Below are 144,179 nucleotides of genomic sequence, written 5' to 3'. Positions count from 1 at the left end.
TTTCATCAACACTTGTGGGCGGGCTATTGTCTGTTCGTTCTTCCCAGTCTCTCAATACTCAGATTTAACAGTGATTGGCTTGCAAAGCATTGGGAGACTTCAGACTAAGGGACCTAGGTGTCCTACTTTTTCCCCTAGTGACCTCCCACCCATAGTTCGGGTACCTCAAGAATATTTAGTGAAAAGAGAACTAATCCTACTTGATATAATTACTGAGGCACGTGTGAGCACGCCCAGCACTTTGTTTGGTCTAAAACCTTACCCTCCCAAGAATGATAATCATTCTCAAGGATGCCTGCTCAAGTCCGAATATTACTGGACTGGCATCGCTGGGTGTATCTCTTTTCTAACCATGGGGTCGCCGTACTTACGGACGTAATGCTACTCAGACAATAGCCCCTTGCACTTTCTCCAAGCTCTGAGGTTTCCAAATTTTCCTTTACCCCTGAATTGAATAGAGTAATTGACTGGACTGATTATGCTACTAACTTCTTCCTCCCCAATACCTCCTTATCATTACCTGAACCAGTCTCTCTCACCTGCTAATAATCAAAAGAATTAACCGCCCTGAGAAGAAAATGAAATGAGAGAACACAAAAGAGGAAAAACTACAACTTCATGCTGGACAACAGTCTTAGCCTTTGGCTCAGGTGCTACTAACTGCATTCGAGGCCTTCCAGTACAGACTCATGAGTGCCCTTGGACCCTTCTCTGAGTGTTGGCCCCTCTGCAGTGGGTGGTATGGGCACCAGTGTGTCTCTGCTACCCTTGAAGCCGTAAGGCTGGTAGCCTACACCTGGTACCTGTCTGGCAAATAACCTAAGCTTAAGAAATTACTGCTCCACAACTTACTCTCCTGATCCAACATCCTGACAGTTAGTGTGACCTTTCAGGAAACAGTGTTTTGGACGTTCTCGGTTTCTGTCTCACTATTTACCTTCTCTCAAGGTCTAACCTAGCCTCCCAGTTACAATCTCATCTCACGAGGGGTCAAGAACATTTCAAAAACCGACAGGTTAGGAGTCTGCCCAGGGGTGATCTCTTGGTAGCGGGAAAGGACTAGTGGCACTTCAATCAAGTTCCAACTCTTATTCTATTCAATTCATTCTACCGAGTACCACTACTTTATGTTCACACTGGTTTATGGCTAACTGAAAGTATGTGATTTGTTACCACTACTCATACATTATACATCTATTATCAATAACATGAATACACCTATCATCTATTATAACTCTAGGACTATCACATTGAATAACAAAAGCTTTGAGTATGATACAGTAATACATTAGACACATTTCAATACACCTCTACCCAGACATTTTTCATTGGTACACCTGTTTATACTTGAGGATCCTGCATGGTGGTAATTGGATGACGTGCATTTGTTTTACCTGGAGGAAAACCCATCAGCAGGAGGGATATGGGATGGCTCTATTGGTCTACCTTGTCCATCTCTCCAGAGTCCACCAGACTCCTCACCACATCTCTTCACCTTCCAGACAGTTTATCCCTCGGGTAACACAAATCTTCCTATATTAACCAATATGTGTATGCGTGCATGTGTGTGTGTTCAAATTTTTAAACTAAACAATACAACGAAAAACAAAACAAAACATAGATTTGTTAGCTGTCACATAAAACCCTGCTGTCTATTTGACAGCTATGTTCTCCCTGGTGTGACAGCCATGTATGGTTGTGCGTGTAAGTGTGGACCTTACTAGCAGCTACTTCAGTTGGTAACTGTGTCACTGTATAAAGTCCTCTATGTAGTGTCCTAATCATGTGCTGGTATTGCTATAAAACGATTTCTCAGTCACCTCAACATCGCCCTTTAGACTAGAAAAATGCTAAAGACCAATGTATATCAATCGATTTTCCCTCTGCCAACTCACATGTCATTCTCAGTACCTCATATTCAGCTACTTGACTAAGTGGGAAAGGCAAAGGGGTCTCTTTCTATAACACTTTCTTCAAATATAACAGTATCCAGTACATGCCTGTCTAACAGTGAAAAATATAAAACATGAAAATTCTACATTTTCTAGGGTTTCACATTATGTCGTATCTTGTGGTAAAAATCCTACTCCAGTGTTCTACACAGAGATGCATATCTGTATGCCTATCCTCTAGCAATCTCCTGTCTCCACCCTTTGTGCATCCATAAAAAGGCACATTTTTGTACAGGAGGCACGAATCATAAAACAAAAAAAAACAAAACAGATATGCAATCTATAAAACATGAATCGTATTTCCACAACAGAACCTTTCTGCTTAAAATCAGCAGTTTCTATACACATGAAAACAAAACCCCTGACTGTTTCTGTAACTCATGTCAATCTAGTGTGTGTATCTCTGAATTTGTCTTATGTAAAAAAAAAAAATATGTTTTAGCCCCATTGTTGAGACTGTGTCTGATTTTATCTCTACCTGAGCAGAGAGAGAGAGAGTAGAGAGAGAGAGAGAGGGTAGAGAGAAAGAGAGAGAGAGAGAGAGGAGAGAGAGACTAGCATTTGTGTAAAGAATGGGAAATAGGAAAGCAATGAATGATGGGAATACAAAGGTTTGAATACAAACATACATGTAGAAAGGGAGATTTTTACAACAAAATGACAGCTGGATTGGACTCTGACTCTATGGGGAAATGGCTGTATTCATTCCACTGTTCCCCTTAGCTATTTGCTAACTATGACCCCTCACCATACTTGACTAGGGGGTCTTAACAGTGCAATCCAGTGTCGTCCGTCATTTGTTCATTAAGAACTCGGTATCTCATTGACTACATACCTTTTCAACGGACTTTTCTACCTTATGATAGAGAAATGTAAAAATGTACTCTTAGTGACTCATATTTTCTCTGAAATACATAAAACAATATTTTGGAGCAAAGTATGTACATACTTCATTGTTGGATAATGATTCTCAGCCAAACAAATTATCATGAGACACTGCAGCCTAAAACAAAAGAGTGTTCCAATTGTCTATTGTTAATTTGTCTTTCAAGAGTGATTCTTCTATTTCTCTATCTCACCCCTTTTAAACACTTGTCTATACTTCTTTTGTGTCCCCTTTATCTGTGAAAAGAAAAACAAGATAGTTATCTTAAAACAGCAAACAAAACAAACATTTCTATTCTTTGCCATCGGCTAGCAATTTACGAAAACAAACATTTCACAACATAAATGAACAAACAAAATCAACAAAGATTACTTTTAAAAAAATAAGTTTCTTTCTACATTTTGCACCTTAATGCTCACCACAGATTAACTCTAGAGTCGGCTATATTTCTCCCCCAGAATATTAGTTGTTACAGAGTGTGCAATCAATTGTAGGGGAACCTCTGAGAGAAGTGTACGCCTCCTTTGTGGATGTCTATGTGATTTCCAACCCAGGTATCCATTCTTCTCTCTACACAGTTCCTACTCATGTGTCCCTTCTTATGGCAGTAGAAGCACGTCCCTGTCATGTCTGCACAATGTTTTGCTAGGTGTCCTATTTTATTGCCTTGAAAACACTTCCTCAACTCGTGTTGTTTCTCTTCCTTTTTACAATCTCTCCTAATGTGTCCTTCTTCTCTGCAATTGTAACATCTCACTATTCTGGGTTTCCTGTTATGTGGGTTGTATTCTGGTGGTCGTGTGTGCAGCCCCTCTAGTGCTGGGATACTTACCATCATTGCCCTATCACTTAGTGTCTCTTTCTGTTTGTTTATACTTTTATCATGTTCTATAGCTGACTCCCTGAGAGCACTTACAGTGGTTCCTTTCCAGTATGGTAATGAAGTTTGCACCCTTCTTTTCAAGTTTTCCCTGAGGCCATCCATTAGAAATTTAACAGCAACCTCTCTGTAATATACATTATCTTTTATGTCTGGTACCCCAGTATATTTGCCCATTGCTATCAAAGCTCTGCAAAAATAGTCTGTTGCATTTTCACTATCTTTTTGCTGGATACTAAAAATTTTACTCCAGTCCACTCTCACTGGGAAATATATGGCCAACTGTGTGATTATATGTCTAATATTTTCCTGATTATCATCCTCGTTTAAGGATTCATCCTCCTCCAACATACAATCCTTAATGAACTTTTTGTATATCAGTATTGAGAGGAAGACAGGCCTTCAATAATACTCGCCAATCGTTATTAGTTGGCTCATACACATTACCATAATATCTAATAAACTGCTGACATTTGGTCAAATCTTTCCTAGGATCAGGGAAATCAGACAAAATTGAAAATGTTTCAGACCTAGATCATGGATCATGCTTTGCTACATGTTTTAAGGGAACATCACTATCCCTGTCTGCTTTCCCATTGGGAACTGCTGCTGTGCAGACAGGATGTAAGTCTACCAAATCACTAAAACTAGTTGCTGAAATTGCTGCTGCAGTACAATGGATGTCTCCCCGTGTTAACCTTTTCATTATTCTCACCACTTTCAGCAGCTGCCCCTGCTGGTGGGACCGTTTCTCTTCTTTGTCCTGAAACATTACTTTTAACGTTACTTAAAACAACATACAACTTACTAGTTACAGTTTTTACATTTTTGGTATTGGCTGTACTTCCCGCCCCAACCGAATTTATCGGGGGCGTGTTTGCGCTCAGTTCGCCACGCTTTGCAACGCACCCTTCCGGAATGCTGGTTTCCGGTACGCTTACTTCCGCTGAACACGTGTTTTTCCTTACACTCACTTCCGCTGTGCGTTCGCTGCTCTGCCACGTGTTACCTTCCATTTGCCACGATTTTAAACAATCATCATGTCTAGTTCTCGTTTTCGTTGATTTGATCAACCGTACTTTATCTCTAACATTATTTAACACCTCTGCTTCGAAACTACCTATGTTTGGGAAAGGTTTCACACACTCCCGGGTCATCTTGACCCATTTGTCGCAGTATGCAGTTGCATACGCACCATATTTATTAAACATACGGAACCTTGCGGAATCAATTGGTCCTTCCTTAAGCAGCACAACATCAACCATCTCTAGCGTTTTCTTAGCACCCATTGTGAAAACAACCTATTTCTCAATGCTACGCAAAAAAAGACTTTTTACCTGTTCTCCTTTCAAACAGAACTTACAAGAGATTTTTTTTTATCCATGGACGGTTTCACAGGCTACGCCCACGCACCTCCTAACCCAGAAATATCACTATGGACAACAGAAATATCAGCTCCTCGATATCCTGGCTCTCCACAAAATTCTGTTGAGTACCGGGGTTTTATACCCGTTTGTACCAGCGTAATTCCTCTCAGCCGTTCAACCCAAGTCACAAGCACGGTTGCGAAACCATGCGGTCCGATCGCACCGCTTAGCAATACTAACTATCGCTAAACTTTGCGATTACTCTTGGGGAGAAAGTTTCCAAAAGCTTTTTAACTGTTCTCTTTTCAAACAGGGCTTTTGCTGCCAGTATACCTGCCTTGTATACTACCTCGGTTGCAAGCCTGCCTCGTCAAACGGCAACCGATATCCCTGTCTTTTTGACAGTAAATCAACTTTCACTTCAAAATCATACAATCACCAAACATATACACCTTAGTTTTCTGCACAGAAAATAACTTTCCCAAACAATGGCACTATCTTTTCAGAGACTTTACCATGTGCTTACAGTATGCACATAATAACTATCAAAACTATTGTTCAACCACGTGGCAAATCTACCGGAAGTTCGCGTACGCACAGCAGGAAATACACATACGCTCAGCAATGCAATACACTTTAAAACATAAAACGACAATAAAAAGAAACATTTTTCTTTCTTGTCCCTAGATTCTAATTAGCGTTCCTTCAGTCTATGCAACAACGGACATTCGGTTTCGCAACACACAGTGAACAACAGGTATTAGACGCATTACGTTCTTTCCTGCTTTATGCGACGCGTCCGTCAATCCACCCTTTGTTGAGGAACCGAATATCGTAAGCGTTGCATACCTGCCGGTAACATAACTCCTAACTCAAGAGCCCCCAAATTATTAAAGTAATTTTATCGTTTTAAAATAAGCATTGCCCAATCAATTGTATGTGTGTGCAAAGCACAAAGTGATTTATTTTAACAGATGTAAATAGTCAACAATTCAATACATTATTATATCATGATAAAGTACAGTACAGCACAGCCAATACCAAAAGATAAGTACATACCAATGCAATCGCTTGCGCTCGCATGCGCACCCACCGGACCCGATGGACAATATTCTGTATAGAATATTGTGTCAGAGTTGACTGAGGCCCCAGTGAGATGCAGCTAATATATATACAGTCAGTGTTTCATTGTGAACAATAGAGATGACGTAGATTGTTTCTATAGGTCCAGACGTTGGGTGGGTCCAGGCCAGACAGGTAATAGGTTGATTCAATCTAAGGAATCCAAAGGTGGGGGTCTTCTCTCCAGGGGGTCTGCTCCTTTTCATAGCCAGTATCATACAAAGGTTTACTCTCTAATATCAATAACTAAAGTATGCAATGTGCGATCTCTTCGCCGACTGCACCGGACAGCTGCTGATGATTAGGGCTTCAATATGATATCAGGCATGACACCTTTCCTATTACCTAAACCTTTAATAACACTACAATGTACATATAATCAACATTATATATATATATATATATATATATATATATATATATATATATATATATAGACTAATAATAAACCGAATACTATCTGCTCCTGAATTACAGTGTAACAGAACCAATATGAAATTATATAAATAATTAACTGTTGTAATGCGAGTGTGTGCGTGCGTATTTTACCGTGCGAACACACCACGTCACGTAACACGTGACGTACGCTTCGCAATACACACGGCAAACCAATATTAAACCAATATACTTTCGTTCATCCAATTATACGACTTCAACAGGTGTGAGGAAGAATGAGCCCGGGCATCGCGTGTCTTTGTGGACTGTGCGGTGAATTGAATCTCTTCCTTCAAGTTCTGCTTCTGCATTACTCATTGCGCTTGTCGGCATTCTGCACTGTATCTGTAAATGTCACATTTTTTGACCTGGGGAGACAAAGGTGCCAATTTATGTTGTGTAGTTGGGGTAGGACAGGGAGTTCCAGGTGCACCAATAATGACAAGGGGATTTCCACATGGAACTCTGCAAATATGCACAATTCCACATACGATGTAGAATTAGGCAAATTTTCCAGCGGAACAGTTTTCAATAATTAAAACTCAGAGATAATTTCTGTACAGTTTAATAGAAGACGTTTCTTGGGCTGCAATAGTTAAGTAGTAGTGTAATATTGGCTGAAAATAAAGAAATACATTTTCAAGGATTCAAACAAAAAAAAAATGTTTTATTCCTTTCTAAATAATGCATCAAGGATATCAGGAAACAAACGCCTTTACAGCGCTGGTTAGCAGTCTCTCTATTGTGAATGGTTTGACCTTTAATTTCTTGATCCCCTCCTCGACTTTGACTCTTTTGTCAACAGCTTCCCCAGGGAACATCAGCGATTTTGTCAGTTTTCCCACTCTCCCTGGCGCAGACTTTTGTTGCAGACCATGGGGTTCTCTTTTAACCGTGTGACAAGGGCTGCTTTGATTTATTGTGTGTGAAGAAAAAAAAAACAACTAAGAGGCACCTTCACAAAGGAAAATGATCCAGGATGTCTGAGGAAGATGACAGATGTGAAGTTGTAATTATTACTGTTACATGTGATTTTTGCATGTTAGAAAGAAAACAAATCTCCATGCTGCAGTTTGCACACTCCTTTACACATTGGAATGATGGGTTCAAAGCAGCATATAGCAAACTAGCTCCTGAATTAATTCACTGTACCATAGCATATATACTAAAGTCTTTTCTGTCATAACCTGCTTATGTTCTATTATTGCATTATATGTTAAGCTGACTAGCTCACACCAAAGTCTTCCTTGGTTGGCCAGTACTAACATGATCCAATACTATGTTTTCTATCTGGGCTAAAAGCTTACCTGCACAGAGCTTTTAAATGCAAATCCTTCCCATGCATTAGCTGTCATGGAGTTGGTCAATATGGACAGACTTTGGCGTGAGTTTGTTAGCATAACACATATTGTAATATGTGGAGCTAACATTCACTGTTTTTGATATAGTAAAGAAGTTTATTGTGTATTTGGAGGGTACAGAGTAGAGATGCTCGCTGCCCCCCGTGTTTTGGTTTTGGATCTGGATTAGCTTCAGGTTTTGCCAAAACCGTACTTGCGTGTTTTGATTTTGGGTTTTTTTAGCTATTTTTTTTTTATTAAATTAAATTTTTTGGGGTAAAATCCCATAATTTCGTTATTATTTTGTACCTACATTATTATTAACCTCACTAACACTAAATTCCAGTGATTTCCATTTAATTTCTACCATCTCACAGGTCACAATATGCTTTTCATACACTTTCAGCCAAACACTGCAGCAATCTGGCTAGATGGTAAGCGACAGAGCAATGACACAAACACACAGCAGTTCCTACCCCATCTAGGATACATTGGCACACAGCAGTGGCAGAAAAGAAAAGTGGGTCAAGATGGAATTGTCCTTGGATCATGAAATCAGTTATGGTTTATTGGATCGCTAAACCTGTTTCTTGGATAAGTGAGATAATTCTACAGCTAATACATGGCAACGAACGTTGACTTCCCCGGGTTGCGTGCTTTTATCAGACACACAACAATCCAGGGTGCCAGACAATGCACTAAAATGAGCAATTGAAATTCATAGCAAAAAGCCAATTCACCAGTGAGCTTTGAATCAGCCCCAATTCCCACAAAATTATAATCTAGTTAGGTACCTTTTATGTAAAGTGCTGATTACAAACTCAACAAAATACGTGTGGGAGAATGTTGCCTCTAAGAGGCTGACTACTAGACACAAAGACATTGTATGAATGTCTATCCAGGGATGTTTGCCTCTCAGGACATTCATGCATTTCCGGAAACTGTGCCGATATGTCCACTGCCCCTTCTGCATCACCAGAAGAGAAACAGCACAGCGTTTTTTGGGGGACTGCCCCACTGCACAGGAACTGTTGGATGCCTTGGAACATGAACATAAGGACAGTATGCCGAGAAATTGCCTTTCATACCATTTGCTATTTTATGGATTATTTCCTGGGACCCACATCATTGGGACAATCCAGGAAGCATGAAGCCTAATAATTTATGAACTGCTTTAAGGACGCTATTTGGCTTGCCAGGAATTGCCTCATCTTGAAAAAGGAGAAGATGACCATCCAGGACTGTCGTATGCTGATCCACAGCATACTAAGAGACTATAACACCATTGACAGTCCTGAGGAAGAGGAAGATGATTAATTTTCTGTCTCCCTCTTCTCCTTCTCCCCCTATGTGTCTGTTTATTCAATGTAACACTGTTGAATTTGCCTGCAAATTCTACAGGCAAGCCTGCTTGTCTTCCTCTTCATCATTGACTGTTAGCAATGGATCACTCATCTTTAGGTGTATATTAGACCCTACAATTTGTAGTGCGAATTCAGAAAAACAGCCTGCAGACTTGTGGATTAATAAAAATGACCAAAGCAGCTCTTCTATAAGGGTGTATATATTAGACCCTACACTTATTAGTGCAAATTCAGAAAAATACAGTTTAATGACTGCTAGGCCCTCCCTAAACAAGGTAACAATGGGCTTGTTAGAGTAATGGCAGAAACACACATCATTGCCAGGAAAGATTAATGGTGCAAGATGGAATTGTCCTTGGGCCCTCCCACCCACACATATGTTGGATCTTACAAAGGAAATGCACACTTTAACAAACAAAACACTTCAGCGACGAGGGCTGCCAGTTTTGTGGCTGAAGTGCTTGGTTTGTTTGGGCCTCCACTAAAACAGCTATCAATGCCCTAAATGCATGTTAGACCAACAGTGCTGTGAAATGAATTCTACACTGTCAAGATTTTGTTGTCATCATCTTCAGCATCATCCTGACCCTCATCAGTGTGTACGTCATCATCACAAACTATTAATTAATCTCCGCTGGAATCCGCCATTAGAGAAGTGTCAGTTCTTGGATGTATTTGCCGGTAAAGGCCTTCCTCGTGGAAGATGTAGTTCATTTTGATGACCATCATCTTTTCACATTTTTAGGAAGTATCCTCCTATCTCGATCACTGACAAGGTTCCCGGCTGTGCTGAAAACTCTTTCTGAGTACACACTGGAGGGTGGGCAGCTTAGGTATTGCAAAGCAAGTTTGTACATGGGTTTCCAAATGGCTTGTTTTTCCTCCGAGTATGGAAAGGGACTGTCTGACATTTCGATTTTAATTAACTCTTGAAAATAATCCTCCGCAATCCTTTGCAGAAAATACAGCTTTTTTATAAGGGGGTATATGACAACACTTTGTAGTGCAAATTCAGAAAAATACAGTGCTATATTAGGAGTGCAGCACTCAGACAACTCAGCTTTTTTAGAAGGGGGAATATGACACCCCAAACACTTTGTAGTGCAAATTCAGAAATATACTGTGCTATATCAGGAGTTCAGCACTCAGACAACTCAGCTTTTTTAGAAGGGGGTATATGACACCCCAAACACTTTGCAGTGCAAATTCAGAAAAATGCCTGCTCTATACTGTGACCTAACCCTTCTCTGTCCCTCTCTCAAACTCGCCGTGGAGGCGGGTATTTATAGATTCTAAAACTTGAGAGAACAGTGATCCGACAATGTCACAGTGACGTATTGCCTCGTTTTGGAAGCCCAATAGGCGCGAGAGTCCCGAGCCAAGTCGGCTCGGTGCTCGAATCCCCGAAGTTTGGGTGGGTTCGGTTTCAAGGAAACCGAGACCGTCCATCTCTAGTGCAGAGTATCCTTGTTTTATGTTCTAATTACATTGCAATCCTGTGGTGCTGTTTTGTGGAAAACTGTTTGATTAATGTATATTTTAGCTTTTCCCGCTCAGAAAACCTTAATGACACATTGTAACTGCAAAGCTATGTTGGATAATTTATATTGTGGTTATTTGATGTGTATTAGAAGTATGTTTACTGAACCCCGTGTTTTTGATTTTTGGTTTGGATCTGGATTAAGTTCATGTTTTGGCAAAACCACCCTTGCATGTTTTGGTTTTGGATCTATATTTGTTAGAAAAATTGCTAAAATATTCTAAACTTTTTTTGTTACTACATTGTTAATAACCTCAATAACACTAATTTCAGTCATTTCAGTCAATTTTGGCCACCTCACAGGTCACAATATTATTTTCATACACTTTCGGATAAAGACTGCAGCGAGCTGGCTGGATGCAAAGCGACAGAGCATTGACACAAACACACAGCAGTTCATAGCACATCTAGGAAACATTTCCACACAGCAGTGGCTGAGAAAAAAGAAAAGTGGTGCAAGATGGAAATGTCCACCCACCCTTATGTAAGATATTAAAAAAAACATGCACAGTTTAACAAAGCAAGCACTTCAGTGACAAGGAGTGACACTTTTGTGGCTGAAATGCTTGGTTTGTTTGGGCCCCCACAAAACAAGCTAACAATGGGCTTAAGGCACCCAAGCGAACAGTGGTGTTAATGAACTCTACTGGGGCAAGATGTTTCTGTCAACATCTTCAGAATCATCAGTGTGTACATCATCCTCACACAATACTAATTCTTCACCACTGGAATCCACCATTACAAATAGTCTCTGTACTTTGATGTATTTGGTGGGAAAGGCCTTCCTCGTGGAAACTGTAACTCATTTTTATGAACATCAGCTTATCCACATTTTGAGGAAGTAGCCTCCTATGCCGATGGCTGACAAAGTTCCCGGCTGTGCTGAAAACTCTTTCCGAGTACATATTGGAGGGTGGGCAGCTTAGGTAGTGGAAAGTACAAGGGTGTCCAAATTCCCTTTTTTTTCCTCCCTCTATGTAACGCAGGGGTGTCCAACCTTTTAGCTTCCCTGGGCCACATTGGCAGATGACGAGTTGGTTTGGGCCGCACATAAGATACACTAAAAATAACTATAACTGATCATCCAAAAAACCATAGAAAACATAGTTAACATATACATATATATATATATATATATATATATATATATATATATATATATATTTATATATATATATATATATATATATATATATATATATATATGAGAAAAAAAGTGATTTTTATATATATATATATATATATATATATATATATATATATATATATATATATAGATATCACTTTTTTTTCAAATTCCCCTATACTTACCTTTCAATCGCCCTGTTCAAAAAATCCTCTCTAGTTATTATACTATAATCACTTTTTGTATTGTTTCGATGCAATATCATTTAAGCCAGGCATTTTATATCAGGGTGCCCTGACCAGGCCTGCGCCACCACTGTGACCCCAAATTGTGACCTGTTTTGATAATTACACCACTATCTTAGTTAAGGGATAACAACTTATAATGGGCCAAGGAGAATAATATATAATGCCCCATTAGTAATACAAGTAGAAGTATGTAGCAGGGAGATAAGGTCCATTATGCTCCAGGACCAGGTGACTTTATTCACTTGTTAGCGTCCCTTGAAATAATAAAAAAAATCCCCCTTAACTTACCTTTAAATCGGCTTGTTCTCCTGTCCTCTTCTCTTCTTTTCTCCAATTCTGTGCTGCCGATTGTTCTTCTCGCACGGGTGTCTCCTTTGTGCTGCGCTCCTCAATGGATGTTGGGCGTGATGACATCATGCCCAACATTCACTGCGAGCGCCGCACGGAGGAGGAGACAAGGGAGGGAGCCGGAGTACCAGCTGACGTGACCGTTTCCATTAAGAGCGCTGCCCCCTTGCCACAACCAAAACTCCTTTTGGGCCACATTTACAGGCGTGCTGGGCCGCGGGTTGGACAACCCTGATGTAATGGGACTGTCTGACTCTATGATGTCATTAAAATAATTCTCCACCATTCTTTGGGTGTTTCAAGTAGGATCAGGTGGAGTTACGGCAGAAGTGTCACGGTTTTTGGTCAATTTTTTTAGACCAGTCCAGATGTCAAAATGTTGTGCAAAGTCATCTGCATCATCCATGTGTCTCTTGGGAAAGCTAAATTCTTTCCTAGGAGCAGTTGAGTGAGAATCTGAATGAGGAGATGCCGCCCTATCACGTAACACTTGCTGTTATCTTGCTAACCAGGAGCTCCTTGCATCTCTTGAAACCGGGGTCAGTTGGAAACCAAGATATAGCTCTTAAACCTAGGATCAAGCACAGTCACCAAAATGTAGTGATCTGATTTTAAGATTTTGATAACTCTTGGATCCTGGCGAACGGAATAACGTACTTGATCTACAAGTCTGACATATTTATCATAATTGCTTTGTTTTAGCCCCTCCTTCGGATTCTCAAGCTGATTATTCGAAAAGTCTAATTAAGGGAATAACTTGGCTCAAGCTAGCAGTGTCTGATCTCACTTCACAGGTGACTTCTTCGAATGGTTTCAGCACCTTGCACAACACGAAAAGTATTCTCCACTGCGCTTGAGTAAAACACATTGTCACTCACCGGACTGTGAGTGCCATTTCCCATGTGTTCAGGAACCGTGGCCGTCCGCCATCCTGAGAGTCTGCGCATGTGCAGCCCTTATCAAGCCTTCAATACCTGTTGCTTTTAATTGATTGGATGATCAGGCAACCCTCCCTATTTAAACCACCTGTGATCATTACCTGGTTGCCTGATCTTGGAGTCTCATTCCCCATGAGCCTCTGAAGGTGTTCCTGTGTTCCTCGTGTATTCAGCTTCTGCTGATTCCTGTTTACTGCTATTGTAGTTTCCAGACCACTTCAACTCTCCTGTGTTCATCGTGTCTGCACTCAGCTGATTCCTATCTGCTGCCTCCGTTACTACTTCAGAGTTCCTGATCGTCTCAACTCTCCTGTGTTTATCGTGTCAGCTCTCCGCTGCCTCCGTTACTACTACAGGGTTCCAGACCGCCTCTACTCTCCCTTGTTCAGCGTGCCTTCTCTCCGCTGCCTCCACCACTACTACTGGATACCAGACAGCCTCAACTCTCCCGTGTTCATCATGTTTCCAGTTTCACTTACTACTGCTTCCTGAGTATTGCTTCGTTGATTCTGGATTACCTGCCGTGCGCTGCACCAACCTGATTACCGCTTCCACCCTCCAGTGGTCTCTCCTCCTGCCGGCCTTCAGCCGTTCAGTTATCCCTGCACGTCTCTCTGACAGCCTGCTCTCCTGAACCGCGGTATGCATACTTTCCATTGACTTTGCTTTTGTATTGCATATCCATCTGGACTGAGTTGTGTTATCCACCGGAGCCTCCTATCCACTGAAGCTATTGTTACCATTGAGTTTGTTTCCTATTGCCTGGATAGCTATTGTGACTTTGTATTCTTCAAGCAGTGCTTGTCAGTTATCGTTGTATTGTGGATATCACCGTGGGATCAAGTTCTGTGTGCCCCGTGTATACTCTGCTTTACATTCATCTTCTCGTGCCCCTCCTCACATATATATATCAGTGGTACAACTTGCTGACGTAGACCACTGACTCCTGTTCCCTGTGACACCAGTTTCAAGTATCCTCTCACATAAGCAGTGGTACAACTTGCTACACGCAGACCACTAACTTCCCCGTTACCTACCTTCACCTGGATTCCATTCCTTCACTATAGACAGTGGTACAACTTGCTATTTGCAGACCGCTGACTCTCACTACCTCCTCGCTACTCCTGGACATTCCTCCTCACTATAGCAGTGGTACAACTTGCTATACGCAGACCAATGACTCTCCTCACGTTTCCTTGTCCATCTGGTTCCTCGTGTACATTCATCTACTCATTACCAGTTGCTGCTAGTCATAGACTTTCCTTGAGCATTCTCTCACCATCTGCTGTTTCTCCTGTTCCGTTGTCACCCTGCTACCAGAGAACCATAGTACCAGCTATATTACTCTGGTAAGTCCATCATCTGGTGATATCCTGGGCAAAGACTCCTAGTGCCCGTGACACACATTCCCCCTCCTTTCCCAATGTCATGGCTTGTGGAGCAAGCATGGTTGGCTTTTCGCTGTTCCTCCATCCACAGGAGCATATACAGGGTAGAATTCCACCTTGTTACCACCTCTTGCTTCAGTTGGTGGCAGGGAAAATTAAATTGTTATTGTAGCAGTTGCAATCTCCTACATGCTTTTGCAGAATGCTGGAAATGTCCTGAAATTTTACGGGCAACAGACAGCATCTCTTGTACGTCCCTGTCATTTTTCAAAAAGCTCTGCACTACCAAGTTTATTGTGTGAGCAAAACGGGGAATGTGACGGAATTCACCCATCTGTAATGCTCTCTCAATATTGGTGGCGTTATCAGAAATGACATATCCTGAGGGGAGTCCAAGCGGGATAAGCCATGTTGCAATGACATCCCTTAGTTTCTGTTACAGATTGTCAGCTGTATGCCTCTTAGTGAAGCCAGTGATACACAGAGTAGCCTGCCTCGTATAAATGTGACGTAGTTGGGTCCATGCTCCTGCTGTTCCTACTGGTGAAGGCGAATCACCAACCCAGTGGGCTGTCACAGTCATATAATCTTTAGTTTGCCCAGTTCTGCTTGTCCACATATATGTGGTTAAGTGTACAGTGGGTAGAATGGCATTTTGCAGGCCAATAATTACATTTTTACAAACCTTTTTGTACAGGTGAGGAATATCTTTTCTACTAAAATGGAGTTGTGATGGAATTTGGTAACTGGGACACAAGACCTCAATTAACTGTCTAAAACCAAGTGCATTAATAGTGGATATTGGACACAGATCTAATATTAGCATAGTCGCCATGGCGTCTGTGATCCGCTTTGCGACTGTGAGACAGCTTTCATACTTTTTAACAGTCAATTGTTGTAAACTACTAGTAGTCTTCTTCTTGGTCTGCTTCTGGGTTGAAGAATCACCCCCAGCAGCAGTAGTGGGACTAACGCTCAAGAATTCTTCTGAGGAATCCTGGATATTGGAGGAGTCATCTAGCCTTAGCAACTTGGATGCAGGACTAACTCTGATCGCTACTGAGGATATTGGTGAGGAAGGTGCTGTGGGTGTAGATTGCAGGTGCTGGGATCTAGCTGAGAGAAGGGACCTAGCTGATGCTGGACTGATTATTTTTTTAGCATAAGTTTCAGATTTTTCCAACAGCTTACCATGAACTTGCTTCAAATGGCGTAACATGGATGAGATTCCTAGATTGTAAAGTTCCCTACCTCTACTGACTGTGGCTTTACAAACGCTACAAATGGCTAGACAAATGTTGTCAGGGTTTGGGTAAAAATAATTCCACATATAAGAGGTGGATTTTTTCGTTCTTATGCCTTATGACAATGGCCTTCTTCTTACCATGTGCAAGAACTGCTTCCACTGGTGCAGGACTTACACAAACAACATCATCCATTAGCGCTGTCGTCAGCTACACAAATATCCCCCTCATGCTGTTGCAATTCCAAAGTGGAATCCTCAATTTGTTTATCATTATCTACACTTGAACTGCTCATCCACACATCTGCAGAAATACTGGAAGGAGGCTTCTTTATGGATACAGTATCAGAAAGGTGAGGCTTACACCCAAGGTCTTGCTTGGTCATGACTGACCTTACATGAAAATACTTTAGTACAGTTGCAGAACTAGCACTCAAAGAAAAAGGCGAAGGCCTGATTCTTTCCTTGCCACTGCGTGGGTAGAATGGCAATTTTATTTTTTTTCTGCAGTTAACTGTGCCTGGATTATACTTTTTTGTTTACCAAGGTAAAAGGTGTTTTTTTACATATTTGTTTCCCTGACTTGAAAACTCTATGCACTTTAACATAAGCTTTAGAAGATGATGTAGAGAGATTACTCTAATCAGGACTGGTGTCAGCAGCTGCTTGGTGCTCCTGGTCTTCTGTGGACTGCTGTGAATCCATTTCGATGATATAGTAGAATGTCACTGCAGACTTTTAAAAACACTGCCAGCCCTATTTTTGGAATTTCTGTTTCAACACTAAACACTGCAACCTCTCTTGTTTGTGGGTGAGCTATGGTACAGTAGAATGTCACTGGAGACTTTTAACAACACTGCCAGACCTATTAGAATTTCTGTTTCAGCATTCAACCCTGCCACCTCTCCTATTTGTGAGTGAACTCTGGCACGGCAGAATGTCACTGGAGTCTTTGAAGAACACTGTCAGCCCTATAATTTGTCTTTCAGCACTGAAAACTGCCACCTCTCCTATTTCTGTGTGCTATAACTGTATAGAATATCACTGGACACTTTGAAGAACACTGCTACCCCTCCTCATTCTGTTCTAGTTATGACGCTGCCCAACTGCACTTGAGACTGCCAACATCCCTGCTAACTCTTCTGTGTCTCTCCGTGAAATGGCACAGGATCTCCGTGGAGGGCAGTATTTATAGAATCCAAAACTCGCGAGATCCAACAATGCAACAATGACGCTTTGCCTTGTTTTCAGTTCCGAGGCCGTGCAAAAGTACCGAGCTGGCTCAGATCGGATATGTTCAGGTGGACTCGGTTTTCCCAAAATCAAGCCCGAGCATCTCTAATTAGAAAGTTATCTATACTGGACAGCAAGGTGGCTTAGTAGTTATCATTTCTGCCTCACAGCACTGGGGTCATGAGTTTGATTCCCTTTCATGGCCTTATCTGTGTGGAGTTTGTATGTTCTCCCTGTGTTTGCATGGGTTTCCTCCAGGTGCTCCGGGGTCCTCCCACACTCCAAAAACATACTAGTAGGTTAATTGGCTGCTAACAAATTGACCCTAGTCTGTGTATCTGTGTGTGTGTGTGTGTGTGTGTGTGTGTGTGTGTGTGTGTTAGGGAATTTAGACTGTAAGCCCCAATGTGGCAGGGACTGATGTGAGTGAGTTTTCTGTACAGGGCTGTGGAATTAGTGGCGCTATATAAATAAATGGTAATAATAATAATAATTAATTAGGGCATTGCCATTTGTGCAGCGCTGTGGAATTAGTGGCGCTATATAAATAGCTGATGACGATGACAGCATACCTCTATATACTGGATAGTAACAGCACTGTATACTTTTACAAACAAACTATACAAGTTACTAGGCACATTGATTGTGTAACCCAATTCTAACCCATCTTCATGACCATAGAGCTAGTTCTGTGCAATCTGGCATAGTCAGTTTTCCTATTTACTTCAGGTTGTGCTGATCATATTGGTACTCTAACCCATGGGCAACCAACGGCGGTGGCTGCATGGTGTGGCCCTCTAACCTTCAAAAGGGTAGCACATTACACTTAATCTCAGTAATAAGTTAAAACTATGCATTTAATCAAATAAAGAAATACCTGACAATAAAGCATTAAGGAGCTGGGGGGCCGCAGGTGATGGCTTGGAGGGCCATATGTGACTCTAAGTCCGCCTGTTGTCCATAACTGCTTCAAGCTATTGTGTTAAATATAATTCACAGATAGAGCATGTCCACCTTCATTGCAATGTCTGTTACGAATTCACATTCTCAGGATATTTGATTTCAAAGATGTGAACTTTTTTGTCCTTGAGAGTTGTCCATTTTTGTAATGAAGTATTTGTAATAGAACACAATAAACTGCAGCAGTTACAATAACCAGTGGTTGAGGGGAACCTATATAACTTTGACTAAAATTACAAAAGAGCTTTCAGTATTCTGGAAATTTTTTATAGCTATCAGTTGCTTTTCTAAACAGTACAAGAAACAATAGCCAATAAACTAATGATCAATCTGCACTAATACTACTATAGACTGAGTTTCTGCTACTCTAACCTCACCAAATTTACAGTGGAAGAAGTGTCTAAATCATTACATGAAGATGAGAGCATTGTAGAAATAATCACTGACTAATCATAGATAGAAAAAACAATACAATTGTGAAACTTAAGGTGAATGTTAACCCTTTATTAAGCAAAGCACACATATAAAAACATTTGCAAAAAAAGTATATTACATAATAGAAATGGTGTGTATTCCCATCAGCTAATCACAGATTGGACATATTGTCACAGGAATCAAACGCCTCAGCCCTATTGACTGTACAGACCTGAAAGAAACACCAGAGTTGTGCCAAATACAACTAATGGGCTTCTATCAGAAGAAAAACTAGTTGTACCAATCATGTCGTGTTTACTTATGATTTCATCTGTTTCATGAACAGTAAAAGTCAAGGAGTCACATTTAAATAGCAAATCCTAGCAGTTTGTTCATCTCCACTGATGTTACATAAAGAAGGAAGCTGTACTGTGATTCTGGAATGCAATTATATGCCAAATTAGAAACATTTAACAGGCAACATATATTCCATTTTAAATCCATTCCATGACACTAAGGTGTTACATGGTAACATGTTAAGATTATTAAACTAACATGTTGGCTGTGTTTCATACAGAGGTGCATTTGATATCTTCCCACATCAGTTTGACAATTGCCTCACATCACTACCCTGACTGTTGGGAACTGTTCCTTCCACTATGTAACTCACAGTCTATTGCTTCCATTCCCCTTGTAATCCTTATAATTATTAACCTATATGTGTATAGCACCAACAAATTATTCAGCCCTATAAATAATATTTAATCATTCACATTTCTGCCCCAGTGGTGCTTACAGTGTAAACTCTCTAAACATCATGACACTGCTCTATCACATATAGCTTTCTTCTCACACCAGAACACACGTGACAGGTCACCGTATCCCACAAGATCAGCACACTCATCTCATGAAAGGATTTCTCCAGCTGCAATCATTCCAATGATCTGATTGGCAACATGTTGTTCTATTTTGCTTACTTCAAAATTGGGCATAATGCACAAGCAGGAAATGAAAATAGACTACAATAAGCTTCCCTTCCCTCTCCGCGATCTGCATTGCTTAGCATTACACAAATTCACCTCTGGTCCCCTGTATTAATAGACTGATGTGGACCATGATTTTCAGTCTTCTAGACTGTAACCTCTCACATGCAGGGAACTTTTCTTTGTCTCATGTCTGCATCTCCTTTGTCATTCTCATCTGTACGTGTTCTCTTTTTATGTTCAATTCTATTTTGCGTGATTTGTAACCCTGTCGGGTGCTACAGTTTTGCGTTGCTTTACAGATAAATGATGATGTTGATTTTCGGCACCATCTTGTGGCGTTTGTACGTTCTTCCAGCGTCCCCGTGGGTTTCCTCTAGGTGATGTGTTTTCCTCCCATTGTACAAAACCATACCGGCAAGTCAATTAGCAAAATTAATCATAACCTAGTTGTGTGTGTGTGTGTGTTACACAATATATAAATAGGGCAACATGGTAGCTTATTGGTTAGCACTGCTGCTTTATAGCGCTGGCATCATGAGTTTGATTCCTAACCATGAACTTAACTGTGAGGAGTTTGTATGTTCTCCCTATGATTGCATGAGTTTGCTCCAGGTTTTCTCCCACACTCCAAAAACATACTAGTGGCAAAATTGAACATAGTCTCTCTCTCTGTTCGTGTGAGTTATGAATTTAGACTTTAAAAGATCCAAGGGGCAGGATCTGATGTGAGTACTCTATTCAGTGCTGTATAAATAGATGATGATGATAAATGAAGGTTAATAGGTATAATAATACATTTTTGGAAATAATTTTATGCAGCAGTCGCATTGATGTTACAGGTTGCATAGCTGTACTCCTTCTTTTTGCTAAAAGTATCAATAGCAGGCGCCAAACACTCCTCCCTGCTGCTTACTTCTGCATGAGCGTCACTCAGGTTATTTTATAGTTATCTTTACCTGCTAGGAGGATTACAGGGCACTGGTGGTATAATTTAGTCTGTGGATGGATCTTGTGCACTTCAGGGTTTTTCTGGGCTTTGGACATATCTACCAGAATTTAATCAAGATTATGAATAGAATATTAATAGAATAATGAGGGTAGTAGCCAATTCTTGTGATATTTTATCATATGGTATAATCTAGGCATTGGGAATCTCTGCTAGTATTAAATCATGATAATTGCTGATATAATCAGGCGAATGGGCATCTCTTGTGATATTTAATCATCTGAGTATTGTTGGTATAATCTAAACATTGGACACCTCCACTATTAATTATGGGCATCACTCATACTACCAGGGCAGTAGGCACACTTGTGGTATTTCATTATGTGGGCGCTGCTTGTGTAATCTGGGCATTGGGCATTTCTGTTAGTATTTAATCATAAAAATTACTGGTATAATCAGGACAGTAGGAACCTCTGTTGGTATTTACTAATGCGAGTACGGCTAAGATAAACTAATCAGTGTGTGCTCTTAATGATATTTTATCATTGAGTTGCTGCTGGCACACTCTGGGCACCTCTGCTGGTCAAATGGTGAATGTTGAATATAAACAGCACAAAGTTTCAAGTACATTGGAAACATTTATACCAAAAACCTCATATAAACCACTTCTTGTAATATAAATGTTTTAATCATATTTTCAATTCCAGGTTTTTCTACCATTGGTGATGCACAAATTTCTCAAATATGCACAAGAAAAAGAAGATTGTCACACTGCAGTGTTTACAATATTTCAAAGTGTAAATTTTATTTAAATTCTTTAAACTTACATATTTCTGTAGAACTCTAGAATCAATCACAGAAAAATAAAGAAAGAGATGTAAGCATGAGAAACAGGATTAGAATAATTGATTAAAATTGTAATGAACAGGTGTCATGGAGCAATTCAGGTATACTGTCTGTTGCGTTGCAGTATTGGGCAGCTCGTCGTCCTTTTTTTTTTTTTTTTTTTTTTAAAAAAAGCTTTCTGCATCAATTCCATGAAAATAGTTTTTTGTTGTTTTTTTTTTTTTGAGAGTTGGATTTGGTGGCAGCTTACTGAATTCCACTTACATTTTTTTCACTGACATGACGTTGTGAACGACACCCCTTTTAGCTATTTTAGTATCGTGGAATGTTTGCTATCTGGCCCCATTGATTTATCAACTTTCAGTTTTGAGAGTTCTGTTAGGACCTTCTCCTCTGCAAATGTACTTGTATCAACCTCAATTTTATGCATATACTTGCAACTTAACTGTGGCCCCTTCCCCGCTCTTTCTGTAGTGAACACTGAAAAAATAATTGATAAGATGATCTAATACCCATACTTACCTACTTTCTTCAGCTCCCTTCCGGGAGCCAGCCAGTGGAGGGGGGCGTGAAGGGGCGGGGTGGCCGAAATCGCGTCATTTCGGCCCCGCCCCCTGTGACGTCATGACGCAAATTGCGTCATTTGACAGCGGGGGCGGGGCCAAACGCCGCGATTCGCCGGGAATCGCGGCGTTTGGGATCTAATTCTGCCCACTTCACTAGGAAGTGGGGCACTTCCTAGTGAAGTGGGCAGAATTCGGGAGATTGCCACACTCGCCCGGGAGTCCGGGAGACTCTCACAAAATGCGGGAGTCTCCCGGACATTCCGGGAGAGTTGGCAAGTATGCTAATACCTTGTCTCCCTCAACAAGACTCTCACTCTCAGTCTTGTCTTATTATTCCTCCTTTTGTTTTTCTCCTTTCACTTATATACCTAAAAAAGTTTTGCCCCCTTTACCTATTGACCGGGTCATTTTCTCTTCTGATTACCTGCTTAGTCTCCTTCTGTCTAACAAGATATACCTCTTTGTTTTCATTATTTTGAGTCTGCTTATATTTCCTAAAGGCCATCTTATTTGCTTTCACAATACTTGCTACTTTTTTTTTGCAAACCACACTGGCTTCCCTTTCCTTGTGTTTTTCCAAACCTTATGATACAAAAGGTCAGTTGCTTTAAGTATTGCACTCTTTAATTGTTCCCAGCTCTCCTGCACTTCTTTCAAGTTCTTCCACTCTGCCAAAGAGTCACTTAAATTTTGCCATCTCTACAAAGTCAGCCTTCCTAAAATCTAACACCTTTATTTTAGTGCGTTATGAGTCTGTCTCTGGCTTTATACTAAACAATACTCCCACTCCCACATTTACATCAGATATTCTGTCACCATTTGTAAGAAGTCTAATATTGCTTCTGTTCGAGTGGGCTCCCTCATCATTTGCTTGAGGGATGCTCTCTGCAAGGAATTCAGAATGTCCCTACTTCTCGTGGAACTTGCAAAAGATCCCTCCCAGTTCACATCAGGTACATTAAAGTCTCCCATGATTATTATCTATCCTTTTAATGTCATTTTAAAATAAGTTCTTGTCCAGTTCCTCATCCTGACCTGGTGGTTTACAGATCACCCCAGTACGAAGAATAGCTTTCACTCTTGTTTCTATGGTTACCCAAAGGGCCTGTTTTTTCTTCAATACTTTGTAGTAAAGTAGTAGTTATGCTTTTTTTCACATAGATTGCTACCCCTCCTGCGACTCTTCCCACTATGTACTTCCTAAATAAAGTGTATCTCAGTACAGCTATGTCCCATTTCCATGAAACTAAAATGGAAATGCTGTTATTAAGGGATCGATTTATGACCCCCAGTGCGGTAGACAGCAGATGGACTGCAGGTAAAAAGCTATTAGTTTATGGTTTTAAGCCTTAGAGCACATATTGTGAACTTACAAATATACAGTCACAGTCAATATTAGTTACTAATTACAACTTGCACACAATTGGCATAATCTAAAAACCTGCCACACCCATGATTGGTGTTGGACTTCTACTCTGCATCATAACAGCAACATAGCTTGTGTAGGGGCTATTGAGAGGATTGGGAGAGAGACAGCAGTCAGGAATGGGAGACAGACACACTGACAAGAGAGAAAGACACATGGACAGACAGACACACCGATAGGAGGCTGACACACAACAGGATAGACAGTAACACTGCCAGGACAAACTAATTGACAGCAGCTTCATTCCAGGAAAATATCTGCTATGGCTTTTCTTCCCTTTTTAAAAGAACACACAACCCAGGGGGACCATTTAGTTAGTGAGAATAGATCACACTGATGCAACCTTTGGCCTTCCAACTGTAGTTCTTTCATAGCCTGAGACCACAGGATGCCCAAAGCTAGATTAAATGGTGTGATATGATAGCAGAAAGATATGTAGGGAGTTAGCTATGTAAATAGACAGTCAGGAAGAAGTACATAAATACATATATTTACATACCTGCCACATGAGCTGATTGGTCTGTTCTGAACCTCCCACTGTACTCATCTGCATACAGCACAATGCACAGAGCTTCTGTTGAGCTTCCTTTTCACAGACAAGCTCTGTATTAATTTCCAGCACATGGGGGGTGGAGGTGGGGGGGCAAACAATGGGGGGAGGGGGGTGTATGTGGATTCTGGGGAGCAGGAATCCTCCCCAAAGGGTGCTTCTGCATATTATTTTCTTCCAAACCTGGATCAGATTATTTTACACAAGGATATTTTATTATTTTTCAAAACTTTTCTGGATCCTTTATCAATATAACTGTGGAATGTGAGCTTATGTGAACAAATTCAGAAGCATGTATAGTACTATATTATTATATTTCCAGAAGTGGCCAGAAGTCATTGTTTTATTATGTTAATGTTAGCCTGAAAATGAAGAATATAAATGACTTGTTCTGCTGCCATGGCAAAAACCATTCAATGTACACGTTGGCATTCTTCATTTTATGCTATCACTTTAACAATGTAAACATTAATAATGTTCTATAAAGTATAGGATTACAGATAGCATTGATACTGTTCATAAAAGGCAATTTGGCAATGAGTTAAAAGAAAGTCTCCCCTCCTTTTTTTTGCAAGAAATGAGAAACAGAGCACATATAACATACAAAGCACTATGACATGCTAATGGAATGTGTCTACAAATTAACGTGAGCTAACACATTCTAACAATCTAAAGACACATACCTACTGGCATTTTACTTAGGTGTTTTGTAATGCTAGTAAAACCACCAATCAAATGCAAAAACATATGCAATGTGTTATTACGAATGTTGTAGAGATAATTCAAGACGTCCCAATATTTAAATGCATCAAATACAAAAATAGAACAAAGTAGCAGTTCGAAAATGCTTCTGCAATGCAAGTAAAGGTTATTGTAACACTAAAAACAATGATCCCCATTGTCAGACACATTTCCATTTTAAAAACTGTAGATGAGGGACACAGGTAGATGTTCATTTGCATACTGCAAGAGGTAGACTGATTATATACAGTGTATATATATTGTGACATAAGCACTGGAAAAGTTATTACAGGCAGATATATATCTCACAGGCTTCTGCCTTGTACATTTTAAAACCCCATGTAGTATGTTGTATTTGACAAAAACTTCCCAGAGACTGTAGAAATAGGGGTATATGGGGGTGTAAATGAAGACAGAAGGGTGGGCTCCATTCATCAGCTCCGTTTCAGAGCTTCCAACATACCAGACACTCTGCTGGTAGTCAGGAGATGCACCTGATGAGGTGCTGGTAAAAGGCTGCTAGGCAGCTCATTCAGTCCCTCAGTACCAGGGGATGAGGTCAGATGGCTCCTGAGAGATACTGCAATGTATGATCAGTAAGCTGTGTTATTTTGTATGTGTGTGGAACACTTTGTCCTTCACTTTAGTGAGGGTGTTTCTGTGTATTAGGTAAAAGTCAGACAGGCTAGGACTTTTCTTTATGTTTTGTTTATTTTTCTGGTTGGTGAATAAAACTAGCTGCGGCTATATAAACCAAGGTACTGGACTGATGTGATAGACTTGACTGAAGCATGTGAAGTGCAGTTCTCTACACCAGGAGACAGTAACCCTAACCCAACCTTGCGACAATATGCATTATAGTAGATAAAGGTGACCGGAACTAACACTCTAATGCATTCTTGAAGAAGCAGAGCGCACATAAAGTGGTAAGAGCTTTTGGTTTATAGCGTATACTGTAAGCTTCAAAATTAAAGCATGTCAGAAATAGCTTTGGAAAGAGTGAAACCTAATTATACATTGTAGATTCAAACAGCAGATAAAGGAGAAGATATAACATTATTTTAGAAACTGGAAGAACTTAAGTAAACTGAAGTATGTGCTTAAACTTCATAAAACATAGAGGCTCCTAAGTCTAAATATAGGGACAAGAGTTGATGCTCTTTTTAAAACACAATTTCCTGTGGCAATATGATACTTTCTTAGATTTTCTGAGCTGAAAACGAGAAATATTGGTACATGAGCTGACACTCTAAAGACGAGGATGGCAAATTAGGTATCTCAAGCTCTTTGTAGACCAACAAGTGCCAACATGATTTCTACTGTAATATAAAATCAGTCTGTAATATGAACAGGAATTCAGAGTTTAATGCTCACTGATAAGGAGTCTGACACTACCATATAACTATTAAACTCTTCCTACATTTTAAGGTAAACAATGTATTGTCAAAAGTATAAAGAGAATATAATAATAACATTGTGGTTCCTTAACTGTTGTGAATTTGCTTTGGCTGGCAGAACAGCTGGTGAGGCACAACTTACCCACCTCGGATGTACAAGTCACTTATATACAACATAACTGATAATAAATTTAGTAACTATTTAACATACCTCAGAGCATAACAGTGAGTGCTGCTAGTGATGCGTGAATAAGGGTGACGACTTGTGGGTCATGTCATGTCAATTAAACTCACGTGGGTACTATCATTGCAATTGGCACACCCACCTTTGTGGAATACACATGGCCGTTTTCTTAAACTTCGGCTACTGTACATAATTGGATTTCTTCTAACTCATTAGTGTTAAGTTACTATCTTTGGCTGTAAGCAAACAGTGGCAGTATGGGGGATTAACATCAAAATAAGTCTTTACCACGATTATGTTATTCGTGTTGATATATCCCCTTTAATCTGCTGATTCTGCATTTTAACAATTTTGTAAAGATTGGCTACATTTTACGTCTATCAAACCCATGTGGGCATTAACGTCACAATTGGCACACCCACTTCTGGGGGATACACATGGCTGTTTTTTAAACCCCGGTTATTGTATATATTTGGATTTCTTCTAACTCACTAATGCAAAACTACTATCTTTGGTTGTTACCTAACATGTGGCAGCACTAAGGATTAACACCAAAATAAGTCTTTACCAACGATTACGTTATGTGTGTGAAATATCCCCTTCATCTTGCGGAGTTTGTTTTTTAACAAACTTTATTATGATTGGCTACACTTCATGTCAATCAAACCCTTGTCGGTATTAACATTACTACTGGCACACCCATCTAGGGGAATACATAGGATTGGTCTGCTGAAATTAATCACACCTACTTTCCAGAGTATATAGGAATGAATGAAACATCATTCCGTCTTAGTGATGGGAAATCTAGTTCATTTTGAAGATTAGTTTATTTTGATCTAGTTCACACAAAAGATTAGTTCAAAAGATTAGTTCATTGCACTCATTTCACTCAGTAGTTCATTTCACTCATTTCGCTCAGTAGTTCATTTAGTTCATTTAGCTCAGTTAGTTCAGTTAAATCACTGGCTCTGGAACATTGCTGAGAGAAATGGTTGGAGACATAGATCTAGTCTATTACACATACTGTAGGCATATATACTACATCTCATTAGATGAGTTATAGTCCTGTTAAAATGATCAGATAAGTTTAATATGTCAGATCATTTTTAATATTTTAAAAAGGGCAATCACTTATACAAAAACTAGTAGTGACATGTTGAGCTCTGCAAAGTTAATTACATTTTTATTTTTATTTTTTTATTTACATAATATGCTTTTAAAATTGAGATCAGTGCAATCAGGATATAGGGGAGATGTATCAAACCTTAGGGGGGAATTTTTACAGCTGTAAAAAGACCCCAAATAGGCATCGCGTCACTGGGGGTGGGGCCAAAATTGCGCAATTCACAAAGCCCCGCCCCCTACGCCAAAACCCCGCTCCAGGAACTCCTAGACGTAACCAACATAATGTTGGCAATTATGACTAATCAGCTTCTGTCATTTATCTAGCAGAGTCTATAAAATTACAGAAACTGATTAGTTGCTATGGGCAACGCTTCCACTTTATCTCTCTTGAAGGTTTAATACATCTCCCCTGTATATATGGTGCAGTAAACAGAACTACAGTATATAACATGCAGCACTCAGCAGTGCAGTGTGTCTTGAGCTGACAGGGAAGGAAATGTATCCTGTGACTCATGAGCTAAATCAGGGATGTCCAACCTTTTAGCTTACCTGGGCCACATTGGAAGACGACGAGTTGGTTTGGGCCGCACATAAAATACACTAACACTAACGATAGCTGATCATCCAAAAAAAACATAGTTAACATATTAAACTTACTTGGAAATGAAGTTAGTAAGAGTTAGGAAACCTGTTGCAGAATCATGATTAAAGCAGTAGTCCCATTACCAGCTGCAATTTAACTTACCTGCATCTGCCCCTTAGTGGGGTTTGGGGAATTAAATGGCAAAAACTTTTTTTTTCCTCCCTTTCTGCACCCAGGAATCATTTTTATTGACCAGTTTAAAATGGTCACCGATATAGGTAGCATCAGGAGGACTAATAGAAATCTACAGAGATTTAAAGATAGGGTGGCGGGAAAAATGGCTCATGGAGCAGCCTCCGATGAGGGTAACAGTGGGTGATAATTTCACCCTACTCAGCACTGCACATTTAAAATGGTTTAAAATATTAAAAATACAATCATCTCTTAATATTTATATTAGATACATACAGAGAACACAGCTAGTTCATAATTGCATGGTGCAGAAAGTCCAAATTCAGAGTAACAACAATAAGATACTGGATAATCTTTCACTGCTGCTAATAGTTCTTGCGGGTGACTCCTCTGTGCTGCGCTATGCAATGGATGTTGGGTGTGATGACGTCACCCCCGACATTCACTGCGAGCACCGCACGGAGGAGGAGACCAGGGAGGGAGCCGGAGCGCCAGCTGACGGGACTTCAAGGTAAGTATTTTCTTTTTTTTTTTTTTTTTGCAGGATATTTTTTTAATTAACAGCGCTGCCCCCTTGCCACAACCGCTGGGCCACATTTACAGGCTGGCTTGGCCGTATGCGGCCCGTGGGCCGCGGGTTGGACAACCCTGAGCTAAATAAACTAAATGAGTGAAATGATTCGGTGAGTGGAAAGATTTGAAGAGTGGAATGATTTCAAAGAGTGAAATGAACTAGATGAACTATTGAACTCCTGAGTGAGGAGAATGACTCATAGTTCAGTGATCAGCTCCAGAGTTTCACACAATGTCTGAGCACAGCAGTGCCACCTTTGGTAGTTTAGAGGTACTAACTCATGAGTATTAAATGAGAGAGCTGAATAGAAACAAAAGAGCCAGTGTGAATGAGACAGTGAGTGAGGCTACTGGAGCTGCTCGGCTTTATCTCTAACTCCTCACACTTGTTTTAGTTCATGTTGAACTAATCTTTGCCAGAGCTGTGAACTAAATGATTTAGTTCACTTTGAAGATTAGTTCATTTGAACTAATCATTCGTGAACTACCCATCACTATTCCGTCTTGAAAAAGCCAGGGAGCGAAACGCGCGTTAGCGTCTCGGCTCACCTATCTTTTCTACCACAGGCTTTCCCAATCAATCGCTTCCCAGACTCCTATAGGCAGGGCATTTTCACATACCTTTTTGATATATCTTTTGCCTCTGAAATAGACAATATTAGATTAGACTATGTCTCACTGTCATGGCAGCTCACACAGGGCTAGACCTTCAGCTTTATTAAGAGAATCACCACTATTGAGCTGCTTATTAGTACAGCTTCATTTGAGGATATTGATTAATTTCCCCCCCAACAGTTGGCACTCTATATATGATAATAACTTTTATCAAGATTATAAATATCTTGTGGACATTTGATTTCAATGTCTATTGAATACGATGAGAGGCACTTTAACTTACTTTGTATTTCACAAATAATACCATTTGCATTCAATAGATAGGTGGGCTTTTGCAAGTTATTTGTATTTTAACCACTTTTCACTATTTTATTTTGTTTTAAATATTTCGCTCATGTTCTTTCCATATATATTAATAAACAATTTAATAAAAGTTATGTTTTAACTTAGCACTTTAGGAGTGCCCCTCATTACACTGCTTCTCCTCCTCTCCCCTTCCCTTCACTTCATGTATAACTTGTGGGTCATAGTGAGAGGTGGCAGGACCCAGAGCAGTATCTATCTCTGGGATTACCAAGAAAAAAACTTTAAGCAGAGCGCGGCACATAAGTATGGTCAGAGTAGATTGTTGTTACCCCAATCTGCATTTGAGTCCAGTGTGATAATGTGGGCGTTTGTTCGGAGAGGTAACCGGAGATGACATTTATGCTGTATTTACTAGTCTCCTAAATGCAGTTGTAGCAGAGGAAAGAGAATCGTAGACTGAGCATGTGAGCCATGAGTCACATGCTCACAAACAACACAGTGTAGGAGGTGTTAATATGTAGCACTACGCTCTGTCTCCCATCTTGGTAGGGGTGTCCCATGTGATTTAGTGAAGACAGGAAGTGTGGCAGCCTCTAGCAGTCCGCATCGCACTACTGAGCATGCCCAGAAGGAACATAATGTGCGTGTGCTAGTTATAGTAATATGTGTTGGAGATGGGAAAGGTAAAGGACTGTAATTGAATACATTTACCTTGTGTACACTGCTACACTTGCTGAATCTACACTATAACTACTTCATTGCTGATAAACCTACATATGCAAGTTCAACAAAGGTGGGAAAGAGACTGAGCTACTGCTGTACCAGTAACTAAATTCATAGAGATGACTACGGTGGGATGTGTGAAATAAAGGACGCTAGCAGAAATATTGACCCTCTTGTCATAAACAGTACATATGGTAAAGAAAACACACATTCTAAAAAGAAAGGTGACATAATATTGAATGTGTAAGTTTTTTCCTTAGCATTAGAGCACATTATATATAAATACTATGAAGAGAGAGCAGATTTGGCCCTCGATTTTTTTTTTTTAATATTAAAATAAAAATATTCAATCATGACATATTTTGTTTATATAAACTTTCAGCTTTGAGATTTTTTCGAGTTAGTATGAAACGGAATCTAAATAATCCCAAAAGGGAAACATATTACAGTGGCATAGTCCTATCACCTTATATATTTTGCAAAGTGATTACAGGAACTCCAGCAATGAGGCGATTATGCCGTATAAATTGGAAAAAAATAAAAAAAAAAGATATTTCTGCTTTTCCCTCAAAGCCTGGTCACTACGAAAATTACAACCATTTGAGCCTATTTTATCTGTGCAGCAATGCGACCCATTATTCTCTGTTCTCTTCCTTCCAAGAAATTGTCTAGGAAGGAAGGCTTAAAAAGTAATTATGGCATTGTGTACAAACAATATTTTTTTATTTATTCTACTATTTGTTAAATAGTGCATACAGATTTTATGCAGCACATTTTTCCTGCCCAACTGAGCTTATAATTTAGGTTTTCATACCTGGGACAGATTCAGGGACTTGCTCCCATGAGGCGAAGGGAGAACCTTGTCCCAGATGGCACCGTTCTTAAGTACGGCAGAAACAAGAGTTTGTTCTGGTCTCCTGAACCCCGACATGTCTCTACCCATCTTTCACCAGAGTTCTGCTTATTGGCTGCTCTGAAAGAATTACCACGTATCCTATGCTCCTTACTTACATTTAGTGTATTATTTTTTTATCTGGGCAATTTGAAAGATCCCCCAAAAACGTTGTGACCACAATTCAGTGCACCCAACTGCATTTTTTTCTAAAGGCAGGTGCACAATTTAAGTTGTATAGCCTCACCTCTCTGGGTTGTTTTTTTTCATGGGCCTACTGCGAGTGAGGCTATTCTACTCAGTGTAAAGTGGCTCATGTCTAGGCACCCGTTTACACAGAGGAGTCCAGTTGACTTATATGGATCACGAAGGCCGTCTCATTTTCAGTACTTTGCTAGCCCTCATGTGCCCTTATCCCCCCCCCCCCCCAATAGTTCACAGATCAAATTCATCTATAGATGATGATTTTTCTTAAGCCTATTGTCACTATACTTAAATCCTATTAAAGGACGCGCTGATGTTCTTTATATTTATCGGATTGCTAAATGGAACAATGGTTTCCTTTTGCTCTCCTGTGATAGTCAATCAATATATTTTGTTACTACACATCAAGATGTGTAAATCATTTAAATGTTAATGATTATTTTTTTCTAAGCTCACTCACTCATCGATTGATGACATGCTTATGAAAGTTAAAATGCATCAATGCCAAAAATCTATTTTGTGAACATATTCAGGTTGTCATTTAGATTGGTCATATTTGGCGGAATGATAATATTATATTGGTTGCAACTTTAGGATTTTTAAATAAATATCTGAAAAATAGGTGTTTAATGCGGACAGTAGTACATTTCTTTGATTTAAATATCTTTGTTGACAAAACCATTGTTTTGTACTAAAACTTTTTTTTATTAAAGACACAGATACCTCAATACCAATAGTCAGCATAAATCATCTCAACTTAGAGGTATTATTCATCATCATCATGTTATTTGTATAGCGCCACTAATTCCTCAGCGCTGTACAGAGAACTCATTCACATCGGTCCGTCCCCTTGGATCTTCCAGTCTAAATTTCCTAACATATACACACACACACACACACACACACACACCGGACAGAAAGAGAGAGGGAGAGACTATTTGATAGCAGCCAATTAACCTACCAGTATGTTTTTGGAGTGTGGGAGGAAATCGGAGCACCTGAAGAAAACCCACGCACACGGGGAGAACATACAAACTCCACACAGATAAAGCCATGGTCAGGAATTGAACCCAGGGCTGAGGCAGAAGTGCTAACCACTAAGCCACTGTTCCGTTTAATTATGGTGAATTGCTCTAGGGCAAGTGATAATGGGAATTGGGCTACTTTAACTCAAAATAGAATTTTTGGGTTAAAAAAAAAGCTTGACCTAAATCTTATTAGAGGTGGAAGCTGCAGCTATGGATCACAATCAACTTCTCAATACAGTTGAATCGCAAATTAGCAATAATAAAAGACAAAATGGATAGTAATTATAGTTTTGTTTCCAGTTTTCATATGAATCCAAACATATTCAGAAAATCCTTAAAAAAAAAAAAAAAAAAAGGAAGGAAGGGCTATTTTACATATAAACTCAGAGCCAAGACATAAAGAGCCCAAACATCAGTCCCTTTGAGTGCCGTATTTTGCATGAAATTGCTCTGCACATTCTCAAAAAGGGCCTTTATGCCAATGAACTCAATTGCATTCGATTTGTGTCCAAATGCAAATGACAGTTACTACTGTCTACAAGTTGAAGGGTGGAACAGGGGTAAGAAGGGGCAGCTAACGTAGGCAATGTACATGCTCTGGGTGTCTAATACATACGTGTTTATTTATCTGTATCATTTGCACCAGGTATAAGTGGCGACATATAATGATGACTGTCACAGCATCATCTTTGTATTAAAAACTACAGGTATGCATGCCACAGAACATGTGTATACAAGGAAAATAGAAATAAACATGCACTTTATGTACAGTACGCATTTAGAACATCCAGATTTATGTATTTGATGTAAAAACAAAAATGGAAAAGTCTTTTTTTTCCCTCAAACACATTTGTATTAATGATTATAGTATTAGGAGTTGGTCTTTAATACGTTTTTTTTGGATGCGTTCTGAAGGGACTTTATATTGCACAAATGCATGTGTGTATCATGCAGTCTGTTAACATACGACTGTTTAGGCAGAGCATACTTACCTTCAGATTTAAATGGAAAGCTAACTTGAGATCCACTTGGATCTGATAATGGGCACACGGATGCTCAAGTTCCGTGTTCAATTTAAAAACGCAACTTGCGGTCACATTGAGTTCAAAGATGGTTAAGGCCCAAAATGTCTTCATATCCTAAATTTTAATATAACAAAAGTGTATATATATATATATATATTTATTTTTAAAAATCAGTTTGCTTTCTCCATTTATATTCTAAAGGCTGATAAAATGATTAATCAGTGGTCCTGTTGTGGACAATATATTATGTGTAGGTACACATAGACCATAGAAAGGATATACAAGGAAAGTTTAAGTTTATAGGTAATATTTTACGTAAATCTGTTGGCAGTTATATACGTCCCTGCCCTTGTTGGGCATATTAATCGATCTGTAAAAAGGATACATGAGGATTTAGGTTTATTTTATAAAAACATAATAATCCTGATGTTCTAAAAATGTTAAGAATACAATTTGAATCTGAGAGGAGGTGACCGCACCTTAATGGCATTAACTGACTGGCATTTAAAAATAAATACTTTGATTCCATTTGGGTTTGATGAAAATTGCAATGTAGCTGCAGTTTTTTTGATGAAGTGAGTTTTATGTATTTTATCAGATTTTTTAATTATGTTTTATTGTAATATGCTTGGGTGCTATATACTACAACCACCAAGTACACATGCATGTCTAATCAGCATAAGCCAATGGTGTATGGTGGGTGACAGCCCTAAGTGTCTCTGTGAAATACAGTACATAGGCAGATGTTTGGAAGTACAACTTTTTATTTTATTCAATGTTATTGTAATAAAAAATTGTGAGCTATTGAAAACATTCTTTGTTTTTATGTTCATCCAGCAAACTCCAATTTCCTGATACTCACTACGAAGGACTATCATCCTGCCTTCCAAACTATGTTCCCGCTCACATCAGTGGAACTCACCGCTCTTTATTGGAGCCCAGCTCAACAGTGCTCGAATATCTACCTATCTGGAAAAGTTCTGAAAAATAGATTGAGATTGCACAATTTTCTTGACTTTTAACTTTGCCTTAATCTTATCCTTACCCTATCATGGTGGTGCCTTTGATCCTGAGAAAGCTGGTACCACATTAAGTAAGCCCCATTTATTTATAGTGATTCTAACAGATGCTGGGGATCCAAGTGCTACACATTTAGAAATCCATTATTTACACTGTTTTGCCTTTTTTCTCGTTTTATTGTTAATTTTATAATTTATTCACAGACAGCTTTAGAGTGTGGTGAAGAGGCACATTTCAAAGAGGTTTGTGATCTTGAATGGAATATCTTTTTTTTTTTTTTTTGGATGGGATTCCTTTACCCGTATATACTAGTATATTTCAAAGACAACTACAAATCCTCTTCCACTTTTCAGTGCCAGAAGAGATAGTCTAACAACCTGCTGATCTGTGAAAGTCATTCATTTGAAACTCCAATTCAGCAAGGTAATCAGAGAATAAACATAAAAATACAGAGTAAATATCTTAACTAATGTAAGAACCACCAACAGAGATAAACATCAAACATAAAGTGTTGTTGTAACTTGCCATTTGCAGCATTCATCCATGTATGGTGCATAAATATTGTATGCAACAGCACTGCCTAAGACAAGCCATAATATGTGATATGGAGAGTGTTTAAAATATTCGTAGCGCTATATAAATATATTACTATATATTGGAGTGTGGGAGGAAACCGGAGCGCCCAGAGGAAACCCACGCAAACACAAGGAGAACAAACTCCACACAGATAAGGCCATAGTCGGGAATCAAACTACCAAATTGGGAAATCAATACTTTAGGCCACATCACTGGTTGAGATAAATCACGCATCAATCTAACAATACCCTACTGATTTTGGGTAAGACCTTGTCTGCCGTCATGCTCCTTTAGGGTATAAAAAAATGAAAAAACACTTAGAAAACAGGACAGTTGACAGGTACAGTGCTGTACCAGTTAGCAGCATCGCGGCTGGATGCAGTTGTAGGCGGTGGATTTTTACAGGGGATACTCTAACTCTTTTTACCAAAGTAGTCATATACCTTGTAAGTACATACTGCCACTACATCTAGATTTAAAAGAAACCACACCTTTAAAAACATCAGCCCCACCTTGGGCCACAAATGATTGGCCTTGTTGCTAAAAATACCAGTGAGACCAAGTAAATAGCTACAAAGCCACAAAATGCACATGTATATGTTCACAATGATTGTATACTGATTACACTTAGCACCAGCATAGAGAAAACGCAGCCTTCAGCCAATACTGAAGAAACCCAGGAGGTAATTTCCCTCCTGCTCTCCCCTCTTCTGTCTCCAGCTGTCTGTTGAGTATGAAATACGAATGCCAGCTTATCATTTATGCTTGTACTATATTAGCAAGATCATTGAAGAAAAAAAAATATCTCCCCTATGGCTTTTGTATCTTTCTTTTAAGGTCATCTACAACTTGCAGTATAAGTGCATGCTTTCTGCTCAAGAAATGACTCCAGAATAAACATGCTGTATGATGTATTCTGATACATCAGTAATACATGGGCAATATATTTATGATTATTTAAATGAGCTAAGCAAGGTATTATGATTTATATAATGTAGGTTTTCCTGTACTAGAGCTGACCACAAACAAATTTACAAAATGTACATAATGCAAATCAAACAGCATTTTTGTTTCAATACATTTTTATTGAAGCACTGCATAAAACAAAGAAAACTTTTTTATTGCCTAGACCAGAGGTGGAGACTAATATTATTCCCTTACATTCCCAGATAGTTTAATATTCAAAATAGATTGAAAGATGTTAATGTTCACTTAATGAGGAGGATGAGCAAAGGGGTGGTACAACACTATGGCTATAAAGAGACCGTGCTAGTCATCAGATAACTGTATACTCAAGCAAGATGAAGGGGGCAGAGATCAGATCAGTAATGACTAGCACTATCTCCTTATATTCATATTGTTGTAGCACTGACCTCTGTCCCTTCCATCCAGCTTGAGTATACAGTTATGTAATGACTAGCACTGTCTCCTTATAGCCATATGAAATAATCCATAGCATCCAGTTGGTAAGACTGCCAAAAACATATTTTTGATAGCATATTGAAATGACCCCAGTGATGGCACTGCGTGTAAGGAAATGTTACCATTTTATGCTTCTCTTTGCACATATAAATATTAATAAAGGTAGAGCAACATATAGTGCACACACTCTGGGCTTGATTTAAATACAGAGGTACATCCTTTGTGTAGCGTATCTTGCATGATTTGACACTGTGAATGCCCAGAAACCAAACGCGTAATTGAACGCTAATGCACGAAATTCATACCTGCTTGCATCTGACACTTACAACCCCTTAGGACTTGAAAAGTGGAACACAGCTGGGAAGGCAACAGACTAACATAACCCATGTACATTTGGGGAGCTGTAACGTAGATGCGGCAGATTTAAATCCTGTGTTTACCATACATACGCTTATTTTCACCTGCTACAGGGCATTTAAGACTTATCTTCAAAATTCACTGTATGCAATGTACGCATTGAAGACTTAATTATTTTAGTTACTTTGGTCAAATAATTTATGAAACAAAAAAAAATGAATGCTTTTAATTTTATTTTAATGATATTGTTAATAGTTGCTATGTTAATTTATGATCAAATAAAAGTAATGTTCATTCTGATGTGAAATTATTGCACATGCGCATGTGCGTATATATCAGTTATTTGTGTCTACATACACACACACACACATATATATATATATATATATATATATATATATATATATATATTTATTTTGTTGAAGTCAGCAAATTGGATAAAGTCATTTCAATTAAAGTCGAGCAAACTTGGTTGTCTTTGTCTGAAAAGATGCGTACGGCACGCTACGGCGTGAAAGGGCGTACGCATCCACTACACGTGGCAGCAACAGTAATTGGTCTTTTACCATACATTCGCACAAACACGCATACTTATAAAATAGTACACATTAATGGTAGTTGCAACACATAGTTATGTCGAAATATAGTAGTATTTATGTGTCATATTAAAGTAACATGCATATTAGTGAAATATACGGAACAGGTTGAAGGAATCATATCATGAGTGGTATCATAATAAACCTCTTTACATTTCCTACTGTTTGGTTCACTCTGCGAAGGAATCGCAGAGTGCATACACAAGTTATGAATGATAGGGAATTATGAACTACTTAAGACTAAGGAATCTTGGCGGGAAGAGCCGGGCATACCCCCTGGAGAGGTGACCCCCTCCTTTGGATTCCTTAGGATGAACTAGCCAATGATTGACAACCCCTTGGACCTTCCTGAGACCTGGACCAATAGATGCAAGCTATACCATCTTCATTGTATTACAGTATTTCTGTGTGTATATAAGCAGCAGCTTCACATCTAGGTGTTCAGACATCTTGTCCCCAGACTTCAGGATTGAATGACTGCACACTGGATCCAGAGCGCCTGCGATAAGTAACGGCTGTATTTATTATCACTTCGCTTGAACATATTATTCTACTATTTTCGAATAAATCTTTGTGCGTTGGAAACACAAATCGAGGTTCGACAATCGTTATTGGTTAGCGACAATACGCACATAACAATTTGGGGGCTCGTGAGCTTTGGAGGTTTCGTTGCCGACGATACGCAAGACCAACGGATTTCGGTTCCGTAACAAAGGGTGGAGACGCGTCATATACGGGTAAGAACGCAATGTGTTCAAAACCTGAATTTTACTCTGTGTCATTGTGCGTTTTAACTGTATTGCATTGTTTAGCGTATGTGTATTTCCTGCTGTGCCTACGCGAACTTCCGGTAGATTTGCCACGTGGTTAAACAATCGATTTGATAGTTATACATGCATAGTATAAATCACTTGTGAAAGTCTCTGAAACATTATTACTATTGTTGGGAACACAGTTTTCTGCGCAGAAAATCAACAAAGGTGTATGTGTTTGGTGATTGTATGATTTTGAAGTGAAAGTTGATTTACTGTCAAAAAGACAGGGATATCGGTTGCCGTTTGACGAGGCTGGCTGGACAACCGAGGTAGTATACAAGGCAGGTATACTGGCAGCAAAAGCCCTGTTTGAAAAGAGAACAGTTAAAAAGCTTTTGGAAACTTTCTCCCCAAGAGTAATCGCAAAGTTTAGCGATAGTTAGTATTGCTAAGCGGTGCGATCGGACCGCATGGGTTATTGTGCAACCGTGCTTGTGACTTGGGTTGAACGGCTGGAGGAATTACGCTGGTACAAACGGGTAAACTCCGGTACTACCAGTTCAGTAATACTCAACAGATTTTGTGGAGAGCCAGGATATTGAGGAGCTGATATAGTTCTGTTTGAAAGGAGAACATGTAAAAAGTATTTTTGCGTAGCGTTGAGAAATAGGTTGTTTTCACAATGGGTGCGAAGCAAACGCTAGAGATGGTTGATGTTGTGCTGCTTAAGGAAGGACCGCTGGGGTCAGCTAGGTACCTTATGTTTAACAAATATGGTGCATACGCAACTGCGTATTGCGACACGTGGGTCAAGATGACCAAAGATTGTGATAGGCCTTTCCCAACAATAGGAAGTTTTAATTCAGAGGTACTAAATAATGTAAAAGATAAAGTGAGGTTGATTAAATCAACAAAAGTGAGAAATAGACATAATGATTGTTTAAAATTGTGGCAAATGGAAGGTAACACGTGGCAGAGCAGCGAATGCACAGCGGAAGTAGGCGTGGCGAAAAGCGCGCTCACGGCGGAAGAAGCCGTTGAGAAGCGTGGCGAACTCAGCGCAAGCGCGCCCCCGCCACCTTATGTGGCGGGAGCAGTAAGTACAGCCGTTATTAAAACTGAAAAAAGGAAAATTGCTAAGTTGTATCCTGTTTTAAGCCAGTTTAAAACAAGTGCATCAGAAGATGAAGATGAACCCACTGTGATTTCGGCCATTGCTCATGCTGTTAGTGTACTAGAGGCTCAGCGTAAGTATGAGAAAATGGCTGAGATAGGTGAGAGTAGCGTGATCACTAGGAGTGAAAGCGTTCTAAATCTTGAAACAGCAAATCCTGTAGTGTCCCCTGAAGACAGTGAACCAGTGGGTGCGTACCCAGTCCGCACAATATCAGTTCCTAATGGGAAACCGGATAAGGATGGTGTAGTTCCTTTAAGAAATGTTACAATGCATTGTCCCTGGACTAGATCAGAATTGCGTTCCATTATGACTGAATTCCCAGATTCTAGAAAAGAGTTGGCAAAGTGTCAGAAATTTTTTAAAGACTTAGGAAATGCCCACGAACCAACCAATAAGGATTGGCGTGTAGTGTTGAGGGCGTGTCTTCCTCCCAATACTGACATACAAAAATTTATTAAAGATTGTTTGTTGGAGGAAGATGACACCTTGACTGATGAGATTAACCAAAAAAATATAGAACAAATTGTCAAACACTTAGCCATCTATTTTCCAGTAGTGGTAAATTGGAGTAAGATTTTCACCATTAAGCAAAAGGATAGTGAAACAGCAGCAGACTATTTTTCTAGGGCACTAGCATCAATGACACACTTTACCGGAGTAACTGACATAAGAGAGGATCACAGGGAAGTAGCTGTAGGAGTGTTAATGGATGGTCTTAGGGAAAATTTAAAAACCAGAGTACAAACCTCATTACCTAATTGGAGAGGTATCACAGTAGACTCTCTTAGGGAGTCTGCTGTGGAACATGACAAAAATATCTTTAGAAAAAAGGAAGAGAAAGGTGATAGGTTGATGACGGTGAGTATTCAGGCTTTAGAAGGAATACACACACAACCACAAACATACCAAGCATACAACTCAAGTAAAAAGATAATGGTATGTTTTCGCTGTCAGAAAGAGGGACACATAAGGAGATTCTGTCCAGAAGCAAGGAAAGAAACATCAAGGGGGAATCATATAGGTATCCTCCACGGAGAAACACACATAGGCAAGAGAACACACAGCTACCCGCGCATATTATAGCAGCAAATGCTGCACGGGAAAATGATAGTCAGCGCTAGGGATCAGGTCATACCTGTAGTCTACAGCCAGTGAGGTTAACTGAGAGTCAGAGAGAAGAACCAACAATGATAGTTGACATAGCTGGTAGGAAAGAAACTTTTCTTGTAGATACAGGGGCGTCCCGATCTGTAATAACCTCTCCTTTCAATCTACAGGTGACCAGTAAAACAATTCCAGCCATCAGGGTAACGGGAAAAGTGTTGCATTATCCACTAACTAAACCGGCTGAGGTTACTATCGGGCCCCTGCATACCAACCATTCATTTGTCTTGGCTGCGGCGGCTCCTACTAACTTGCTGGGAATAGACTTGTTATGTAAAATGGGATGTGTCATATACTGTACTTCTGATGGTGTGTTCTTAGATATACCGGAGAAGGTCGCACATGAGGTACAGGATATATTGGACACCCCTCAAAGGTTAATGTTACACTCTCCTGTTATAGAACAAAGTCCATCTCAAGTAAAGGGGATGTTGCTGGAAATACCAGGTTCACTATGGACCAGAGATGGACAGGACACTGGACTGATGGCAAACGTAGCCCCTGTCATGGTCAATCTAAAAAGTGGTAGGATAGCTCCAAAAATCCCACAGTATCCATTAAAACCGGAGGTGGAACTAGGGGTATATCCTGTTATTGAGAGGCTGTTACAAGGGATTTTAATTCGTACATCCAGTACAGCAAATAGTCCCATTTTTCCTGTAAAGAAGAGTGGGGGGAGGGGCTATAGATTACTCCAGGACTTAAGGGGAATTAATAAAGTTGTTGAGAGCCAATTTCCCGTAGTGCCAAATCCAGCTGTCATCCTCATGCAGATTCCACCGTCTGCCAGTCATTTTACTGTCATTGATCTATGTTCTGCTTTCTTCTCAGTCCCTCTTCACCCTGACTGCCAATACCTTTTTGCATTCTCCTACAGGGGAGTGCAATACACATGGACTAGACTAACCCAGGGGTTCATTGACAGCCCCAGTATTTTCTCCCAAGCCTTACATGACTGTTTGCAATCCTTTCAACCCCACAATGGGTCTGTTCTAATTCAATATGTGGACGATTTGTTGCTGTGCTCTGATTCTTTTGTCATGTTTACATGATACTAAATTGTTGTTGCTTCATCTTTCACAAACAGGGCACAAGGTGGCAAAGGATAAATTACAGCCATGTCAGACTAAGGTCAAATACTTAGGACACTGCCTCACTAAGGGGCTAAGACACCTGACAACGACAGGATTGAGGCCATACAACACATGACTCTGCCGCAGAGCCAGAAGCAGATTCGTACTTTCCTGGGGATGTGTGGATACTGTAGATCCTGGATCCCAGGTTTTTCTATTCTGGCATTACCATTGTAGGAGCTAGTCTCTTCCTCAAAACCAGAACGTGTTGTACACACAGAAGAGTCAGAGCAAGCGTTCTTTAATCTTAAAGATAGTCTGACTAGAGCACCTGTATTGGGAATACCTGATTATGAAAAGCCTTTTGAGCTATTTTGTAGAAGCTGATGGTTGTGCAGCAGGTGTCCTCGCACAGAAACATGGTGACGCTAGCAGACCGGTAGCATACTACAGTGCACAATTAGACAATGTGGCAAGATCACTCCCAACATGTCTCAGAAGTGTAGCAGCAACGGCCCTTCTAGTAAGTAAGAGCGAGGATGTAGTATTAGGACATAATTCAACTATCTATACACCCCATGCTGTATCAGCTCTGGTAAATTCTGCCCAAACCAGACATGTTTCTTCAGCTAGATTCACAAAGTGGGAACTAGCCCTAATGGCACCCTCAAACGATGTAGCACCCTAAATCCAGCTACATACCTTCCGTATGTGTCTCTAGAGACACAAAGGGTTGGAGGTGAGGAGACCCTGGTTGATGATGAGTTAGGCAAGAATACTGACACGCATGACTGTATGGAACACCTGAATCAGACCTTTACTGCAAGGCCCGACATACGTGACACCCCCTTAGAAAATGTAGATTTTACGTTTTATACAGACGGAAGTTGTCATAGACAGACAGAGACGGGAGAGCTATGTACTGGTTACGCTGTTATAGACGATCAGGACGTGGTAGAAGCTGAACCCCTTGGTCCACCTCACTCAGCCCAGGTGGCGGAACTAGTAGCACTAAGGAGAGCGTGTGAGTTGGCAGAGGGTAAATCAGCCTATATACTGACTCTAGGTACGCCTTCGGGGTAGTGCACGATTTTGGGGCCCTTTGGCATCTTAGAACTTTACGACAGCAGCAGTTACGCCAGTGGCACACTCACAACACATAAAAGGACTTTTGACAGCAATACAGTTACCCAGAACGGTAGCCGTCATAAAGTGCAAAGCTCATACCTTTGAAGAAGACCCAGTGTCATTGGGCAACAACAGGGCAGACGAAGCTGCTAAATGGGCAGCAGGGCAACCTATGACTGTATCGACCGAGACTATGATAGTTTTTCAGACATTAGACATGCAGAAATTAATTGAAATGCAAGATTTGTGTTCCCTGCAGGAAAAGGCGGTCTGGAAGGCGAAGGGATGTGGCCAAGAGTCCTCAGGACTCTGGAGGGATGGACAAGGTAAGCCTGTAGCTCCCCGAACGTACTATCCAAGCCTGGCTGAAGCAACTGGTGAGAGAGCATACTGGTGTGCTTCCGGATTTTCCTCTCAGGCTGGTAAGAAAGCAATGTCATGTCTTACTTGTTTGAGGAAAAATGTTGGGAAAACTATTCCAACTGAGCCATCCCACATCCCTCCTACAGACGGACCTTTTCAGGTAATACAAATTGACTATATCCAATTACCACCGTGCAGGAATCTAAAGTATGTGTTAGTGTGTATTGATGTGTTTTCCGGTTGGGTAGAAGCATATCCGGCAGCCACTAATACTGCTGTGTTCACTGCAAAGAAAATTGTACAAGAGTTTGTGTGTAGGTTCGGTATCCCTAGAATCATTGAAAGTGATATCTTCCAAAATATGTGTAAACTCATGGGAATCGGTAGCAGACTTCACACCCCTTACCGACCACAAGCCAGTGGTAAGGTGGAGAGAGTAAACGGTACTATAAAGAACAAGCTTGGTAAGGTAATGGCTGAAACTGGGTTGGCATGGCCTGAGGCTTTGCCATTGGTCCTCCATAGCATTCGGACCACTCCTAGACCTCCTCTTAATCTGTCCCCCTTTGAGATACTGTTCGGACGACAGCCTCATTCGATCGTGAGTCCAGAAGACGACTTGAAGTGTAATAATGAAGTGACTGTACAATATCTTATAAGAATGAGTAGACAGCTAAAACAACAACAACAAAAACTAAAAATGCTGTCACCTGGTATGCCAGAAACGAACTGTCATGATGTTGAACCTGGAGACTATGTTATGATCCGCAATTTCTTACGTTCAGGTTGTTTAACAGACCGTTGGGAAGGCCTGTACCAAGCAGCCCATTATCAAGCTTGGTCCAGGGGTTATGAAAAGGTCTGCTAGCTCAGGAACTCGGAGGCAATGTGAGGGGCTATTGTCTGATGAGTATTGTATCTGCAAGTTTTGCGACTCCCTAGTTGAAGAGAGATGCATCCAACGATGCCAGTCCCCCAGTACTCTGAATATAGGCGGGCATCCTTTGGAGGATTATCACTCCCTGGTGGGTAAGGTGCTAAACCAAACCGAGTGTTGGGTGTGCTCTCACGTGCCGCAAGGGCAGCATAATATAGGACTAGTGCCCTTCCCTCTAAACATATCCGAAGTACTCGAATTGAGGGGTGGGAGGCCCATAGACGGGAGGTACAATAACACTAGGTCCCCTAGTCTGACGCTTCGAGAATACTCCATAGGCAGATCTTTGCTGTGCCTAAACATATCTCATGCAAAGCGCCTGGAGAATTGGGAAACTGACCCATCAGATCAGACAATGGCTCGCCACACTCATTTTAGAGGGAGACTCACAAGGTCACTAATAGGCAGGAATGTTGATGGAAGTCACAAATTAGGGCGTATAACCAAACATAAGAAGGTATCCATTGGAAAAGTCTCTACAGATAAATGTAAAAATGTCATTAATGCCGACACGTGTCTACAGCAAATGGAGACACTAGGCATGGGTAGTTGTCACGAGCCGCGGCGGTACTCACAGCCGCCGCGGCTCGCTTCCTGCCTGCCCCAGCATCCCGACCGTCACCATGACGACCGAGACGTCACTTCCTCCTAACTCCCGACCGTTGCTGAGGCAACGGCCAGACACCCAGCACTGTAGCGCCGCGTCCCGGCAACAGGGGACAGCTGGGCGCATGCGCAGGAAGATCTAATAGCCTGCTGGCTATTAGACTGTGATTTATTCATTAATCAGCTCCTGAAAGTATTTTCAGAGCTAGACTCTGATTGGCTCATCTGTACATTTAAGGCAGTGAGGTCTGCAGCCTCACTGCCGGTTATAGCGTTCTGTCCTCAGTCCTGCTGCCTGCTTGTACTATCCGTTTAGGTTCCTGCTACCTTAGATTTGACTACCCGTGTTTGACCCCTGCTTGTTATTGGACCTGTGACCCTTCTCTTCTGACCTTGACCTTTTGCCTGGAATTCGGATTTTGCTTCTCTGCCTGTGAGTTTGACCCTTCGCTTGCCCTTGGATATTGCATCTGTGCCTGTGACCTTTGGACCTTGGATTTCTCTTATACTACAGTCCAGCAATCACTCCACTTCTGGGAACTCCTTTAAGTCAGTATACGCTACTCGACCCTCGGTCGGCCTGCAGCCCAGTCTGTCCCCACCACTAGGGGCTCCAGCGAACACCTGGCCTTCTGAGTAGTTCCCGAGTTTCACTGTACTGACTTGGGAGTTCCTAACATTATAACCGGCCAGGAAGATTGGTATCATACGGCCATGGACGGAGAGGAGTCAAATCTGTCCCCAGCCCAGATTCTGGCCAACCAGATACAGGCGGTTTCCCAAGTGGTGCAGACTTTATCCCAGCGCCTGGCAGTCCAAGAAGAGGCTTCCAGAGACCGGCAGCTCCAGCAAGTTTCCCGCTGGTGACACACCGGAGCCTAAGATGAATTTGCCTGACCGATTCTCTGGAAGCAGGCCAGCCTTCCGTAATTTCAAAGAGAGCTGCAAGTTGTACTTTCGTCTGAAACCACGTTCCTCTGGTTCCGAACAACAGAGGGTAGGGATCATCATCTCATTACTCCAGGGCAACCCTCAGTCTTGGGCCTTCTCCTTGCCTTCCACAAGTCCAGCCTTACAGTCTGTGGATGCCTTTTTTCAAGCTCTAGGGTTATTGTACGATGACCCGGACAGGGTAGCCTCAGCTGAGGCTCATCTCCGTACGCTAAGGCAAGGACGTCGCTCAGCGGAAGAGTATTGTGCGGAATTTCGGCGATGGTCCACTGATAGCGCCTGGAACAACCCAGCATTGCGAAGTCAATTTCACTAGGCCTGTGTATGTATTGTGGTCAACCAGGCCACTTAGTTCGCTCATGTCCCAATAAGCCGGGAAACTCCAAAGCTTAAGTGCAGGTGAAGAGGTGCGCTTGGGTCTTCAGATTACCTCTTCAGAAAAAAATTATTAGTCCCTGGACGTCTAACTTTCCGTGGGAGATCCATGGACCTGAAAGCTTTTCTTGACAGTGGTGCGGCTGGTAATTTCCTGGATATACATTTGGCTCAGACGCTTGATATTCCGCATATCAAGTTAGGATCAAGCATCACCACATGTGGTTTGGATGGTAACCCCTTGCCTGGGGGAAGGATTCCCGCTAGGACTCCAATGGTTCGGTTGTCTGTAGGAGTTCTCCATACAGAGGAGCTCTCCTTCTATCTTATTAGTTGTCCCTCTGCTCCTTTGATATTGGGGTATCCCTGGCTTCACAGTCATAATCCCCTTATCAACTGGAAAAGTGGAGAGATTACTCGTTGGAGTCCCGAGTGTTCCACGTCTTGCTTGACCCTGCCGCTTAGAATCTTACAGCCTAGTCCAGACTTGTTGCCGGTACCCTACCAGGACTTCTCTGATGTGTTCTGCAAAAGAAAAGCTGATTCCATTCCACCACATCGAGAGTATGACTGCGCCATTGATTTAGTCCAAGGTTCCAAGTTGCCCAAAGGGCGGCTATACTCCTTGTCCATTCCAGAAACTCAGGTCATGGAGCTATAGGTGGAGGAAAACCTGAAAAAAGGATTCATACGTCCTTCTAAATTTCCCGTAGGCGCAGGTTTTTTCGTGTCAAAAAAAGATGGCAGTCTTAGACCATGCATCGATTTCCGTAGACTGAATAACATCACTATTAAGAATATGTACCCGTTACCATTGATTTCGGTGTTGTTTGATCAATTAAAATCTGCCACTATATTTTCGAAGATTGACCTCAGAGGGGCTTACAATCTTATTCGAATCAAGAAAGGGGATGAATGGAAGACTGCCTTCAATACCCAGTCAGGACATTATGAATATCTCGTGATGCCATTCGGGTTATGCAACGCTCCGGCGGTTTTCCAGGACCTGATCAATGACGTTTTACGAGAGTTCCTGGGTAAAACAGTAGTTGTGTATCTGGATGATATTTTAATCTACTCTGAGTCTTTACTTCAGCACCGTCAGCATGTTCGCCAAGTTCTGCTGAAATTACGGGAACATCACCTGTATGCAAAAAGGGAGAAATGTGAATTTGAGGTGGCCACCGTGTCATTCCTGGGATATATCATCTCATCAGGATTCGCAATGGACCCTGCCAAAGTTCGAGCAATCCAGGATTGGGTCCTCCCTACTAGTCTGAAGGCGATCCAGAGGTTCCTCGGATTCGCAAATTATTACCGTAGGTTTATTGATTCTTTTTCCTCATTAGTGGCTCCTATCACTGCTCTTACTCGAAAGGGAGCTAACCCAGCGAAGTGGCCTTCGGAGGCATTGGCGAGTTTCTCGGCACTCAAAGCTGCTTTCATTTCTGCTCCAGTGCTGAGACATCCTGACCCGGAACTTCCGTTCATTGTAGAGGTGGACGCTTCTGATATCGGTGCTGGCGCTATCCTTTCTCAAAAAGACCCAAGGAGCAAAAAATTACATCCTTGTGCATTCTTTTCTAAAAAAATTTTATCTGCCGAATGTAATTATGATGTCGGCAATCGTGAATTGTTGGCCATTAAGTTGGCACTGGAGGAATGGCGACATTGGTTAGAGGGAGCTACCCATTCCATCACCATCTTCACGGACCATAAAAACCTCCAATACATTCAGACCGCTAAAACTCTGAACCCTAGGCAGGCCCGCTGGGCCTTATTTTTCACTAGATTTATCTTCATTATTACATTCCGTCCAGGTTCTAAAAATACTAAGGCCGATTCCTTGTCCCGAAGTTTTTTGGCCCATCATCCTCAGTCTCCGGACCCGTTGTCTATTGTTCCTACAACTGCTGTTCATCTTGGACTCACCCAGGATCTAGGAGCAACTATCCGGCGCTTCCAGAGAATCGCTCCAGTTCAGACACCGGTCAACAAATTATTTGTCCCCGTTCATTTAAGGAAATCTGTTCTCATTGAAGGCCACAACAACTGCTCTGCTGGCCATCCGGGAATCCGTAGGACTATTGAGGTTCTTTCTCGGTGGTTGTGGTGGCCCACTTTGTCAGACGATGTGTAGAATTATGTTCGGGCTTGTCCTGAGTGTGCTAAAAACAAGACCGATAGGAACCGTCCTTCTGGGCTATTGTTACCCTTGCCGGCGCCGAGCAGGCCTTGGACCCATCTGTCGATGGATTTCATTGTTGACCTACCAGTATCCGCAGGACATAACACCATCCTGGTAGTTGTCAATCGGTTCAGTAAGATGGCACATTTTATATCTTTGCCCAAGTTACCGAATGCCAGGACCCTGGCCACCTTGTTTTTGACGCATATTTTTCGTCTTCATGGGACTCCTGAAGATATAGTATCAGATCGAGGATCCCAGTTTATTGCCCGGTTTTGGAAAGCCTTTTGTAAGTCCATCGGGATCTCTATCAGGCTGTCTTCAGCATATCATCCTCAGTCGAATGGACAGACAGAGAGGACGAACCAAGCTCTGGAACAGTTTTTGCGCATTTATGTGTCTAAATTTTACGATAATTGGTCCTCTCTCTTGCCCTGGGCAGAATTCGCGTACAATAATTTTTGCCATTCCACTATTCACACTTCCCCATTTTTCTGCAACTTCGGGATTCACCCAAAATCCAATTCATTTTCTACTACTGTTCCCTGTGGGGATTCCGGAACGCCTGCTTTTACGGCCAGGCTAAGGTCCGTCTGGAAAAAGGTGCACGCTGCACTAGGTCAAGCTTTCCGAAAATCCAAGATCTTCGCTGACCGTCACCGTAGACCCTGTTCATTGAAAGTGGGGGATCACGTTTGGTTATCCACACGGAACATCAAGTTGCGGCAACCTTGTAGGAAGCTGGGGCCCCGATACATCGGACCGTTTCCAATTGAGAGGAAAATTAATCCAGTGGCATTTAGATTGAAACTACCCACTTCCTTAAAAATACCTGCGACCTTTCATTGTTCACTTCTGAAGAAAGTCGCTGCTCCCAGCAAGTTTAATCGGTCTCTCTCTAACAGGCCCAGGCCTCTGATGGTGAACGGAGACCACGAATATGCTATTTAAAAAATCCTTGATTCTAGGAGGGTTCAAGGTCAAGTTCAATTCCTCGTTCATTGGAAGGGTTATGGCCCTGAGGAGCGCTCTTGGATACCACAGAGACGCCTACACGCTGGAAGACTCATTAAAGAATTTTTTAGGAAGTTTCCCACTAAGCCTGGATGTCGGGGTCCCTTTACCCCTCCTCAAGGGGGGGAGGGTACGGTCACGAGCCGCGGCGGTACTCACAAATTGATTAGTGATACTGCTGGTTTCCAAGTTATGGTTGCTCTAGATCTCACCAGGACCCCTCGGGGAACATTAAACTTTAAATATATCCAAGACTTAGCTAAATTAATAGATAATATCACCGAGATGTATGATGACACTTTCAGGTATACTGGAAGGGAGCTACAAGCGTACAAGAAGGAGTTGGTGCAACATAGACTGGTACTAAATTATCTCACCTCTATTACTGGTGGGTACTGTGTGACACTGGCCACCCAGTTCGGTGTCAAATGTTGCACGTACATCACTAATAATACGGATGACCCTAAAGAGGTTATAGACCGGAAGATGGATGAAATTTTGCAGCTGAAATGGGAATTTCGAAAGAGCCATAATTCTTCGTTATATGAGGTTGGGGAAAAGGTGGCGGGTTGGTTCTCGTGGTTGAACCCTGTGAAATGGATCTCCGGTCTGGGGGAGTGGGTACAGGAAATGGTTGCTAGTGTAGGTAAGCTCCTTCTCCTTATACTGGGTGTCATCTTATCAATTGGTTTAGTTGTCAAATGTGTTCCTACTGTGTTGAAGTGTGGAAAAAGGTCTCATAGGAGTAACACTAAGAGACTGAAAGGGTGGTACCAGATACAGAGATCATGGTCTGTGAAGAAGTATTGTATAATCCTGAACTTGAAACGGTGATTGGGTGATAGTTTATTACACTATCAAAGGGTGGAGCTGTCGAAGTCAGCAAATTGGATAAAGTCATATCAATTAAAGTCGAGCAAACTTGGTTGTCTTTGTCTGAAAATATGCGTACGGTACGCTACGGCATACAAGGGCACGCTACGGCGTGAAAGGGCGTACGCATCCACTACACGTGGCAGCAACAGTAATTGGTCTTTTACCATACATTCGCACAAACACGCATACTTATAAAATAGTACACATTAATGGTAGTTGCAACACAGTCAGTTATGTCGAAATATAGTAGTATTTATGTGTCATATTAAAGTTACATGCATATTAGTGAAATATACGGAATCATATCATGAGTGGTATCATGATAAACCTCTTAACATTTCCTACTGTTTGGTTCACTCTGCGAATGAATCGCAGAGTGTATACCCAAGTTATGAATGATAGGGAATTATGAACTACTTAAGACTAAGGAATCTTGGCGGGAAGAGCCGAGCATACCCCCTGGAGAGGTGACCCCCTCCTTTGGGTTCCTTAGGATGAACTAGCCAATGATTGACAACCCCTTGGACCTTCCTGAGACCTGGACCAATAGATGCAAGCTATACCATCTTCATTGTATTACTGTATTTCTGTGTGTATATAAGCAGCAGCTTCATCTAGTGTTCAGACATCTTGTCCCCAGACTTCAGGATTGAATGACTGCACACTGGATCCAGAGCGCCTGCGATAAGTAACGGCTGTATTTATTATCACTTCGCTTGAACATATTATTCTACTATTTGCGAATAAATCTTTGTGCGTTGGAAACACAAATCGAGGTTCGACAATCGTTATTGGTTAGCGACAATACGCACATAATATATATATACACACACACACAAATATATATATATATATATATATATATATATATATATATATATATATATATATATATACATACACACACACACATACACACACACCACATATATGTCTCTCAATATACCCTTTGACCGTCATCCTACAGCAGAGAAACAGACAATGAAGTTGCATAAAAACACCTATTTTAATCAATCTTGACACAACATGTGAAAATAACAGTTCATAGCACACTCTCAATACACAGGTGTATTTAAACAGTGGAAAAATATGGCACAATAGCTCTATGCATATGCACAAGTAACAAACAATGTCAGAGTTATTGATGCACATTATTATATTGCTATATAATAAGACAATTGCAATTTCTGTAATGTGATGTGGCAAAATGTAATACAAAAATCCTACATAGCATAATTAAGTTGGCAAGTAGCAAAGTGGTGAGAATAGCATTGCAGAGATCGGAGAACCCATCGGCTTGGGTGGAATGCTGGGTGGCAGGTAATATTAACTATTATTGTGGATTAAGTTAAAGAACTCTGCACAAAAGCGGAGTTACCCTTTAAAAGTTACCTGAGCAAGCTGAAGTAGTCATGGACTAATTAAGGGAAAATAGTATCCATGGGATAGTAATTATGCAATGCAATATACAGTATATATTTCATATGTGCCCTTCCCATTAAATGGTTGACCTGCAAACCCTAGTTAATAATGTGGAGGTCATACAAGAGACTAAATATATGCATGCACATTTTTCATTTGAATCAAACTATGGGTGCAATAATTAAGCAATACCAAGCTCATTTTGTTGTATACCAAGGAAGAAATACTGTTAAAGACAAAATAATAGAAATACATGGATAAAGAAAGTAAAGGACTATTCCAGAGTAGGTTTTAAAATTCTATAAACATACATCCCAATGACACCTATGTCACTTGGGAGACAATTGTCTGGTCCTGTCTCCCCCCTCCCACACATTCTAATTGAAACAACATGTTAATTGGATTTAATGTTGGCTATTTAATTCATCTCAGGTTCTTGCTATTGTAAAATAAAGGGAAAATATTAGCACACAATTGTTTCACTGGTGAAATGTTGGAAGGTACAGTAAGTTTATTAAAGGGAATAACTGAAATAAATTGACTGGCAAATCAGAAGACAAGCAATTCACCCATCTCCTCAGAAAGTGGCCATTTCACACTACTGATTAGTCAGTGAAATGTGTCTGAGAATAAATATTCATTTGCACACTCTGACCATTACAATATAATTTGCAGTAGCAATAACGCGATTCAAAAGTTGCATGTTAGATGTTTAACATAATGTGCTCCTCATAAATAAAAACAGCCAATCACCTCTGCATTGACATTAGCACTAGCCTGATAACAGCCCAATTATTTCAATCTGGAATAACCTTGAGTTTATACCAGCCTAGAAGGAGAAGCAGAGCATTCAATTGTTTTGGCCAGTGATAATAATGATTATAGTGACTGCAGTACACAATTACTACATAAGTTTTCAGTAAGCAAGAACTCATGTACATTTTATTGCAAACCAGGTTTTTTTTTTATATAAACTGCTACATAAGATATTTTGGAGTAAATGTTTTTTAAAAAGTTGTTTATTTCATCTACATCGAAAAATAAAATCAGTATTAGTAAAATGAAGGTGCTTTACTTAAATAACCATTAGGTATTTATGTGTGTGTATATACATATATATCTATATTATTAGAGCTACACATATATTCTTGGCCTTACACGGTTAGAAAAGAAGCAGGGACAATGCTATATTACACAAACTAATCATTGGTGCCCAAAATACTGAGTGTGGCACCATATCTCTCTTTTTAATTTTCTCTCCAGTGCCCATGCACTGAGCGGCGAACACAGGGGATTTCAATGAAACATCCCTACCCTCCTCACTGGCTGACAATGGGGAAGAGGGAGTGTTTAATCATGTAAATTCGAGTACTCCCTGCAGATTTCTAACCTCCGGGGTGAGGCTGAGAGAATGTTGTTGTGCTGCCCCCAAGCTTGTCACTCACATGGGAGAACAGCAGATGACATCTCCCTCCTCTGCCTCTTGCCCTCTCCACTGCTTGCTCCACACAAGGTAAAAAGTGGATGGCAGGGTGTGGTGTCTGAAAAGGGGGACTAGGCTGTCTAGTACGCTTCCAACAAAAAGGAACAATACATAATGGGAGTAGGAATTGGTTGCCATACAGACCAATGGTCCCTGTGACTGAAAATGTTTTGTAGGGTTCACAAGAACTTTTCCAATGGCAAAAAAAATATAATAAAAAAAATTAGTTTACAAATAGAAACCTGTCTGAGAGCAGCACTAAATCCACTTTGGTGGTTTTGTTCACCTCAATGTACGCAGTCATATCTAGAGTGTTACAAACCTGCAAGGATTTGTGGAACAAGATGGTGGCATTTGAACCAGTTGATGGAAGAAGTTGGGTGGACTGAGTGTTCCTTGACAAAGAAGTAAGTGCCCCAGCGCTGTAAAAAGGAGATCTCATTTTTCTGAGACAGATTGTTGAAATGAGGTAAATGGAGTGCAGAAAGTAAATTTAAGGGATGTTCCTGGTTATTTTGGAAGGATACAAGCCAATTTTCACCAAATTCAAAGCACACTTTGGCTCATATAAAATAAAACATTTAAAAAAATCTTTATTACTTTATTTATTGCACATTTCTGTGGGTTTTTATTTTTAATGGCAGATGTTATGTCCCCTAATACTCATAATTAAGTTAAGCTGAGGAGTATGTTACTTCAATAAAACGGTTGGTAGTAAAGTGGTAGGTTGGCCTTTGATGTGACATGTACACTTTTGCACAGAGCGCACTGCTAGTTTGCCAAGAACAGAATGTAGTGGTACTCATTAAAGTGTGCTGGACGCTCTAAGCGCTACCTAGGTGTTCTGTGATACAATTGCAGTACACTTCGTAAATAGGATCCTGTTACTAAACTTTGTATCAGCTACCAAGGCAGGTACTTTATGAATATTAGCTGCAAACAATAAGCCGCATACAAATGTTTATATTGTCCACTGAAGGGATAATATATTCTAGTTGAAAATGGGTATATTTGCTAATTAATGTAGTTTTGTTTCACAATATCTGGTTTTACCGCTGTCTATAAAATGCTCTTTATCTCTTGTTTTGAAAGATTTTTGCATTTATCTCTTCCCACGACAAAAAAATGAACATTTCAAACTGTGCTGTCTACTATTCTTTTGTTATTGTATTTTGAAGGTTTGAATTGTATCTTTATGCAGTCACTTAGGCAAGATATAAAATATTGCTCACTTTACATGAAGAAATGTTCAACATTACATAGTTTTATGGCAGGAAATAAAATTAAACGTGGTTTATTGCAAATTACAATAAATCACTTTTGTGTACCTCACATTTTAAAGCAAATTCAGAAGAAAATTCTAATTTGTATATTGTCAGACTAATTTTACTCCTTACAATAAATGCTAATGAGTACCAATGCATATGTTGGCAGAGACAGTGCCTGTTGGCTTACTGAAGTGTGCAATATATTTTAGAAAGCATATTTATGTTGTATGTTCTCTCTAAACAGGCCCCACTCTCTTCTTTTACATTACTTCTATTGAAAGTGTTCCATAATGAAATGCATCACTGAAATGAGTCACTGAAATGAAACATGCTAGATTGGAGGATCATATCTTATTGTATAAACAGTGTTTAAAATCAGGAAAAAGGGAACAGCAGTAGATATGTTGTGTCATGGTGGGAAAGGCCTTCTTTTACTTTCTGGACGGATACTTGCCACCTTATAACTCAGTCCATTCAATCCTCATCTTTTCTCCCCAATCTGTATTGGGAGATTGAAGTATACATTGACATGATTACATTTTCCTTGTCCTTATTTGTGGACAAGTAACTTTCAAGTTAAAAGGTGAGACAGCCAATTAAATAAACGGACTTGTCCAGTCAATTATTTCAGTGCTTTAACAATAAATAACACGTCTGAACCTTGAAAATATGGCATTAAGAAGCCTGTATGGGGTACATGATGTAAGTAAAAAAAGTCACAACAATTCAGGATTAGGAGAAAGGGCATCCACATCGTTCCTGCAGGATTGTTTCCATGATTGCAATACTCTGTGAAAATAGTAAATAGTTATACTTTTAGAATGTAACGCTTATAATGCAGACATGCAAATAAACATTTTACTTCATGTACATATAACATACAGTATAATATTTTTTCGTTGTTGATAATTTTATATGCCCAAGTCATAAAACTGAAATCAGACAAGTTTCACTGGTCTTCTATCCATCTACAGATGAAACAAGTATACTTGACACAGACACAATGCGATACATCATGTAATCAATGTAATGTGCGGTACACAGTGTGAACCACCACATCTATACTAAGGTTTGTCACACTGTCATATACTTGTATGAGTGGGCAGAGTGAAGGACATACTTGATACCCCTGTATCTATAAATCTGGCTCAGACTTTCAGAATATGTTATCACAGGAAAGCAATTTTATTTATATCATGATATTTATATAATCAGGTTGCAGTGCCTGCAGGAGAGACTAGCTTCCACATAAAGTGGTATGGTCTTCCTCTCTAATGTGGCATTATGTTTGCAGTGGTAGTGTTTGCCACTAAACAATGGACATAACACAGATGACTGGATCTGGAGCTGTGCAAACAAAGTGGAAGTCCATTTCGGGTCTATTTATGGATACACGTGACTGAGATGAACCCATGGATATAATACCACTGTATAAAAGTGGATATAAATAGCTTTAACGTTAAAGCAAATAGATCATTAACAGATATGGCAGCTATTAAAACTGTAGTTTTCTATGAATTTTGGGTGGATTGTTTTGATTGTTCTGTGTGATCATATTTACCTGGTTATGCTACCGTATTGTCTTTTTGGCAGCAATGTGAGAATATTTGGATTATTATTATTAGCATTTATATATCACCGACATACTCTGCAGCACTTTTCAAGTACTTGCACTTTTACATTTACTGCATCAATATCTAATTAGATAGGATAATTATATAGAAATAATACCATATTTTACTCAGAGCTCTGTAGACAGTTTTCGGAGAATATTGTACGACATGAAATATAGGTAATGACCCTCAAATTGTTTCGTTTTTCTTTACATACATTCTAAACTGGTTATTAATAAATAGACATATTTGAATTGTAGCTGTGGTATGTCAGTTTTTATTTCCTCAGGAACTCAGACCAACATTGAATCCTCCAAGTAATATGGAACTTGCATAAATAAACCATGGAGGACTAAGCAGCATTTGTTCCATAAACTCAAAAAGAAACAATTATGATGTAATGTTATATTAAGTCTAATTACTAATGACAAGTCAGACTTGATACAATTACAAATTCAATATATACTGCCAAGGAGTACAAAAATCAGTAGCACAGTTTCTATGAGAAAATCTATAGGCAGTGATAAAGAACATAAATGATCCACTATAGTTCCTTTTTCAGTGAGTCAACGGATAAAAGAATAACCAACATACAGCCATTTAACTAGAATTGAAACGAGATGATCCGAGCTGCAGGATATCGAGTTTTAGCTATGTAATTTGTACTAATTACAGCGCATTGCTTGGAAATACAAGGAAACCACGCTACATATTACCTAACCATTAAGCTTCACACACTTGTAGATAAAGATAAATAGGCTTGTGTAATTGACAGCCATCACTATTGTGTTCATTTCAGGTGAGAAACATTGCCGTTTGCTATTCAACTGTGGGTATCTTGGTACCATTTTCATCAACATTCCCTCTTTAGCCAAGCTTCTTTATGGAGATCGAATTGCTAAAGTAGTATTAGTACATTTACATTGTAAAAACTCAAAAACAAAATAAGACTGATATACATGCTACTAATTTTCCATATGGCTGCAAAACATGACATAAACCAACATGATCTATTGTCTTACATTCCAAAAATGCAACACTCATGTTTTTAGAAATAGTGTTACATAATTGTTCATTTGTTGAAACGGCATTTAAGGTAACTGAATATGAATGTTCTAAGAATCTAGGAAACACAGCATTTTTTAATATGCAAATAGCTTAATTCAGGTAATAAGAAGGAAATGTGTTCTTTACAGCATGTATTAAAGAGCAGGCCTGTCCAACCTGCGGCCCTCCAGGTGTTGTGAAACTACAAGCCCCAGCATGCTTTGCCAGTAGACAACCTGTTGATAACTGGAAGGGCATGCTGGGACTTGTAGTTTCACAACATCTGGAGGGCCGCAGGTTGGACAGGCCTGTATTAAAGTAATCAAGATTTTATTTTAGTCTAATTATATGGCAACTTTTATAACCAAAGATGCTCTAAATCTTAAAAAAGTGTGGTACACCCTAGTACCTCCTCAGCCATTAAGGCATACCACCCCACCTTTTAACCCTTCTGTTAGAGCTTTGCTTAAAAAAATGAAAAGAGACAGTTAAAGAAAATAACCAATACTAAGTTGTCAGAGAGAATATATATATATATATATATATATATATATATATATATATATACATATATATATACATACACACACATATACATACACACACACCGAAATAGCCTTAAAGGAGCAGCACCACATTTACTCCCAATAAGCGATCCAAAATCAAAAACAAGGAGAGTGTATAAAATCACATTTGACATCCCCAGTACCACAGCTGTCAGTCATTCCAGCAAGAATCACTTATGAGAACATCTGCCCAGACTTCAGACAATACCAGTGATACCAGAGGAAAGGTTACAGCATGCTGCAATCACATTTTATTCATTTCTGCGAGTCTCAGTTCACATGCTGTTGCAACAGATAACTGTAGCGTAACACATCACTAAGGTGTTCTTCACACAAAAACAACATTCATTATTAAGGGTCATTTCTGCATGAACATCTATGTATATGGCTTATGTTTACATTTCAGTTGGAAATCAAGTCACAGATGGCTGAGATGAAAGTAAGTACTTCATTCATACATAAATGAATAAGGAACCTATTCCTATGACTCCATGGAATAGTTAGTGGACTCATTCCTACCCATCACATTCGGCACATTCCCATCATTAATTTAAACGTTTCCTGATATTCTGCTTGTTTCACCCTCATTCATGTAGTCATATAATTTCAATCAGTAAAACATCAAGGGCAGCCTTTATTTCACATACAAGTTGTTATTGTTTTGTAAATACATTAGTTTACAGCGTATCTATACACACTGTACTTTACTTGGGACTCACTCGCTACTTCATCGTTTGAATTTTAGCAATACACTTAATTTAACCTGCGAGTGTACATGTTTAGGCAACCTGTGGTTCTCTAATGGTCTTTGAAATACAATTGTCTGTATGGTCATATTTACTAGTTTGTGTTACTGTGTTGCCTTTTTGGCAGCATTGTGATAATATTTGGATTATTATTAGTAGCATTTATTAATATAGAATCAGCATACTCTGCAGCACTTCATAATTAGTTGCCATTTTGAGTTAACTTCATCAGTATTTCATAAGGATAATTATATAGAAACAATACCATTTTGTATAAAAAAAAGAGCTCTATAAAGTCAATTTTATAACACTTTACGTCATGAGATATATCTAGGGTAACAGCCCTAATATTGATCTTATCCATACATTTTAGATTAGGTATTAATAAATACCGATAAGTTCCATGAAAAACATAGGCTTTTCTTCAGACTTCAGTTATGAGAAAGCAGACTTCTTTTAACATTTACATATGAAACATAGGAAAGCGTATTTATGTATGAATCTTTATTAGCCATCTCTCAATCATTAATTACTCAATTTTAGAGACATTACCTTTTTGGCTCCGTGTTTCAAAAACGTATGTGCAAATGTCTCCAGAACACAGTTGAGGAATCCAGCCCCAGTTATTGATATGGTCCCTCTCTGACTGAATTCTGTCCTATAAATGAAAATGAAGTTATTTAACAGAACTTGCAAATTTAGGGACTGATTTAGAGACGTCAATTTGCACCACATAAAAATGTGACTTGTTAAGATTTGTTGCAGCACAGTCACATACAACTTAACTTATTTTGTGTTGAGCATTGCGTCCACTTGCATTTGGAGAAGTGGGTCAGAAGCGTTCACATTTCATTTCAGCAAAGGCACAGAGCTGCAGGTTAACCAAGCCCATTAGAAATCCCTCCGATTTTGACTTGTACATTTTTAGGATATGTCTTTTAGCAGGCATAAATTTGTGCTTGCCATAGACTTCAAGTTTCCAAATTAATGATGGACGTATATCTGCACTTGACTTACCTATACTGTAGATTTAAAGATATGTGCAGCTCGAAATACAGCTGTAGAAATGTATAGCGTCCACACAAAAGTTACATTTTTACATTTAACTCTAAATGAGAGCAATTCAATAAATACATTATACAAGTCAAAAACAAAACCATGTTGTCATGGCTGTCATCATATCCATTTACCAGTAACTACTATGATACCCCATTCATACTGCACCAAAATCCCGGGTTTTTGCCGGGGCGAGCTCAAACGACCCGGGTCTTGGTGCAGTATGAATGGTACAAGTCAAAAAACCCGGGTCTTCAACCCGGGATTTATCGAGGGGTAATTCCCGAGTCGGACCCGGGTTGCCTGCACTATGAATGGTGCAACCCGGGTTTTTCAACCCGGGTTGCACAGAAAACAAGCTGATTGGCTGTCTGCCTGTCTCTGGAGGATGATGTCATCAGTGGGAGCCTGTGGAAGATTCGAGAAGGAGTTTAGGAGAAATGGTGGATGGAAGCAGAATCGTAGTTTGTTGGAGAAAATTGCTTTTATTTCACTGAAAAAGTGTGTATTAACAGAAATTATCAAAAAACCAGTCACCTTTCAATGACATCACCATTTTCAGCCAATGAAAACTGCTCTGGTGATGACTCCCACAAATTGCCAAGGCACAGACTTGTGCAGTATGAATGGGGTCAACCCGGGAAATTCCCGGGTCCGAGGTGCAGTATGAATGGTGTTTCTGAGCTGGGACGCTCGGAGCCCCGGCAAAAACCCGGCTTGAAAAACCCGGGGCGGCAGTATGAAAGCAGTATTACTTGTCTTTCCTGAAATCCATTAACAAAACACAGGAAGCCCTATCTGTAACCACACTATGGAAAAAAACAATTACCCTAAAAAACAAAAAGACATCGAATTTACCTTTATCAAAAGGGTACCTTACACTTACAAGTAGAAACTTTCAGTAACCCAACTGTAAGCCAGCCAGGCAGGGCTCGTGCAAGGCTTGGGAGTACCGTATGCACACACCCATCATTTGGAAGCACAGACCCACATCTGCTGCTTTTTACCCTGACAGGCTGGAGGTGCAGGTGGAATCCTCAGACCAGGAGTGAGAAACCTGGATGTCACATCATAGCCAAGGGCCACACTCTCAGCGTCACATGTAAGAAGCTGCTGGCTACCTCTCCTTTATTTTAGAGGCTTGTGCTATATGTAGCGGTTTCACTGGGGCATTAAAATCACACGGTGAATGACATTATGTTACTCATTCAAGTTGATACACAAGTCATACGTCCTGCACACGGGCTAATAATTCCTAGGATTAGGGACTATCAGAATTTTTGAACCCCTGTGCTTTGTTTACTCTGTGTTTATCTGATTTCATTGCACACAATATATCGTTGTAAATTATTTATTAAATGTTAATGCCAACAACCAGGAAAGCAGTCTTGAAATTAAAATCACAATAAGGACATATGATTTCATAATATATATATATTATATACACACACATATATACATACAGATAGGGCTGCAGTCGCAACTAAACCCATGAAACTGGCACTGAGACAGCAATGCTAACCACTGTGCTGCTCTTAGCACCATACCTCGATGGAAGTTCAGAAGTCAAACTTCAATTTGTAACTGCACACTCCAAACTATTTGTAGTCTGTATAAGGTATGACCAATTGATTATGTATCACAAAGTTACAAACAACAGCCTACATGTGCCTTAGGTACGATTAACACGTTTCCTAATCATTTTTACTCAGTAACAAGAACAATTGTACTTTGGGACTTATTAATTCCTATAACTATGTACCAAACAGATGCAATCTGAACATATTGTACATTTACAGCAACTCAAAGAAAGACCTTAAATCATTCAGAATGCCTATCATTAAGTTGAAAATGCTTTAAAGAATATTCAATACAACATACCTCACTTCCCATCAAAAATCATGTTTTAGATTTTAATAGGCCCTTGCAATGTTTTTCCTGTTGATCTTCTTACTGTATTGTACTGTAGAATATGCCAGCACTTTATAAATAAAATATATTAATACCATAAATTATATAAAAAAGAAAACCCAGAAACATAAAAGGGAGTTTAAATTGCTCCACAGCCTAGTATAATTCTCTGGACCCAAGTGTACTTTATTAGAAACATCAACATAACTTATTTATCTCACTGAGAGCTGTGCAAATGGAAATTTACTGGAGAATATCGATCATGTATTGATTGTTGTAGTTTAACACTGCGAGGAAACACTATTACAATGACACAGTCATGGAGAGTAGTCTATTAATGAGATTCATCTACTGAATTATTGACTAGTTAAGTACAGAAGCTCTGTCCTAATTGTTTTCCAGATAGGAGTTTAATTAAAGTGTATTTGATATTAAAAAAAAAAAACTGCCATCTTCTGACAATAGGTCAGATGGTCTCCAAAGGTTTGATTTAGGGAAATAACCCTATAATTGACACTTTAATTGCCTACACAACAGAACGGTCCTTGGTTATATTGCAACACATGCTCAGAATCACTGGAGCTGGCAGGGAATGACTGCATTTTTTAATTAGAACATACATATCAATAATATTATTATTACTATTAGTATTATCTGAATTAGTTGGAAAGTGACATTTTGATCTATGGACTTTGACATACCCATGTATACCAAACCTCTATAGATCTGGTATCTCTAAAGAAAAAAAAAAAAGTCTCTAAAAATGTATAAACATTTTTTTTTTATTCATTAATAGGTTGAAAAAAAAACAGGGTCATGGGGATTCCCCCCATTTATGCTCAGTTTTACAACTCTATTAAGACAAAGATGTGTATTGCAAAACTCTACCAAAAGAAAGTAATATATATTCTGACAATGCAAGTTTAAAAAAGTCACTTGGATACAAAAAAAACTTGAAAAGCTATTCTCCATTTTAGGATGGTGCATTTGCATGAGCTGCATTAACAAGACATAGCTTAAGCCCTTATCAACAGTGTTGTTAGACTGCTCCTGAGTTTGCACCCTAAATGACACAACTGTGAAATCTGGCCAAGCCATCATTCACATGGTCTATGTCCCACTGGAGCTTACAGTCTGAACTCTCCACAATACAGACACGTTAAATTTTGTCAGAAGTCAATTAACCTACCAGTACTTTATTACCCTGGTAGAATGGAACCCATGGTCCTGGCCCTGTGAGGCAGCAATGCTAAACAAACAACCCTTTCGGATATAAATAAATACAGAGCTATAAATTCATGACAAAAGAATATAAAAATGATTACAATCTGTGCCGGGTATCTGTGAAGATTATCACTGTAAAAGGCTGTTAAAAGACATTACCAAGATGGGTTTTGTTCAAATTAACTATGGGTGTTTGCTTGACATTAAAGAGGAATATCATCACTAGGACATTAGGATCAACAACAGATTGGCAGCTCAACTTTCACCTCTAGATGGTAGGATAAAGTGGCACTATAATAATATAGTATATAGACAATATGCAACATTTCTCAAATGGACCAGAATATTAGCAGCTGGATTGGATTACCTTGTCCATTTCATATGTTCTCCAGACTTGAGATTGCGCAACTTTTAGAATTTAAATGCGTGAATCAACTCTACTTAGTTATAGGATAGATAATATATATATCTTTGAGCTGAAAAGAAGCTCTAACAGATGTAATAACATTAGATAAAGATACATCATATATATTGATAGGTGGTGCAGAGGTTTCTGATTAATAATGTCACATGGAACAGTGTGGTCACTCCGCAGAGCCTTGTTATGACTGAATGACCTGCATTTGCCTCACATGGAAGCTTGTTCATGTGACACTTCCTAAATGGGATTGCTACATCGCAGCAGAGTCTCGTTTCTTAATTTTCCATCAGTACAAAGGCACATGCCCATTGTTAATAAATCCTTTATGGTTTATGTGGCCTATTTTAAGTAGATCTATTGAAATGCTGAACAAAAAAGCTCAAATCCATGTCGACTCTGCACACAAGCAATGACAATACCTAATCATAACAATCTTGGCCATACAGAACATTCTGCTTTTTAAAACAACTGAGGCAAAACACATGTTCAGAGTTTAGACTAAATACTGCATCCAATGAAAGGTGTAAAATATTCTCTCTCAAACTACTCTAGGCTGTAACAACCAAGAAATTAAGATTTGCTTTATTATTAAATGCAGATCACAAAACACAGCATGGGCAATAAGACTTTTACAATGCCCAAATTTTTTTATGCTGTAACATATTTTATATTCTGTGTAATAATAAGATTCAAAGAATAATAAGATGCAATTGTGTGGCTGTGTATCATACTATAATATGCAGTCAGTCATTACACTACTTATTTTACAATGGGGAGGGTTGCAAATTGTGTGTCTGAACACAAATTGCTAATCTTGTCTAGGAAGCAAAAAATGAGTATTTATTTTGCAAAACATATATAACCATGCTACTATCAGTGACTTAAAGTGGGTGATATGTACAATAGAAAGGAGTCTTTCCTTTTACAAAATAGCGGACACAAAATTCATCTCGGGGTCAAATAAGTGATATACAGGAGTAGGAGACTGTACAAACTAGCATGCTGCAGTAAAGCGTGGAGGTTTCTAAGATCCAGTACAACACAGAAAGAAAAGGGACAATCCAGACATGCCATTTTGCAGAGGGAGAGCATGGTGTTGTGAGAGTATAAAACAATTAATAGTTATTAAGATGTACAAATATATGTGTGAAATTCCTTAAAACTATACGTCAGATGCAGGACTAAACCTTGAAGAAAAACAAGTGTTTCCTATAGAGCAGACAATAGCAGGATGCCAGACTGAAGGAAACGGCCGGGAGGAAAACCACGTAGTACTGAACAAAGGATGTTGCCTTATATGTATTGTTGTTGCGAATAAATATTTGCTGAGCTAAAGAGATTTCCTTATATGTACTTGTTAACCAGTTAATGCTGGACCCGAGGTATAAATAAAGGGCCAGCCTGGAAAGACCCTCAGAGCTGATTTTGAAACTGCAACACCTTGTTTGTGTTTCACTTCTTCACTGTCGACAGTATTATAACAATTAGGAAATCAGGTTATCAGAAATCGATAGTAGGGGCACCAAGTCTTGGTACCCCAACATTGTAAAGGAGTTGCTTCTAAATGGAGAGTAGATTTACCATTAGCAAGCAGACCAGAACCGTTTCTGTCCAACTGCAGGTCCATTAAAAGGATTGCTAAGCATCTAGAGCAGTGCTGGCTAACCTGTGACACTGCAGGTGTTGTGAAACTACAAGCCCCAGCATGCTTTGCCAATATATAGCAGCTTATTGCTGGAAAGGTATGCTGGGAATTGTAGTTTCACAACACCTGCAGTGTCACAGGTTAGCCAAAACTGATCTAGAGGAAGCTCTCAAACCCAACAGGCTGGAAGAGAAGTGATCAGTAATTTGTGACATCTAGAAAAGAATGAGAACACTGAGCACACATCAGTGAAGAGCATAACTCAAAGACTGAGAAAGGAGGAGTACTTTACATAGTATACAGACTCTACTATAAATATGTATTTGTCTTATGGAGCACTGAAAGCCCATACAGATGCTGTATTCTTTATCTATCAGGCAGTAACTTTGGATAGGTTTAGCAACATTCCCTTCACATGATCATAAAAATATAAAGAGGCAGCACCCCATTTTAGGAAAATATGAAAAATAAATGGGATGTAAAAGGTTAATGTTGTACAGTAAAGGACTGGATATTACATACAGGCTCCAAGGAACTATGATTGACAATGTTTATATACAGTTGTTCAAAAAATCTGTTTTGCTGCCCAGTATTGCTGGGAAAGAGAGAAAATGATAGGGTGGTCCTAAAATATTAATAGGCAGGACTTTTGAAGTGACTCTTGCCATCATGCACACTACTATCTGGTTCAGCAACCCTACACAAGTAGAAGCAAAGAGGTTTTACAGGCAAAGTTTAGCCCAGTTTAGCTATAATACTTCATGTGCCAAATTTTGAAGCGGGTGGGGATAATAAAAAAAAAAAAAAAAAAGTTTTCAATTCTCCCCTCTGGGAGATCCAATAAAACCAATACATCTTGGTAACAGGGTGCAAGGAAGAGCTGAATTACATTGCAGCAGCTTTAGAGCTAAGATACCAAGACATGTGGCTAATGCAATGAGGTTTACACATACTTGCCAACTCTCCCGGAATGTCCGGGAGATTCCCGCATTTTGAGAGAGTCTCACGGACTCCCGGGAGAGTGTGGCAATCTCCCGGATCTGCCCACTTCCTAGTGAAGTAGACAGAATTAGATCCAAAATGCCGCGATTCCTGGTGAATCGTGGCATTTGGCCCTGCCCCCCAGCTGTAAAATAACGCGTTTGCGTCATTACATCTGGGGTCCAAATTGCTGCGATTTTGGAGCCCAGCCCCCCATCACGCCCACCTCCCCACAGCAGGCTCCCGGAAAACAAATTTCAATAGTTGGTAAGTATGGGTTTACAGCCAAAGAATAGTTTAGGCAGTTCACAACTTTGTTCTCCTTTTCCATTATGTGGTATACATATTTTACACCATAAATGTACATCACACACATGTAAATTGTTTTGTGAGACTGCAATTATTGACATTTTTCTACTGCTTTTCTTTCATAATAAAGACTTCTGAGGCCAACTGCAGGATACTCTGGTAAACCTGACGGCTTGTGTCTAAGCCTGTACGCAATATAGTAGACACAGTTTATGTTCAAGAAATAAATCCAAATGTGCACTTAGCCCAGGCTGCACTTAGGCAGCCAGCTGAAAAGTCCGTCATGTGAAATTATGTCTCTTGAGAGGTGTGGATGTATCTGTGTATAGAGTATGGATATCAACAAAAGTGTCTTTGTTAAACTAATCTTAAAGAACCCCAACCCTTACTAAAATGATTACAGTGAACCCCATTTAACAGGATATATAGTCAGATATACTATGTGCAGGAGATTCTACACCATCCCCTCCAATGTGCATCCCATAAAAATTATGGGATGCATGCATCAACGTATTAATAGGCATCTTACAAAACTCCAAGATGTATATTTTTACTTACTACCTTATATTAACATGTACTCCTGTTGTGTATTGTAGGAGCTACAGCGGAGAAAGATGCATGCCGCATTTTCTTCTGTATTCTAACATTTCAGGGGTAAAAGGATTTCTTTATTCCTGTGACAGATCTCCTTGTTTTCACAATGGGTATGTGGTTTATATGGGGACACGTTACCAATACTCTGCCCAATTTCCGAAATGTCTCATTAATAAAATGAACACATCTCCAGCTCTGTATTTATTTTAGATATAGGCCGTCAGCCCCTACAATAATTCTATGCACAATACATCACAGAGATGAGGAATTAGATTGAGTACAGCACAGTGATCACAGAAAACAATTGCGCTGCTCAGTGTAATTACATCGTCACAACTATCAGACATGATTCTGTAAAGCAATTTAGACATGCTTGGGATAGACATAAGGATATCCTTTCAAAGAACTAAGGATCAAATAGGGTTTGAGGTTACCACAAGTTAAAAAATGGGCAGACTAAATGGGCCAAGTGGTTCTTATCCGCGTTCAAATCTGTTTATGCCTCTATGAAGTGCAATTTTCAATGTATTAATATCCAGCTCTTTTTAACTGTACATATTTAATTATCCCTACAGTACAAGGGGGAAGATTTTGTGATTAATATTGGGTACTCATTAACAAACCCATAGAACAGTGCCTCCAACTCTTATTTACCACTCTGAAAGGAATCAAATGATATACTAAAATACATATGGTGCTTGCACCATTGTGGTCCAAATGTATTTTCTGATTGCATTCAATCAAAACATTATTTTATATGATTGTTGTGTGGGCATTTATGCATGTCTGCTCTCTAATCTATTACCTCTCACTTACAGATAGTATTCTAAGATGTTCACTACTTTGCATGGCATTTTATTGTTCTGCATACTCTAACAGTGAAAGCAGATCTCACTCTGTTTTGTTGTTTGCAGCCTCTCATGACTTAAGTAATATTACAATGGCAGACCAAGGTATGAGGGGGGTCTCAGATGGACAATACTCGGTACACTGTAGTTAACACTTATGTAGCAGAGCCTATGGGTACAATATAGTAAATTTTATTCATTTTTTGCAAAAAAAGAAAAAAAAGGTTTCTGTTAACTTTGCTTACAGGAATGCAGCTGCACTGCAGTGGTATGTCTATGAGTGTTATCTTTATCTTACATTTTATTCTGTGTCACTATCCCAAATTCCAATTTAGCGATCGGTCACTCACCCGTATACTATGCCCTAGTCTGATCATAACGCAACAAACATAAGGGAGCAAGTACAAAAGTAGATTGGAATATAATTTGTTTAAAAAAAATAAGAAAAGGAAGATTTGACTGGACACACATCAAGCCACATTTCTTATGGAATTGAGCTTTGAAAAGTACTTTACTTGTGAACAGTTTTATACCATACATGCCATCTTAGTACATTGTAGCAGCCTGATAGCTAAGGTAACAAGTCATGTGTCTATGCCAAGAATATTAAAGTGACTAATGCTACAGCTTCTTCCTTCACTGGCACAGCCAAGTAAACACTAGTATTGAACCAGTCTGCATCACAGATTCTCACCAATTGGAATTCTCTTTGCTTTCCCTGTACACAGACTCCTCATTCATTGATGCATACTGGGCCCATGTTAAGCAGCGGCTCTTCAAAGTCATTGCTCTTGCCTTGATATCCAGCCATGACTCTTCTTCCAAATATATATTGGACACCTTCAGGATGTTGCACTGTGGAAGAAGCAAAAAAATTGGATCCAATTTCAGGAAGGAAATTTAAAGCTAGACAATTTTAAGCTAAGATTTACCTTTTCACACAACAAAACAAATTACTTCCTACAGTAGGTGTTGATCTTGTCTCACAATATTCAATGCTGCAGCAATGTTCATACGTGCATTATAATAAGCAGAAAAGCGATAACACACACACACAATACACTGGAGAAAAGCAGGGTGTCATAACGAATCCATCAATCATTCAATTTAAGTTTTGCTCTCAGTACAATATAAACTAGATTAACCTCAGCATTTAGTGACCTAAAATACTGTAATCTAAGCTGACAATTAGGTTTGCATTTAATAGAAAATAAACAGACTAGGAATTTACTTGTGTTCCTTATGTTTGGTTCATACCCATATGTTTGTAATATGCCTTTAAACCAGGATGAAAGCAAATAAAACAAACCATAGCTAAAGCACACTCATAATTGCATTTTATCAACACATGGACTGATGCAGAGTACTACACCAGTTTGTGTAGGGTACCTTGTGTTAAATCCCTCTGCGCATGCCCAGAAAAGTAGCTACACAAATATTCGCCTATCCAGCTTTCAGGCACTTATGTCCGATATCGCCTGGTGAGACAAGATGCCGATGGAAAGGGCATACCAACGTAATCCGAATACAGAAAAGTTATGTACGCACAATTTCAGACTGATCCTGACTAGGACACACGCGAATACACCTGTCTAAGCCGTATTATTTGCAGGTGGACAGAAGAAAGTGCAAATAGCAGGTGATGATGATGACGGCAGTCGCAGGCAATAGAAAGTCGCTTGCAAATGTTACGCTGTCGCGGATAGGTGCAAATTAGGGAGTTGTTTTTCTTGTATTAGAATTTAACTGAATAGTGAATACATATTTTGCAAACAAATTGGTGTATGTGACATATGCCTGGCATAACTCGGGTGCATGCGCTACTAGTGTGACCTGCATCATGCAGCTTTACATAGGATTGCAATTGTGGCTTTTTTAGTGAATGCAATTTTCTCAATTGTGGCCAACTCTGGATCAGCCGCAGTGTGGACATAATCTAAAAATGGACTCTCATACTACTCTGACTAAATACAGGTCTATCTATACCTGTTGTAAAATTAAAGTGAAGGTAGCCATTTTGCAGCCTATCAATTCAATAGGAACCAGTGCTAAAACCGGGACAAAGAGAAAGGAGTGCCTCAATAATGCCATTGCTTCCTGATGCATTCTCATGAATATTGATTCACCTCACAAAATGGCTGCTTTTTCTGTGTGTAAATGTCGGACGCACTTTAATCTTTTGATTTTTTTTTTTCTTTTCGTGCTGTTTGTTAAGCATGCATCAGCCAACAAAATAATACATTTACATTACCTAAATGGTAAGATAAATGCTACAACTGTAGTATTCTTCAACTGGAAGGTACCCAACACATCTATCAATTTGTCAATTTGACATGATCACCAAGAGGAGCGTGAAAAATTGTAGAAGATCGCAGACACAGATTAATAGAAGCCAGTAAAACAGGTTGGACTCAGAGGGTGAAATATCATATCCTTCACTATTTAAATTGTACCATCATTTATACACATACTTGTCAACATATGAAAGGAATTTCCAGAGGGACCTGAAGGTGAAACTGTGGATATTGTGGAACTCATACTTCATCCAAAACAAGAAAAAAATGTATCGGACAGTATGAAAAAAAAAACAAAAACCATAAAATAAGAAACACAGAGACAAAGGCACATTTACAGAGATCCAGAGAGCTTCAAAATCTGGACTTGTCCCTGGAAAGGACTACACAGATCTATAGTGACGTGACTTTACACAACAGTATGTACGTATATTCCTAGAATACTGATCTTTTAAAAATAATTATATAACTTAGATAACTAAAGGAAGCAGCTCATCATATCCTTCTATCACAATTTTAGTAAGTAGACCTGAAGACTATCATCCAAGGGTGTGCTTATCCATTCTCCTGCCTCAGGCCACAACTGTACAAAACATTTGTATATCAGTTGTGTGCATTTTGAACAATTTTAGATCTACAAACAAGATAAACATTAGGTTTAAAATTACATTTAAAAAATAATTTTTTTTTAATGCAAATGTATTTAATCCTGCTGTCCCACAAAACTTGCTGCCCAAGACAGCTGCCTCAATATAGGCACAGCACTGCTATTATGTCTATTTACTGAAATACAACTGTAGGATTTAAAAAGGACTAACATTAACAATTGCAGTTTACCCACTAAACGCAAGGTGTGGGATATATCTTCAGCTTTTTGTGATAGTGGGAGGAAATACATTGAACAATCAAGGGAACCTTCATGCTACATATGCAAATTCCCTTGACTTTCATTGTAACTAAAACAAAAAATGTTAAAATACTAATAAAAAATATTTCAGAACTAAATATTTAACCATTTTATCTAAAGTGATCCCCTAGAACACATCCAGCTTAATACAACTGCCAAAAATGGAGCGCGAGGGTGGTATTATACAGACTTTGACATATATGTACTTTTGTGCTGAGAAAATGCCTGGTGGAAAGTGAGGGAAGCAGGTTCATTCATTGAAATACATATACTTTGATGTGCAAAAACAGAGTATTTAATTTATGCTCAATAAGTAATTACAAAGGAAGGGGAACATTTTCTCCAAGACATCTCTTATTATGAGCTATAGTCACGGTAATGACTTATTGTACACATAATAGTCCTCAGGCCCTATGGATGCCTCATATTTATTAATTCTAAATATATATTGAGAGAATCTGAAATACTGACTGGCTACTAACTTGAGTCCCATACAGATTGTCTTAAACAAAACGGATTAATAATATGACATACTAAGGGGTCTATTTATGAAATGGAGATAACCCCTTTCTCAGATGAAAACAGGAGTTAGGGTATCCCCCAATTCATCAAGGGTCTATTGTCTGCGGTAGCCGCCACTCGTGAGCAGTTTCACTGTGTTTTGCTGGGTTCCAGATTAAGAAGGAATACTCTTACCACTAACCATCTCAATAATTTCAATATGACAATAGGGTAGGATAACAGGGAGAAATAGAAAGATATCTTCATATGTATTCCCCAGACCCCACCTCCAATCTATTTAGAAATAAAAAAAATTACTTACTTAACTTTATTTGTTTTTTGTTTTTTTGTTTTAATAAGTGTAAAGCCAGGTCACACATGCGCTGAGGGACCAGACTGGTTGGCTATGCAGCAAAAGTCCTCTTACCTCTAGTATTGTCCCGTCAAGGGTAAATTGCAGCAATAGGAAATTTTCTATCGCTGGGATAAGCAGCTATAGAAAACATGTCCTATTGGTGGCTGATAATAAATAGACCCTAAATGAGCACTTGTTATGGTGGACAATCTCCTGCTGCAGCTTTTTTCTCTCTAAATAATTCCATCTTTTATTTATTGTGGATACAAGTGATATAAAAAGCTCAAATAATAAAATCACAAGCAAAGAAATGTATAGTGACCAATGTGTGTCATGAAAACATACCGAGCCCATTGATTTTTCAAGGTCTTTATGACAAAGTACTAAACTTTAATGAAATGCTCCCCAGTTTCACTATAAAAAGGTTCCATCTAACAGTACTGCCCTTTTCTGATCTTCAAGGCAGTTTTCCCATTATGGAACAATGTATGCTTTCAAATTAACTACAGCAACTGTAAAGAGAGTAATGATTATTAAACATATTATTGCAGTCTGCTATTCATTTATGTGAAAATACTTTGTATAATACATAACAAATAAATGTCACTTCTTTTTAGGTGCTTCAATATCATAGATCTCCCTGTACAGATTATAAAGTATTTAAAGTGAATTTGAATGGTTGTTTCCATCAAGTTAATATTTTATCATGTCTTTTTAGGCTTGTATTTGACAAAGAAAAAAAAAAAAGAAGAACAAAAAGAAAAACATTGCGTTTATCTGATCCGTTCGTCTCCATGCACTCCGTAACTGAGCCCTGTCCACATGCAGTACTACATGACTTTGCTTAAAGTGGTTAAGTTAAAATAGCAACATGTCCCTTTTGTATTAAACAATTTTACAAATCTTATTTTAGCATGCTAGGTATGAGAGTAAACAGAATGAAGACATACACCAGATGGAATGTCCATTCAACAGTCAGAGCATCTATTCCCTCTAATGCTGGATACCTGTGGCGAACCTTCATGACCGAACCTTTCTATCAACAGCTGAAACACTTTCTGATCACTCTCCTGGGTGACTTCAGGTTTCCCTCCATCCAGGACATCATGTTAAACGTCCACATTAAAGATCTGACTTCAGGTACATCCCTTTGACTAGCACCTTGGTAAAACAAAGGTTTTTGGAGACATTCAAGTGAACTAAACCACCCGTGCAGAGGCCATTATCCTTGCTGAAAAAGCAATGGTGTCTAAAGAGATGTCACATAAAGCTCAATGTTTTTAAACATGTATGTGACTGCAGCCTTCACTTAACATCTATATAAAAAGTGTATATTGCTAAAATCTAAGTCTTCTGGGTACTGAAACCATAGCCACACCAGATTATGAAAGGTCTTAAAAATAAGTCTTGCATGGAGAATATTACATACTACCTACATGACAAATCACATAAATTCGTCAAGGTTTGGGCCCCGTTGTATTTACAAGAAAATCGTAGCTGAATATCTGTCTCAACTTTCCCTCCCGCTATTGGCATATAGCCCTTGGGCCGCCTCCGTATCCCCAGGCTGGGTGCGGTGCACCATGGGTAAGAGCCTCGTCTATGTTGAAGATGGATTTCTAATTGCATAGGTTGATTGTCCCCAGACATGTTACATATATTTTCATTAGTGATATCACTGTTAAAATTTGTGCCTTTCCTATCCACCCCCCCTCTCCCTCCTCCCCCCAGCCCTGATCCATGTCCCTCTCCCCCACTAGTATAAAACATAAAAATAAGGAGACATTTAGTTTACTCATATCCTTTTGATCATAATGCTGTTTGTATTTCTCGTGTTGTTTTCTCTCTAAATAAAGAGTTTTAAAAAAATAAATAAATAAGTCTTAAAAACAAACATCTCAGTCTTCAAATGGAATAGCATTACTGGATGACTTACTGGCCACAGTTGACTCCTTTTTTAGTATTAGTATCCACTTCTGAGCCTTCTCACCCCATATATTCTGACCTGTTTAATTAGGGTAACACTTATCCACATGAGCTTAATCTTTAAAAATCATCTCAATCACCACTCGATGAGCAGAAAAAAAAAACCTCCATTTTAGTTTTTTATTGTCAAAAAGAAATTTATATGACACTGTGGAAACCTAATCCTGATCCATTAATAGATTTGTAAATATACTTAACCAGAATTTCCATATTGTCAAATTAAACATCTTAGGAGACTCCTTAATCTCTGGAAGAACATGCAGACCAACTGGAGAATCACGTTCTGATTGAAAACATGCGTCTTCCAATCTGCTTACCCAAGACCTTGCTCGCTTAAACCCCTGAACGGCACTAAAATCTCACAAAAGCTTTCTTATACTGCTCAGGGGCTGAGTGTTACTCTTGACCTGAGAACTGCATGCTATGCATAAGACTAAGCTTAATTAATGAAAAAGCTTATCACAGGTTCTACAAACTTTATGCATCCTGTTGTCCATCTTTTGTATAGGCTATCCAGAGTATGGACAACCTGACATTACTAGCAATAAAATGTACACCTAACTTAAGGACTTACCTACTGTGGGTGCTCTTCAGTCTGCTGCCTGTACCAGAACCAAAACAGCTGGTGTCCCTGGGTAGCCAGCCCAGTCCTCAGCTTGCAGCATAGATTGGTGTGTCGTCAGAGAAGGTAAGCCCTTACACTACAGAAAAAAAAAAAAAAACCCCACTGCCTGCCCTACCTACTCTAGAGGCAGGAAAAGACACAGGGGAAGCGAAGGGGCTACCTTATATATGACCCAGGGTGTTTTTTTGTAACCTGTCTCTACTTAAGCTGGAAAGGGAATTTATCCATAGTTATGGCTGCCATGGGGTCTGAAGGAGAAAACAATATTTTTTTGACTTTCAGCTAAGTTTTCATCACCAAGATAAATCCAAAACATTAAAGGAGGTATATTAAAAGAAGGAGGATGGGCAGACGGACTATGGTTGAATAAGCATTATTCCACATACATTCATCATCATCATCATCATCTATTTATTTATATAGCGCCACTAATTCCACAGCGTTGTTCAGAACTCATTCACATCAGTCCCTGCCCCATTGGAGCTTACAATCTAAATCCCCCAACATACACACACACACACACACACACACACACACACACACACACACACACAGAGACTAAGAGCAGTTTAATAGCAGCCAATTAACCTACTAGTATGTTTTTGGAGTGTGGAATGAAACCAGAGCACCCGGAGGAAACCCACTCAAACACAGAGAGAACATACAAACTAATCACAGATAAGGCCATGGTTGGGAAGCGAACTCATGACCCCTGTGCTGTGAGGCAGAAGTGCTAACCACTAAGCCACCGTGCAGCACCTTTTTAAAAAGTGCCTATATTTACTTAATGGCACTAACACACTACGCAAGAAACGCAGCTCCTTTCAGGTGTACATCAGTATTCACATCTACAATTGTGGCCAAAATATTGGCAATTCACAATTTTCACTAAACATAAGTTGAAATTAACAACAGTATTTGGTATCCACAATTCTTTATCTGATACTACTACAAAACCTTTGTTTTTGATTCTGAATTTAATACTGTACCCTTTAAATCAGAAATGAAAAGAAATGACAGACAAAATTATGGACACCTCAGACTTAATATTTGGCAGCACAACCTTTAGTCATAATAACTGTAATCAACCTCTTCCTATAGCTATGGATGAATTTCTTGCACCTCTCTTCTGATAGTTTGATCCACTCTTTTTGGGCAAACTGCTCCCGTTCTATGAAGGGTGTTTTCTCCCAACTGCTGTTTTCAGATCTCTCCACAGATGTTCTATGGGATTTCAATATGGACTCATTTATGGTCATTTCAGAGCAGTCCAGTGTCTTGTCTTGAAGCATTCCTGGGTGCTTTTTGAATGGGTTTGGGATCATTGTCCTGCTGGAAGACCCAGGACCTACGACGGAGAGTATGCTTTCCGGCCGTGTTCAAAATTGCGCTACAAAATGGCCTCCAGATTTCATGATGTAATGCATATGTTCAAGACATTCACAGCAACCCCAAAAAATCACTGAACCTCCTCCATATATTTGACTGTAGGGAAGATGTTCTTTTCTTTGAAAGCAACACTGCTTTCTGTAAATATAAAGATAATGTGCTCTACCAAAAAGCTTTAATTTAGTCTAACCTGTCCACAGGAGATTCTCCAAGAAGGAATTTTCCCCTTGTTCAGGGGTGTATTGGCAAACTCCAGTAGGGCTTTCTTAGAAGTCTAACTCAGCAGTGAGGCCCTCCTGAACCTCCTACCATATAACCCCTTTTTATTGAGATGGCAACAGATAGTGCAAGTTAAAACTGACCTACCTTGTGTCTGAAGGTCAGCTGAATCTAGGAAGTTGATTAAAGTACTTTCTATACCAATCAAGTAATCCAGCACCGCGATCTTAGATTTTCAAGTTTTCTCTTGCCGCCACTTTAAGGGAAGTTGGCTACAGTGCCATGGGTCTTACACTTCCTAATTACATTGTGTGAAAACAGGAACATCAATATCTCTAGAGAATTATATGCAGCCTTGAGATTGTCCATACTTTGTTACAATCCTCTGTCTGACCTCTGTAGACAATTATTTAGCTTTCTATATTTTCTTCATGCTCACTGCAGTACATACAGTGACAAAATATTTCCCTTTGTCTATTCAAGTTCATTCAGTGGATGATTTTTAAATTGCAGACAACAGTTACTCTCCACAGGTGAGTTCATCTCTAAAGTTAAGGACAACCACCTGTTTCAAATCTAATTAGTTCTAACTACTTCTAAAAGGTACATTTAAGGCTGTGTGGAATAAGCTATGAATTTTTCGGCTTTGTGTGTTTTATTCCGCTACAAAACTAAGAAATACATATGTGGATACCAAAATATTTTTTAATTTCAACAACTTTTTGAAAGGAATTGGACAATATTTAAAAAAAACCTCAAGGGTGCTGATATTTTTGGCCACGACTGTATCCTGCAGACACATCACTCCATTCTTTACCAATTTCTGTATTTCTCAAATATTATAATCAACGCTTTGTAGTACTGCTGGATGGAAGACACTTTCTAAATGCAAATTGATCCTATGTGTGACCTGATGAAATACGAGATGTGGAAAAAATAATCTGTATTCATTCTTGTAATTAGACTCGAGGATTAATAGTTAAGCAATGATGAAAGCTGACTGACTGCTGTTAGCGCTTGATATTCATATGCACTCAATGACCTTAACAAATGATGGTGAGGTCATACAAATGTTTAAAGATTTATGCAAGCTGCTTAGTCCCCAGTCCCTTTACAGCTAAAAGCTAAGTAAATTATCTGCCCATTTCAAGATTCATTTGGAGCTGCTTCCAGCTAGTTATAGCCTATTTAAATTGATGGATTTCAACAGAATTTGCTTGCCAACTGTTGCATGCAAGACATCGAGAGGCAAATCTTGCCGATTAGTATCGGCACGTCTCCTACCTTGAAAATCCACTCTCTCTGGACTGATGTAGCATGAAAGAAAAAGTCAAACAGAAATTGTATGCCTGCACTAGATTGCATTTACTTAACTACTGACATATTAAAAAGAAAACACTGATCTTCTCTTACATTCTTTATTCACGACACATTATAAACACAATGTAAGCAAAGTTATACTAAAAAGTGAAAACATGTAAAAACATATATTAAGAACTTAGAAAGCAGCATGAATGTATCACATAGCAAAAATGTTGGATTATTAGACTTGAATGGAAACAAGTTGAATTGATGTAAACAATAAAATAAAATGTTTTTAAGTACATAAAAATTCTTTGATGATCTATATCAGCCAGACAGGAGCAGGATTTACATGTAGTGTAGAGCACACTAACAGATAACACTCGCATCCATGTGACAAATGCCAGTGTGATGAGAATAAGGGCAAATAAAAGAGGTAATTAGATTGACGGAAACAAAAAGAAGGGAAAAAGAAAGACGAAGTAAACAAAGAAAACTAATAAAAAAAAATAAAAAAAAAATAAACAAAAAAAGTAGCAAAGGAGGAAAGAAAGAAGTAGAGAGAAACAGAAAACAGAGATATTAAATAGGAGAGCTAGCTGCTTCCTCTGCTGTGACCTGCTATCAGGCTAAAAAAAATGTTTTTTAAGGCCTTATCTCAGAATAGGTGAAACACAGCAAGCAGTTATGACTACTGTTGAACGGCTATAAAAACAATTAAACTGTTTGTCAAACTATAAAAGCTTGGACACATGGGCACTGAATCAAGCGTCGAACGAGCATTCTTAAAGCCTGCAAAACCCCTGTTAATGCTGGTACCCCGAAACTGATAGTCATTTTGCATCGGTTTACATTGTTAGCGCTCGGTATCTTGTATGCTATGCTGCAGGCAACGCTGCAAAAAAAAAAAAAAAAAAAGAGGAGGACACAGTACTAGATTTTTTCTTCTGTCTTTTAGCAGGTATTTAAGGTCTAAGGTAGCAGAAAAATTGAATAGCAATGTTTGCAAAACTTTGGAGATCCCAAGAAAATAGATCTAAAAGAAAATCTCTTAAGTGGACCTAGAACCAGGGGTGGGTCATATGACTTTTATTTATATTTAAGCAGTAGTGGAAGTGGAAATTTAGAAGTGGCAGTATGGAAAATGTAAGTAATTGGAATTTGATAGTTTTACAATGAAGGCAGTAGAAAATGCAGTATGGCATAACACCATATATCCACTTTGATCACTATATTTCAGCAAATGCTGGTATAAACATAAAACAAAAACTATTAAAAAAAATGTCCACATTCTTATGATAGAGGGATCACCTGAGCTCCTGAACTGTGCCATTTTGTGGACCCCTGGGCTAACCCCCTCCACATATCTTTCCTGCACAATGTTCTTTTTTATATTACAATATTTGCATTGATTTGTATTGATTTTGTAAAAAAAAAAAAGAATACAATCACCAAAAAAAACAAAAAAAAAACAAAAGTTCACCACCATCTCAGATGTTAAATTATTTATTTTTTTTTAGTTGAAAGGATGTCCTAAAAACTATTTCTACCAAATATCTCGACTGTCTGACCGTTCGCTTCCGAAATATTGATTTTTTTTCAAGGTATTAAGCTATTTACTAATTCCAACTTATTTATTCCAGTTTATTTAAAGTATTACAAGTATTTATTAAGGAATCACCATGAAATTTGGATCCCTAAGATAACTTTTCCTCCCGAATCCAAACCAAAAATTACTTTATCTGCCATACTCTTCAAGTTACAGCAAAAATGCAAACTTTTGGAACAGAATTAAAAATTCTAGGTTAAAATAACATTAGATTTCCCAATTTTTTTTAGGTCCTTAACAAAAGGTATACATTACTACCACAAAAGAAAAAAAATCAGCATCAAACTCTTTTTCATAGTGTCGAAAAAAAAATGAAGTTGACATTCGAATACTGTGGTACCGCATATATAACTTACACAAGAAACCATGCCAGGATAAAAACTATACCCAAAACATGAACAAAACTGAGGCAATGGGATAACCCTCCAAAACAGAAACTGATGGGAAGGGGATTCCTTTCAAAACTGAAAACTTTCCAGAGAAAGAGAGAAACAGACAGAAAGATAGTCAATCATGGCAGCTGCTCCTTCAAAGTACACATTTGGTAGTCTTTTAAATACTGTCATATTACAATCTACTCAAAAACCACTGGATTACATAGCTGGGACCACTTTACAGATGAAGAAAAATAACTTCTGATCCTAGAAGGAACCTCAGTCTGCTACCATCACGAATAGATACTGCTGTTAAACTATTAAGAATTTCAGAAAACATGCTGCAATATCTCTTGTCTCAAGCTAGAAAAAGTTTAAAAGTTGGGTCACTGAAGTGGGCCAAAGTACATGGCAAGTGTCAACTTCACGCTGTTATTAAGTCAGGACAGAAACTTTGCCCAAAATGCAGAAATCAACTGTCACACTGTAAAGAACAAACAGACATAGATATACCAACAGAAGAAGTTGAATCTCAAGTGAAGAGTTTAACTGACCCTGCAGAAACAGATGAGTTGAATGAAAGTATTACAAAGCTTGATTGTACACCAGTGACATTGCATGGGGTAAAGAGGATACACCGGAAGGCATATGCTAAAAGAAAGAAAGAGCAGGCAAGTACAGCCGTTCAAGACAAGCTTACTCAAATATTGTCACTTCCTAGCATATCACTAGAATCACCCCAGAAAGTAAGCAAATGTTCAGGTTGTGATGATTGACAGGGTCTGATATATGAATTAAAGCATAAGTGTGAAGAGGAGCTACGAAAAGAAGAAGTAATACAAATATTAACTCTGGCACTAAACAGCTGGACAACTAAGCAGACTGCAGAAGAATTTAGTGAATACATGGTAAAACAATCAAGAAAACAAAGCAACCAATGGCATACTGGCAGAATCTGAAAAATATAGAGGGAAAGCCCTTCTTGTATAAATAGTTCCGGTACAGCAGTTTTACGAAGATGATGAACATTCCTGGATGTACCCTGGAAAGAAAGAGTGTGTTTCTGTATAAGTTCCAGGAGAAAAAAAAAAAAAGAATTCACAAACAGAAAAGGCTCCTTCTAAATTGAAAGAGATTCTGATTTCAAAGACTGTTTTCCGGACATTTGAGTTGAATTGTCTATGTTTTGTTCGTTACGACCTCCACGGTGTGCAAGTATTGCTACAAGAGGTAAGCATTTTGTGTGAGTTTGTGAAACTCACCAAAGATTTAAATTATTGGTTGCTGCTCTACTACTGAAGATGGACTACAAAGATCTAACTGAAATCCTTGCTTGTTCTTCAGTCACAAAAACTTGTTTGCTTCAGCAGTGTGACAAATGCCCAGGTCTGAAAGCAATTCAGAAAATTGAAAAACTTTTTCATGATAGGGACATGGATGATACCACAATTGTTTATAATAAGCAGTGGGTCCACACTGACCAAAGTAAATTGGTTACAGTCACTAGTACTGTGGAGCAATTCTGTGAAATTATTTGTAGTGCTGTTGATGATGCAACAGCCCATCTGGTCCCAGAATACCTACGCCAGGAAAACTTTCAACCAGAAACAAAAGCTATTGTGTTACTAAATTTTCATTAGTGCGTCAGGATGCAATTCAAGTATTTCACTGGGACACTTCACAGACAACACTCTACCCATTTGCTGTATATTTTAGACAAGATGATTGTGACACTTAAAATTGTGTGAGTCTGTGCATTATAAGTGATAACCGTGACCATGTAGCCATAACTGTGCGTGCCTTCATTACGGTAGTTATGAAACCCTTATCGGAACTATTTCCATAATTGGAGTATATTCAGTATGTTAGTGGTGGTGCTAGTGCACAATGCCAGAACTTTTGCTTCCATAAGAATGACTTCAACATTCAAGCAGAATTATTTTTTTTTCCACATCTCATGGTAAGAGTCACTGTGATGGCACTGGAAGGACAGTTAAACGTCTAGCCACCCACACCAGTCTGCAAGCAGTGGAAACTCATCACATCTTGACACTTTTGGACCTGTATAACTGGGCAAATGAAAATGTACATGGCAAAGTCGACATATCACAAAGTTAAACACAAGACTGCAAAGTCAAGCTGCATAGCCATAGCAGCAAAGACTGTGGCAAGAACACGTACTCATCACAAATTTCGGCCAGAGTCACCACGACCACCGTCACAAAAAATGTAGACAAGAGTGATCTGCAACCTGGAACATACATAGCAGGAGTGTACGATAACATCTGGTACATTATTCTATGGAAGGAGAAGGAACAAGATGTGCTGGTACACTTCATGAAACGAAACCAATCAACAAATGTGTTGTCCTGGCCTTCAAGAGATAAGTGTTTTCTTCCTTTTATATTTACGCCTCTGTGTAAACGGAAGTGCCTACAATCCAAGGAAGAACCAAGGAAGTGTCTGCTGACACTTTAAGAAAAATTACAGACCGTTACAACAGATTCAAAACAATATGTAGAGGTTTTTATATTTCATAGTTTCTTGTGTAAATTATGTATGCGGTACAACAGTAATAAAACGTCAACTTCATTATTTTTTGAAACAGAGTACCATGTTGATTTTTTCTTGTGGTAGTGTTTTATACCTTTGTTAAGCACCTAAAAAAAATTGGGAAAACCAATGTTTATTTAGCTTAGCGTTTTTAATTCTGTTCCAAAAGCTTGTATTTTTGCTATAACTCGAAGCGTAAGGCAGATAATTCGGTTTGGATTTTTGGATTCGGGAGGAAAAAAGTTACCTTAAGGATCTAAATTTCATGGTGATTCTTTTATAAATGCCTGTGATACTTCACATATACTGGAATAATTAATTCATAGATTAATACATTGACCATTAGTTTCCGAAATATTGATTTTTCAGACATTTGGCAGAAATAGTTTTTTTCACATCCTCTCAACTAAAACATTTTCATTAAAATCTGAGATGGGTGGTGGACACACCTGGTTGAACCGACGTGGAATGACCCAAGTACCGGGATGGCTCACATTCCAGTTCAGAGCTAATCAGCAATGTTCTTTCTTTAGGTTTACTCCAGCACATTCTTTATTATAACAGAACAAAATACATACGTACTAATATATATATATATTCTATATATTATTAGAAGAAACGCTGTACAAGGGTAGAAACAGATCCTACCTTTCTTAGGATAGATGGAATGACATTATTGCAAGTTGCAATCCTTCGTCTGTATACAATGCCTGTTTCTGGGTCTGTTCATTGAAGGAAAAAAGATAAATGGAGAAAGATAGTTGAGAGCATGCAAGATAAACTACACAATTGTAAGAAGGCAAGCGCGCACGCACACACACACACACACAAACACACACACAAACTCCCCCAGCACAAACATTCAAAGATCAATCAAGTACTTGTGGTACCCTACAAGGGTGTGGTATGAATAAACGGCACTTATAAAGTTTTCATCTACAATAAAATAACGATCATTATAATCGCGACAAGGTAGAAATCTTAACTTACCATATAACAGACATTGACTATTTTCGGCAGTTTTTATTAGGTCTATCTGTAAATAGCGACTTGTCTGTCTGTAAAGAGCATTTTTAAAGCAGCAATGTCGGTCCTACCGCCTGTATAATGTAAAGCAGCTGGTAGGACCGGCCACTGCCGCTTTAAAAGCGCAGTTTTTGCTCAGACTATTAAAAGTGACGTGATTTATCACTGTAGGTGTTTCTGAAAGTCGCTGTTTGCATATGGAGGTAATAGAAACGGCCGAAAATAGTCAATGTCTGTTAAATGGCAAGTTGAGATTTCTACCTTGTTGCGATTATAAAGATCGTTATTTTTTTGTAGAAGAAAACTGTCTGCATTATAAGTGCTGTTAATATGACTACAACCGTCCTACAACCCGCAACTGGAAGAATTAAGAAAATCATAAGGGTCTTGCAACTACCTTTGCCCAAAGCCAATATCATCAGATACTCCGCTTCTCTCTTAGAGGCTATACCCAAATTAACTTAACTTACAAAAACAGACATATTTTCATGCAACACCAGGACCTGTGAGACCTGCCCTCATACACAAAAATGAAATACACATTTTTAACAGGCAGCAACATTAGAAAATTCTGGGTATCTTCAAGTGTGCTCACCAAATGTTATATCTAATATAGTGCACTTAATGCATCACTTGACGTTGTAAAAAGGAGAAATGGGGCTGAAACTGTAAACAAAAATGAATCCATTGTCTCAAACAAAAAAAAAAAAATTGGAGAATTAATTGACAGTAATTCACAATTAACATGATATTAATTTTACATAGCAGGGATTGGCATTAAGCAAAATACTTTAATAATGTATTTATTGTGCTTTACCCAACAAGTATAATGAATCATTTATTTTAAATATTCTGCAACTCAGACATTAGGAACATAAGATAAATGAATGTTTGCAAATTTGGTAAACACAGATTACCTAAGAATGGTACACAAGACCAATTAGAACTAGACAATGTCATTGCTATATGTTCTACTAGAAAAACTTAAGCAATGTATCTTATAATGTATGCCTTAGGCTTGGTACACACTGGAGCTTTTTCATCGAATTTTCGCGCAAAACAGCAGACATGCGACCGTTCGTTTGGATGTCGGCTCAGTGTATATAATTACAAGATGGTCAAGAGACGCCCCAAAGAGCAGACTGTCGATTCATTTGGCTGGTAGTGCTGTTTAATAATCTCACTCCAATCACCTTACCATCATGTAATGTGTATAAATTTCCGATCGATCTACGACCAACTGCAGATACTTCCTCGAGCTGTGACTGCTTTGAGGGAGTGTGTATGTAAATTTCTGATGCCTATACCTCTCCCACGTGGTGCGGTGGCCACACGTCACTCAATTGGTAATTAGGTGGTTCTAACAGTAAAGCAATAGACGCTGTATATTGCATGTGTATAGCATGTCTGCTTGTTTAATCATACACCTTTGTCAGAACAGTCTACAAGAAAAGCACATAGCTTTGTTTTCTATATATGTATATTGCATATGTCTGCCTCCATAATTACGCCCCTTTGTCACTCTAATATAGAATAAAGACACATACATTTTAAATACAAAAGATGTGTACTAGATTTTTTTGCCTGCATAATTATACAACTGTGTACATTCTCCTTCTTTGCCTTCAGGTCTGTACAATACTTGCAGTTTTCTTGCCATAGTGAGTAGCAAAAGAGCAATTGCTTGCTGTTCTTCAACAGTATCCATAATGGTTAAAAAAGTTTGCTGCTGTGTGGTTGCAAACAAACATGCACTGTACACAACTATGTGTTACAGAATAAATGAAGAAGACGCGTTTCCTTCTCCTTTTAGGAATTTTTGTGTGGTTCTTAATGAACATGATCGGTCCACTATTTAAATTTCTTGGGAATATCACTACAGGGACCACACATGTCATTTCAGTGTGTATGAAATCCAAATCTTTTAACACGACAATATGACTGAAAATTCGTTGCCTGGACGATCCGTCTTTCGATAATCATTTAAAATGTGTCTAATTTGTATGCATGAATCGCCCGAGCGATCGGACACTCAATTGTTAGTAAAATCGTTGTAGATAACACGTCGGTCGGAAAATTCTTCAGTGTGTACCTAGTTTTAGATGTAGTGTTACTGCCACATATTGTTCACATCTTTAATGTTCGATAGAGTACAACTTGTAACTACTGTCTAAATTTAATAATGAATTAACTTTAAACTTTAAAAAGAGAAAAAACCTTCCGGCTCTGCATAAGCAGGTCAAAAAAAGTTTGAGTGCTTGAGGGGGACAAATTTACCTCATGCTACAAAAGGGCAACAATGAAAAGTAGCAAGACAACAGCTGAAGAAAAAAAAGGGACAAATAGACAGTTCTGTTTCATTTGTCACAACACTAATGGTAAGGTATTTCACCATTTACAAAAGCAAATTAATTTGAAGTAGCTGTTTATCGAGGCTTTCCAAAAGATCACACTGCTACCATGGGGTTGTATGAGGGGAGCGTGGAGTTGGCACTTAGCTAGTTAACTTGTATCAATATGGTCAGACCCCTTCCCTCTGTTCTAAAGCAGTCCCCCTGAGGGTGGAACTGCTCTGACAGCCTGGCACGTAGAGCACTATGGACAAAATTGGCATCCGTAGACGCAAAGACATGGAAACGATAACATTTTATGAAATTATGGACCGAGGACAAGGTGGCTGCTCTGCAAAGCTGGTCCGCTGAGGCCCCATTTCTCACTGCCCAAGATGCCCCCACCGAACGGGTGGAATGGGCAGTAAGTCGACCTGGCACAGGTCGGTTAGCACTAACATAAGACTGCCCAATGGCTGCAGTAATCCATCTTGCAATAGACTGCTTTGAGGCTGGCCAACCTTGTTTATGTGAATCGAAAAGGATAAATAAAGAATCTGTGCGCCTAATGTGGTAGATCCTCCTCACATAAATTCGGAGAGCCCTGACCACATCCAAACAGTCCATCGAATTCTGTCCAGAGGACAAAGCCCCTGTCTTGAACACTGGAACCACAATTTCTTGGTTCATGTGAAATGCTGAAACCACCTTCGGTACGAATGAAGGAATAGTCTGCAGAACTGCTCTGTCCTCGTGAAAAACCAAATACGGTTCACGACAAGAGAGGGCTCCTAATTCTGACACTTTGCGAGCTGATGCAATCGACAGAAGGAATGCTACTTTCCACATGAAGAACCTCAAATCTGCTGAATGTAACGATTCAAAAGGAGGCCCCTTAAGCAAATCAAGTACAAGGTTGAGCTCCCAGGCTGCTGTAGGCGGGACATAAGGAGGTTGAATATGCTAGACTCCCTGCAGAAACGTCCTAATATCCTACATGTCTGCCAATCAAAGGAGAAAGAGACCAAAAGGGCTAATATTTGTACTTTTAAAGAACCCAGACGGAGACCTGCATCCAGGCCATCCGAGAGGAATGCCAGGAAACAATATAGACAAAAGGGGATGTATGGCAGGGTCGATTTTTAGCACCATCTGATATAAGTGCGTCAAATGCTGTGGTAGATACAAGCCAAAACTGGCTTACCATCTTGCGAAAGCGTGTTCACGACTCTAGGTGAGAATCCTCTAGACCGCTAAAGGCTGGCTTCAACAGTCATGCCGTTAAAGTTAGCCGAGGCAAGTCCTGATGTTGGAATAGGCCCTGGAGAAGGAGGTCGTCTCGCAGAGGTAGACGCACCACTTGACCTACTGCCATCGATATAATGTCTGCATACCATACTCTCCGCGGCCAGGCAGGAGCCACCAGTATCACTGGGAGTCCCCTTTGCCTTACTCGCTTGAGAACGCGGTGAATCATGGGTATAGGGGGAAACAGATAACCCAACCGGAAGTCCAAGGGCATGGTCATGATATTGACGACTACCGCAGAATCTTGGGACCTTCCTGTTGTGCCTTGACGCCATGTGGTCCAGGTCCGAAAGACCCCATCTCAGGACCAGCAACTGGAAGACCTCCGGATGGAGTGACCACTCCCCAGGCATTACCGCATGACGGCTTAGATAATCTGCCTCACAGTTTTGAATGCCTGGGATGAACACTGCTGAAATTGAGGGAACGTTCTGCACAGGCCAAGATCTGTGCTGCCATTGCTCCTGCACTTCCGGTTCCGCCCCGTTCTGCTGACACAAGCCACTGCCATAGCTTTGTCAGATTGTAAGCGGACCTGAAAACCCTGAAGCATGGGAAGATAGCCAGGGAAGACTCCTGAGTTGACCAAAGGCCTTGCCCTAAATGAAGGGCCCCAGCCCCCAAGCTGGCGTCTGTGGTTGCTATGATCCAGGACCACTGGGCAAAGGACCTGCCTACCACCAGGTGATCCTGGACCAACCCCCACTGAAAAAGCCCCCTCACTTTGGAAGACAAGCGGATCTACTGGCATTCCAATTGCAGATGGGAACCTGACCACTTCATTAAGAGATCCCACTAGAAGCAGCGGGAATGGAACAGACTATAAGGAATTGTCGAAGGGCGACACCATTTTCCCTAGGAGACGTGTGCATTAGTGAATGGTTGAACTAGGAGTGGCCAGGACCTGTGTAGTTACTTCCTGTAACGACCTGGCCATGTCGTCCGGGAAAAACACCTTTTGTTCTCTGGTGTCCATGATGAGCCCCAGGAAGGTCATCTGCTGGCAGGGCATTGAGATTTTTTGGGATTTATTAACCATGCATGATGCTCCAGGATCCTGATGGTAAGCGTCAGGTAATGTTGTAACAGATTCGCTGATGCGGCATTAATGAGGAGGTTGTCTAAATATGGTATTTTGACCCCTCAGGAACGAAGACATGCCGCCATTACTGACATGATTTTTGTGAACAGTCTGGGCGCTGTGGAAAGGCCGAAGTAGTGCTCGGAATTGGTAGTGAGCTAATCCTACCGTAAATCTGAGAAGACACTGATGTCCCTCCCAAATAGGGACGTGAAGGTAAGCGTCCTTTATATCTGCAAGAATAAAGAAAAAGTTGAGCGCAAAAACTGTAAACCAACAGTTAAAAATATATAAACAAATCCATGAATGGTAGAATTTCCTGATTAATGAAAGCTCACATCTAGATGCTCAAATCAGCACAGCTGCGTGTGCACATCCTATATTCAGAGAGAGCTCGGTCTTAGAGAGAATATTGTCTTAGAAAGTATAAATGATACTTAGCGTATTCTCCGATGGATGATTGCAATAATAAAAGTCCAGCCTCCAGACAACAACAAAGGGGAGTCTCCACGGGTAAGTAGGTAAAAGATTCTGGTCAACCCCGGGGTAAACAGACCAAAAACAGCTTCAATTCTCACCAACCATGATCCACAATAAGTCTGATGCATTTCTCAGCAGCTTGGCCGTTTCATCAAAGTCCTTTATATCTATTGACGCTAAAAATTTGTCTGCCTCCAGTCCATTGATTACTGATCGGAGGGACTCCATGCGAAAATTGTCCACCCTTAGGTGTAAATTTAACATCTTTAACTTTAAAACAGGTTTGCATAAAAGCGATTGTGCAAAGAAGCGACGAGGGGCTGGACCTAACAGGTCTATCATATACTTGTCATGACTTACCCGTCCTCGCTCCAGCGCTGTCTTGTGACGCCACTGCCCAGCACTTCTGGTTGGCGGGTCACGTGATGACAGCCTGGGGCGGGTTTATCAAACCTGCTTTTGACTCACCAGCCTTCGTTCCAGCAATGTCTCATCGCGTTGATGCTCAGCTCTTCCGGGTTGCGGCTCACGTGACTGTGGCTGGGGCGGGAGTTTCAAACATTATTTCGGTATTTAACTGCCCATGCTTCCATTGCTCTGGCACACTGATGAAAACATGGGTCTGAAAGAGGTGCCTGCCGCTACATAAATTGATTTTAAATGACCCTCGACCTTGCGGTCAGGGGAATCCTGCAGGGCTGCTGTTCCTGGTACCAGAAGCGTAGTGTGGTGAGCTAAAAGAGCTACCGGAGTGTCAACCTTTGGGATCTGTTCCCAGCGGGCCAGATCCTCTTCCTGTAACAGGTACAGGGTAAGGAATCTCCTTTGAATAGTAAACTTCCGGTTCGGTTGTTTCCAAGCTGCTTCTGCGATGTCTATTAATTCTACAGATGGTGGAAAACGGATAGCATGTCTTCTCATTTATTTTTGAAAAGACCCTGGTCTGAAGATTTGGGTTCATCCAAATCCATAAGATCCAGGGATTGCCTTACTGCCAAGACCAGATCGTCAATGCCCTGATATCTAGGGGATTCTTCCAGGTACGTGACCTACGCATAATCAGAGTCAAAAATAGGCTCACCCTCCTCTTCTGATGACCTCTCCGAATCGGAGAGGCCTTTGCAGACCGAAGCATCTTATTTCTAGAAAGTACATGTCTTGGTGCTTCTAGAAAATGGTTTAATCTATCAAGGCCTCTCACCAAGAATGAGGACCAAGCTGGTTCTCCAGAGCAAGGGCCTGGGTTAGAGAGAGAGAGGATGACGGACCCACCCACGCCACTTCAGATGTCGAGGTGGTCACTGGCATCCCTACTGTCAAAGAGAGGACAGTTTCTACTCAAGCGGTGGGGAGAACAGCAGAAACCGCTATTAACCTTGTAGGCTTAGTAAGTAGTTGGACCAGTGTAGTAACCGACTGCGCCAGAGAAGATGCCCATGCTGGTTCCTCCGGTAGTGGTAGTACATTAGTCTGGGCCTGCGTGTGTGTCTGTGCGTCAGTCAGTGCAAAGTGCCCCCGGGTCCTTTGGTCCAATTGGCAACTTAACTTTACAAATTGAACAAGTGAAATATTTTGTAAGTGGTGCTTATCCCTTATCAAACATATTTAAAAAGGAAACCACACTGAAGCTAAAAGAAATTCAGTCACACAAGATATAGCTTGAAATTAAATACAAGTATACCAACTCTATACCAACAATCTATAACAGTTAAAGTTGTATCTTGGAACAAGCAATCTTAAAGGATGTAAGGTGGCCAAGTAGAATACAATCTGTTTTTAAACTACTTGCACACATTGACCAATATATCCCTCTATCTAATATGATTCTAATATGAATATAAAAGGTATATAATAATGGTACTTAGCCTTCAAGCTAAGCACGATATGCAGGAGAGGAGTCAGTCAGCAGTTTCCCCTTCAGGCTGAGGAGAGTCTGCTGTCTACATGGGCAAATGTCTTGGCGTGCAGATTGGAAAGTCCAAGTATGCAGTAGAAGTGGGGAAGCTCTATATAGCTTAGCTCCGTCCCCCAACGTACCCTGCTTCTGCTCCTGGAATCGGTGGCTGGCCACCGCATTTTGTATCCTCCGCTCTCCTCTGACTTAAAATCTTGCAGCTTAAAAACAAGATTCCCCCCTCCTTTCTCTGAGGGGGGAACTTGGTATGCCCCAGCAAGATAGCGCCCGCCATCGCTCCGAGTACCAGCACTCTATGCCTGTGAAGGCAGCGCCGGTATGTCGGGAGGCTGTCAGTGAGACAGCAGCTTCACTAAGCCGCCTGTCAGCACTGTTAAACACTGTCAGCGCTGTCAGTGAGAGCCATCTGGCTCTCACAGGACAGAGTAGTGCCACTGCCTAATAAGAGTGTGCTCTCTCTCTCTAGAGCACACCCCTCAGATAATAATTGCAATAGTAAAAATGCATTCCTTAAAAAATAGCACAAAAAGCCCAATTCCATTGTGTACTTAATTGAAACTGAGGAGCTACAGGGGGTTGCAGAGGGGAGGGGTCTGTCAGCATTGATACATTAAACAAGTTAACTAGCTAAGTGCCAACTCCATGCTCCCCTCATACAATCCCATAGTAGCAGTGTCTCCAGATAGGATGAAAGAGAAATAGAAGTTCTTAAATGGGATCTGGTGAACTTAAACTTGTTGCATGGACATGACACCTGTTCTGTCAGTATCTGCTTAGCTTCTACCATTGCAAGCTTATAGCATTAACTCTAAAGACACTGCATGCAAAACTCAGCAAGATAGAATATAAATTCATGTTAGAAATGGCCCTATATGCTTAAATGGAGATATGTTGCATTTGAAACAGTTACGTGAGACATTTTTGCTGAGAGAATCTAGCATGATATGTTTTTGAGGTCAATGGCCCCAGTGCCGAGTGTCTGAGGGTGCAAAGAAACTGTGGCTTTCATACATTCAGTAACAACTTCAGAACCCTATCCCTGGTTTTAGAAATTGGTTATTCCCTTTAAAAATTGCAATAAGTGTGATTGGAAAAAGTGTGATTGGAAAAAGTATTATGAAAGATGACCATGAAACAAAAGGCAAGACTAAATATTTTATCAAACTTCCTGAAACACAATCTGTGTGTGCGAAGCAAAAGACATTATTCCATTTAATACATAATTGAAAAAACTAAAAGTTGGAAGAAACCCCAACTCCTTCTGTTTTGGAAAAAGCGCAAAGAAAATGTTTTAGCTCAAATCATACAGTTCAACAGAAGACGAGAAGGAGAGGTAGCTAAATTCACTTGGAAGCATACATAAATAGGAAGAGAACTTCTCTTAACGCAGATGTGTTTGAAAGCATATCAAAGCTTGACAAGGAGTGATAACTTGCCCAGGTTACCAGTCAGAGGTAAACAAACACTACAGAAAATGCTACTTGTCATAGAAATGGGAAATAATTCATATAAAAAGGAAAATCTCCTTGAGAAATGGGTGTAAGAAAGTAATTGTATTTTTTTTTGGGGGGGGGGGGGGGGGGGTCTAGTAAAAACATGGATTAGTTAACAATGACATGTATCTTTTTGTTTAGTTTTTTTTAGAGGTACTGGCTAACAGACTTTAGGTACAGATGCTGAAAACAACAGTTCCTGATGAACACACGCTTGTTTTAAGTGTACCCTGCACCAGTGAAAAAGCAGTGGCAGGCAAGGTATATTGCTCAAGGTTGTAAGATGTGCCTTAGCCTTGGTGTAGAATACAATGTCATTATTTCAGTGTAAGCTGTTGTTCAATGGCATTTAGATATGAGTCAAGAGAAGAGATTATGCCATGCCCTGTATTTTTGTACCTTAAAGGCTGATCATTTACTAACAAAAAGGGTGTTTGCATTTTTATTAAGGTAGTTTGGCAACTTCCTATGTAATAACACTTTGGGCTACATATGGCTGATAATAGTTGAGCAATAAGTACCTACAACAGTTTTGGTCCCTACAAGTCTGTACTGACCAAATTGTTTTCTTTTGAAAAATCATGAGTTTTGAAGTGACTTGTGTCAAGGTGGTGCCTTGCTTCCCAAAGTAAAATATGTTTGTTTTTTCTGCAAACCCGCTGCTAAGCAAGATCCCCACGACCATGGTCACCTTACTCAATTCTCACCTATATAGATATGTGTCTTTATTTGTGAGGGATAAATATATATTGTGCTTTTAGCATCATTTTTAAGGACGCCTTATGAAGAGTCCTCAAAGCTTGAAGTTTATTATTTTGGCTCACCAACTCACCCATTAACTCATCAGCATATTCAAAGCAAGTATTTGACCAATGTACCATACCAATTTAACGAGAAATGTACAGGCATGACTCATTGAATTATGATACTGTATGCATGGTCGGAGATTTACAGTACCTAGCAAGAAGCAAATTTTCTACTTCATTAAAATAACTTGGTTTCTTATTAATATGGGATTAATTACCGTAAATTAGAGATATGACTGCTTATTTAAAGAGGTCCTGAATAAACGAATAGCAAATTTGATTAAATAAAAATGCTGACATTATTTAATTGCTGAAGTGGGTATTATTAGCAATAATATACATCAGAAAGAAAAAGTTTGAAAATCATTTAGAATTATCTATAGTTCTGCATTAATTTTGACTTCAAATGTGATCTGGACTACAATAAAAGATAAAAAGGGTCTTGTATAACAAATATAGCAGAAAAAACTTTTTCAATGATAACAAAACAAAGCAATTGTTAAAAACGCTGGTCTTCATCACTACATGGTAAGGCAGATAGTGTAGAAGAAAATGTCATCCAATTAAATAAATAAAATAATGGTTTTCTTGTATGGTTTAATGTCAGTGCTTGTGACTGCAAGACCTGTTATTTCAAAGCAAGCCACTGCTAGAAGAGGATAGGCCAATTACTTGTGTTTGATGCACAGGTCAAAAAGAAGCCAGTCTAGCCCGAAGATTAGAGAGAGTAGGAATATATGATTTATTCTCTCTGTTCACTTTTTACAAATATTTTTTGAACAACAAGCAGGAAAAGTTTTTTTTTTTTAATCTACTGTGATGTCAGGTAAATGACTGATAAGTTGGTCTGAATATCATAAAGTAGAGATGGCCAACCCAATATACTTCAATGGCCCTCCAACTCCCAAAATTGCCAATTTACTTTTAATTTCAGGAATAAAAAACAGCACCCCATTTCACTCATCCCAAAATACACCCATATGCCCCTCTCTTGCTCCAAAATCCCACCACATGCCAATCAGACCTGCTACTTGCTCAAAATAGCCTCACATTCCCTCAGGCCCCCACTTGCCACAAAATGTCCCACATGTACTAAAATTGCCCCACATGCCCCTCAGACCTCCCCACATTCCCTTCAGATATTCCTAAAAAGCCACATACACCTCCCACATGTCTAAAAACACTTACCTACATAGATGGAGCCCACAGAGGATGGAGGGAGAGCATGTTGTGGAAAATGCAGTGTGCAGTGGTCATATGATGCGGAAGCCATATGCTCCTATTTAGACTTATTCTCTGCTTTGTTGGAAGGCAGAGAATAAGTCAGAACGGGTATATGGAGCTGGGGGCTGCAGGCTTGCTGGGCAGCCTGCTGCCACTGCCATAGATTTTAATTAAATGACCATTAGGGCCTAACAAATAAATTACACTTGGAAATAACAGGTTTAGCTAGATAGACTTTTATAAAAGTGAAGTTACCCACTGTAGGGTTCACAAACCTTACCAGCATCTTATAAATAAAAATGTAAGTAATTAGAGATCAACCAAGTACAGAGACAGTATGACTAATGGCAGATGGAAGGGGCAGGAGTGTCTAATAATAAATTCAGTCCTGATAGGTTAGTAATTGATATAAATGCTTACCAGTTTTCTCTTCCACAGTTTTGATGGCTGTAACATGAGTCTCTAAAGGTGTTGGATACTAAGAGGAAAAGGGAAAATGTTATAGAATAACCTCTGACCATCCAGCAAGAGATAAATGTAGGACTATTAAGGAAACGCTATATAACAGCACTCTAAAAAGAAATCCTATAATATACAACCATATCATGACTTGCAACACTGCTGTATAAAAAAGAAAAATACATAAGAGCAAAAAATAGTTGCAATCATAAATACAATATCTACCAAAAATAGATATGTTGGTGGAATTTTAGTTAAGAATCCAGATATAATCCTAAAGTCTTATGGTGGTGCACACCAAAAAATGCAAAGTTACTAAATATGTCAGTGTCCCAGAAACCATTATTCAATACTACTACTAATGAAGTGGATGTTGTACAATATAAAATTCACGGTTGTGCGTGCAAGGTTATTTCAGAAAAAAACCCATAAGAAAACACGTATGATTGATGGCCTACCACTAGGGTATTAAGCTCTATAGATTTCTCATAAAGAGGCAAGGCAGGTAATATGTGCAATCATCATACTTTGCCGGTTGATTCTAACCACAATGTAATCAAAGCCAGTTGTTCCTGCAGTCATCGATCTTAGCAAACAAATAGGGTGCAGTGGAGGCTGGTTGCACCTGCAGTCTTTAATATTAGTGAAGAAATAAATACACACTGCTGTTCTTTTATCTCCATCTTGGCAGGAACTTGCGATGTAAGTAAAGCACCTGTTTCGACTTTGTAGGTAATACAGTGCGTTCACACTCGATGGCAGTGTTCTATATAAAGATATTTAGAGGTACATTTACTAAACTGCGGGTATAAAAAAGTGGAGATGTTTTCTATGGCAACCAGATTATAGTTCTTTATTTAGTACATTCTACAAAATGACAGCTAGAATCTGATTGGTTGCTATAAGGCAATGTCGAAGTCGTATAATTGGATGAACGAAAGTATATTGGTTAATATTGTTTTGCCGTGCGATTGCGATTCGTACGCCACGTAACAGATCCGTACGCCACCTAACAGCGCGTGGTGCGATCGCACAGTAAAATACGCACGTACACACTCACATTGCAACATTTAGTTATTTATAGAATTCATATTCATGCTAGTCCGTTACACTGTAATTTATGAGCAGATAGTATTTGGTTTATTATTAGTTTATATAATATGATTATATGTACACTTCAGTGATATTTAAGGTTTAGCTTATAGGAAAGGTGTCATGTCTAATATCATATTAATCCCCTTTACATCAGCAGCTGTTCCGTGCATTCAGCGAAGAGATCGCACATTGCATACTCTAGTTATTGATGTTAGGGAATAAACCTTTAATATGATATTAACTGTCAAATGCTAATGGACTGATTGTAATTGGAGTTTGGCGGGAAGAACAGAGCTCATCCCCTGGAGTCACCTTTGGATTTCTTAGATTGAATCAGCCTATGATGTGTAACCCCCTGGACCCTCCTGATGCCTGGACCAATAGAAGCAAGCTATACCACCTGCATTGTTTCACTGTATCTCTGTTTGCATATAAGCAGTAGCTCTCATGTAGTGCTCAGTCTACTCTGATCACAGTATTCAAGGGTGAATTACTGTTCACTGGTGCCCATGGTTAGCGCAGCGGTATGTATTTATCTTTTGGTATTGGCTGTACTGTACTGTATTATATTACAATCATGTATTGAATTGTTAACTTGTTACATCTGCTAAAATAAATCACTTTGTGCGTTACAAACACAATACAATCGCTTGGGCAATGCTTATTTGAAAACGATACAATTACTTTTATAGCAACATCTCCACTTTTTCAAACCCGCAGTTTAGAGAATATAAGTCTTTTGTAATTGACTCAGAGGGTACAGCACCACCTTCAACCCCCAAAAAGTGCCTAAGCACAATTATCTTTAGATTTTTTTTTTAGGATTTGCAATGGAATCTCCTTTTTACGCATTCTGCATGTACATATCTAGCAGGCAGCCATGACTATATTCTTTTTAATGGATGAGGTACTGTAGACTATAAATCTTTCCTATCTTGAACAGGAGGTTAGGAAGATGAAGAAATAATTTGTATCCTTGCAAGAGTTAAAACAGATATGAATAGTATTGGGGATTTAGATTATGGAGGATAATTTGAGAAGATTTATAACACACTTTATTACTTCAAGACATGTATGGACCAATGAATTTCAGGCCTAACGTAATGGAGAGGAAATTAATTTTGCTTTAGTATACAGTCAACGAAGGCAAGCACCTAAGTTTATAGCAAATGACAATAGTCAAATTGCATTTGTTTTGAAAAGGCATGGGTTAAATTTTCTTGAACCTATTTCCAGATTTCTCAGAACACAAGTGTCTTTCCTTTTGCTTCGCCTTGCCTCCAGCACCTAGATACATACACAAAACACCTACATTTTCTTGAACCAATCCTCTTTTCAGTCTCACCTATATCACTCCTCTTCTAAAATACGGATACAGCTGATTCTCTTTGCTACACTCACTGCAGTTCTAGGCAAGGCACTTCCAATGACCTTACATTGTTTCCGCTAATCCAAACCTGGACCTTGACACTCCATTCTTGCTCCAACTCAGACTTGCTAAAAACAAATTTATCCCCTGTCGTATTACTACAGTGTTCTCGCTTGTAAAGCAAAATGACTAAATCTCTATATCAATCCAGTTTACCAACCCTTGTAGTCTTTGCAATCTTCAAGTTGCTTCTCCGCCCACTACCACAACTCCCAACCTTCTTTTCTCATTGTTCTTAATTTAGAAGCAAAATAAACACCCCACACTCACCTTCTCCACAACTCCCCTATCAACGCTTATTTCTTTCTCTCCTGTTGACTTTACATTACTTGTTCCTCCTATGGGTCCTTGTATGCCTAGAATTTTCAGGGTCTTTTCTCTAGGATCAGACTTGTATGCCTAATACTTTCATAGCTGGGCAGAATCAATGCAGTCAAATTGCATATCCTCCCCAAACTCCTTCACCTTTCATAAACGCTCCCAGTTCAGGTTCCTTATCAAGAATTTATCAACATCCAGAAACACCTCTCAAAGTTTATCTAGAAAAACAAACAACCCAGAACCCAACTTTTTATTCTTAAAATCCCACATTACGTGGTGGCAGAGGCTTTACAGATATCAAACTCTACTACTGGGCAACCACTTGAGCCAAATTACTGCTTCCAGCGCCCCTTCTGCCAACCTGTCCTGGCCGGATATCGAATCCAATCTTCTCAAACTTACATCTCTCTCCAAACTGTGGGGACTCCCAAAACAAACAAGAGCACAGCTGGTTGCATTCCTCCCTCCCCTCTGAGTCTCAAGATTTGGGACAGATGCAAATCCATGCTCATCATGCAAACTCCATACTTACCCTTGACCCCATTATGAGACAATGCTGACTTCCCTCCGGGCCTGACTTATTAAGGAAATTGCCTATAAGGTTTACTTTCAATGGTACTTTACCCCGACAAACTTGCACTAATGTATAGAACCACCACCTCTGCCTGCTGGAGGGAGTGTGGCGAGATTGGCACCTTGCTGGACATGTCCCAAGATCTCCTCCTTCTGTGACAAGGTCAGAGATCTTATAACCTAGCTCGTCCCATGTTAGGGCCTAAAAAATCCCTGGACCTTCCTTCTATGCTATCTTCTTGAAGACACTGACAAGCACTCCGATAAACTTGCCTCTCATATCTTTCTGTTTCTAGAATTTGGCTAAAAGGCATTTTGCTGCGACAGAGACCCACCCCACGGCTCTTCCCTTATTTCTTAGATTTGCTTCATCGGTCACATGGAGAATATTACCTATCATCTCCAAGACAAGGCAAATACCTTCACTCAGGTCTGGGTCAATTGACTACTGTATCAAAGGCAATCAGCACAAATAGAAATTACCCTTATTTTTGCGTGCTCATATATATATATATATATATATATATATATATATATATATATATATATATATATATATATATATATATATATATATATATATATACACACATATATACATACACACACATATACATATACACAATTTTTAGCAAGTTGATACAACTTTGCCAATATGCAAAAATAGAAAAGATACAATTTTCAAAAAATTTAAGTAAAAAATTATATGGTCAACTTTAAGAAAATAAACCACTAACACTTCTACCACCACAAACACCACCACTAGTATTTTAATATTAAAAACTGTATATTAAACATTGACACCTAGCACTTTATTAAACATAAAACACAAATACTATAAATTGTATATGTTCAATAACTGGTGCTGCAAAGTATTAACAGGTTTTAGTTTGTATTGATAAAAAAAAAATATGAATATAGTTAGCAGCCTTTCTGAACAATAACCACCATTCCTAAAGCTGCAACAGGCTTAATTTTAGAACTAAGTTACCAATGCAAAATGCTTGCTAGAAAGCATTATTGCCAGTGAATTTCTCCAACACTAAAGAATTGCATAGTAATAATACTTTTATAAATTAAGAGTCATACAAAATTGTACACAGCAATGTACCATTAGTATAAGGTGCATAGATAGTACATACACATACAAAAATAAAGAGCAATGTTCATGAAGTTTACAATCTAGTGAGAAATGGATTAAGATACACAAAGGAGAGGGCTGTGTGACAGTATATTGGTTAAGTTTGTTGGTTGGTAAAAGCACTATAAAAATTCTTCCATTCTGGGACCTCTGCTTTAGAAACTGCACAAATCCATTATAATAAGCCATTAGTCAAAACCCCTGCTAGAGATCAATGCACACTCTGCTTCTATACTGGATCTCTGTGACTCCATAGTTAACCTATGGGTTGATTCCAGCAGACTGCTAAATCATGATTAATATCGTTGAACTTATTTATATAAAAAAAAAAATGTTGTTAAAGCTAGAAATAAAATACATACTCCTTTCTCTACTAGTGTTTCCATAATATTAGTTTAGCCTTAATTTAAAATCACACATACAGTGACCATAACGTCTCCTAATGACCATGAAGAGAAGAGCAAATGTCTGTCTACTAATTGAGGATGTGTCATCATCATCATCATTTATTTATATGGCGCCAAAAATTCTGTCTGTAGCGCTTTAGAATTGAGGACAAACACTGTAATAAAACAATACAGGGTAATACAGACAGAGAGATAAGAGGGCTGTGCACGCATGCTTACAATCTATTGGGACAATAAGTTTTATAAATGACATCAAGTTCCACACAGTGCATATTAGTCCAGCCAGAGTTAGAGTGCCTAGTGGGCCATATGCTCCTGTCACACAGCAATATTGGTCAGGGGGTATAAGGGTTGTAGTCTTGTGTGAACTGTGTAAAGGTTGGTAATAGGTTAACCTAGTGAGGTTGAGAGGGTGGCTGAAGCGTGCCTGAAGAAGTGGGTTTTCAGAGAACGCTTGGAGGTTTGAAGACAAGAGGAAAGTCTATTGTGAGAGGAAGGGAATTCCACAAAGTGGGTGCAGCCCGAAAAACGCCCTGTAACCGGGGAGTTTGTAATGAGAGTGGATCAGAAATGCAGATGTTGTCCATAACAGAGGTGTCAAGTTGGGAGATATTTTGAGACAAGTGAGGATATGTAGAACGGTGCAGTATTTTTGATGGCCTTGTATATTCGTAAAAAGTATTTTATACTGGATTCGGTAAAAAACAGGCAACCAATGTACATGTATGGTAATGGTAACCTCAAACACATCACCTGTCTACCCTTTCTTCCCAAGTCCTTTAAATGTGCCCTTTGGAATGCACGCTCTGTTTGTAACAAACTTACCTCCGTTCATGATCTCTTCCTCTCAAAAAACCTCAACCTTCTGGCAATAACAGAAACATGGCTTATGCAATCAGACACTGCCTCACCTGCAGCACTTTCACATGGTGGCCTCCATCTCACCCACACCTCCAGACCTGAAGGCAGACAAGGAGGTGGGGTTGGACTACTTCTCTCCCCACAGTGCACATACACAGTTCTACCAAATGTCCCATCACTCACGTTCACATCTTTTGAAGTACATGCTATTCGCGTTTTTAATCCATTCTCCCTACGTGTTGCGGTGATCTATCGTCCCCCTGGAGCACACCAACAATTTATTGAGGATTTCTCTGCATGGCTCCCTCACTTCTTATCTTCAGACATCCCCACCATCATCATGGGTGACTTCAACATCCCCATTGATAACCCACCTTCCAAAGCTGCTTCCAAACTACTCTCTCTAACATCCTCACTTGACCTCTCCCAGTGGATTGAATCATCTACTCATAAGGATGGCCACTGCCTTGATCTTGTTTTCTCTAGACTATGCTCAGTTTCTAATTTTATTAATACACCCTTCCCCCTCTCGGATCATCACCTTATCAGCTACACTCTCACCCCCACTGCTCTAACCTCTCTACTGTCTGACTCAACCAAGCCTCCTCATACTCGTAGAAATCTTAATTCTATTAATCTTCAACAATTTTCCACCTCTCTCCAACACCTTCTCTCCCCTATCTCTACATTCTCATCCCCTGAGATGGCAGTACCTCATTTTCACCTAACCTTAGCAACGGCCCTTGATCAAGTGGCTCCAGCGACACTTCATACTACACGTCGACTTCGATGTCAACCGTGGCACACCAAAGCAACACGAAATCTTCAAAAACTGTCCGGTAAAGCAGAACGTCACTGGCGTAAATCTCGAAGCTCTAATGACTTCTTCACATATACTTCTGTCTACCACTCCTATCGAAATGCTCTGGACACTGCAAAACAAACATACTTTCAATCTCTTATCTATGCTCAGGCTTCTAACCCCAAACGCCTTTTCAATACATTTAATCATCTTCTCAATCCTCCCACCCCGAACCCTCCATCTACTATCAGTGCTCAGGATCTTGCTTCCTACTTCAAGGACAAGATTGACAAGATCAGACTAGAAATGGTATCCTCTTCCTCAACAAGCCATCAGCTCATTTCCTTCCCACTACCCTCTGACACCCTTTCTTCATTTGACCCCACAAATGAAGAGGAAATTTCTACGCTCTTCTTATCTTCCTACTCTACCTCCTGTCCTCTTGATCCTATTCCCTCGCAAATTGGTAGATCCCTGTCTTCTGTGCTCATTTCACCTCTAACTCAAATCTGTAATCTCTCACTCTCTACTGGCATCTTTCCATCACTATACAAGCATGCAGTGATTACTCCTATTCTAAAAAAACAAAACTCCGACCCAAACTCTCTCTCAAATTACCGTCCCATCTCTCAGCTCCCTTGCCCCTCCAAGCTTCTAGAGAGACTTGCCTACACTCGCCTCACACGCTTTCTTTCCGCAAACAACCTGTTGGATCCTCTTCAGTCTGGCTTTCGTTCTCAACACTCCACAGAGACTGCGCTGACCAAGGTTGTTAATGATCTGATCACTGCTAAGACTGAACGCCATTACTCTCTCCTAATTCTCCTTGATCTCTCGGCTGCATTTGACACCGTTGACCACTCTCTTCTCATACAAACACTGCAATCCCTAGGTCTTCAAGACACAGTTCTATCCTGGTTCTCATCTTACCTCTCTAATCGCTCTTTCACTGTTAATTTCTCTGGAGCCACCTCTGCTCCGCTTCCCCTATCAGTTGGAGTACCACAAGGCTCGGTGCTAGGTCCTCTGCTGTTCTCTATCTATACCGCTTCTCTTGGAAATCTAATAAGTTCCTTTGGCTTTCAGTATCATCTCTATGCGGATGATACCCAAATCTATCTATCCTCTCCTGATATCTCGACATCTGTGTTGTCCCGTGTAACTGACTGTCTTTCTGCCATTTCATCTTGGATGGCCTCTCGTCAACTCAAACTTAATCTTTCTAAAACAGAGTTAATAATATTCCCACCCGCCAACAAGAGCATACCTGACATTTCTATCTCTGTTGATAACATGACCATAAATCCCACCCCACAAGCTCGCTGCCTAGGTGTAATCCTTGATTCACGCCTATCCTTTGTTCCCCACATTGACTCTATATCTAAATCATGTTACATACATCTAAAGAACATTTCCAGAATCCGCACATATCTCACACAAGACACTGCTAAAACCTTAATTCATGCACTAATCATCTCCCGCATTGACTATTGCAATTCCCTCCTTACTGGTCTTCCCAAAAACAGACTCAAACCCCTAAAATCTATTTTACATGCTTCGGCAAGACTGATTTTCCTTGCAAATAGCTATTCCTCTGTTGAATCACTCTGTATGTCTCTACACTGGCTGCCTGTCTTCTACCGAATCCAATATAAAATACTTTTACTAACCTACAAGGCCATCAACAAAGCTGCACCAACATACATCTCCTCTCTTGTCTCAAAATATCTCCCAACTCGGCAACTCCGTTCTGCAAAAGATCTGCGTCTCTCATCCACCCTCATTACATCCTCCCATTCCCGGTTACAGGACTTTTTTCGGGCTGCACCCACTCTATGGAACTCTCTCCCTCGCACAATAAGACTCTCCTCTGTTCTACAAACTTTCAAGCGTTCTCTGAAAACCTACCTATTCAGACAAGCTTATAATATTCCTCAACCACCATCTTAACCTCACTACCTTTAGCCTGTTACACAATTTCACACAAGACAACTACCCCCGGAATAACATTGTTGTGTGACAGGATCATTTAGCTTATGAGTCACCCTACCTTTGCAGTCTGGCTGGGCCAAGATGCAAAATGTATACTTAACCTCATGTGTCAATCTCCCATTGTCCCATAGATTGTAAGCTTGCGAGCAGGGCCTTCTCACCTCTTTGTCTGTTTTACCCAGTTTGTTTATTAGTTTATTACGTTTGTCCCCAATTGTAAAGCGCTACGGAATATGTTGGCGCTATATAAATAAATGATGATGATGATGATGATGATAGTTAAGGACAGTAGAAATGCATTACATTAAAACAGAAGACACATTCTGTATAAATATATTGTAGGCATGGCAAGCGACCCACAATGTGTGGGTCACGTGCTGCCTGTCAAGTATCTGTACTTCACTGTATCAGAGCATTAAATCTTGTGGGCCATAGGTGATTTGCGGCCCTTTAAATCATCTAGTTGTATAACAAATGTGATAAGTATCTGCTGTACTCTATTGAATTATTGCAGTTCTGCACAAGCTTTTCTTGGGTCTGACACATATAGCATTTTCTTCTATGTGGTCACAGGCCAGACATTTTTCAACAATTATATCGTCAAAGAAGAGTTGGTGAGTTGGGTGACAGCAAAAATGAACCCCATTTTTTGGAGGCACAACTCTGGAATTCAAGCAGCACTACCATCTACTAGGTAAATTTTGTTAAGCTACTAAGCTTCTTCCTACCATTGCTGAAGACCTGGGGGTGCAGGTGGGGGGGTTCATGCAGCCATTTTTATGTCAAAGGCAAGAAGAACCTTAGTAAAATTGATCGAGTGGGTGGTAATGCACCATTCAAGTAAACCAGTCATATACAAAATGTGCAGCTATTTTTTGGTCTCAATCATTCATAAGGACTTTAAGCATCATGCCTCAGCAATATCATTCATTTTTAGTGAATGGGTTGGCTGAATATTAATTCAGCCCACAAAATGGCTGCCCTTACAGAGTGTTAAGCTGGATACAAAGTGATGAACCTACCATGCACAACACACGATATCAACGACTCTTTGGTCAGATATTGCAAAAGGGAGCATGATCTCACAATCGTGTTTTATCGTACCAAAACACATTGTATCGTTTGATTTGGTTTTATAAACTTCCTAAAAATCACGATCAACAATGTAACAATGTTGGGCAAATGTGGAAGTGTGTATGCACTCACTATCAGCAGTGCAGGCAGATATCTGTAGTGTGTGTAAAGTCACAATCTCTTCAGCAGATGGTTAAGAGATTACAGATATGAAGGTAAATTGTGTAGGTGTGTATACATGAATTTGGACTTTCAATCATTGGTAAAGTCGTTCCAGAAATTGCATCTGAAATATTTTTCAATAGTGTGTACCTAGCTTAAGATGACCGTTTCACATTAAAAGCCTATGCTGCAGCCGGACCTCTTCGACAGTAGTTACGTTTATGATACATTTGCCAAGTAATTTTTTAAATATTTTCAACATGTTCTTCTATGAAGTGCGTATTACACAATGTCCCAAAATTCTACAGATTTAAAAAAAAAGTCATCAAAATATCAACAGCTGAAGGCAAGAGACTAACAATAATGTAGCAACTACATCAAATGACACCACTGTTAGTCCTGACACAATAACAATATAATATCTTGTGAACTTTAACTTTTAAATCTAGCCATAACCCAATGGCATTATAGAGCACTTAAATACTGTAAAGCTGTTCATTCAAAGATTTGGCACAGATACTTTCATACATTTATAGCAGGGTCTATTACCATTATCATGTGTTTTATTCTTGCACAAGCTCCAGTTTATACGGACATGTGCACCTTTTTACTTATGTACCTTAGATTAACTTTGTTTTAAAAAATGATTTCCTTACATGTATTTTTTCCCCCGTAAGGTAGCGATAAAAAGATTGCAAAAATACACACAAACACTGTACATAAATACCAGGAATATTTATTAAACAGTTCTGCTAGAAAATTCAAGCTATATGACATTTATTTTAACTGGATGCACATTTTAATTTCCAGGGCCACATCTTACTGAGAGCACAAAGGGGGCCTATGACACCAGTGACGCTTATTATCACAACAGTTTACAAAAAAAAGAAAAAGGTTAAATACAGGTAGATTGTGGGGCAATATGAATGAACAACATCAGAAAGTTTCTGATGAAGAGCCCATTATGCTTTAGCAATTCAGCTTAGTTTTGTTTCCTAATCTGCAATAAATTTACATAAATGGCACATTTATAAACACAGCATTAATCTCTAAAAACAAAACTCTACAACTCAATGACTGCAGCTGAATATGTGCTATAAAGATCAAAGTAAATAGTCTATTGCATGGTGGAATCTCATTTTAAATAGTACCCACAGACACTTTGCTGCTGACAGTGTATGAAAGTACACAACATGCAATATTGTACTAGTCGACCTTAGAGTCTACAAACCTCATCATGTCATGTTTACTGAATTTCATTATAGAACATACTTTTTCCATTTTAAAATGTTTCTCTTCAATATTAAAGCTAATTGAATAAAAAGTGATAGTAGGAACTGCATCTAACATGCAGAAAATGTATGCTTATGCAGTTCAGTAAGGAAAAATAGGGACTTTCCAGGGAGAAATCTTAATTTCCAGGGACAGTCCCAGGTTTTCAAGGAGAAGAAGTGACAACTATAGAACCTTAATGCTTGTTTCTCATGGCTACTTTAGTTGCACAGCGTTTTGGAAGATTTGTTGTCTCCCTGACTGACTGTTGGCAGTTAAAATTATGTCATTTATATACCAATTGCTGCCTTGTTCGCCAAAGGGCTTTAAACAACAAAATCAACTAACAGTTTTACACCCCGCTGTAAAAGAACTGTAAGTGGCAAAACTTTACTTCGGTTATCCATTACAAAACATATAAAGGTTCAGCAATCCACAAGGCTCCTCTACTAATGTCAATGTTTTAAGAATTATTTCTTAGGCTTTGTATGTCTGCTGTAATTTGTGTTTGCTGTAAGTTCTTTTATGTTTAGACACATTTTCCCACAGCTCTGAACTTCACAGTACAGAAATATAGCTTTCAACCGTATTGCTGTAAGTTCCCCAGTAGGTCTGAAAACAATGGCTAAAGCTGGGTACACACTACACTGTTTTCGTCCAATAATCGGCTCAAACAGCCAACATACGACCGCTCGTTCAAAAGTCTGGTCAGTGTGTACAGTTACACGATGGTCGAAAGTCTGCCCAAATGGACGATTCTCGACTCATTCGGTTGGTCGTACCGTTTAATATTTTCGTTCCAATCTTGTTTCCGCTGTGTAGTGTGTATAGACTTCCGACAGATCCACAACAATCTTCCGATACTTCCTCGACCTGGGGGGCGTGTGTATGTAAATTTTTGATGTCAATCCCAGTACCACGTGGTGCAGAATCCGCACATCACAGACTTGTGTTTTGTATAGATGTGTATTGCACCTGTCTGGTTGTAGACCGTTACACGTGTATAAAGCACGTGGGTTATTACCCTTTGGATGTATGTTGGCATTCATTTCTCATGTAACCTTTATAAAGTTTTCAAAACTATTAAAGTTATACCGCCATATTAACCTTTATTACATAATGAATATGCCCCAATATGTCTGAAATACTCGGAATAAACTACACAGTGTTAACGCAACACTTTTATTGCTGGTAAAAAAATAGCAATGTCAAACTTCTCTAGTAGAATATGAAAAGTGAACAAAAAGTAGTATTCTAGTGAAATGGTGGTACTGGTTTGTGGCACAACAGTTGCAAACAGCATATACATATCGAAAGTATTATCAAGGATTTTGATTTTTCTCTTAATGTTCGCAATATTGGCTTTCATTTTTTTGAAATGATCGTAGAGCTCGGCGACATTTTACCCCTCTTCCGAAATTTCGTCTGAAATGACGATGGTATCTATGAAGCAAGAAAATACAAAGGTTTTACTATTTCGCTTCTATGTCTGTACTTAAGTTAATACAAGTTTTATTCCAACACCTGACATGTGCTCACCTTGCACACTGCTCGAGATCACTTTGTGTTGTGGTCCCTCAGGGCACATTTATTTTTTCGCGTTTTACCACAGGTGTAATTACATCAGTGGTATCTACAGTGTCCTTGTCACCGTTAATTCTTGCTTCTGACAAAACAATAATCATACGTTTGCATTGGTTCATGTGACAGTAGAATTAAATACATGAAGTCCTTCATACAGGTACATTACAAGACTACACGTGCTACCCACTTTTTTATATGTTTTTAAGGATTCGTTCCAGTCTCCTAGCTTCTTTATTTTTAAGGTCCGACCACCTCTTCTGGACTTGGAATTTATTTCTTTTCCAAGTTTTTCCTTCAGTAATCGCAGTAGTTTTTGCATTATCAATTCCTTTCTATTATTCACTTTTCTTTACTTTCGCTTTTGACAGTCGTAGTCGTACTGGTCCAGTATTTTGACCATCATCTCCATCTCTCTAGGGCTCATTGACTTTGCTCTTTTACCTGCAGTACATTCTTCTTGAGCATCTCCATCCCCCTCTGTAACTTTTCCTACATTTGTTGGCCCTTCCGGCACAATTTGTGCCTGCGTCTCCGTCTCAATTGCTTCCACCTTCTCTTTATTCTCCAACTTCTCACGTTCCTCGGCGCCAGACAGGCTCCTCTATAATTTTATACACTCTGACATGGGCGTTTGTTTAGAGAATGGAGCATTGTGGGTGAAGATTATTCGTGTATAATAACCTCGTGTATCAGTGTTTTTTTTCTATAACTGTAACCCGTTCATGACCCTTACATACGAAGGGAATTTACGATTCTTCGGAGCTGTACATTCGTTCACATATACGGTAAGTTATTTCTGATACATACATGTGTACTTGCATTGTTGAAATTTACAGCACAGATGGGACTTATGTTTCTTTTTATTATACCCAAACAGATAATTATAAAGACATATGAAAGAAATGCTGACCTAATGAAGGATTTTATTGAGACCTACAGGGCTCACCCATGTTTGTGGAAAGCCAAATCCAAGGAGTATTCTAACAGAATGATGCAAAACATGGCGATGCAAGAGCTTGTAAACGCATGTCTGCCATATCACTCTGGAGCAACTGCTGAATGGGCAAAAAGAAAGATCCAGAACCTTAGGACTGTGTATAAAAAAATGAATTAAATAAAGTTGAAGCATCCAAAAAATCTGGAGCTGCAGCTGATGACGTGTATGTGCCAAAGCTATGGTACTTTGATATGTTACACTTTGTGAAGGACCAAGAAACACCACGTACGTCCATTAGCAGCATGCCCACAGACAGCAGTTCATCCCCAGAGGTAGAGCAAGCATATGATATACCTGCAAGCGGCACAGTAAGTACAGTACATTATAATGTTGTAATGTTACAGATTTATTAATGTTCAAACAATCAACACAATAACAATGTATAACATGTTTATAAATAGTCATATATAATCATTTTGCCATGGCACGGCACCATCACCGTTGAAATACGAAAGGTAGGCCTCACGATTTAATTTTGCCACTGAACAACTGTTTTTAGAGTGGCCACACTCTAATGGTGTTAAGCCCACTACCTCCATGTCCTCACCATTACTTTCCACATTGACCTGAGTGGTACGGCCACTAATGCTTTTACGCCGCAGAAGGTTATGCAGAACACAACAGGCCCTCACAACTTTGTCAATTTTATCCAAACGCAGGTTGATTGTCGACTGAAAAACTCTGAACCTGTTGCTTAGAATCCCAAAGGAATTTTCAACAACACGCCGAGCACGTGACAGTCTGTAATTAAATATACGCCTTTCATGGGTCATATTTTCTTTGCGGGTACGGTTTTAATACATTCCCATGCAATACAAAGGCGCCATCTGCCACAAACACAAAGTTTAATCCATATTTTGTGCTGCTCCGCAATGGAAGGTTTAGGGCATTGTTTTTTAGTTTCTTATGGAAGGCAGTATGCTCCAATGCACCACCATCTGAGACTCTTCCATTTTCCCAATGTCCACAAATAGGAATTTATAGTTCGCATCCACGATGGCCATTAAAATAATGCTGAAAAACCCTTTGTAGTTGTAGTAGAAAGATCCACTGTTTGATGGTGGCATGATTCGGACATGTTTGCCATCAATAGCACCACCACAATTTGGGAAATTCCACAGTCTCTCAAAGTCTTCCGCTATCACTTTCCAATCTGCTTCGCTCGATGGGAACTGAAACAAAGATATGTACATAGTTTACATTTGAACATGCATGCAATTACATTCCCTCATTCGTTTGGTCTTTTTCAGCCTGCACTACTGTCTGATGGGCTCCTGCTGGAAGTTGAAGACCCGGATGCTACAACAATTTATCCCACTCCACGTGAAAGCCAGCTAACTGCAGACAGGCAAGATGCGACCCAAGGTGATACACCAGCAAAAATAAATCAGAAGCAAAAGAGACGCAGAATACATGAAATAGCAGAAAGTGATGCACTGGCAGAAAGGATGCTTGATTGCGCTAACAGTCTGCTAAAACCAAGAAAGGAACAGGACACATTTGAGTTACTCGCATCAACATTAGCTAGCAAAATGAGAAGTAGTAGCAAGTGCATACAAACTGAAATGGAGCGGCTGCTGTGCGACGTCATGTGTAGGGCTTCCATGGAAGATTTGTGGCCGGACACATGTCTTTCCTCAACTAACCATAGACACCAACAAGCATACACATTTCAGACCATGGGTGGACAAAGCGGCATGTCTCAACCTTGTATGACATCCACGCCATTACCATCAGTAAGGATGCCACATTATGTTAGCGGGACACCTGGTATGGACACAAGCGAAATTTTGCACTACCAACATTTATAAACTGTTGCGCTGGTCCTAACAATTTATGATTTGCACATTCCAAGTTAAATGTATTTTTACAACATTAAATATGTTAATATGTAAAACGATATTTTTACAATAAATTTTGTTGCTTTTCACAAACCTTCATATACTGGTCACTGAGAACTTCAATTCTAGCATCACAGGTGTCAGGTATTATGATGCCAAGAGCTTGAGGTGAAATAGCTGTGCTGTATTTCAGATCTGCCAGTGTTCTCCCTGTTGCCAAAAAACGTAGGGTTGCCACCAGTCTTTGCTCTGGCGGTATGGGTCTCCTTAAATGGGTGTTCTCCCTCTGGATGAGAGGGGTTACAAGTTGGAGCAGTTCCTGAAAAGTAGAATCATTCATACGAAGAAAATTCTTGAAATCATCGGGGTTGTTGTCCCGTATCTCCTGTAGCAGGGGCATATGGCAGAACGTGTCTCTCCTCTTGAGCCACTCTTTGCTCCAACAAGATCTATTCTTTCTCCTTCTTTCTCGTACCAGCAGTCTTCTTGCCACAGTAAGCATGAGAAGTGCAGCTGCTTGTTCTTGTTTTGTAGCCATTGCACGTTTACAAATGGGAATGAAGGGACAGTGTAGCCTTCTGTTTTTTAGCTGTTTTGGGAGTTAACTATAGTGCAGAGTCCGCCCCTTTATGCTAATGTCTCCGGTATCTCGTACATTTCCCCGCAAATGTCGCTGCAGTGTGTACAAAATTAAAATCATTGCTCACGACAAGATGGCTGTAAAAAGTCGCTAAAGGGACGTCTGCTCTTCCCTTTTTCGTCATAAACAAGGCTAGTGTGTATGCAGTCCATGGACCGAGCGATCGGACCATCGATCGCATGTAAAATCGCTCGGCATAAAAAGTTAGTCGAAATTTCTGCAGTGTGTACCCAGCTTAAGAGATCATGCTATTGTTCATTATTTACAGAATGCCGCAATCAACAGAGACAAAATTAAGTACTTTATCACTTCTATTCATGCTATCTCCTACAAACGTAATTGACTGCAAGAATGACTACTGACTTGTCTACAATTTATATTCTCATTAGGACTATTCATTTGTTTTGTACTCATGAAAACTAAAACCTTAAAATGTCTGTATGTTGTTAGGTACATGGCAGGATATCAGCAAGTGCACATGTTCCTCACCTAAATGCTAAATAGCTGTCGTGTGTAGAGAGTGGTGTCAGCATGACAACTATAATGCAAAAGAAAAAAAAAATCTCATGGTGTCTATTCGGGAAATATTTATTACACAAGTATGTCCATAAACACTCATAACAAATACATGAGCAGGACGGTTTCTCTTACTTGAAGCATAGTTATTTATTATCTCGTGATTTTCTAGATCTTCATTATTATCCCAGAGAAAGTCAAGTTCTCTGCTGAGATATTCCAGATCTCGGCCTGTTTCAATTTGGAAGGTTTGGAATTGCACGTGAGACTGATCCAGGGTGGTTGCGTGCTTGTCCAAGTCAGTGATATATTTTCTTAGTTCCCCCACCGTTTCCTGAAATTCAGTGGTAAGCGTTTGTTTAAGGTCCACAAGGAGGGTGCAGAGATGAGAGATATCTTTTTTTTGTTGCTGGGATATCTTCTGCTTCCATGTCCTCTTCCCAAAAGGGTTGGTTTCAGGGAGATGAAGAACCAGCGGAGTTCGATTTGTCTTATCTAGAGACATAGTGTGTTATTTCGGCAGTCTGTGAATTTGTTTCTAGACGCAGCTTTATTCAAAATTAAAGAAGTGGGTACAAATTGTCGTATGTATACAGCTTGTACTTGCCCGGTAGGTAATGCTCTCAACGGACATGTCCCCAGTCTCACATCATCCAAATAGTGAGACTATAGAGGGAAGCGTAGTAAGATTGTAATTAAAGAAAAAGTCCCATAGAAGGTCACGTTGGGTGGTGTTACTTGAGGTGTTTCTCCGGGGTTCGGATTGGAGGGACTTGAGTATGAACCCAAGTATGTGGTGGAGAGAAGAGGCGAGGCAAAGAGTCTCTGCAGTTGGATTGGGTCGCAGAATATACTGTGCCCTTGAGAGTTTATGTAGAGAGACTTCGTTCACTTAGATACAGTGAAAGGTATAAAATAGTAAAGCAAACATTGCATTAAATAGCTTCATCACTAGGTGGCGTTGATGTCCAGGCTGATCTCTGTAGCACGCCAAGAGAGGAGATTTGTCTCCAGTACTGTTAGAATAGAATAGATGTATGTCTGGTTTACACGGCTTTGGAAACATCAGCATACTGAATTTGCAGCTCGATAGGGGCAGGTAGATAGGTTACAAAGTTGAGGCCCCTATGATTTGCCAGCAGTGCTGGATGAAAAGAATTTGTGCCTGTAATCAACCAGTACGGTTTCCTTGTTCATGTGCATATAGTGAAAGCAGTGTTTCCACAACCTTTTTGCCCCTCACAAAGTGTTCTACCTTCACACTTCCTCACAGATTAGTCGAGATAATGCCTGCTTGCAGGTGTCCCCTGGGAAGGGATTCTCACCTTCAGTCATCGCCGTCCCCTCTCTCTGTTTAAGTCCTGTATGTGGTGCTTTGTGCTCTGTGGGCTGATCGGCATGCAGGGCACCCATTGTTCAGCCAAGATGGAGCTGGCTGGAAGTCTACCCTGGTGGGAGTTCTGCGGTTCGGGTCCATACATACAGGTAGGTGGTCAGCGTTGTCAGGTTGACCTCATAACAGTTCTGTAGGGTGTCTCAGGATATTCCTCGTGCCACGTCTGTCCAGTGATAAACAGCAAGTGGTCAGTCCAGTTAAGCGTGAGGTGAGGTGGCTGCAGTAAGGGTGTCCCCTCTTGGTAGAGTGAGGGGAGAGTGAAGGAATGATTCCCCATCGAATTGTCCAATTTAGTGTTAGGGGTCTTTTTAGTATTGTTTGGAGCGGAGCTCAGCGGGTTTGCTTCCAGTCTCGTCTGCTGCTTGGCCACATCCCCCAACTTTATTCAGCTATCCCAATATTATTTTAGATGCTTAACAAAGGTATACATTACTACCACAAAAAAAAAAAAATCAGCATGGTACTCCATTTCATTGTGACTGTGGTCGTAGTGACACTAACTCTGGTTCCCGCTGTCTTCATGTTGTCTGATGACAAGCAGTATATGTGTAGCTCATCATTACTTATCACAGATTTCAGCCTATAAGTACGTGTTCCTGTCACAGTTTTTGCTATTTCTATATGGCTATGCAGCTTGTTTTTACGGTCTTGTATTTCACTTTTTGACACGTTGAAAAACTTTATGCCATGCACATTTTTATTTGCCCAGTTACACAGGTCCAAAAGGTGTCAAGATGTGATGGGTTTCCACTGCTCCAGACTGGTGCAGGTGGGCTAATATGTTTAACTGTCCCTCCAATGCCGTCACAAGGACTCTTACCATGAGATGTGGCAAAAAAATTCCATTCTGCTTGAATGTTGAAGTCATCCATAAGGAAGCATAAGTTCAAAAAGTTTTTGCAGTTCTGGCATTGTGCACTAGCACCACCACTAACGTACTGAATATACTACAATTTTGGAAATAGTTCCGATAAGTGTTTCATAATTACTATAATGAAGGCACGCACAATTATGGCTACATGGTCACAGTTATCACTTATAATGCACAGACTCACACAGTTTTAAGTGTCACAATCATCTTGTCTAAAATATACAACAAATGAGTAGAGTGTTGTCTGTAAAGTGTATCAGTGGAATACTTGAATTGCATCCTGACGCACTAATGAAAAATCTAGTAACACAATAGCTTCAGTTTCTGGTCGAATGGTTTCCTTCAAATGCTGTAGGTATTCAACCTGGGAATTCGCGGTGTACAGATGGCCTTGTGGTACAATTCACATAATTGTTCCACAGTACTAGTGATTGTAACCAATTTACTTTGTTCGGAGTGGACACACTGTTTATAGACAATTGTGTTGTCATCATCCATGTCACTGTCATGAAAAAGTTCTTCAACTGTTTTCAGAAGTGCTTGCATACCTGGGCATTTGTCACATTGATAAAGCAAACATGTTTTCATCGCTGAAGAAATAAACAAGGATTTCAGTTAGGTGTTTGTAGTCAATCTTTAGTGGTAGAGCAGCAACCAATAATGTTAGGTTTTGGTACATTTCGCAAACACACAGACTGCTTACCTCTTGCAGCAACACTAACACACCATGGAGGGCGTAAGGAACAAAACAGTCTTAGAAAAGGCTTGTAGTAAACTTGAAAGGGTTTTATTTTGCTTTCAGTTTGTGAATTCTTTTTCCTCATGGAACTTTTACAGAAACAAACTTTCTTTCCAGGGTACATCCGAGAATGTTCATCTGCGTAAAACTGCTGTACCTGATGAACGATTTATACAAGAAGGGCTTTCCCTCTATATTTTTCAAGATTCCGCCATTATGCAATGGGTTGCTTTGTTTTCTTGATTGTTTTACCATGTTTTCTGTGACACTAAATTCTTCTGCAGTCTGCTTAATTGTTCAGCTGTTTGGTGCCAGAGTTAGTATTTGTATTACTTCTTCTCGTAGCTCCTCTTCACACTTTTGCTTTAATTCATATATCAGACCCTGTAAATCATTACAACCTGAACATTTGCTTACTTTCTGGGGCGATTCTAGTGATGTGCTAGGAAGTGACAATATTTGAGTAAGCTTGTCTTGAATGGCTGTTCTTGCCTGCTCTTTCTTTCAATATATGCCTTCCGGTGTATTCCCTTTACCCCATGCAATATCACTGGTGTACAACCAAACTTTGTAATACTTTCATTCAGCTCATCTGTTTCTGCAGGATCAGTTAAACTCTTCACAGGCGATTCAACTTCTTCAGTTGACGTATCTACGTCTGTTTGTTCTTTATAGTATTTCCGATAAATTCTGCATTTTTTGCAAAGTTTCTGCTCTGGCTTAATAACCGCATGAAGTTGACAGTCCCCATGTTATTTGGCCCACTTCAGTGATACAACTTTTAAGCTTTTTCTGGCTCCTTTTTTGTGAGACAAGAAAAGATTACAGCATGTTTTCTGAAATACTTCATAGTTTAACAGCAGTACCTTTTCATGATGGTAGCAGACTGAGGTTCCAGAATCACTGGCTGCATTTGAAACTTCAGTTCTCAGAATCAAAAGCTTCTTTTCTTCATCTGTAAAGTGGTCCCAGCTATGTAATCCAGTGGTTTTTGAGTAGATAGCGATATGGCATTCAGAATTTAAAAGACTACCTGTCATGAACATAGAGAACTTACAGTTATTTATAAGGGATAAATCATAACTGCAGTGTAAATATGTTATATCAAATGAATCCATTGATAAGTTTAGCTACTAAAGTGTAAATTGTGAGGACAGAAAGTCTGAAATAAATGGCGTTGCACATTCCATTGTGAGAAGATAGGAGTGTCACCTATGGCAGCTTCAAAGGGCTCTTGCTGTGAAATATCTTCTGCTACAAGTTAGTTTTCGGACTCCTGACCAGACTTTGTGGATACGCTCATAGCTGTACATCCTTGCAGCCCAAAGCGGCATTTTGACGGCCTATACAGCTATATAGAAATATGAGCTTCCAAAGAAAATGTCTTTATAGTTCATATTTTTGGAAATCTGGGTGCAACTCCAAGGGTTGTGAATGACAGGTACGGGTGGTATCCGGGAAAAGCTATAATCACATATCTTTGGAAAAGGTATGTCACATTGTCAAAACTTCATCACATTTGGTATCAAAAGATAGACATATTCATAAGGGATTTATTAATAATGAAATTGTTTCTGTGTGATGCTCTACAGAAAAAAAGTTATATCACATAGTAGAATTGGGTAGTAAAATCAGGCAACATGCAAATGGTGATTGAAAAAAGTATCACAGACACAACCCCTGGGGGTGGGGACAGGTGTGGAAGTGTCTTTAAAAAACAGAGACCAGTTACAACAAATTGTCAGACTTTGGGAAATCAATTCACATTGACAAGCTGTCCATCTTCCTTGTCAATTTCCCCATGGCACAGAGTATGCAATTCATGCAAGTGACACTCTGAAGGTAACCCCTGTTATTTTAAACGGTTTTGCTTGTGCATGTTATCTCAATCTATTAATTGTTTATTAATTATTTTTTTATATCTGAATGCCCTGTACTTTTGTATATTAAATCTATAATTTAATATGTTGCATCCTTGATACTCTAATGAATCCATTAGCCTGTTAAGAAGAAAATAGCTTGACCAAGTTAACCCTTTGAATGCCAGTGTGTGTGATTTGTTGATACATTTGATTAAGCAGCTTAGTGTGTGCTTGCATTTACATTTGTGTAACAGTCTGGATGTGTGAAGAGTTACCACTTTGTTTGCTGGTATGGGTCTTGCTAGTCTGTGAGCAGCTAGAAGCCTTGGGTGCCAGTGTGGGACAGTATTGTGGTCCTATTGCCCGTAGTTAATAGGTGGTGGCAAACCTGAAGTGTGTGAGGTGTGAGCACTGTTTGGGGGCAATTCAGTAGGTCTATAACTTGTGTGATAGGTAAAGAGAGACTGTGGGCTGGAATCGTGTGACCTTATACAGCAAACACCCCCAAAGTCACGGCAGCTGGGAGCAGGTTCGTGACACTACCAAATGTTTACTTTAGAGGAGCAGCTGCCATGATTGACTATCTTTCTGTCCGTTTCCCACTTTCTCTCTCTACGGAAGTTTCAGTTTTGATAAAAATCCCCTTCTCATAAGTTTCAGTTCCTGTATAGGAGGGTTATCCCATTGCCTCAGTTTTATTCACGTTTTGGGCATGGTTTTTAATTTCGTATGGTTTCTTGTGTAAATTATGTAACCGCACATCAACTTCATTATTTTTCTTTCTCCCCTATGATACAGAGTACCATGCTGATTTTTTTGTGTGGTAGTAATGTATACCTTTGTTAAGCATCTAAAAAAAAATTTGGATAGCTAATGCAGATTTAACCTAGCGCTTTTAATTCTGTTCCAAAAGCTTGTATTTTTGCTGTAACTCAAAACATAAGCCAAATAATGTAATTTGGTTTGGATTCGGGAGGAAAAGTTACCTTAGCGGCCAAATTTTGTGGCGATTCCTTAATAAACACCCATGATAATTCAAATAAACTGGAATAAATAAGCCACAATTAATAAATATTTTCATACATTAAAAATCAATATTTCGGAAACTAATGGTCAGACAGTCGAGATATTTGGCAGAAACAGTTTTTTTGGACATCCTCTCTTAACTAAAACATTTTCCTTAAAATCATTAAAATAAAAGGGTGGTGAACAAACCTGGTTGAACCAATGTGGAATGACCCACCTCATTATTTTATAATACAATCGAGGTCTGCTTTACAGAGCATGAGAACAAATCCAAAATTCTAAATTCACTAAGTTTCGCTCCCAAAAGTACCAATACTAGATCCTGGTTCTACTTTGTAAAGAGCAAGTGTTCTCTGAGACCCTGCTTTGACTACAGGGGATTAAACAAAATAAAAAAAATAATAATATAATACCCTCTTCCTTTTGATCTGATTCATGGTACCACAAATTTTTTTTTTTTTTTTTTAACATCAATCAAAGGGGAGCATACCATCTAATCCATAGTAAAGGAGACGAATGGAAAATTGCTTTCAGACAATAGTCACTATGAATTTGCTTCTGCAAGAGTTCATAGCAGTTTGTTATGGTTTAGTTCGATGATATTCTGATTTACTGATCGGACTGAGTCTAACATTGTTCCCATATTAAATTTGGTGTGCATTGCCTTAGTAAAAATGGATTATACGTTCAACTTAAAACATCTGTTTATCAATTTAAGGTTGCATTCCTGAGATACACAGTCTTCAAATGGTACAACTCATTGGCCTGGAAGCTATATAAAATTATCTTGGGTTTGCTCTGGAAATAAAGCAAATTTGTTACCAGTTTTGCTCTGCCCTCTCCTGCTCATGGGAGTCCAAATGCCATAAGTGTATTTCTCCTTTGCAAACCTGTAACTTTTAAGCATTTTTAGTTTAACTCTATGTACATAAATTCCTCCATTTCTGCTGAAAAAAGTTAGTATAATCCGTATGAAGTGGTGATAAAGCAACACACTACTAGAGTGGACCAAATCTTGCCTGTGCAAAAATAAAGGCTTCTTGAAAAGGTAGGGATTAATACTCATCAACTTTCTGTTCCACAATGCAGTACTGTTCACAACAAATCTGGTCAAAATGCTTTCAATGTTATCCATATAGGAATTTAATTGGATTTCATTTTTGTTACACATTGAGATAAACGATATGTTAGCAACAGGTCTTTGTTACCTCCCTCCAATCAGAATCTGCTGAAAGAGTCACTTCTCTCTAATGACAGAACACACAAAACACAATGCCAACAGCTTACAGCAGCCAAAACTCAAGACAAATAACCTCCCTGCAAGCCAACAGCAACTAAGACAATATAGTGCTACCACCTCCCAGCCATCTGCTGCCTTTTGTATGTCAAGCACGTTAACATTTTGTTGTTTGTCTCTTTTCAGCAAAGCATTTTTATCTCAATTAAGACATTGCCGTTTTGTAGATTACAGGGGCCACTATGCTGAATACCTTCTTAATAGATATGCACTAATTACAACACCTTTTTGCCATGCTTCTGAATACTAGTGTCAACATATAATCTAAAATAGCCTGAAAGCATCGGGCATAAAAATATAAAAGATTTCATTATCTACAACAATTACAGATGTTCTCAGACCATTGATTTAGTAGATAGTTTATATCAGTATAGGTGGTTTGAGTCCATCAATGAAATGTGTTATTTTGAGTGCCCAGAACTAGAAATCACTATCTTAAAACAAATCCACAGCTAGGGTCAATTCCTCTCCCTGTCATTTCAGTCTTTGAAAACTGCCAAATGACATAGTGTTTATCAATCACTGGTCCGTGGACCTCTTTTTCTCGTTTCAGATGCTGGTCCTTTGTGCAGTCCAACTCCCACAGATATAAATAACATTGGATCAAGTCAATCTCGAATAATTAAAAATTCATTACAAACTAAAACTTCTGTTCCAGTGATTTCACAGAAAGAAAACCTATGCTCATTTACAAAATGATTGCTGCCCACAAGGATTGTTTTGTTATAAAGGTACAGTCATGGCCAAAATTTTTGAGAATGACACAAATATTATTTTTCACAGTCTGCTGCATCAGTTTTTATGATGGCAATTTGCATATACTCCAGAATGTCATGAAGAGTGTACAGATGAATTGCAATTAATTTCAGTCCCTCTTTGCCAGGGCCGGATTTACCGGTAGCGGCTCTCGCGGGGCCCAGCTGGGGGGACAGGAGCAATTTAAAAATAATAAAAAAATCGGCCCCTCCCCCGACTCGCGGCACACACACCCCGCGCGGGGAAGGGGGGGGTGCCGCGAGTCGGGGGAGGGGGGGTCTGGTGCTCCACGATCAAAAGCATTGGTGGTCAGTGGTTAGCAACAGGCAGCCAATCGCTAGGCTAGCTGTTGCTGTGCAGCAGACAGGAAGTCTTCACTTCCTGTCTGCTGATGAGCGAGGAGCGACGCTGGCCAGCACACCTACAGGTAAGTGAAGGAGGAAACTGCCCTGCATATCTATAGGGAGGGGGGGGGGGGGGGGAAACTGCCCTGCATATCTATAGGGAGGGGGGGGGGGGGGAAACTGCCCTGCATATCTATAGGGAGGGGGGGGGGGGGGAAACTGCCCTGCATATCTATAGGGAGGGGGGGGGGGGAAACTGCCCTGCATATCTATAGGGAGGGGGGGGGGGGGAAACTGCCCTGCATATCTATAGGGAGGGGGGGGGAAACTGCCCTGCATATCTATAGGGAGGGGGGGGGAAACTGCCCTGCATATCTATAGGGAGGGGGGGGGGGAAACTGCCCTGCATATCTATAGGGAGGGGGGGGGGAAACTGCCCTGCATATCTATAGGGAGGGGGGGGGGGAAACTGCCCTGCATATCTATAGGGAGGGGGGGGGGAAACTGCCCTGCATATCTATAGGGAGGGGGGGGGAAACTGCCCTGCATATCTATAGGGAGGGGGGGGGGGAAACTGCCCTGCATATCTATAGGGAGGGGGGGGGGGAAACTGCCCTGCATATCTATAGGGAGGGGGGGGGAAACTGCCCTGCATATCTATAGGGAGGGGGCGGGGGAAACTGCCCTGCATATCTATAGGGAGGGGGCGGGGGAAACTGCCCTGCATATCTATAGGGAGGGGGCGGGGGAAACTGCCCTGCATATCTATAGGGAGGGGGCGGGGGAAACTGCCCTGCATATCTATAGGGAGGGGGCGGGGGAAACTGCCCTGCATATCTATAGGGAGGGGGCGGGGGAAACTGCCCTGCATATCTATAGGGAGGGGGCGGGGGAAACTGCCCTGCATATCTATAGGGAGGGGGCGGGGGAAACTGCCCTGCATATCTATAGGGAGGGGGCGGGGGAAACTGCCCTGCATATCTATAGGGAGGGGGCGGGGGAAACTGCCCTGCATATCTATAGGGAGGGGGCGGGGGAAACTGCCCTGCATATCTATAGGGAGGGGGGCGGGGGAAACTGCCCTGCATATCTATAGGGAGGGGGCGGGGGAAACTGCCCTGCATATCTATAGGGAGGGGGCGGGGGAAACTGCCCTGCATATCTATAGGGAGGGGGCGGGGGAAACTGCCCTGCATATCTATAGGGAGGGGGCGGGGGAAACTGCCCTGCATATCTATAGGGAGGGGGCGGGGGAAACTGCCCTGCATATCTATAGGGAGGGGGCGGGGGAAACTGCCCTGCATATCTATAGGGAGGGGGCGGGGGAAACTGCCCTGCATATCTATAGGGAGGGGGCGGGGGAAACTGCCCTGCATATCTATAGGGAGGGGGCGGGGGAAACTGCCCTGCATATCTATAGGGAGGGGGCGGGGGAAACTGCCCTGCATATCTATAGGGAGGGGGCGGGGGAAACTGCCCTGCATATCTATAGGGAGGGGGCGGGGGAAACTGCCCTGCATATCTATAGGGAGGGGGCGGGGGAAACTGCCCTGCATATCTATAGGGAGGGGGCGGGGGAAACTGCCCTGCATATCTATAGGGAGGGGGCGGGGGAAACTGCCCTGCATATCTATAGGGAGGGGGCGGGGGAAACTGCCCTGCATATCTATAGGGAGGGGGCGGGGGAAACTGCCCTGCATATCTATAGGGAGGGGGCGGGGGGAAACTGCCCTGCATATCTATAGGGAGGGGGCGGGGGGAAACTGCCCTGCATATCTATAGGGAGGGGGCGGGGGGAAACTGCCCTGCATATCTATAGGGAGGGGGCGGGGGGAAACTGCCCTGCATATCTATAGGGAGGGGGCGGGGGGAACTGCCCTGCATATCTATAGGGAGGGGGCGGGGGGAACTGCCCTGCATATCTATAGGGAGGGGGAACTACTGCCCTGCATATCTATAGGGAGGGGGCGGGGGAAACTGCCCTGCATATCTATAGGGAGGGGGCGGGGGAAACTGCCCTGCATATCTATAGGGAGGGGGCGGGGGAAACTGCCCTGCATATCTATAGGGAGGGGGCGGGGGAAACTGCCCTGCATATCTATAGGGAGGGGGCGGGGGAAACTGCCCTGCATATCTATAGGGAGGGGGCGGGGGAAACTGCCCTGCATATCTATAGGGAGGGGGCGGGGGAAACTGCCCTGCATATCTATAGGGAGGGGGCGGGGGAAACTGCCCTGCATATCTATAGGGAGGGGGCGGGGGAAACTGCCCTGCATATCTATAGGGAGGGGGCGGGGGAAACTGCCCTGCATATCTATAGGGAGGGGGCGGGGGAAACTGCCCTGCATATCTATAGGGAGGGGGCGGGGGAAACTGCCCTGCATATCTATAGGGAGGGGGCGGGGGAAACTGCCCTGCATATCTATAGGGAGGGGGCGGGGGAAACTGCCCTGCATATCTATAGGGAGGGGGCGGGGGAAACTGCCCTGCATATCTATAGGGAGGGGGCGGGGGAAACTGCCCTGCATATCTATAGGGAGGGGGCGGGGGAAACTGCCCTGCATATCTATAGGGAGGGGGCGGGGGAAACTGCCCTGCATATCTATAGGGAGGGGGCGGGGGAAACTGCCCTGCATATCTATAGGGAGGGGGCGGGGGAAACTGCCCTGCATATCTATAGGGAGGGGGCGGGGGAAACTGCCCTGCATATCTATAGGGAGGGGGCGGGGGAAACTGCCCTGCATATCTATAGGGAGGGGGCGGGGGAAACTGCCCTGCATATCTATAAGGAGGGGGCGGGGGGAACTGCCCTGCATATCTATAGGGAGGGGGCGGGGGGAACTGCCCTGCATATCTATAGGGAGGGGGCGGGGGGAACTGCCCTGCATATCTATAAGGAGGGGGAGCGGGGGGAACTGCCCTGCATATCTATAGGGAGGAGGGGGGGACTGCCCTGCATATCTATAGGGAGGGGGAACTACTGCCCTGCATATCTATAGGGAGGGGGGGGGGGAACTACTGCCCTGCATATCTATAGGGAGGGGGGGGGGAACTACTGCCCTGCATATCTATAGGGAGGGGGGGGGAGAACTACTGCCCTGCATATCTATAGGGAGGGGGGGGGGGAGAACTACTGCCCTGCATATCTATAGGGAGGGGGGGGAACTACTGCCCTGCATATCTATAGAGAGGGGGGGAACTATTGCCCTGCATATCTATAGAGAGGGGGGGGGGAAACTGCCCTGCATATCTATAGGGGGGGGGGAAACTGCCCTGCATATCTATAGGGGGGGGAAACTGCCCTGCATATCTATAGAGGGGGGGAGGAAACTGCCCTGCATATCTATAGAGGGGGGGAGGAAACTGCCCTGCATATCTATAGAGGGGGGGAAACTGCCCTGCATATCTATAGAGGGGGGGAAACTGCCCTGCATATCTATAGAGGGGGGGAAACTGCCCTGCATATCTATAGAGGGGGGGAAACTGCCCTGCATATCTATAGAGGGGGGGAAACTGCCCTGCATATCTATAGAGGGGGGAAACTGCCCTGCATATCTATAGAGGGGGGGAAACTGCCCTGCATATCTATAGAGGGGGGGGGACTGCCCTGCATATCTATAGAGGGGGGGGGGACTGCCCTGCATATCTATAGAGGGGGGGGGGGGACTGCCCTGCATATCTATAGAGGGGGGGGGACTGCCCTGCACATCTATAGGGGGGGGGGGGGACTGCCCTGCACATCTATAGAGGGGGGGGGACTGCCCTGCACATCTATAGGGGGGGGGACTGCCCTGCACATCTATAGGGGGGGGGACTGCCCTGCACATCTATAGGGGGGGGGGGCAAACTGCCCTGCATATCTATAGGGAGGGGGGGCAAACTGCCCTGCATAACTATAGGGAGGGGGGGCAAACTGCCCTGCATAACTATAGGGAGGGGGGGCAAACTGCCCTGCATATCTATAGGGAGGGGGGCAAACTGCCCTGCATATCTATAGGGAGGGGGGCAAACTGCCCTGCATATCTATAGGGAGGGGGGCAAACTGCCCTGCATATCTATAGGGAGGGGGGCAAACTGCCCTGCATATCTATAGGGAGGGGGGCAAACTGCCCTGCATATCTATAGGGAGGGGGGGGCAAACTGCCCTGCATATCTATAGGGAGGGGGGGCAAACTGCCCTGCATATCTATAGGGAGGGGGGGCAAACTGCCCTGCATATCTATAGGGGGGGGGCAAACTGCCCTGCATATCTATAGGGAGGGGGGGCAAACTGCCCTGCATATCTATAGGGAGGGGGGGCAAACTGCCCTGCATATCTATAGGGAGGGGGGGGGGGGGCAAACTGCCCTGCATATCTATAGGGAGGGGGGGCAAACTGCCCTGCATATCTATAGGGGGGGAGAGGGGGGACTGTCATGCATATCTATAGGGAGGGAGAGGGGGACTGTCATACAAATCTATAGAGTGGGAGGGGGGGGGGCTGCCATGAAAATCTATAGGGAGGGAGAGAGGTTGATATGTGTGAAGGGTGGCAAAGGAGGGGGGCTGATATATGTGACTGGGGGAGTTTTGATGTGACGGAGGGGGATAGCTACAGAGTGGAGGTAAGGAAAATAGCTGCAGGGGGGATGGATGCAGGGTGGGAGGTAAGGAAAATGGCTGTAGGGGGGGGGGGGGTTAAAGAAAATGGCTGCAGCAGGAGTTAAGGAAAAATTGCTGCAGGGGTTATTTAAAAAATAGAGCAGCTTTGGAGGGCATAATCTCATGATTGTGTGGTGGTCACATGGATGCTTTCTGTGGTCTCAGCAATCACTAGAATACTAAATATTAGTGAGATGGGGCTGGTAGAGGTTTGTATTTGATTGACCACAAATATTTAGATATTGCTTATATATGCCTGTACAATGGGGTACTTTTAGCTGGCCATAATGGAGTGTTTTGTTTTAACTAAAGGGCCTAATCATTCAGGGTTTGTTAACATTTTGCATTATAATACATTTTTGCATTTTCAAAACAGGACGCCAACTTTCCAGAAGCCAGCGAGAGGATAACAAAATTGCAAGAGAGAAGAGCAAGAACAGGTAAGAGACAATGGCACAATCTGTCTAAATTTGAATGCTGGAGAATACACCTGAACGTTCATATTCAGGAGTGTTCCTATACACTTATATATTCGGGGGGGGGGGGGGGGGGGGGCTGCGGCCGTATTAGCCTAGGGCAGCCAGAACCCTTAATCAGGCCGTGTGTGTGTGTGTGTGTGTGTGTGTGTGTGTGTGTGTGTGTGTGTGTGTATTATGTGTGCGTGTGTGTGCGCACGCGCGAGGGGCCACTGCGTGTGTGTATTGTGTGTGCGTGTGTGCGCACGCGCGAGGGGCCACTGCGTGTGTGTGTGTGTGTGTATTATGTGTGCGCGAGGGGCCACTGCGTGTGTGTATTATGTGTGTGCGAGGGGCCACTGCGTGTGTGTATTATGTGTGTGCGAGGGGCCACTGCGTGTGTGTATTATGTGTGTGCGAGGGGCCACTGTGTGTGTGTGAAGGGGGGGGGGCCCAAACCGATATCTTGCCTAGGGCCCCATGAGGTGTAAATCCGGCTCTGCTCTTTGCCATGACAATTAACTTTGTCCCAAACACAACATGTCCACAGCATTTCAGCCCTGCCACAAAAGGACCAGCTGACATCAGGTCAGTGATTCTCTCGTTAACACAGGTGAGAGTGTTGACGTGCACATTGGAGTGGAGATTACAGTCATGCTGATTTAGTTAGAACAACAGACTGGAAGCTTTAAATAAGGGTGGTGCTTGAAATCATTGTTATTTCTATGTTAACAATGGTTATCTGCAAGGGAAACAGGTGCACTCAACATTTTCTTGCACAAAAATGGCTTCACATTCAAGGATATTACTGTTAGTAAGATTGCACCTAAATCAACCATTTATTGGATCATCAAGAACTTCAAGGAGAGAGGTTCAATAGTTGTGAAGAAGTCATCAGGGTGCCCAAAAACGTCCAGCAAGCGCCAGGACTGGCTCCTAAAGTTAATTCAGCTGCAGGATCGGGGCACCACCAGTGCAGAGCTTGCTCAGGAATGGCAACAGGAAGGTGTGAGTGCATCTGCACGCACAGTGAGGCAAACACTTGTGGAGGATGGCCTGGTCTCAAGAAGGCCAGCAAAGAAACCACTTCTCCCTTGGAAAAACATCAGGGACAGACTGATATTCTGGAAAAGGTACAGGGATTGGACTGCTGAGGACTGGGGTAAAGCCATTTTCTCTGATGAATCCCCTTTCAGATTGTTTGGGGCACCTGGAAAAATGCTTGTCCGGAGAAGGAAAGGTGAGCACTGCCACCAGTCCTGTATCATGACAACAGTAAAGCATCCTGAGACCATTCATGTGTGGGGTTGCTTAATTGCCAAGGGAGTGGGCTCATCACAATTTTTCCCAAGAATACAGCCATGAATAAAGAATGGTACCAAAATATCCTCCAAGAGCAACTTCTCCCAACCATCTAAAAACAGTTTGGTGATGAACAATGCTTTTTTCCAGCATGATGGAACAACTTGCCATAAGGCAAAAGGGTACACTTGGGGATCAAAACATCAAAATTTTGGGTCCATGGCAAGGAAACTCCCCAGATTTTAATCCCATTAAAAACTTGTGGTCAATCCTCAAGAGGTGGGCGGACAAACAAAAATCCCCAAGTTCTGACAAGCTCCAAGCATTGATTAGGTAAGAATGGGCAGCCATCAGTCAGTATGTGGCCCAGAATTTGATTGACAGCATCCCAGGGTGAATTGCAGAGGTCTTCAAAAAGAAGGGTCAACACTGCAAATATTGACTCTTTGCATAAACTTAATGTAATTGTCAATAAAAGCCTTTGACAATTATGAAATGCTTGTGATTTTACTTCAGTATACTATAGCAACATCTAACAAATAGGTCTACAAACACTGAAGCAGCCAACTTTGACACAAGTATTGGTTTTCACATTCTCAAAACTGTTGGCCACGATAACAAATGATCACAAGGATTATTCTACAATAAAATATTTTTAATAAACAGGCTGCCTCGCTTCCCTGAACACTGTGGGGATAGTATCCCAGATTGCACCTCGACTTCTGACTGGTGTATACACACAGATCTATGGTTTCTGAAACAGACACTGAAGGCATATTACAAAGACTGCAGCTCCACAGCGATAACACAGCTTGCCGTGCTCCTCGATTTGCTCAAGTGCACTGTTAATTCTGAAGGGCCACATAGATTTGCAAATTATGATGGGCATATTTGCAGAGGGGAGGAAGTTACACAGGCAACAGGGGCAGGGGCAGGGGCAGGCTGGGCTGGGGGGGCATCTGCCCCCTAGGCCAGTCCCACAGTGGGTTACCCTGGGCTGGATCACCCACATTTTTTTTCTTTAAAATGTTCATAAGACGCTGCTGAATTGACTCTTGCCCCCCAGGGCTAAAAAAATTTGCCAGCCCTCCCATGAACAGAAGGTATTTCTAGCAAACTACAGCATAGACTTACCAATACACCTAGTTTTGCAAAGCAGTGCAGATAAAGACCTCTAACTATGGTTCAGATCCATTGTTTCACAGATCCCAGCCTCATAGTCTCCCTGTTATAAGAGAAAACATCCCGGGCTGTCTAACACTGGAGCTAGATGAGCATTTGTGGAGCACACAGCACATTTTTTCATTTAATTTTGCTAATCAGTGCACTGTACATGATGACACGATAAGGACTATTTTATGCAGATGTCAAGTGCACTTTCAAATCCACATCTCTGCCAAACACATCCCACTAAAATTACATGTTAAGTTCACCAGAGAAGTACATTGCTATGCCCACTCTGAAAAATATAATAAAAAGCTTCACACACGCAAAAGTGGCACATAAGAACAGTCCTGATGACACTTCACTCTCAGCATTTAAGGAACAGATAAAGGTAAATAAAACACTCACAAGAGCAATTAAAAAAATATGGAAATGTTTATTAAATTAAAAGGGGCGGTACTAATGGGGTAGGAGGTTGGATTTTGCTGTGGCACTTACACCTTAGAACAATACACTACAACACATCAAAGTGCACATTTACTTTGCAGAGAACAGAGAGGAGACATGCACCCCATGTGCACTGGGCATAGGACCCCAACTGTTCGGATAGTTGGTGGAAGGTTAGTTAGAAAACACTTTATGGAATTCGGCTTTAAAATTGAACATATCTTCCCACAACACTACAAGACATCCATCTTTCATATTTTAGGCTTCAAAATATATGTCCATTGTTCTTTTACTGGCAAAAGAAAATCTTTGTAACTTTCCAATGTTCAAAAATGCATTACTGTGAGATGGAGCACTTGTGCGTGCATCTTATATGCATACCCAAGTTATATATACATATACACACACACACAAAGTGGATGCAGCTATTTTGTGGACTTATCCAGTCTTCATAAGAATGCCGTATATATTTCCCTAGGAGACAGTAACATCCCTGAGATATGGGAAACCTGATAGTATTCATGAGAATGTAGGCTAATTCAGACAAAAAAAAAAAAAAAAAAAGTGCCTCCACGAGACTGTCGGGAAAACATCCTGGAATCAGGATTTTCCCACCTAAATCAGCACAATTTTTGGATGTAATATAATATGTTGGTTGAATCCGTGAATAAGCTACCTGTGCTCCTGAGACAACATACAGAAAACATGTCTTGTGTGTATGGATAACATGTGATCTACATCTTAATGTCTCTTTACGAATAATTTTAGGTCAGTAAAAACTAGTAGTACATAATTGATAGCATATAAAAATACACATTCACATTGCTGAGCTGAAAAACTGTTTCAATCAAGTCCTTCTGTGCACTGCAAACCACACGCGCATATATATATATATATATATATATATATATATATATATATATATATATATATATATATATATATATAGTGTGAAACCAACCAATGAAATAAAAGATGCTCATCACTGAACAGCGTACACATTAGATGCATTAACTCCTTCATTTCAGCGTGTGTATCACTGAACATAACTTGAAGGTTTTTGACAATGCTCTCAAACAACTATTTGGCCTTCAGACAGATTTCTTACCATTATTGACAATGTTATGTTGTGTCCCAAATGATGAGAAGATTGTACATCTGGAGTGCAGAAAAGTGGTGGGGGATAAAACTGCCTTGCTTAAGATTCCAGAGGTAGCTTCCTGTCCATTGTTATAGACCTTGTGAGACCCCAGTGAGCTGGATTTATGGCCCAGTCTTCAAGGTGAACTTCTCATCTTTTATGTACGGTTACATACCATACGTTCTCAAGCACCGATTGTGGAGAGATTCACTCATTGCAAGAATGTTTTAATATAGATGCCTTAAAATACTGCCAGCATTGTCAAACTAAATAAATGCAAAAGACACACCAAGGGAACATTTCAATGTAAAATAACATGAGTAACAGTCACTTCTCGATTACTAGATTGAAAATGTCCTTGGCACACCTGGACTATAAGCCCAGGTTGTGAAAGAAACTAGCAGACTTTGATCAATAACATTCAATTAATCCTTGTGAATTTAAAAGTGTTAATGATAATTAATGGTTCAAACACTACACTGCAAATATTTACATTTGTCTATGTATTTACAGAACACTTTGTTAACATTTATAAAAATGGAAATCATGCAAATTTGAGTCCCTAAATGCATATTAACTTGTGAATGATCTAAAATGCCATGATATTCTCAAAATCATACATTGTGACATGAACTCAGCAAGTGTGTGAAGGGTATTTCCAAATCTAAAAATCGTGCCATACACAGTACATGCTCTACATTTATTGGCAATTTAGCTCTAAAAATTAAAGTATATTAGGAGAACATTTAACATTCCATGGCATACTTGCCCTACTCTCCCAGAATGTCTGGGAGACTCACGAATTCTGGGTAGGTCTTCCGGACTCCTGAGAGAACAGGTCATTCCCCCGCATCCTGCCCACTTCCTAGTAAAGCGGGCACGATGTGAGTCTCCATTGTGGTGAATTGCGCCACTTTGGTCCTGCCTCCAGTGGCAAAATGCCTCTTTCGTGTCATTGAATCAGGTGGGGCACCACCAGAATAACGTAATTTGCCACACCCCGACCCTTCTTCACACTTCACCTAGCCTCCAGGAAATCCCGGAAGCGAAGAGTGAAAAGTTAATATATACGATTGGCGTTATGAATTTATAAAGCAGGCCTGGTCAATCTGCGGCTCTCTCAATCTGCAGTGTTGTGAAATTACAACCCCAGCATGCTTTGCCAGTAGATAGCCAGCAGACACGGTATGCTGGAACATGTAATTTCACAACACCTGGAGAGCCGCAGGTTGGCCAGGCCTGTCAGAAAGAACACAGATATGGAATCTCTTATGCAATGCTTGGGACTGAAACTTGCTTCTGTAGCTTGTTGCACCACCCTTAAAGTCCGCTAATACACATTTAAAAATAACCAGTTTTAGGCCTGGCTGCCATTCAAGCCAGACATGTCTAATTGCAACTCTGGATCTATTGTGGCTATGTCATCTATACACCCTTGCCAGCTTGTTGAGCTGCAGCACTGCCAGCACGCCCTGAGTGTTGTCTGGAGCCTCTTTCTGCTGGTCTGGAGCTTGGCGGCCTTCCTGGCGCCAGAGGCCGCAGGGTCGTATAGACTGTCCCAAAACTCAGCTTTTACCCCACACTTACACACATCCATCTCCATGTGGGCTTCCTCGGTGACCTGTCTGCGTCGCCCAGAAGAAGAGGTGCCCCCCCCCAGGAGAATAATTGATAGACTGCAGATGACAGCCTTTGAATCCGGGGTCTGACGGGAGACCGACTCTGCACTGACCGACACTTAACGGGAATCCTGCCTACGTTTGCTTCCGTCTGCTGGACAGCTCCCCAACAGCAACTCCACATCAAACGTCCTACTAGGCGAGTCAGGGGATTGCCTCCCCAGCTCCTGCCAGTGCTGAGCTGATCGGTGGTGTCCCATCACCCCTCCAAACCAGGTAGCATCTCCATCAGCCACAGACCTCTCATGATTTAGCCGTTGTCCTTATGCTTGCAGGGGGAGGAGTCTATTCTAACCCGATGTGCTATTCTAGATGCATGCGAGTCCTCCCACCACCATGGGGGTTTTCTCTTTGTATTTTACTCCCCTACTCAACCCAGGTCTGCTAACCAACCACCCTACATCCAGACTCATTTTAAATGTCTTCATCAGTACTTTGCAAAGCAGACGGCTCCCGCCTCTCAGCCTGAGAGGACAGATGCCCCACAAACATCTGCAGATTCTGACTCTGATGAAGAGGACACGACTCCTATCACTAGACGGGACTTTATGACCCTAATCAGACGTCACTTCTATAGGCGATTGTACTGGCCAAGTTGAAGGTCGAATGGAGACTGCGGTATCCTCTCAGGCAGGAATAAAGGATGACATTCAGCATATCCAAAATGAGCTGGCATCTGTCCCAAGTTCAGGAAGACATGGACAAATGGCACAGATGGAATAATCTACATATTAAGGTTGTTTCTGAAGCAGTTGAGCCTCAACACCTAGACCAATACCTTAAAAAGCTTTTCTCCTAATTGGCCCCTGAAGTTCCAGAAGAAAATTATACTGAATGCCACCCCCCTGGTCTCAGAGAGCACCTAGAAGTGAATGGTCTATGGTCTCAAGACCCTCTAGCCCTCACAAGCTTTCCTCTTAAGGTTCTGACTCCTTGACTTTCCTTTAGACTAGAAATACCATCTACTTAGATGGTTTACATGCAGCAGGGTTTGCCTCCGCAGACTGCAACTGTCAATATGTTGCTCCTCCTCCCAGATATTCCCTATTGCCAACAGGGTCATTCCATGTCAGTTCAACCAGGAGTGTCCACCACCCATCTCAGATTTGTTCGAAATAAAAGGAACAAAACATTTATCATCTCTTGAAGGTCAGGACAGCACATTTGTTGATTGGTTTTGTTTCATGAAGTGTACCAGCACATCTTGTTCCTCCTCATTACATTGAATGATATACCCAATGTACCAGATGTTATCATATACTGCTGCTATGTATGTTCCAGGTTGCAGATCACTTTTGTCTACATGTTTTGCGACTGTGGTCATAGTGACACTAACCCTGGTTCCTGCTGTCTTTATGTCGTCTGATGACAATAGATATATGTGCAGCTCATCATTACTAATGGGCCGAAATCTGTGATGAGAACGTGTTCCTGCCACAGTCTTTGCTGTTTCTAGACGGCTATGACATTAAATTCTTCTGCAGTCTGCTTAATTGTCCAGCTGTTTGGTGCCAGAGTTAAAATTTGTATTACTTGTTGTCGTAGCTCCTCTTCACACTTTTGCTTTAATTCATATATATCACTCTGTAAATCACCACAACCTGAACATTTGCTTATTTTTGGGTTGATTCTAGTGATGTGCTAGGAAGAGACAACATTTCAGTAACCTTCTCTTGAATGGCTGTACTTGCCTGATCTTTCTTTGTTTTAGCGTATGTCTCCTGGTGTCTTCTCTTTATCCCATGCAATTTCACCGGTGAACAACCAAGCTTTGTAATACTGTCATTCAGTTCATCTGTTTCTGCTGGTTCAGATACACCCTCCACCGGGGATTCAACTTCTTCTGTTGGCATATCTATGTCTGTTTGTTCTTTACAGTGTAACAGTTGAATTCTGCATTTTGGGCAAAGTTTCTGTCCTGGCTTAATAACAGCATGAAGCTGACAGTCACCATGTTCTTTGGCCCACTTCAGTGACATAACTTTTAAGCTTTTACTGGCTCCTTTTTTTGTGAGACAAGAAAGGATTACAGCATGTTTTCTGAAATTCTTCATATCTTAGCAGCAGAAGGTTTTCATGATGGTAGCAGGCTGAGGTTCTAGGATCATTGGCTACTGCATTTGAAACTTCAGTTCTCAGAATGAAAGGTTCTTTTTCTTCATCTGTACAGTGGTCCCAGCTATGTAATCCAATGGTTTTTGAGTAGACAGTAATATGACAGTCCGTATTTAAAGGACTACCAAATGAGCACTTTTCATGAGCAGATGCCATGAAACTATCTTTATGTGTCTTCCTCTGGAAAGTTTCAATTTTGGTTTCTCTAAAGGGAATCCCCTTCCCATCAGTTTCAGTTTGTTTCATTTCCTGTATGGGAGTTTTATCCCATTTCCTCAGTTCACTTTTTTGGTATGGTTTTTTTATGTATGCTGTACACCAGTAATCGAGCATCAACTTAAATATTTTTTTTCTACATTATGAATTAGAGTACCCTGCTGATTTTTTTGTGGTAGTAATGTATACCTTTTTAAACACCCTCCCCTCAAAAATGGGATCCCTAATGTTGATTGAACCTAACATTTTTAATTCGATTTGAAAAACGTGTGTTTTTGCCGTAACACAAAACGTGAGGTTGATAAAAGTAATTTGGTTTGGATTTTTATATTCGTGAGGAAGAGTTAGCTTAGGGGTCCAAATTTTGTGGCGATTCCTTAATAAACACCCGTGATATTTCAAATAAACTCGATAAAAAGCCGCGATTAGTAAATTATTTCATAAATTGAAAAATCAATATTTAATCAACTAATTGTCAGACAGTAGAGATATTTGGCAGAAATAGTTGTTTGACATGGTCTCTTAACTAAAATATTTTCTAACAAATCTGAGATGGGTGGTGGACATTTCATTTTTTTGGGGGTGATCTGAGGTGGAATGACCCAACAACCTAAATATGACCTGTGTCTTTTCACACACTGACCCTGGCATTTCCCTAATCATTAAATTGTTGGGCAGACCTCTGCATAGTAACTATAAGGAAAACTTGGTGATGTGTATTGAACAAAGTACCCGAAATGCTACATTTAACTTTTTGCACAGCAGATTTCCATATCAGAGACTCAATAACTATAATTTAATTAACTGAGTTTTTAGCTGGCATTATGTAATCCATTTGATCATGCCCAGAGAACAGTACACAACTCTCTCAGCCAATATATCTTGGCAGTTTATACCAGCTTCACCATGCCAGTACAGTGTTGTTGAAATTAGCATTTTTTAATAAGGTTTATTTCTGCAAAGGTTTTTTCACTGCAAGACGGAAGTTCATTCCTACTGCAGGCATCACATAAAACTGTTTTAAAAAAATACATTTTGATCATTTTTAAAACATTGTATTATCAGATGTGAAGTTGCTATTCTTTCCCCCTTCTATGCATAAATTCCACTACCATTCACTTCACCCCAGTGATGTTACACATTAATGGATAGATCTCATAGACCTTGTGGCACTTCAACCTCTGTTGCTGAAATGCAGTGTAAGTAAATGGCACTAAAATTATTTTTAAAAGGTAAATGGAATTAAAGTGGATCTTACAATGAATAAAATAAGGTGCTGTAGGTATACAGTGGTACTGTTCTTTTTATATCAGCTGTGCATACTCAAATTCTCTTCTACATGAGCTTTATTCAGTTATGCTAGTACATACTTGCCTACCCCTGGAAACTTGTTTCCGGAAGAGGGGGCGTTACTGGAGGGCGGGAGGGGGCTGGGCCAATCGCATCATTTTGGCCCCGCCCCCGCGAAAACGTCATTTACGTCGCGGGGCGGTGCCAAAATGACGCGATTGGCCTCGACCCGCCCCCTCCCGCCCTCCAAAATGGCATGATTCACCGAGAATCGCGTCAAATGACGCGATTCTCTGTGAATTCCAGGATGCGGGAGAAATGCCAGCTCTCGCGGGAGCCTGACCCGAATTTCTGGAGTCTCCCGGACTTTCCGGGAGAGTTGGCAAGTATGTGCTACTACAGTACTTCGAAGTATGTTGATGCGCAAATGTGAATGCACAAAAGGTTAGGGATGATGGATTGCTGATTGTAGCTTTGTCTTGTATCTACAGACCCCAGCATTCACTGTAAACACCCATATGTACCAAGGATGCATTCACCAAAGGAATCAATGATCTTTACCCCTTTAGTTCATTTGCATTGTGCTTGAACATACTTTGTGGTAAGGAAAGGGCAGACTTAGGAAAAGTGCTCCTGTGTACGAGCAATTTTAATGTATTTACAACACACTTAAACATAGACAAGCAAAGCAATTCAGTTATCAAAGAAATTTCTTTGCTCTCATAATGCACAGAGCAGTACCGCACACCTGATGAAAGACATCTTTCCAGAAGTTTGCCTATAAATGCATCAGGTTTTAAGGATAGCAAAACGTAGGGAATTCATTTAACATGCAATCTTAAAAATTGTGCTCAGAAAATACCCAGCCTGTGATGAGTTTCACAAGAAGTGCATTGCCAATGAGGCACTTTACTTATATAATTGATTGAATGGTGAAGAACATGGTTAGCTACCGCAGTCAGCAAATAATGGCTGCCCCAACTAGCGACTACAGGGAAAGCTGTTGGGTCAAATTTTTGAGTCAAAAAGTTTCATGTCTGAGAGACATCATCAGTGCTGTATTATGTGTACAATCTATAGACATGGTTTATTTTGCTGTGTAAATGCTTAATGGCTCACTGAAGGCTTGCTGATGGATTTAACACAGAGTAAACACACGACTGGAAAAAGTAGTGCACAAGTAAAACGCCAATAGGGTGAAATGGTATAAACTTTGGTTTCTAATGTCATACCAGTTTACATGAGTTAAACATGCATGTAAAATGCATTTTAAAAAATTCATTGGGTATAGGCCCTTATGTTGCACAGAAAAAGTCATTCCTCTCCATATTTGAATGTATTACTATGACTATTACATTGGAACCAATAATATTTAATAGATACAAGTATCTCTGCAGTAGGCTGTACACAAAATATAAGTTTACACTTTTTAGAATAGTGCACGTTGAAGTTTTAGTTTCTTTTCTGTATGTACAATAGGTAGTTGAAGTTCTTCTTAAATTATGTTTTCTGACAGAAAGAAATTCCCCACAGTTATATAGTGGCCCAGTTCTCATGAATAGCACTGTATTGTAGGGACTGCCTTTCTGACTACTGGCCTTCCTTGTGACCTATAGTGGTGGTTTATTGACCTAGCACATAAAGGAAAGGTCGTCATCTATTGCTGTAGTACCATGGGCAGCGTTGTCCCTACATCTTTACTTTGAAAACACAGTCCCCTTTCAATTAAATTACAGCAAGAAACAGCTTAAGTAATTATAACCACTGCTGCTGCTGGAAATAGAAGGCGCACAGTTTCCGTATGAAACTCACTGCAGTTTTACTGCATTTCATTGGCTGAAACCCTCTAAAATCAATGAACAGAAGTCCCACGATTTAATAGGATGAAATTGCAGCGCTTCCTCTCTATTGGTTCTCAATCTTAATAGTCTGGTGGGCATAAAGCTGAGCATTTGGGCTGTGATGGTAATTTGATTCAAAAAGGGGGCATCTAGCACTCTGATGTGCAGGAAGCTGTTAAACTGGGTACACGATTATAACGGGTATGGAACTGGTTGGTATGGGGCTGTTATTCTGTAAGGATGACCATATGCATGTGGTATACAAGTGGCTGTCTGGGAAACACAGCGTTTTATATGGAAGGCATTTGACTGTATTTTACGAGCATAGAGCTGTAAAGTTAAGGAGAGCCTATATGTGGTGGGCATGGGTATGTTATGCACAATAGTTTTCTTCTATCATACCAAACATGCCATTTCCTTTTTTTGTGCCATGCATAGCACAATATGTATATGCTTTTTTACCATATAACACATTAAGCATGCCAACTCTCCCTACTGCAGAACAGTTCAAATATGCAGACCTCTGAAATGATGGGGCTTGTGGGGAATTGGAAAGTGGGCGAGATTGGACAGATTACATTTTCCTCAAAGTGGGGTGTAATTTGCAAATATTACTAACTGGGCTTACTTTGTCCCAATATTGCCTCAATAAATGTTGGGAGACAGGCATTAAGTATTTTTTCACTGTAAACTGTATTTTCCCAAATTACCCTGCACATTTAGATCCCAAATATGTGACATACATCACCTAAAACATTGACTAATAATCAGTTAAACACTTTATTTCATGATCAGCACAATTCTTTTGGGTTTTTTTTAAATGCCTGATATCTGCGGTGTACAAGTCCTCATGGGTACCAATGTTGGAAAGAGTATGGGGCATATTTATTAATAAACACATTTTGAACATGATCCATTTCAATCTTTATCGCAAAGATAAGGACTAAAATATCAAGAGTATTTATTAAAAATCTTCACTAGGAACAGGAGTCACAAAAAACTGCTGTTCCTTCAAAGACCTGTTCCCTATGGTGACTATCGCAAAGTGGCCACCTTTGTGATACTGACCAGAGGGGAGAGAAGCAAGATGCGGTGAGGGATCCGAAGACCCCTTTACCGCAATGCTCTCCCCATAGACTTCAATGGCTAACACCAGCTGCAGCACAATCTTTGATTTTCGGAACTTATTAAATGGTGAGAAATAGCAGTCCCCACAGAACCCTATGGAGACTGCTTTTGCGTTCGAAGAGACAGGGACAGTAGCAGATATCTCCAATATCTGCTGTGCTGCCCTAGTCATAAATTAAGAGGATGTGGCTATCCCCTGGAAACTACTGTTTTCAGGGGATTTCAATGAAAAATGTATTTGCTAAATAAGTGTAAAACACTGCATTGCTAAATCAGTAGTTGTAACAAACAAAAATGCTACTGGGTTATAAAATCACACTGATCAAGCAGTGTCTGTATTTTTGTTTGTTATTTTGCACGTAACAATGTATTTATCACTGAAAATATCAGGCACCATATTTTTCTAATGAATATTATAGTCATATGAAAAAATATTACATCCACAATGTTCTGAGCCCAATGCAGCAAGATGCCCTTAGTATATAAATTATAAGGCAGGTTTACGAAACCTGAAGCAACCCATTTCTCAAGTCATTTATGGAATGTTTACACTGTTATGCTTGGCAGTATATTTCCCCCTTTACACTTTTTTTGGTAGTTCTTTCTCTGCTTTAATAAAGTTGCTTAGGTAGAATATGTGCATATAGCTTGGATAATGGCCAGGCTGGGGAAAAAAAAAAAAAAAAGAGAGAGTTTGCCAAGAAGCAGAAGAATGTTTTGCTGCTTGTACATCCTATAGGCAAAGGCCTGTACTAACATGCCAGAAAATGTTACTGACGTTCTACTTGCATGTTAAATGCTTTGAATTAAAAGAGCATTAGGAGTAGGATTATGTGGCTTGGAAGTAGCAATGTTTGCCCCAACTAAGGGTGTTAAAACAAAACCCTTTAGTGCAATAGGAAATATGTAAAATATGACAGAATATAAGGTACATGAAATTGTACTGAATAAGATTAATCAGCTGTTAACAAACTCACTGGGTCTGAAGCGTAGTTTATGCTCATAAATGTTAGACTAAAAAAAATATATATATATTTAAAAAAAAAAAAAAAATTGCATTCGTGCCCATATGCCCATCTTAATATCCGTGTTTAACACCAGTCTTCCAGTCTTGTGCTCTCCAAAAAAGTTTTGCTTAAACACACACAGCATAATATATGACCGAACGACAAGATTAGCACCAATCAACGTCACCAATGCTATAGAAGACAGCCTATCAGTTCAATAGTGGTGAAGACCAGGGGGTAGATTTACTAAACTGCGGGTTGAAAGACTGGAAATGCTGCCTATAGCAACCAATCAGATTCTAGTTATCACTTATTTAGTACATTCTACCAAATGACAGCTACAATCTGATTGGTTGCTATAGGAAATATATCCACTTTTTCAAACCCGCAGTTTAGTAAATATACCCCCATGTGTGTAATCATCATTTTCTTGGTCTGCATTCTTTCGGATTACAAAAACACACTTACTGTACTCTGCTTATGTTAGAAATCCCCTGTCCTGCCTCTACAGGTATATATAGGAGAATATGCGGGTGTTCACTTTCTCCCCACATGCAAAGTGATTTCACGCAAAATACACTACACAAACCGGCACTACACTCACTGAACCAGCCCCACAGCATGTAGCACTAGCGATATGTAGCCATTTTCAACATATCCACTGTTCCGGACTTCTTAGTAAAGTCCCATTTTAGTCCCCACCAATGTTGTTAATATTGTCTCGTGTGTTTGTTAAACATTGACAAACTCTCATATTATACCAGACCCCCCAAATCCCTTTATGTAGCTCATATTAACTTTCAGGAGCACTGCAAACATCTAAACACTGCACCCACCACCACCAGCAGTGAAGGATCCCCTGGCCCGGAGCAAGGCTTAGATAAACGATTTACACAGAAATATATAAAATATGTAACATTTTGTGAAATTTGTAATTAATATGTATTTATATTTATAAACCAGTCTTTGTAGGTATAAGTACTTCCTTCATAGTGGACTGACTAGCAATGTGGCACTCCAGACATTTCCATCAGCAACCCCAAGTAACCCAAGTAAATTATCTATATTTTTAGCCATTGTTTTTAATACTAAAGTGTGTGTAACACAGGCCAGAAGTGCAGATTAGACCAGCAAACAGAATCTCCCCTAAAATATTTTTTACTAAACATTCACACTGCAAAAAGCTTTACTTATAAACAAATGTATGTCCACACATGCAAGTTAATAATCCCCATTTTCTGTTTATTTTTTCCATTTATTGAGAAAGTAGGACGCATTTGCACAGTATATTAAAAAGTACCTGTACAACTCAGAACATTAGCCTAATAAGTGAATAATAAATTGAACATGATTTGTGTTCAGGAATATTACTCCAATTACTTTGTACAGGATTTTTCATAGGTTTTCAGTACCATATTCTCCTCTAAATGACACCCTCTAACAGCTTTCTATCGTAATGAGAAAAAAATAAATGTTATGAACAAATTGTAACCCAACATCTGAAGTTTCACCAAGATTATAGTATATGAAGGTTACAATGAAAGAAGACAGTTACATAAATAACACTTTTGGTACCTGCACTGCCTGTAATAAAAACAGCTAGGCTTCACAAGTGGACCAATTTTGTGAATGTATACCAACTTATGTCATCATCATCATTTATTTATAAAGCGCCAGCAAATTCCGTATATAAAAAAACACGCCCAACACTTTGTGGTGATATCTCAGTAATCACCTTCCAGCCTGTGTCATAGCACTGACTCTCAGAACTATTTAACCTGGGCTCAATCAATCAGTTAGCACAAAACAATTTTATTATATGAATTAACTGATGAGCACAGGTTAAATCAGTCAGAGTCAATGCTAAAATCAGGATCAGACAAATATATCCCATAAGAAATGGGTGGGTGCCATAACAAACCAGTTGAAGAGCTACTTATAAAGAACAGAGAAAACACTAAAGGGGTAAATGTATCAAGCTGCAATTTTTTTCAGCGATTTCAAATTGCTCGAGATCACTGGCATTTTTATGTGCGAAGTCCCCATATGTATTAACCTGGAATTTTGACATTTCAATATCCAGGGCAGCACAGTGGCCTAGTGGCTAGCACTTCTGCCTCACGGCACTGGGGTCACGAGTTCAAAGGCTGACCATGGACTTATCTGTGCGGAGTTTGTATGTTCTCCCTGTGTTTGCGTCGGTTTCCTCTGGGTGCTCCAGTTTCCTCCCACACTCCAAAAACATACTAGCAGGTTAATTGGCTGCTATCAAAATTGACCCGTGTGAGTGTGAGTGTGTGTGTGTGTGTGTGTGTGTGTGTGTGTGTGTGTTAGGGAATTTAGACTGTAAGCTCCAATGGGGCAGGGACTGATGTGAATGAGTTCTCTGTACAGTGCTGCGGAATCAGTGGCGCTATATAAATAGATGATGATCAAATCTCCAGAGATTTGTGTCGATTTTAAAACACCTATCCCGCCGGTGGTTTAATCAAACTCGCTGGAGATTAAACAGAAACTCGCCCGAGATTGAACAGAAAAAAATAGCATGCTGTTTGTGCTATCAGGCCAATGTTAATATAACAGGAGACACAATACAAGTTTTTAACAGGGGCAAAAATGATTATTATCTTATTGGGGGCCAAGTTATTTTATGAATAAATTAGTGGGCAAATTTCATTATTATATGTAAGGGAATTTTTATTTTATTTTATTATATTATAGTGGCCAACTATTTCATCACCAGTGGGGTAATAATTATATTTGTATGATGCAACAACATTTGATATTTCCAAAAGGAGAGACCATTTAAAGTGCATAGTTGTGGCACTACAAGTGGCAGAATGCATGGAGAAAAGAAAAATCAATAAAACCATGGTGCTAGTTTACCTGTTGTAAATACAGCTTTTAGTTATACCTCATCTTATTTAATGGAGCGGAAATATAAGAGCACAGTGTAATATGTGTAGCGTATTAAGGAACTGTGAAAACTGTGCACATGACAAATATGCTATCACACATAGCAACCAAATTCTATCATTTTTACACTGGAGTAGAAAATGGAAGAAAGTCTTTGGTTACTATGGGATACACTATCAGTTTTCTGCAACGGTTTCTTTTTCTAATGAATGTATATGTATGCATTCTAAGCACTGCTGTCATTCAATCTAGATTTTAGGATTTGACCAAACACTGAATCATTTTAAAAAGGAATACTGAACCATAACTGTAACCTAGTTTATATAATAAAATAAAAGAGGAACTAAATGACACAAACCATTTGTCAGGATGCATTTATATGTCAAAATACTGGACTGAAATATGTCACAAAATGGGGAAAATTCTTACAATTAAAGCAGCAATCCAACATAGGTGTCGTTTTGTTTCTTTTCAATAGCAAGATAAGAACCCTTTAAGAATGCATCATTTTTTTTAGCTGTCTTCCTGTAAACTGTTTTTTTCAAAATCTTTCTGGAGGACAGACAACAATGGCTGCCAGATAGAGAGAGACAGACACAGACACAGACACGTCAAATGAAGGCAGAGGGACGATTTTACAGTGCAGGAGATCAGAGGGGCATTCCAATACATACATATCTCTTTAGAGGAACACAGGAATTGAAACTTCCATTTGGAAAGGTAACAAATGAATAAATTGGCATATTTTATATAAAAAGTGAAATGATGCTGTAACCTCACTTCCATCTACTTACACATTGACTCATGATTAACAATCAAATAATTTTGCGTTTAAGCATGGTCACAAAGCGATTTTCAGTGTCATTTAATCTTATCAACTTAATTGCTTAAGAAAATTCTATTTATGCCAAAGAAAGGAAATAATCATTTCTTGCACCGAATACCTCCTGGAGGCAATTGGAAAAGAGGAACAATTGGGCTCGCGTAACATTAGAAGCATGGCCACGTGCCCTAGAGCATACCTCTTAACTTTGCAGCTCATCAAATCAGTACAGACAGCTAAGCGGTCACATCACAATAGGGCAGGTAATGTCATAATACAGGGTGATTCAAAAGTTGCAGTACACCCTTTTACTTCAAAAACTCTACAGGAAATTGGGAAACCTGAATATCTTTTACGGTATGTACCAAACATGGGCGCCATCTTGAAATCGGCCCAATTCCTGTAGAGTTTTTGAAATAAAAGGGTGTACTGTAGATGCATGGCCACACCCCTAGGGGCATGCATAGATGTTCTGAAGCGCTAAGCCGTCCCTTACCACCCTCAAGGGAAACACCCATTCAATATTTAGTGACAGGATACACCTACCAATCTCCTGATTTGTGGGACAAAGTTGCCAATGGTCGGGACAGCAGAACAGATCTCAAATCGGGACTGTTGAGCGTTATGCCTGGGGACGTGCTAAGTACTTCCGAATCCCTAATCCTCTCAATCATCCATCCCAGTGCCCATAAAGCTTTGACTTGCCATACACACCTTGGTGAGACATACCTCAGGACAATGGCACTTATCACATCAGGACTGTCCTGCCTAAATCGGGGCAGTTGGGAGGTATGCAGAATCCCTTAAAATCTCCTGAATAACCAACTGATCCCTGCTGTGTCAAATACACCTGCTATGGAAATAACCAACTAGCGCCAAAGATGACTGGCAGAGGTGCATATACAAGTGCTGGGAATCTGCTAATGCTGCATGCACATTGCAGCCCCGCAATATCCCAGGTATATGAACCCGGGATATTGCCGGGTGACAGAGCCTCCCATCCCGACAATTCCCGGGTTGACCAGGTTCACACTGAACAACATCACAAAAGGAGCTTTGATTGGTTCATCTTGAGAATTTTTTTTTTAGTTTTTTTAAACTTTCAATAGAGTTCGGTGAGACCCGGGTTGAATAACACAGGTCTCAACATTCAGTCTGGCATCTACCCGGATCGGACCCAGGAATAACCCTACAAAAGACTCGGGTCATCCAACCCGGGTAGATGCAGGGGACCCTTTCACAACCAGCCTCAGGTTGTCGGGGCTCCCCCCAGCAATAATTCAGGTTGTTGAGGCAGTGCGAACAGGGTATAAGTAGAACTAAGGGTGAGGGACCAGCACCAAAATACTATTATTAAGTAGGTGTATTTAGTGTAAAAAATAAATTATATATATATATATATACATACACACACATACTTTAAGCTCTATTAGTCTATTTGCATGAACTTCACGCGATTAAAGCACTGTGAGACTGGAGGATATCATCAGACTACAAAGCCATTAAAGTTGTTAGTGTAGAAGAGTGCATGGAAGCCAGTTAATTACAAAACATACAATCTCCGTATGGAGACTAGTCGCTTTTTTGGGGGTACCGAAAAATCCCCATGTAACTTAATAATGTGGAGAAAATGCAAAAGATCATAAAATGGTCCCTTAACTGTTAAACACATTTGCAAGAATAAAAATAATACATTATACGAAAGAGTATGTGAGTTTTCAAAAAATTAAATCACACTACTATACTTTTATGTAAAAGTGATCTTTTAAAACACCAAAGAGGTTTTAACATAGCTCCACTTCATAAACGCATTAATGCATACAACACATATACTGTAAAAAAATAAACACACTGGGTATTCTCCATAAAATCTTATGCCTTTTTTAAAAAATTGGTTGATAATCACACAGTCGTCATGTGTGAATTAACTCTTTTTTGATGTATGAATGCGTGAATAGAACTACTTTGCATAGAGGGTGTGTTACAAGCTGTCAAGCGCTTTGAATGAAACCAGAAGGACTACGTCTATATGGAGCACATGTTCATTGTGAGTGTATAATTATATATATATATATATATATATATATATATATATATATATATATATATATAAAAAAAATACAGAGGGAGCGAGGTCTATCTTTGTTACCGTACGTGGGCACCACACATGCAAGAAAGGCCGGTTACATGTTGGGGATCTGCAGCGCTTTAATCTCTCTCACTCACCTTGTTGAGGTAGCTGGTGACCACCTGTTGAAAAGGATAATGATAGACCTTCTTTACATCCACCATGACGCCCATTCTACCCTCTTCCTCGACAGACACCTTTCCCGTTATCCTCTTACTTAAGACGCCATGTTTTTTTAAAAACCTTTACAACAACTTTATTAGTTACGGACAGAAATTTGCTTAAACACAGATATGTCAACGCTGAGCACAAGTACATTTTTGTACAATGTCGCTTTTTATGCAGAGGGTGTGACTGCAAACGTGCTAAGTGCCAACACAGCAGAACGTGCTGCCTGACACAAATACAGTGGGTGGTTTTATTCTATATGTATGGTGGGGAAATAATTCACATATTTGTCATGGGTAATTGTATTTGCTGATCACTCTTTGTCAGTCAAACGAGTATCTGTACTGTTTTTATATCTGAGATATATATAGATAGATATAGGAAATATCAACGTTTGCACATGTAATCCTGCATCACCATTTAACCTTTGGTTTGCAATCCTGTAACAGGAAGCTGTAGTATTATGTCTTTATTAGTATTTAAATTATTTTGGTAAGGACAAAAAAATAACCTGTAAAAAATAAAAGGTGATACAAAGAGATCATGTGTTTGTACAATAATGTTCATTTAATTGATTTTTCTGGCAAAAAGAAACAAGATTCTGTCTGGTTTATGAATATGAGAGGGTAGGTACTCCTTGTTTTCGTTTACATTATAATGGTAGAGTAGCTATTTTAGTAGCATTTTAGCATTGAATTAGGGTACCTGCTATGCATGGTCCTCTTTCGAGGGAAAAAGAGGAATTTCAAATTCATTAAAGCTGCACTACAACCTACAGGAAAAAAATACTAACCTGCTTCTCCCACTAGTCGAAGCCATGGGGGTTGCTAAATTGCTAAATGCAGATTCCCCCCCCCCCCCCCCAGGGTTTCTCCTTTGAAAATCAGGGTGGTGTTGAGCAGGTCGACCATATACGCGCTCACCGCTCACCGACACCTTTTAAAAGTGGCAAATTGCATTGATTTGCTGTGCTACAGAAGGGTGCAGAGCATGTTTAGTAAAAATGTTACAGTAGATAGTAGCGCGCTTTAAAAACACATAGAAATTTATACCTACCAACAGTGAGCATGGCGGTGAAGG

General features: G+C 40.2%; 1 protein-coding gene across 1 annotated transcript; it reads right to left on the bottom strand.

Annotated features, from left to right (window-relative positions):
• Positions 1-51,257: 51,257 nt before the first annotated feature.
• Positions 51,258-143,191, bottom strand: PRELID2 (PRELI domain containing 2). The gene is made up of 6 exons (XM_075209679.1): positions 143,030-143,191; positions 93,602-93,659; positions 82,167-82,240; positions 68,099-68,259; positions 58,968-59,073; positions 51,258-55,232 (listed from the first exon to the last, which is right to left on the bottom strand). Exons 1-6 carry the CDS (start codon positions 143,102-143,104, stop codon positions 55,176-55,178), a joined length of 531 nt encoding a protein of 176 aa, XP_075065780.1. The 5' UTR covers positions 143,105-143,191; the 3' UTR covers positions 51,258-55,175.
• Positions 143,192-144,179: the final 988 nt, after the last annotated feature.

Source organism: Mixophyes fleayi, chromosome 4 (genome assembly GCF_038048845.1).
Source record: "Mixophyes fleayi isolate aMixFle1 chromosome 4, aMixFle1.hap1, whole genome shotgun sequence".
NCBI lineage: Eukaryota > Metazoa > Chordata > Amphibia > Anura > Limnodynastidae > Mixophyes > Mixophyes fleayi.
This window is presented reverse-complemented; position numbering and strand designations above follow the sequence as displayed.

Excerpts from the sequence above, each read along its gene's own strand:
- PRELID2 (XM_075209679.1), bottom strand. The coding sequence starts at position 143,104 with ATGGGCGTCATGGTGGATGTAAAGAAGGTCTATCATTATCCTTTTCAA. Across the intron at positions 68,260-82,166 it reads TTCCATCTATCCTAAGAAAG|TGCAACATCCTGAAGGTGTC; the intron begins GTAGGATCTGTT and ends CTTCTTCCACAG. Across the intron at positions 55,233-58,967 it reads TGAAACACGGAGCCAAAAAG|AGTATTGCAATCATGGAAAC; the intron begins GTAATGTCTCTA and ends CTATTTTCACAG.